Source organism: Thalassophryne amazonica, chromosome 12 (assembly GCF_902500255.1).
Source record: "Thalassophryne amazonica chromosome 12, fThaAma1.1, whole genome shotgun sequence".
Classification (NCBI taxonomy): domain Eukaryota; kingdom Metazoa; phylum Chordata; class Actinopteri; order Batrachoidiformes; family Batrachoididae; genus Thalassophryne; species Thalassophryne amazonica.
Window position 1 is genome coordinate 9,534,300 of NC_047114.1, and position 106,817 is coordinate 9,641,116.

A 106,817-nucleotide genomic window follows, 5' to 3' on the forward strand; every position below is an offset into this window, starting at 1 on the left:
GTAAAAAATAATTTCTAATTTTATTCTTCCACTAATGCTTCAGGTCTAAAATTGAATGTGAATAAATGTGCAGTCAAAAACTGTGTTGCCAACTTAAATTTTGTCCCGAATTTAAATTCGGGACAAAATTGAACAGGCATCAAAGAGACCTCTCATTAAAAGGTAGAATTACTGTAGGGCAGCTGGCATAACCAGGTTTATCTACGCTGCTGTTTCTTTAGATATTGATTAAAAACAGCAAGAACAAAACTCATTATTATCAAAAAGTCTAATGACTGATTATAATAATGGTGGTCTCTAGTTTATTAAAATCAAGAAAATTGAGACCACCATTATTATAATCAAAAACACATTCAAGATTAATTGGATTAAAGCATTATTTAAAAGAACCTACTTCTATCTGGAATATTATTTCGCATTAATTTGGGTGGTCTGAAATTTCTTCTACTTTGTAATTACGATATTAATTGGACACCTGTCTGTCTCAAAATTTCATAGGCAAATGCTGTTGGACTAGTCTCTTATTTATAAGGATAATTTTTCTCCCAATAGATATTTTATATGGAACAATAGATATGTTTGTTACAAAAAGAAGTTCTCTTGTTTTGACAATTGGTTTAGGAATGGTATTGTACAGGTGAGGCAATTTTTCAGTAAGGAAAGGAAACTGTTTAATTGCCAGGAATTTCTCTGTCATTGTAAGATCCGGTGACACCGAAAGAATTTGCTATATTTTTGATGCTATTCCATTTGGTGTTATGCTCGATAAAGGCTACACCGTTCCTTGATCCAGCTGACACACGAACTGGGAAAATATGTTTTCAACACTTAGGTAAAGTTAGAAAGATATTCACAGATTCGAAGTTCACGGCTCAATAGATCTTAAGGGAAACGTTGTAGAAAGACAAACACCACTAGTTTATAACCTCAGGAAGGTAGACAACGAGCTACAACCTTATTTTTATCCATATGAGCCATCCTCTGAGCTGAAAAAAATAACACTGATCTGAACGGGCAGGCGGCAGAGAAACGGAAGCTTAGGGACCGTCTACAAAGTGCATACATGGGAAAAAAAAAGACACCAGAAAATTATTGAATAAATCATTGTAAAAAGGAGTGATATTACCAAATTCACTGCACACATCAGTGGGGTCCTGCTGATTATACTACAGAGCTCAGTTTGGAAAAATGCCGTTATGAAAAACTTTGCAGAATTTTTTATTTTTAAATTTTTAATAGCATCAAAGTCACAAGATGTGGTGTCACCAAATTCACTGCACACAACAGCCGTGTCCTGTTGATTATACTACAGCACTCAGTTTGGAAAAAAGTAATTTAAAAAAAAATTTGGAGAATTTTTAATTGATTATATTTTCAATAGCATCAAAGTCATAAGGTGTAGTGACACAAAATTTACTGCACACAACAGTGGTGTCCTGCTGATTATACTACAACACTCACTTTGGGAAAAAGTCATTTAAAAAAATTTTGGAGAATTTTTGATTGATTAAATTTTCAATAGCATCAAAGTCATGAGGTGTAATGACACAAAATTTACTGCACACAACAGTGGTGTCGTGCTGATTATACTACAACACTCACTTTTGGAAAAAGTCATTTTCAAAAATTTTGGGGAATTTTTTATTGTTTATATTTTCAATAGCATCAAACTCATAAGGTGTAGTGACACAAAATTTACTGCACACAACAGGGGTGTCCTGCTGATTATACTACAACACTCACTTTTGGAAAAAGTCATTTTCAAAAATTTTGGAGAATTTTTTATTGTTTAAATTTTCAATAGCATCAAAGTCATAAGGTGTGGTGTCGCCAAATTCACTGCACACAACAGTGGTGTCCTGCTGATTATACTACAACACTCACTTTTGGAAAAAGTCATTTTTCAAAAATTTTGGAGAATTTTTTATTGTTTATATTTTCAATAGCATCAAAGGCATAAGGTGTAGTAACACAAAGTTTACTGCACACAGCAGTGGTGTCCTGCTGATTATACTACAGGACTTAGTTTGGAAAAAAGTAATTTTAAAAAATTTGGGGGGATTTTTCACTATTTAAAAGTCATAAAGTGTAGTGACACAAATTTTACTGCACACAACAGTGGTGTCCTGCTAGTTATACTACAATACTCAGTTTGGAAAAATGTCATTGTTTAAAATTTGAGAGATTTGTTGTTTAAATTTACAATTGTGTCAGTGTTAGAAGGTGTAATGACACAAAATTTCCTGCACACATCTGCTTAGATTAGATAGAACTTTTTGTGATCTCTTACGAAAACTCCCTCAGGGAAACCGAGGTTCCAGCAGCATTGTATAGCATCACACAGGGTAAGAAGCACACAAAGTATCAAAAGTGAAAGTAAAAAAAAAACAACAGTTTGTAAATATAAATATAAATACCAGACATACGGATCAATACTGGTTTACTGACTCCTACTGTTTCTCTCCTTCCCATCATCGGTCTTCCTGTTACTCCTCCTCCCCCAGTGAGGAGTTCTCCAGTCTGACTGCATGAGGGACAAAGGAGTTTTTCATTCTGTTGGTCCTGCACTTAAGAAGGAGCAGTCTGTGGCTGAAGAGGTTCCTCTGGTTACTAATGACGGTGTGCAGAAAGTGACTGACATCTTCCATAATATCCAGCAGTTTGTCCAGTGTTCTCTTCTCTGCCACTGTCACCAGAGAGCCTAACTTCATGCCAACCACAGAGCCAGCCTGGATGTGTCCTTCTTGGATATGCTGCGCTCCCCGAGCACACCAAAGTTTAAAAGAGGACGGTGGCTACTACGGACTGGTAGAACATCCACAGGAGTTTCCTGTTAAACGGCTGCAGCCTCTTCAGAAAGTACAGCCTGCTCTGTCCCTTCCTGTACAGGTGGTTGGTGTGGTTTGTCCAGTCCAGTTTGCTGTTCGGCCACAGCCTGAGGTACTTCTAGGAATCCACAGCCTCCACCTCAGCTCCCTGGATCAGAACTGGTTGTGGATTTGGTATGGACTTCCAAAAGTCAATGACCAGCTCCTTTGTCTTTTAGGTTTTGAGCTGTAGATGGTTTCTGTCGCACCAGGCAGCAAAGTCCTTCACTAGGCTCCTGTACTCCTCCTCTCTGTCATCCCTGATGCATCCAACAATGGTTTTGTCATATATGAACTTCTGAATGTGACACAGCTCAGAGTTGTAGCAGAAGTTTAAGGTCTACAGGGTGAAGAGAAGAAGGGCCAGCACCGTGCTGGTGCTGTCAATTACAACGTCAGTTATGGTGTCCCTCAGCCTGACATACTGTCTGTCTGTGAGGTAGCTGGAGATCCAAGTGACCAGGCAGGGGTCCACTCACATCCTATTCAGTTTGTCCTGGAGCACAACGGGCTGGATGGTGTTGAAGGAACTCGAGAAGTCCAGGAAGAGAATCCTCACTGTGCCATTTCCCATTATCCAGGTGTGAGTGGACTTGTAGCAGGTAGAGGATGGCATCCTCCACACAAACAGCTGCACTATATGCAAACTGCAGACAGTCATGGGTGTGTTGCACCTGGGGTTTGAGGGAGTTGAGGAAGAACCGCTCCAACTTCATCAGGTGTGGACTGAGTGCCACTGGTCGGAAGTCATTCAGCTGGCTGGGCTAGTTCTTCTAAAGAACTGGAAGGATGCATGAAATCTAACTGAGGGTGGGCACTCTCCCTCAATGCAGGCTAGGGAGAAGATATGTCATAGCGGTTCTCCCAGTTCAGTTGCGTAGGTCTTCAGTAGTCGGGGACACACCTTGCGTGGGCCTGCCGCTTTCATGGGATGAAGTTTCCTTGGCTGTTCTCTGACCTGGTCCACAGTGATTTGTGAAGGAGGTTGTGTTGAGATGGGGGAGGTGTCCACCACATCAGCGGTGTCCTGCTAGTTATACTACAGCACTTTTATAAGCTGTAGGGTGATGTAAACATCAGCACATATACTCCATATCATGCTGTTTACACTACAACACTTGGCTTGGAGATTTTGGCTTTCACTCAATGCTGAGGAAGTCTTTATACCTACCAAAAAGGAAACATCATTTCTGTGTCATCACCTTTTAGTAGCAGTGCTCAGTTTGAACAGCAGGGGTCTCTTTTAATTAGTTCATTAATTGTCATAATTTATTACTATATTTCAAAAGTGAGTGCTGTAGTATAATCAGCAGGACACCACTGTTGTGTGTAGTAAATTTTGTGTCACTACACCTTATGACTTTGATACTATTGAAAATTTAATCAATCAAAAATTCTCCAAAAGTTTTGAAAATTACTTTTTTCCAAAGTGAGTGCTGTAGTATAATAAGCAGGACATGGCTGTTGTGTGCAGTGAATTTGGCGACACCACACCTTATGACTTTGATGCTATTGAAAATTTAATCAATCAAAAATTCTCCAAAAGTTTTGAAAATTACTTTTTCCCAAAGTGAGTGCTGTAGTATAATCAGCAGGACACCACTGTTGTGTGTAGTAAATTTTGTGTCACTACACCTTATGACTTTGATACTATTGAAAATTTAATCAATCAAAAATTCTCCAAAAGTTTTGAAAATTACTTTTTTCCAAAGTGAGTGCTGTAGTATAATCAGCAGGACATGGCTGTTGTGTGCAGTGAATTTGGCGACACCACACCTTATGACTTTGATGCTATTGCAAATTTAAACAATCAAAAATTCTCCAATTTTTTTAAAATGACTTTTTCCCAAAGTGAGTGTTGTAGTATAATCAGCAGGACACCACTGTTGTGTGCAGTAAATTTTGTGTCACTACTCCTTATGACTTTGATGCTATTGAAAATATAAATAAAAAATTCTCCAAAATTAAAAAAAGAGACTTTTTCCCAAAGTGAGTGTTATAGTATAATCAGCAGGACACCGCTGTTGTGTGTAGTAAATTTTGTGTCACTACACCTTATGACTTTGAGGCTATTGAAAATATAAACAATAAAAAATTCTCCAAAATTTTTGAAAATTACTTTTTCCAAAAGTGAGTGTTGTAGTATAATCAGCAGGACACCACTACTGTGTGCAGTAAATTTTGTGTCACTACACCTTATGACTTTGATGCTATTGAAAATTTAAACAATCAAAAATTCTCCAAGTTTTTTGAAAATTACTTTTTCCCAAAGTGAGTGTTGTAATATAATCAGCAGGACACCACTGTTGTGTGCAGTAAATTTTGTGTCACTACACCTTATGACTTTGATACTATTGAAAATTTAATCAATCAAAAATTCTCCAAAAGTTTTGAAAATTACTTTTTTCCAAAGTGAGTGCTGTAGTATAATCAGCAGGACATGGCTGTTGTGTGCAGTGAATTTGGCGACACCACACCTTATGACTTTGATGCTATTGCAAATTTAAACAATCAAAAATTCTCCAATTTTTTTAAAATGACTTTTTCCCAAAGTGAGTGTTGTAGTATAATCAGCAGGACACCACTGTTGTGTGCAGTAAATTTTGTGTCACTACTCCTTATGACTTTGATGCTATTGAAAATATAAATAAAAAATTCTCCAAAATTAAAAAAAAGAGACTTTTTCCCAAAGTGAGTGTTATAGTATAATCAGCAGGACACCGCTGTTGTGTGTAGTAAATTTTGTGTCACTACACCTTATGACTTTGAGGCTATTGAAAATATAAACAATAAAAAATTCTCCAAAATTTTTGAAAATTACTTTTTCCAAAAGTGAGTGTTGTAGTATAATCAGCAGGACACCACTACTGTGTGCAGTAAATTTTGTGTCACTACACCTTATGACTTTGATGCTATTGAAAATTTAAACAATCAAAAATTCTCCAAGTTTTTTGAAAATTACTTTTTCCCAAAGTGAGTGTTGTAATATAATCAGCAGGACACCACTGTTGTGTGCAGTAAATTTTGTGTCACTACACCTTATGACTTTGATACTATTGAAAATTTAATCAATCAAAAATTCTCCAAAAGTTTTGAAAATTACTTTTTTCCAAAGTGAGTGCTGTAGTATAATCAGCAGGACATGGCTGTTGTGTGCAGTGAATTTGGCGACACCACACCTTATGACTTTGATGCTATTGCAAATTTAAACAATCAAAAATTCTCCAATTTTTTTAAAATGACTTTTTCCCAAAGTGAGTGTTGTAGTATAATCAGCAGGACACCACTGTTGTGTGCAGTAAATTTTGTGTCACTACTCCTTATGACTTTGATGCTATTGAAAATATAAATAAAAAATTCTCCAAAATTAAAAAAAAGAGACTTTTTCCCAAAGTGAGTGTTATAGTATAATCAGCAGGACACCGCTGTTGTGTGTAGTAAATTTTGTGTCACTACACCTTATGACTTTGAGGCTATTGAAAATATAAACAATAAAAAATTCTCCAAAATTTTTGAAAATTACTTTTTCCAAAAGTGAGTGTTGTAGTATAATCAGCAGGACACCACTACTGTGTGCAGTAAATTTTGTGTCACTACACCTTATGACTTTGATGCTATTGAAAATTTAAACAATCCAAAATTCTCCAAGTTTTTTGAAAATTACTTTTTCCCAAAGTGAGTGTTGTAATATAATCAGCAGGACACCACTGTTGTGTGCAGTAAATTTTGTGTCACTACACCTTATGACTTTGATGCTATTGAAAATATAAACAATCAAAAATTCACCAAATTTTTTATTACTTTTTCCCAGAATGAGTGTTGTAGTATAATCAGCAGGACACCCCTTTTGTGTGCAGTAAATTTTGTGTCACTACACCTTATGACTTTGATGCTATTGAAAATATAATCAATGAAAAATTCTCCAAAATTTTTTAAAATTACTTTTTTCCAAACTGAGTGCTCTGGTATAATCAACAGGACACGGCTGTTGTTTGCTGTGAATTTGGTGACACCACATCTTGTGACTTTGATGCTATTAAAAATTAAAAAATAAAAAATTCTGCAAAGTTTTTTATAATGGCATTTTTCCAAACTGAGCTCTGTAGTATAATCAGCAGGACCCCACTGATGTGTGCAGTGAATTTGGTGATATCTCTCCTTATTACAATGATTTATTCAATAATTTTCTGGTGTCTTTTTTTTCCATGTATGCACTTTGTAGACGGTCCCTAAGCTTCCGTTTCTCTGCCGGCTGCCCAGATCAGTGTTATTTTTTTCAGCTCTGAGGATGGCTCATATGGATAAAAATAAGGTTGTAGCTCGTTGTCTACCTTCCTGAGGTTAGAAACTAGTGGTGTTTGTCTTTCTACAACGTTTCCCTTAAGATCTATTGAGCCGTGAACTTCGAATCTGTGAATATGTATCTTTCAAATTTACCTGTTTTCTTTCAGCGTCCTGTAAAAAAAAAAAAAAAAAAAAAAAAAAAAAAATCCGTACCTTATTCCAGTCTGAATGATGTTTCAGAAAGTCTGCACTTTAATGTTTTCTAAACGTTTTCAAAATGCATTTTGTAAAAAAACAAAAAACAAAAAACCCTTTCTAAAACCAAAGCAAAATATTTTGTGTTTCCTGTTTGAAAGATGCATTGTTTGGTTTTACTGATTATAGAAGAGTCTTGGATGATGTTTATTTTCTGCATCCATTTTATTTCTGGCCAAGTTTTATATCCATAAAAGTAAGATATTAAAAACTAAACCTTCTTTTTATTACAATAAAAAAAGAAACAGAGTCCTACGTTAAGATCTACCTCCTGCAGCCGAAAAGCTACCGTATGAAAACAAAATGCCACTCTGTTCCAAATTTAATATACTTTTGTAATTTTATTTTATTTTTTGTGTGTTGTGTACGCCATTCTTATTTCATTTGTATTTTACTTGTAATCCTTGGTGTTGTATTTGTTTATTTTTATGTGTTTACATGTATTTCTGTCTGAAAACACACGCACGTGCGCGTGCGCGCACGCACGCACACACACACACACACGAGCAACACAAAACCGGCTGTTCTTCCTGGACTTAATGATGTAAGACGTCAGCTTGTGGGAGTTGTAGTTTTCTTCGACCAAGCAGCACGTTTACGCCGCAATGTTTTTTTGGTGTTTGTGAGAAGCCCTGAAGGGGCGGGGCTTCCGTCAAAGTATGACCCTGATCCAGATCCGTGATTGCTATCTGGAGAATATTTTAACAATAATAATAATAATAATAATAATAATAATAGTATAGCCTTTACTGTCCAATGTTCCTTATGTTAAACAAGAAATCATCTAATCTGAAATAACAGGTAAGTTATGGTTTTAATTTATATGAAGAAAGGTTTCTAAAGAATCTCTTTTTTTTTTTTTTTTTTGCTATTTTAATTACAAGTGTTCTAAACTTTTTTACAGTAATCAGAAATTAATTTTGAGGTTTAAAAAATTTTGCAAGGATTTTCTTCAGAAAACTGCGGTGTAGCATTCCTGTGACACGCTTCTGCCACTGATCTGTATATAACACAGTGTTTTGTACAGATCAGTGGTTTCTGCACTGATCTATATGTAACACTGTGTTTTATACAGATCAGTGGTTTCTGCATTGCAGTCTTCCGTGTTTTGGCCTGACGCCTCATTTCTATTGACAGCGCGAAGCTACATCACAGCTCAAGAGTGGCAAAAATTGAACTTTGACAGCAGCAGTCTCTCGACAAGTGGCAAAATGCGCTTCGGGCAGAAGCATCACTTTAGCTCAGTTTTTGACGTGACGTTTCTGCCGCGTCAAAAAAGTGACGCGTCACATTGAAAATAATGCTTTTTAGTCCGATTCATGACACTTCTGTTGCGGCTGACGCCTCAGGTGTGAAAGCCCCTTATGCCACCATGCTGCCAATAATAATGACAATACTGGGAGAGCTGACATTTGCCATTTGGTATGCTTATGTCTTTTGGGTCAAGGATGAGTGGTGCAAAACCAGCAAGTTGATTGGACAAATATTTTTGGAGAAATTAGCTATTTTAGTTAACCAGTAAACAATGGACATTGTGCTGCAATGCACCATGGGAGTTCTGGGTTTTGAGGTTTTTAAACGTTATTGTGGTTTATGTTAGCTTAATAGTGTTGTTAGTGTTATTGATTTATTGTGTTTTTGTAGTTCAATTGGTTTAGTCAGTTTAGTTAAGGGTTATGCTGATGTTACCATGAGTGACTTAAGTGTCATGCTGGTACCATATGTGTAGTGATTTTAATGTCTTCTGGCACCTCTTTGTTTATCAAAGTAAAAGCACCTGCTTACAGCAGCTCTGTGTGTGTGTGTGTGTGTGTGTGTGTGTGTGTGTGTGTGTGTGTGTGTGTGTGTGTGTGTGTGTGTGTGTGTGTGTGTGTGTGTGTGTGTGTGTGTGTGTGTGTGTGTGTGTGTGTGTGTGTGTGTGTGTGACTTTGATCACAGAGAAACTGTAGACAGCTGACATTTTCCATTTGGTACGCTTACATATTTTGGGTCAAGGATGAATAATGCGAAAACAGAAGGACTAATATTTTTGGAGAAGCTATGGATATTATCTAATAACACTGAACAATGGATGTTGCTAACTATTTTCTGGACTCACAGGGCCATTCCAGCAGGGGGCAGTAAGTAATCTTTATATTCAAAGCATGAGTGTGGTGTGATTTTATTTAGTAAGTTCAATATAAGTACATAATACAATTGTAAATATAATAAAAATACATGGATGACACAAAAAAGTGAAAACAATAATTTCCATTGTGGTCCATTTAAAAATCAAATGACAAAATAGAAGTAAAAATAAAATAAAATATTAATAATAGTGTGTATACGATAACAAGAACCTAAACAATTTATAAATACATTAAGACAGAAAATTAACATAAAAAAAATACACAATTAACAGGAAATAAAAGGGTTCAGTTCCTCTTCTAAAAATTGTTGCAGTCTAAGTTTCTAAAAACGTTCTGGACACACACTCCATTCAAACTCATAGAAGCTTTGCTTAATTTATTACCACCCTTGAAGAATGCCAGCTGTCTATTTTATAAGCAGCACTACCCAATCTAGAGCCCATGGATCCCCACAGGTAACTCACTAATTATTATTGTGGTCGATTATGTTGGGCCTGGTAAAGGATGGTTACACTGTCGACATCTTCACTACAGGTGGGCGGAACGATCCTAATATCGATAATACTGATATCAACGCTGGTATTGATATTGAACGATTCTCGTGTAAAAAGATCGATACTCAAGTTTTTTTCTCTCCCACACGCACTGACTGCTACGCATGCAGATGCATCAAAGTCTACTCTCTGTAAGAGCAGCGCTGCACTGTATCACACAACACGGAGCAGCGCACCCTTGTATTGTGGTTTGTCAGCCCTTTACCTCAAGAGATTTTGTTTTAAGTTGTGTTGAGTGATATATTTTTTTTTTTTTAAATGTTGATTGTGATAATAAAGTATTTTGTTGTCACATACAATGTTTGGTGAAATTCTATCATAGGTCTTTTGGATCCTTTGGATCTATGAAGCTTAAATATGAAAAAGTATGGGTATCGGTATCGATGCCGCCGATACTGGGCCTGTATTTACTTGGTATCGGCTCAATACCAAAATTCCCGGTATCGCCCACCTGCAATCTTCACGTTTTCACCACATTTTCATGTTTGGAGCGGGGACTGGCTGCACAGATGTCGCTTATATTCACAGTGCCTCCTTTGTGACTGGTTGCCATGGTGAATCATAGCATGGATTTCTGATCTTTTCTTATTATTATTATTAGTGCAGGGTCTGTACTGCATTTAAGTGGTCTGACCAGCAGTACAGTTTGTTGTGTCTGTAATAACAGTAGTAGGGTGTGATAGCACAGGTTGTGGTATTTGTACTTGCAAGGAGCCGCAGTTGAGCCAGTCGAGCGTTGTTTCTTTCTTTGTCCAGTAGATGTCGGTGCTGTACTTTTTTTTCTGATTACAGTTCTGTCTGGATTTCACTGTCACGCAGTCACCACTGGGTGGCGATATCAAACCCTCACAGTTTGTCTGGATTGTTTACACACATTTTCTGAAAGCATGCCTCATACTCTCAGAACTCCACACACAAATCATAAACACACAATGGGCAAAACCACTCAGTTCTCCTGCAAAATTAAAACTTTACATTCAAAGCAATGTAGTTTCTTCTCAAAAATGTATTTTGTTTTCAAACGACACAAACCATCACATGAACAGAGATTTATAAGAACCAGTTGAACACTGATGTGCTCGATGTAAAATACTATGAATGGAAAACACTCCATTCTCCATTTTGTTCAGTGTTACACTTACTGACTACAGTAGATACATAAGTGACAGTAAGACATAAGTGCGGTATAAAATTTTAGAAGATTTTTTTATACCCAGAACACACAATTACAACGTAACACATACATTTTATTTTTCCCACAAAAACAATGTACACAGTGTACATCCCAGCCAACACAAAGTTGTACATACAGTGGTATACAACATACAAAACAACTGAAGAATTTACAGTTATGGTAAAAAAAAAAAATAAAGAAAAAACTATGCTGTATCCTCTCTTCTGTTTTGGTTGCTCTAATTTTGGAAAACAATTCATGCAAATTATTGGCTGAGTTACAGTTTTTGCCAAATGCTTACACCAAAAAGTGAATGCTTAGACGAAAACTTCAAATCCAAAACTTCTTGTGACAATAGCTAAAACACAGTGTGACAATACCTTATGTGACAATACAACACATTTTCTGCTTTGCACTTTGCTTGCAATTCTTCAACACAGTTGTTGCAGAACATTACACACAGTTTCCTACATTAGACACTGAACTCAAAGATAAAATACCTTATCACTAGAGAAACACTTTTAGTAAAAATGCAAAACACATCTGGTAAAGGCAAATACTTATGCACACATCTGAAAACACTCACACAGAAAACTAACTTTGGCACTACAAATAGAGCTCAGATAAGACAGTTTGTCAAATCTGCAATCATCGAGACGATAAGTCCCACAGAAAGAGGCAGAGGAAGAGGACAAGGAAGACAAAGACATACATGGACAAGGACAAAGAAGATCAAAAAGGAGAAATGTTTCAGATGAAATTCAAGCAATTTTGGTGGAACCTGTGATCAACTACGGCCTCACACTGAGGGAAGCCAGACAAGGGGTTCACCCATACGCCAAGTGCAATATCATTCTGATGTTACCGTACCATGTATGTAAACTACAGTACTGTAAACACTTGTTTTCATACTTTTGATTTGTGTTTTGAATTTGAACTGTACAGTACTCTATATTTCTTTAGGTATTTGTAAGAAATTTCAATTTCCTTGAAAAAAAAAGAAATAAAAATGGGGAAATAACATTTTTGTTGCTAAATACTGTAACTTTCAGCTCTTGTTTGGGGAAAAAAGTAAATGAAAATATATTGACTTCAGTGTTTTGTGTAAAACACGTCAGTGTGTTGCTGTTTATTTGAAAGTGTTTCCAAATGGTGCATGTGTGCATCATTTTGTTGCTAGAATGACATTTTTAGAAGGGATTGTTGGTTTTGATTGTAGGGTTTCATATTGACGGAGCTGTGAGGAGTTTGACAACAAGTGTTGTGTTTTATCTTACTTGTGTGTAGAGTTTTGACACAGTGGGCCAGATTTTGCAAAATGTGTCTAAGCAATTGGCAAAAACTGCAATAGGGTTTTAAAAAGGAATAGTTTACATCATGTGTCATGTTTAGTTATCATGTTACAGGGTAACATATGACACATGTCAAAGAATCCTGTTGAGAAAGTGTAAGACACGGACCCACAAGAGGGGGCGTAAATGAGCGGACAATAGAGATGCCAATGAATACAATTTAATATTGCAAATGTGCACTACAGGTCAAATACTGCTTTAGTCTGTCAATCAAAAGTTCCACAAGAAGCTGACGTGTGGGCAGGCCCGAGGATAGGAGACGCCTTATCCAGAGAAGAGCCGGGACCCACAAGGTTCCACTGCCAACGGAGACCTGCAACACACCGGAGCCGCCAAATCCCGAGTCCCCAGGTGGCCTCTGCTCCCAGCTGTCAGATCTGGTACTGCTGGCAGGAAAAACAAACAGGTTACAGTGGGTGTGTGTACACCCAGCAACAGTCAGCAAAAATCACAGTTCAGTTCCTCTCCTGAGGGAAAACTCCACCACTCCCAGAAAACAGGAACACTGGAAACGTGCAGTACCAACAGTATACTTAGAGATAAGTGAAGTGAGGAGTGGAAACACCAACTCCTTCCAACTTCCACAAACCCAGCTCCAAGCTGCGAGTATACCAAAGGTTACGACTGCAAAAATCAGTAGCAATTAATGTGCGTACGGCATAAAGCGGCTGAGTAGGTTACCTGTGTGGTAAGCTGATAACTCGGCAGAGAAGTGGTGTCTCTTCCAGGCTTTTATGGAGAATGATGATGATGGCTGATTTCTGACAGCTGTCAGCTCCGGGCTCCTGTGAGGCGACTACGCCCTCTGGTGCCTGAAACCCGACGACAGGCAGGGCGCCCTCTGGTGGTGAGCCAGCAGTACCGCCTCTTCGGGCGGCCCACACAACAGAATCCAATGGACATCAACATTGTTTAACCTTTAAGCCCTAGTCCCACCGAATAATGAGCCACGTAGCATGTTTTTTTTTTTTGGTCCAGTTATTCAACAACTGTGGGAGAATAGTGGCTCTGAGAGGCTCTTAGAGGCAGATTTAACATCTTGTTATAATGGATCAGATAAGGCACGTTCTGTGTTTGCTGACGCAATGACTTGCACTCAAGACAAGCTTTTATGCAGAACTCCAGCGCACAAAAGAACAATTTTGCAGATAGTAACAGACAAACACAAAGTTAAAGTTGGATCACGTGTCAAAATGAATAAAGCCACGGAAGAAATAAAGGAAGCAAGAAGAAGCGTAGAGGTGACTGTCCAGGAACCCGTGGTTCAGTTCTAGGGGGGTTTTTTAGGTGGGGGGAGGAGTGATCCACAGTTGCGGGTGTATACAATTAATACAATGTATACAATCTTTTTTTGGTCACAAAGAGCTGGGTGAACACACAGAATTGCTGCATTTAATGACTCTGAAACACAGGTGAACTGCAGCCTGACACAGGGATGCGCACATCTACCAGACTGTGCAGGAGCGTCTTTTTTTGGACTGCGTTTAAAAAATGTGACATCTTGAATGAATGCTGCAAATTGAAAACCCACACTTTAAAGGGACCAACAGTGGGAGGGCTGCAGGTTTGGACCAAACCCATGCCTAAACGTGTAACAACTTTGCGTTACATGGCGCTATATGGATCATATGCGGCAACACAAGCCATTTGAGGCTGGACGGGGCTGAAATGACAGGTCGGTTGAGGGTCACTAGATGCTCATGGCATTAGAGATACATGGCACATGTGAGGTACAGAGAGGCACATAGAGGTGCCGTAGTGGCAGATACATGCAGAGGTGTCAAGTAACGAAGTACAAATACTTCGTTACTGTACTTAAGTACACTTTTTAGGTATCTATACTTTACTCCATTACTTATTTTTCTGCCTACTTCTGACTTCTACTCATTACATTTTCACTCGGGTGTTGTGTGGGCCGCCAGAAGAGGAGGTACTGCTGGCCCACCACCAGAGGGCGCCCTGCCTGAAGTGCGGACTTCAGGCACGAGAGGGTGCTGCAGCCACGGACACAGCCGGGGGTGACAGCTGTCACTCATTATCTCATGACAGCTGTCACCCATCTACACTTCATCATACCACTCCATAAAAAACGGACGTCATCTCCACCTCGTTGCCGAGATATCATCGACCTGTGAAGGTAATATTCTCAGCCTTAAAACTAACTGTATCTTAGTCTGAACTCGTTTTACAGCTGTTTTCCTGTGGAGTGCCTTATCTGGGAGATTGGCGTAATCAGCGAGGGCTTCGCTTCACACCCCAGCCAGATAAGTGTTTGAGACAGGAGCTGCACGAGTGTGTGTGAGAGGTGGAGGTGGAATCTCCACCATTGTTGTTACTGGGTGTGCACACACCCACATCTTATTGTTTCTGCTCCTCGTCAGCAGTACCAGATCCGACATTCGGAGACGGTGGCCACCTGGGGACTCGGGACTTGGCGGCTCCAGTATTCTCCGGGTTTGGTGGCGGAGGAAATCGTGTGGTTCCGGTTCTTCTCGGGACAGACGTCTTCTATCCTCAAGCCTGCCCACATGTCACCTTTGTGGATTGACTGTTTGCAAAATTCTGTATTCCTCTGTATTGTGGTTGTGCTCATTCACAACAGTAAAGTGTTCATATTCGACTCTTTCATTGTCCGTTCATTTACGCCCTCCTGTTGTGGGTCCGTGTCACTACACTTTCCCAACAGGATATCTCGGCCAATGTCATGGATCCCGAGGGGCGTCACCCATCTGTTGAACAGCCAATGGAAGAGCAGGGTGCACAGGCGTCTGCAGGAGGCGTGATTGGTGAGTTGCAGCAAATCCTCACCGCCTTTACCGCTCGGTTGGATCTGATGACCGAGCAAAACGTCATCCTTAATCGCAGGATGGAGGCTCTCACCGCACAGGTGGAAGCGTGCGCTCAGGGCGCTGCTGCAGCTCCTCCTCCTGCCGACCCGGTGCAGAATATAGACGTTACACTGGACCCAAAGTCCCGTAATGTACGTGTCTGACGCCAGTAAGGTGGCTTATGTTATTAACTTGCTTCGTGGTGAGGCATGCGCTTGGGCTACGGCGCTTTGGGAGCAAAATTCACGGCTCCTTACCATTTATACTGGGTTTGTGAGGGAGTTCAGAACAGTTTTTGATCACCCTAACAGAGGAGAGACTGCTTCAACAGTGCTGCTGTCAGCGAGACAGGGGCACCGGAGCGCAGCCGAATATGCAGTCGACTTCCGCATCGCAGCTGCGAGGTCCGGCTGGAATAACGTTGCGCTCCACGCCGCCTTCATAAACGGACTGTCGTCGGTCCTGAAGGAGCACCTGGTAGCGAAGGAAGAACCGCGGGATTTAAATGGGCTTATTGATCTCGTTATACGGTTAGACAATCGGTTGGAGGAACGCCGTCGGGAGCGAGACGAAGAACGTGGCCGGGCACGCGCCGTCCCTCTCCCTTCCGGGTCCGAAAAGGTTCCGCCCTCCCCACGCTCCACAGCCTCAGCGCTCCGTGTGGCAACAGCTCCCTGTCAAGGATTTTATATAGTTCATGCTCTTATTATCATTTATTTTCTTATAGTTTATGCTTATTATTTTTCCTCTTTGTGAGAAGAGGAGGTTTCAGAAAGAAAGACTTGTTGTCTGCATTCTTCATGATTGAGCAAACTATTTTTCATTTTGCCTTATCCTGCTTTGACGAGCCACAAGGCTCATGTTGCAGGAATGGAAGGTTTCAGCCGTTACCTATCTTTGCTATCACCCTCTTGCAGACATGACTCATGTGTAACCTCTCCCGACTGTCCTTGTTTGTTTTTTCTCATGTTGATGAACTAAATAAAAGGCTGGGCCAGAGGAGGAGATTTTAGGAGAGCTTTGTAGCTGAGCACTTACAAGCTGCTTCATTGTTCTCCTCCTCTGCGCAGAGCAAAAAATATATATTTGTCTCTCTCTGACTGGTTTCTTTTCAGTGTTTGTGCCTCTCATTTCTTTAAAAACAGGGTGCAAACCCAACAGTTTTTTCTTGGCGCCCAACGTGGGGAGTCGACAGATCTTCTCGAGCGAACGGAGGAAGACACGCCGCAGACTGTGCACAGCCGATTCCACTAGAGGGATCGAAGGAAAGTCCCGAGGAGTGAATTCTCCGTCGGGCCGGTGACTATAGACGTCCACCTCCGCTCGCCGCAGTAGATTGACGACGCCTCCGAACCAAATGAGGGGCGCAACAAATTAACGTAAGTAATTACTGCCTGCCTGTGAGGAAAATATGTTGAGGAGGGGTTCGAGTCCCCATCCAGAATAAAGTGCGGGGGAGGGAGTTAGAGTCTCCGGTCCTGCCGGTACATTTGGCGGAGGGGTTCGAGTCCCCATCCGGAATAAAGTGCGGGGGAGGGAGTTAGAGTCTCCGGTCCTGCCGGCACAGGTGGCGGAGGGGTTCGAGTCCTCATCCGGCTGAGAAATACAGGAGGAGTAAGAATAAATTTCAGGAGAAGCAGTTAGAGAGACGCGAATTAATTGATATTTCAAAAGTGAAACTAAATGTGTTTGTGGTATGAATGAGAGAAAATTCTGTTTTTGTTGTTTTGTTGTAAGGATTTTGTTGTGTTATTTATGTCTTGATATTATTATTTTTTTTTTAAGATGAGGGCTTGTCTGTAATTGCAATCATTGATGAAATCTGTAATTTATTTTGTATATGTGTGAGAGTTGGAGCGGTTGTGGGAGTGTGTGTGTGTGTGTGTGTGTGTGTGTGTGTGTGACAGTGTCGGACTGTATGTGTGGTATTGTTTGACTGAGTATTCCTTAGTAATGATAAAAGAATGAGACTGTGAGTGACTGAAGCACGGACAGCTTGATATCCCATTTTATCAGGGGATAAAAGTGGAGCCGTTGTCTGCAAAGTAGGTCATTTTAAGTCCATACGCACCACACTCACATATTCCCGACGATTCTGCAAAGAGGGGGATTCCAAGGAAGGTCCGCCCCACGGGGTAGAAGCTTGACCTGAACTTTGCAGAGTGAAGGGGAATAGGTGAACAACATGGGAAACACATGTACAGAAAATAAGCCCCTACTTCAGGGCGACGAAAAATACATGCACAAACGCAATCCAGAAAATCTGAAGTACATAACTAAATGGAAAAAGAAATATGGCTTTTCAGGTAAATTGGTTATGCCAGATTGTGAAGGTTTGGTGTTAAAACCTACGGCAGCAGCAGCAAATAAAAAGGGTAACAGGAAAGCAAGAAAAGAAGGAGAAATAGAGTGTGCAAAAGTATGGCTCAGTGAAGCACAGATGAGAGTAGAGGCCATAAAGAGGAAGAAAGACCTGTGGTGACTCTAAAGGTAAATGGACAGGACATGGATTTTCTCTGTGACACAGGAGCATGTAGGACAGTGATAACAGACAGACCTCCCGGAACTAAATTTGCAAAAGAAGTCGTTTGGGTAAAATCTGCAAATGGACAGGTCAATTCAGAGAAAATATTGAAGTTTGTCAATTTTGAAGATCCTGAAACGAACCAAACTGCTTGTGTCTCGGTGGTTTATTCGCCCCATTGTCCAGTAAATTTACTGGGACGAGATTCGATGACTGCCTTATCTATAGGAGTCACGCCAACAGTAGTTGGTATGAGAGCTGTGAGACAGCCCGCTACTGTATATACAAATTTGGCCCAGGCCTGGCAGTACTCTTTGGATCTGTCGGAGTTGAGACAAACTGAGCAATTATTAGAGGAAGGTCTGACGACCTGTGAAAACAGAGAACACGTAGTAATGATGTCACCAAAAGATCTACACATAACTATGCTATTCACTCCAAGAAAGGATGAAAGGTGTGGAGCAGGATTTCTGCAAATTCCATCAGAATTACAGACAGTAGCGCACCTATACACAGACAGAAAAACCACCTCTGTGTGTAGTGTAGTGCTGACCCAAAGTGCAGACAAATGGTACAGAGGAAAACCTGAGGCTGTGCCACATATTTCACTGACAAGGGCAGACACTCAGTCCTGGAAGGACCTTGGAGGAATTGTTAAAATAGCTGAGGAAGCAACTGATTGGCCGAAGCAGATGCAGTGTCGGTGTGGGATTTCAGTCCATCCACAGGCTTGTATCGGAAATACATGTTTGTAAGTGTTTGGACGACACCAGTGATACATGAAGTAGATCTGGACGATTGAAATTTAACAACATCTGTGTTGTTGACACAGGAAGATGAGACTTTATTGGCCAAACTGCTTCCTCATCTCTGGGTGAATGCACCCACAGACGTAGGACTGTTGAAAAATATTCCGCCAGTCAAAATTAAGCCACGATCTGATTGGAGACCACGGATCAAACAATATCCGTTAAAACCTGAAGCAGAAAAAGGAACTGAACCGGTTATTGCAGAATTACAGGAAGCAGGAGTCATCAGGGAATGTTTAGATGCATCCTGTAACACTCCAATATATCCTGTGAAAAAAGCAGACAATCAGAACTGGCGAATGGTACAAGACCTACGTGCAGTAAATGCTGCAGTAGAAACTAGTGCCCCTCTGGTCCCAGACCCACATATGCTGCTAAATAGATTAAGTCCTGGAAACATGTACTTCTCTGTCATAGACATCAGTAATGCATTTTTCTCAGTACCTGTTCATCCAGACTCTCAATTTTGGTTTGCTTTTACATTCAAAGGGAAAAGATACACATATACAAGACTAACTCAAGGTTTTGCTGACAGTCTGACCATTTTTACACAAGCAATAAATTGCTGCTTATCTTCATTTACTCCACCAGAAGATTCACAAATCTTGGTGTATGTAGATGACATTTTGGTGGCAGGAAAGACAAAAGACAGCTGTACAAAATGTACTATGATGCTTTTGCAACATTTGGCAGAAACAGGAAGTAAAATTAAAAAGCAAAAGTTGCAGTTTGTGCAACCACAAGTGACTTATTTAGGCCACGTCCTATCAGCTGAGGGGAAACGAATACAAGACGATCGAAAGCACGCTATTCTCAAAGCGCCTAAACCGTCAACAAAAAAAGGAAATGATGACTTTTTTAGGTATCTGTAATTATTGCAGAGCCTGGATTCCATGTTATGCAGAGAAGGTGCAGAAATTGCAGGATTTAATACACTCTATACCAATGGCTATGAGTGACAAAATACAGTGGAATAAAGAAGCTGAAGAACAGTTTACAGCTCTTAAACAAGAACTTGTGAGTTCCACAGTATTATCTCTGCCCAATTATGCCAAGCCATTCTCTCTCATGGTGGACACAAAACAGGGATTCATGTGTGCAGTCTTGCTACAACAACATGGTAATAAAAATAAACCAGTTGGCTACATTCTTATCGCCTGCTAGACAGATAGCATATACAGCAATGCTATTGTCTCAGCCACATATTACCATTGAAAGATGCAACACCTTGAATCCCGCCACGCTCCTACCTACTGAGACAGATGGTGAACCGCATGATTGCTTGGCAGACACAGAGAAACAATAATTACCTCGACCAGACTTAATAGACGAACCATTTACAGATGGACTACATTACTTTGTGGATGGCTCATGTTTCAAAGATCAGAAAGGACAGACATTAACAGGCTATGCTGTTGTTCAATTACCAAATACTGTTATTGAAGCAAAACAGATCGATCATTTTAAATCAGCCCAAGCTGCAGAACTCATTGCATTAACCAGAGCTTGTATCTTGGCTAAAGGACAGAAACTGACAGTCTATACAGATAGTCAATATGCATTTTCAACAATTTGGTTCTTTGCAAAACAATGGCAACAAAGAGGTATGATAACCTCTACAGGGAAACCAGTGACACATGCAGGCTTACTCACAAATTTGCTAGAAGCAGTGACATTACCATCACACGTGGCATTATGTAAATGCGCAGCCCACACCAGAGGTACAGATTTTGTCTCCAGAGGAAACTGCCTGGCAGACAAAATAGCGAAAGAAGCAGCAGGTGGTCGATATGGCACTTCTTCTATTTACACAGCTCAGACAGACAATGAACCATTAATAGATTCTGACCTTTTATTGGATATGCAAAAACAGGCACCAGCGCAGGAACGACATTTGTGGTTGAAAAATGATGCAAAGCCGCGTTCAAGGAGTTGAAATGTCGGTTCTCGACTGCACCAGTTTTGGTGCAGCCCGACCCTAGCCGCCAGTTTGTAGTTGAAGTGGACGCCTCTGACTCAGGGATAGGAGCCGTGCTATCCCACAGCGGAGAGACTGATAAGGTTCTTCACCCGTGTGCCTACTTTCCTCGCAGGTTGACCCCGGCTGAATGGAACTATGACGTCGGCAACCGAGACTCCTTGCGGTGAAAGAGGCTCTTGAGGAGTGGAGACTCCTGTTGGAGGGAGCGTCTGTGCCGTTCACGGTTTTCACTGACCATCGGAACCTGGAGTATATCAGGACCGCCAAGCGGCTAAACCCCAGGCAAGCCCGCTGGTCACTGTTCTTCGGACGTTTTGACTTCCGGATCATCTATTGCCCCGGGACCAAGAACCAGAGATTGGATGCCTTGTCCTGGGTACACGAAGACGAAGTCAAAACTGAGCTGTTGGATCCACCGGAGCCCATCATTCCAGAGTCCACTATCGTGGCCACCCTCACCTGGGACGTGGAGAAGACCGTCCGGGAGGCCCTGGCACGGAGCCCGGATCCCGGAACTGGGCCAAAGAACCGACTTTACGTCCCACCAGAGGCCAGAGCTGCAGTCTTGGATTTCTGTCACAGTTCCAAGCTCTCCTGTCATCCAGGGGTGCGAAGGACCGTGGCAGTTGTCCGGCAGTGCTTCTGGTGGGCGTCTATGGAGGCCGACGTCCGGGAGTACATTCAGGCCTGCACCACCTGTGCCAGGGGCAGGGCAGACCACAAAAGGTCCCAAGGACTTCTCCAGCCGCTTCCTGTGCCCCTGGTCCCATATCGGCCTGGATTTCATCACGGGCCTCCCGCTGTCCCAGAGCAACACCACCATCCTCACGATAGTGGACCGATTCTCCAAGGTGGCCCACTTCGTGGCCCTCCCGAAGCTCCCAACGGCCCAGGAGACAGCAGACCTCCTGGTCCACCACGTCGTCCGTCTGCATGGGATACCAACTGAGGTAGTCTCGGATCGTGGTCCCCAGTTTTCCTCTCAAGTCTGGAGGAGTTTCTGTAGAGAACTAGGGGCCACCGTGAGCCTCTCATCCGGGTACCACCCACAGACGAACGGACAGGCAGAACGGGCCAACCAAGAGTTGGAACAGACCCTCCGCTGTGTGACATCCGTGCACCCAACGGCCTGGAGTAACCATCTGGCCTGGCTCGAGTATGCACATAACAGCCAGGTGTCTTCTGCCACCGGCCTCTCCCCATTTGAGGTGTGTCTAGGGTACCAGCCCCCATTGTTTCCCGTGGTGGAGGGAGAGGTCGGTGTGCCCTCGGTCCAGGCCCACCTGCGGAGGTGCCGTCGGGTGTGGCGCACCGCCCGTTCTGCCTTGTTGAAGGCCCGGACGAGGGCTAAGACCCATGCAGACCGCCGGCGGTCCCCGGCCCCTGCATACCAGCCCGGGCAGGAGGTGTGGTTATCAACGAAGGACATCCCCCTCCAAGTGGACTCCCCTAAGTTGAAGGACAGGTACATCGGACCATTTAAGATCCTCAGCCCTGCCGCAGTGAAGCTCCAACTCCCAGCTTCACTGTGGATACATCCTGTTTTCCATGTGTCCAGACTGAAACCACACCACACCTCACCCCTCTGTGCTCCCGGTCCGGCGCCGCCTCCTGCCCGGATCATTGACGGGGAGCCGGCTTGGACAGTGCGCCGACTCCTGGACGTCCGTCGAATGGGCCAGGGGTTCCAGTATTTGGTGGACTGGGAGGGGTATGGACCCGAAGAACGCTCCTGGGTAAAGAGGAGCTTCATCCTGGACCCTGCCCTCCTGGCCGATTTCTACCGCCGTCACCCGGATAAACCTGGTCGGGCACCAGGAGGCACCCGTTGAGGGGGGGGTCCTGTTGTGTGGGCCGCCAGAAGAGGAGGTACTGCTGGCCCACCACCAGAGGGCGCCCTGCCTGAAAAAACCGGACGTCATCTCCACTTCGTTGCCGAGATATCATCGACCTGTGAAGGTAATATTCTCAGCCTTAAAACTAACTGTATCTTAGTCTGAACTCGTTTTACAGCTGTTTTCCTGTGGAGTGCCTTATCTGGGAGATTGGCATAATCAGCGACGGCTTCGCTTCACACCCCAGCCAGATAAATGTTTGAGACAGGAGCTGCACGAGTGTGTGTGAGAGGTGGAGGTGGAATCTCCACCATTGTTGTTACTGGGTGTGCACACACCCACATCTTATTGTTTCTGCTCCTCGTCAGCAGTACCAGATCCGACATTCGGAGATGGTGGCCACCTGGGGACTCGGGACTTGGTGGCTCCAGTATTCTCCGGGTTCGGTGGCGGAGGAAATCGTGTGGTTCCGGTTCTTCTCGGGACAGACGTCTTCTATCCTCGAGCCTGCCCACACGTCACCTTTGTGGATTGACTGTTTGCAAAATTCTGTATTCCTCTGTATTGTGGTTGTGCTCATTCACAACAGTAAAGTGTTCATATTCTACTCTTTCATTGTCCGTTCATTTACGCCCCCCTGTTGTGGGTCCGTGTCACTACACTTTCCCAACATCAGGTATCTGTACTTTCTATTCCTTACATTTTTAAAACAAACAGCCTCATTACTCTTGGCTTCAGTTTAATGTTTATATATATATATATATATATATATATATATATATATATATATATATATATATATATATTTCCCGTCATGTGCGCCTGTAATCAACTTTTCTGCAGCGCGGCTTTGCTTTGAACCGTGAACTAATCGAAGCAGTGGTTCGCAGATTGAAGCAATGCTTCGACCTATTGCTTCGTTTATTCTTTCTTTCTTTCGCTTAATTTCCCCCCGCTAAAACCCTAAAGAGCATACTTCTGTGAGTATTATTTACCTTTTCTATGTTAAACCGACCTGTTATGGTCTTCTGGAACAGTTAATAGATGTATTTTATAACTTAAAAACGGGAGCGACGCTAACGCGTTAGCATGTCTATGGCATTTTCAATGTTAAAAGTTAGCGTTAAGCAATTGCAGCTCTCATCACGTTCGGGTGCATTTGTTTTCAAATTGTAATATTTCTTAAATTTATTTTTGTTTATATATTAATAATCTAATGATTATTATATACAATTTTAGAGAAAGAGGGAAAAAGAACCTGAATAGAAACACAACAGAAAAAATATAAAAGCAACTAACAATGAACATACATAAATAAATACATACATACATAAATAAATGTTTCCTGTGAACACCTAGTGACTCTTACACCTCCACGTCATCCCTGTCTTATTTAATGACAGTTTGTTTCAGTCAAACCATATTTTCAATGTGTTAATTTCTTCAGTGATTTCCTCCAGAACTATCTGCCAAACTAGAAAACTGCTGCATCCTAGTAACAGCAGAATACTACTGGAATTAATTTTAATAAGGAAAATTGTTTTTTTTTTTTTTCTCACCTAAATGGATGCTGCACTCACTCCAGTTTATCTTCTGGAATAGTCCCAGATTGCATTTCAGAGCTTCTAGAATTCAAACCTTTTCGTGCAGGTGGTGTTGGGGGGTAATTTGGGGTTTGGGGTCTTGGGCCACATGTAGAACGAATCAGTTTTTAAATTAAGCTTTCAATTCATATAGTGGCGTCTACCTTTTTTTTTTTTTTTTTTTTAAGGTTACTTTATACTTTTATACTTTAAGTAGGTTTTGGGGCACATACTTTTTCACTTTTGCGTAAAGAGGTCAAGTTGATACTTCAACTTTTACCAGAGTGTTTTTAAACTGCAGTATCTATACTTCTACTTAAGTAACAAATGTGTGTACTTTTGACACCACTGGATACATGATGTTATGTGCAGACGCGAGTTGAGGAGCGGACCAGCGTCTGACTGAACCCAGCGCTAAATAACCAGAAAGCGGTTCCAAAAACAAAACAATTTTATTTTTCTCCCGTGCAATAATTGGTGTACAACATAAATGTGCGTTTGTCTGGCGAGGTGAAGGACGGCGCGCTCTCCAGTGCCCAAATGGATCAAAGCTCGGCGCTTCTGGACCCAGACTCACCGCCGAACACCCCCCAGGTGGATACAACAAACTGACTCTGTGAAGGATGGAAAAGGTGAGGTAAGTCAACAGCTACAACAAATATCCTTCAAAGGCACGCACTATCAGCAACACATTCAGGTCTGAATTTAAGCTTTATGTAAATGAGCAGCTTCTCACAACAGGTGGAGGATCATCATTCTGTACGCCACGGCAGTGAGAAGCGAGCTGCACAATTCTCATCAATGTTCAAATATACTGCGTAACAAAATACCAAATTACTGTTAACACTTATTTAGACAATCAATCACCTCCGATGTGTGCTGACAGCATGTGTCCCTCACCCGTCCTCCTTCACAGGCACGATGTGTCAAACCCAGGCGCGGTCCTCAGCGTCTCACAAACGAACGTCACAAGGTCGAGTTCCCGGCAATTCTGCTCGAATCACTCATGGCTTAAATGCAGAACGCCATCTCATTATCTGCTTCAGCTGAAAGTCTTTAAGTTTGCACGTGAACATCCTCCACAAGTGCAGCCAATGATGCTGATGAGGGTGAAGGACTCTTCTGCCAGCACCTTCTCCACAGACAAAAAACCAGTGGTGTCAAAAGTACACACATTTGTTACTTAAGTAGAAGTATAGATACTGCAGTTTAAAAACACTCTGGTAAAAGTTGAAGTATCAACTTGACCTCTTTACTCAAGTAAAAGTGAAAAAGTATGTGCTCCAAAACCTACTTAAAGTATAAAAGTATAAAGTAACCTTTAAAAAAAAAAAGGTAGATGCCACTATATGAATTGAAAGCTTAATTTAAAAACTGATTCGTTCTACATGTGGCCCAAGACCCAAAACCCAAAATTACCCCCCAACACCACCTGCACAAAAATGTTTCAATTCTAGAAGCTCTGAAATGCAATCTGGGACTATTCCAGACAATAAACTGCAGTGAGTGCAGCATCCATTTAGTGAAGGGGGAAAAAACAAAAAACACAACTTTCCTTATTCAAATTCATTCCAGTAGTATTCTGCTCTTACTAGGATGCAGCAGTTCTCTAGTTTGGCAGATAGTTCTGGAGGAAATCACTGAAGAAATTAACACAATGAAAATATGGTTTGACCGAAACAAACTCATTAAATAAGACAGGGATGAAGTGGAGGTATAAAAATCACTAGGTGTTCACAGGAAACACTCATTTATTTATGTATGTATTTATTTACGTATGTTCATTGTTAGTTGCTTTTATATTTTCTGTTGTGTTTCTATTCAGGTTCTTTTTGCCTCTTTCTCTAGAATTGTATATAATAATCATTAGATTATTAATATATAAACAAAAATAAATTTAAGAAATATTACAATTTGAAAACAAATGCACTCGAACGTGATGACATCTGCAACTGCATAATGCTAAGTTTTAACATTGAAAATGCCATAGACATGCTAACGCGTTAGCATCGCTCCCGTTTTTAAGTTATAAAATACATCCATCAACTGTTTCAGAAGACCATAACAGGTCAGTTTAACATAGAAAAGGTAAATAATACTCACATAAGTATGCTCTTTAGGGTTTTAGCGGGGGAAAATTAAGCGAAAGAAAGAAAGAATAAACGAAGCAATGGTCGTAGCATTGCTTCAATCTGCGAACTACTGCTTCGATTGGTTCACGGTTCACAGCAAAGCCGTGCTGCAGAAAAGTTGATTACAGGCGCACATGACGTGAAATATATATATAAACATTAAACTGAAGCCAAAAGTAACGAGGCTGTTTGTTTTAAAAATGTAAGGAATAGAAAGTACAGATACTTGTGTGAAAATGTAATGAGTAGAAGTCAGAAGTAGGCAGAAAAATAAGTAATGGAGTAAAGTATAGATACCTAAAAAGTGTACTTAAGTACAGTAACGAAGTATTTGTACTTCGTTACTTGACACCTCTGCAAAAAACCAGTTTGCATACCACCTGGAGAGCAAAGAAAAGAAAACAACACCAAAATGTCCAGCCAAACCCCCCAACACACAACACATGATAGGTTAAATTGTGGATTATTCTTCAAAAAAATCGCTGACACGCCCATGTGTGGCTCATTATTCATGGCTTATTATTCAATGGGACCAAGGCTTATCACATATCCGCTATGAAGAAGCCTCATGTGCCTCTAACTAAGTTCCTCGCATGTACTAGGTATCAGCCTCTAATGAGCCACAACTAACACCATGTTGATCCAACTTTTAACTTTGCGTTCATCCATTAATGTCTGCAAAATCGCTCTTTTGCGCACTGGCGTTCTGCGTAAATGCTCATCTTGAGTGCGAGTCATTGCATCAGTGCACTCAGAGTGCACATCATCTGATCCATTATAACAAGATGTTAAATCTGCCATAAACATTCTTTTAAAGCTGCATATAAAGAAGGAATGAACATGCAACTGTTTTACCATGCCATGAGAATATAAACATTACAAATAATTACCTTTTAGGCTGTTCCAAATACCTTCTTCACCTCAGCACACGAGACAGAGAAAGGAAAAAAGCTCCAGATTCCAGAAGCGATTAGAGGTGTTTTCAACATCCAAACTCTGACAGAAAATGATTAAACCACTACAGAATAATTATTTTATATACAATGTCCGGCGCACAAAGTAGGTGGGATTGTCACGATGAAGTGCGTGAGAGGGCAGAGCCAAAATAGCCTGTCCAAAATAGCCTGTCCAAAATAGCCTGTCCTGTCCTCATAGCCGCTTTTAACAGCCTTGTCCTCACCATAAACATGCCTGTAAAATCCTTGTTTGTACTCATAGTACCCCATACACAAACTGCCCCATGCTGTTGAACTTTTTGAAATTAGCGACACGCTCAGAGATGAGCCTCATTAGCTGAATATTCTGCCTCTCAGAGCCACTATTCTCCCACAATTCTTGAATAACTGGACTCATAACAAAAAACAGGCTACATTATTCATCCTTCATAATACGGTGGGACCAGGGGATATGTGGATCCTTATACTTATATTATAAGTTTCATTACACTAGAAGTCTTTCAGAAAGCGCTGTAACTAGGTTTAAGGATATGATTCCTTCTTTATGTTCTCTAATGCCATATACCAACACAGTGCAGAGTAGCTACCTAAACTCTGTGAGTCAGATAGAGTATCTCGTCAATAGTTTTACATCCTCATTGAAGACAACTTTGGATGCTGTAGCTCCTCTGAAAAAGAGAGCCTTAAATCAGAAGTGCCTGACTCCATGGTATAACTCACAAACTCGCAGCTTAAAGCAGATAACCCGTAAGTTGGAGAGGAAATGGCGTCTCACTAATTTAGAAGATCTTCACTTAGCCTGGAAAAAGAGTCTGTTGCTCTATAAAAAAGCCCTCCGTAAAGCTAGGACATCTTACTACTCATCACTAATTGAAGAAAATAAGAACAACCCCAGGTTTCTTTTCAGCACTGTAGCCAGGCTGACAAAGAGTCAGAGCTCTATTGAGCCGAGTATTCCTTTAACTTTAACTAGTAATGACTTCATGACTTTCTTTGCTAATAAACTATTAGAGAAAAAATTACTCATAATCAATCAATCAATCAACTTTTTTCTTGTATAGCGCCAAATCACAACAAACAGTTGCCCCAAGGCGCTCCACATTGCAAGGCAAGGCCATACAATAATTATGAAACACAGTCTACGTCTAAAGCAACATAACCAAGGGATGGTCCAGGGTCACCCGATCCAGCCCTAACTATAAGCCTTAGCGAAAAGGAAAGTTTTAAGCCTAATCTTAAAAGTAGAGAGGGTATCTGTCTCCCTGATCTGAATTGGGAGCTGGTTCCACAGGAGAGGAGCCTGAAAGCTGAAGGCTCTGCCTCCCATTCTACTCTTACAAACCCTAGGAACTACAAGTAAGCCCGCAGTCTGAGAGCGAAGCGCTCTAATGGGGTAATATGGTACTACGAGGTCCCTAAGATAAGATGGGACCTGATTATTCAAAACCTTATAAGTAAGAAGAAGAATTTTAAATTCTATTCTAGCATTAACAGGAAGCCAATGAAGGGAGGCCAACACGGGTGAGATATGCTCTCTCCTGCTAGTCCCCGTCAGTACTCTAGCTGCAGCATTCTGAACCAACTGAAGGCTTTTTAGGGAACTTTTAGGACAACCTGATAATAATGAATTACAATAGTCCAGCCTAGAGGAAATAAATGCATGAATTAGTTTTTCAGCATCACTCTGAGACAAGACCTTTCTGATTTTAGAGATATTGCGTAAATGCAAAAAGGCAGTCCTACATATTTGTTTAATATGCGCTTTGAATGACATATCCTGATCAAAAATAACTCCAAGATTTCTCACAGTATTACTAGAGATCAGGGAAATGCCATCCAGAGTAACGATCTGGTTAGACACCATGCTTCTAAGATTTGTGGGGCCAAGTACAATAACTTCAGTTTTATCTGAGTTTAAAAGCAGGAAATTAGAGGTCATCCATGTCTTTATGTCTGTAAGACAATCCTGCAGTTTAGCTAATTGGTGCGTATCCTCTGGCTTCATGGATAGATAAAGCTGGGTATCATCTGCGTAACAATGAAAATTTAAGCAATACCGTCTAATAATACTGCCCAAGGGAAGCATGTATAAAGTGAATAAAATTGGTCCTAGCACAGAACCTTGTGGAACTCCATAATTAACTTTAGTCTGTGAAGAAGATTCCCCATTTACATGAACAAACTGTAATCTATTAGACAAATATGATTCAAACCACCGCAGCGCAATGCCTTTAATACCTATTACATGCTCTAATCTCTGTAATAAAATTTTATGGTCAACAATATCAAAAGCAGCACTGAGGTCCAACAGAACAAGCACAGAGATAAGTCCACTGTCCGAAGCCATAAGAAGATCATTTGTAACCTTCACTAATGCTGTTTCTGTACTATGATGAATTCTAAAACCTGACTGAAACTCTTCAAATAGACCATTCCTCTGCAGGTGATCAGTTAGCTGTTTTACAACTACCCTCTCAAGAATCTTTGAGAGAAAAGGAAGGTTGGAGATTGGCCTATAATTAGCTAAGATAGCTGGGTCAAGTGATGGCTTTTTAAGTAATGGTTTAATTACTGCCACCTTAAAGGCCTGTGGTACATAACCAACTAACAAAGATAGATTGATCATATTTAAGATAGAAGCATTAAATAATGGTAGGACTTCCTTGAGCAGCCTGGCAGGAATGGGGTCTAATAAGCATGTTGATGGTTTGGATGAAGTAACTAATGAAAATAACTCAGACAGAACAATCGGAGAGAAAGAGTCTAACCAAATACCGGCATCACTGAAAGCAGCCAAAGATAACGATACATCTTTGGGATGGTTATGAGTAATTTTTTCTCTAATAGTCAAAATTTTGTTAGCAAAGAAAGTCATGAAGTCATTACTAGTTAAAGTTAATGGAATACTCAGCTCAATAGAGCTCTGACTCTTTGTCAGCCTGGCTACAGTGCTGAAAAGAAACCTGGGGTTGTTCTTATTTTCTTCAATTAGTGATGAGTAGAAAGATGTCCTAGCTTCACGAAGGGCTTTCTTATAGAGCAACAAACTCTTAGAACCATCCCAAAGACGTATCGTTATCTTTGGCTGCTTTCAGTGATGCCGGTATTTGGTTAGACTCTTTCTCTCCGATTGTCTGAGTTATTTTCATTAGTTACTTCCTCCAAACCATCAACATGTCTATTAGACCACATTCCTACCAGGCTGCTCAAGGAAGCCCTACCATTAATTAATGCTTCGATCTTAAATATGATCAATCTATCTTTATTAGTTGGCTATGTACCACAGGCTTTTAAGGTGGCAGTAATTAAACCATTACTTAAAAAGCCATCACTTGACCCAGCTATCTTAGCTAATTATAGGCCAATCTCCAACCTTCCTTTTCTCTCAAAAATTCTTGAAAGGGTAGTTGTAAAACAGCTAACTGATCATCTGCAGAGGAATGGTCTATTTGAAGAGTTTCAGTCAGGTTTTAGAATTCATCATAGTACAGAAACAGCATTAGTGAAGGTTACAAATGATCTTCTTATGGCCTTAGACAGTGGAGGCATCTCTGTGCTTGTCCTGTTAGACCTCAGTGCTGCTTTTGATACTGTTGACCATAAAATTTTATTACAGAGATTAGAGCATGCCATAGGTATTAAAGGCACTGCGCTGCGGTGGTTTGAATCATATTTATCTAATAGATTACAATTTGTTCATGTAAATGGGGAATCTTCTTCACAGACTAAGGATAATTATGGAGTTCCACAAGGTTCTGTGCTAGGACCAATTTTATTCACTTTATACATGTTTCCCTTAGGCAGTATTATTAGACAGCATTGCTTAAATTTTCATTGTTACGCAGATGATACCCAGCTTTATCTATCCATGAAGCCAGAGGACACACACCAATTAGCTAAACTGCAGGATTGTCTTACAGACATAAAGACATGGATGACCTCTAATTTCCTGCTTTTAAACTCAGATAAAACTGAAGTTATTGTACTTGGCCCCACAAATCTTAGAAACATTGTGTCTAACTAGATCCTTACTCTGGATGGCATTACCCTGACCTCTAGTAATACTGTGAGAAATCTTGGAGTCATTTTTGATCAGGATATGTCATTCAATGCGCATATTAAACAAATATGTAGGACTGCTTTTTTGCATTTGCGCAATATCTCTAAAATTAGAAGGGTCTTGTCTCAGAGTGATGCTGAAAAACTAATTCATGCATTTATTTCCTCTAGGCTGGACTATTGTAATTAATTATTATCAGGTTGTCCTAAAAGTTCCCTGAAAAGCCTTCAGTTAATTCAAAATGCTGCAGCTAGAGTATTGACTGGGACTAGAAGGAGAGAGCATATCTCACCCATATTGGCCTCTCTTCATTGGCTTCCTGTTAATTCTAGAATAGAATTTAAAATTCTTCTTCTTACTTATAAGGTTTTGAATAATCAGGTCCCATCTTATCTTAGGGACCTCATAGTACCATATCACCCCAATATGCAGCCCCAACCAGTCCCAGCAGAAGACTGCCCCTCCCTGAGCCTTGTTCTGCTGGATGTTTCTTCCTGTTAAAAGGGAGTTTTTCCTTCCCACTGTCGCCAAGTGCTTGCTCACAGGGGGTCATTTTGACCGTTGGGGTTTTTCTGTAATTATTGTATGGCTTTTGCCTTACAATATAAAGCGCCTTGGGGCAACCTGACTGAAACTCTTCAAATAGACCATTCCTCTGCAGATGATCAGTTAGCTGTTTTACAACTACCCTTTCAAGAATTTTTGAGAGAAAAGGAAGGTTGAAGATTGGCCTATAATTAGCTAAGATAGCTGGGTCAAGTGATGGCTTTTTAAGTAATGGTTTAATTACTGCCACCTTAAAAGCCTGTGGTACATAGCCAACTAATAAAGATAGATTGATCATATTTAAGATCGAAGCATTAATTAATGGTAGGGCTTCCTTGAGCAGCCTGGTAGGAATGGGTTGATGGACAGAACAATTGGAGAGAAAGAGTCTAACCAAATACCAACATTACTGAAAGCAGCCAAAGATAACGATATGTCTTTGGGATGGTTATGAGTAATTTTTTCTCTAATAGTTAAAATTTTATTAGCAAAGAAAGTCATGAAGTCATTACTAGTTAAAGTTAAAGGAATACTCGGCTCAATAGAGCTCTGACTCTTTGTCAGCCTGGCTACAGTGCTGAAAAGAAACCTGGGGTTGTTCTTATTTTCTTCAATTAGTGATGAGTAGTAAGATGTCCTAACTTTATGGAGGGCTTTTTTATAGAGCAACAGACTCTTTTTCCAGGTTAAGTGAAGATCTTCTAAATTAGTGAGACGCCATTTCCTCTCCAACGTACGGGTTATCTGCTACGTCGAGCCACATATGATCCATGTAGCACCATGTAGCATGACGTTGGTGCACGTTTAGGCATGGGTTTGGTCCAAACCTCTAGCCCTCCCAAACTTGGTCACTTTAAAGTGTAGGTTTTCAATTCACAGCATCCATTCAAGATGTCACATTTTTTAAATGAAGTCCAAACATAGACGCTCCAGTCTGGCTGGTGTGTGTCGTGTGCCAGGTTGCAGTTCACCTGCAACCTGGCACACGACCAGACCAGCACCAGACCAGCTACAACCGAACACGGGGTTCCTGGACAGTTGCCTCTGCGCTTCTTCTTGCTGGCTTTATTTCTTCTGCGGCTTACAGTTACCGTGATCCAACTTTTAACTTTGTGTTCACCCGTTATTGAATGCAAAATCACTCTTTTGCTTGTTCACGTTCATGTTCTCGCTGACATCATTGCCTCAGCGCGCTGAGTGCGCCTCATCATAAACATAGTTTTACAGCTTATAAGAACGAATGAACATGAAGCTCTTTACCAAGCTCTTGTTGTGTGGGCCGCTGAAGAGGAGGTACTGCTGGCCCACTACCACCAGAGGGCGCCCTGCTTGGAGTGCGGGCTCCAAGCACGAGAGGGCGCCAGACCCAGAGGAAGTGACAGCTGTCACTCATTACTCCAGCTGCCACTCATCTACACCACCATATAAGCCGGACTGCAACTCCACCTCCCCGCCGAGAAATCGACTACCAGAACCAAGGTAATTTCTCTGCTGACTGACACATTGTGTAACCAACTGAACTTCTATTGCAGCCGTTTTCCTGAAGTGTTGCCTTGTCTGGAGGATTGGCGTTTGGTGTGAGAGTGACGGCTTCACCTCGCACCCCATCCAAGATAAGTGGTAGATCAGGAGCTGCACGAGTGTGTGTGATTTGGAGGTGGAGGTGCTCCCTCCTAACGGTGTCTGGACTATGTATTACTGAGTGTGCGGACTCACACTCACACATCATATTTCTGCTTTCTGCCAGCAGTACCAGGGTCGACAGTCGAAGACAGAGGCCACCTGGGGACTCGGGACTTGGCGGCTCCGGTGTTCTTCAGGCCGTTGGTGGTGGAAGCCGTGTGGGACGCGGCTTCTCTCTCGTCGGGCGTCTTCTATCTTCGAGCCTGCCCACACTTCACCTGGTGTTTATTGACTGTGAGATTAAGACACGTTTCGTTGTGTAATATCACAACATTAAATTGTTACCTTTTGGCTTACTCTTTGTCCGTTCATTTGCGCCCCCTGTTGTGGGTCCGTGCTACGACACCTTCACAACAGGATTTCTCGGCCATCGTCATGGACTCCGAGGGGCGTCAACTCCAGCTTGAACGGCCAATGGAAGAGCCAGGAGCGCAGGCGTCAGCGGGAGGCGGGTTGAGTGAGCTGCAGCAGATCTTAACCGCCTTCAAGGCCCGGTTAGAATTAGTGACCGAGCAGAGTGTCCTCCTTAATCGGAGGGTGGAGGCTCTCACCGCCAGGGTGGAAGCGCGCGATCAGGGCGCTGCTGCAGCCGCTCCTCTGGCTGGTCCTGGGCCCGTATTAGACGTTCCACTGGTCGTTCAACGAACCCCCCCACCGTCCCCTGAAGCATACATAAGCCCTCCGGAACCGTACGGGGGCTGTGTCGAGACGTGCGCGGACTTCCTCATGCAGTGTTCGCTCGTCTTTTCACAGCGCCCCGTCATGTACGCATCAGACGCTAGCCGGGTGGCTTATGTTATTAAGTTGCTTCGAGGAGAGGCACGCGCATGGGCTACGGCGCTTTGGGAGCAGAATTCACGGCTCCTAACGTCTTATACTGGGTTTGTACGGGAATTCAAACAAGTGTTTGATCATCCCAACAGAGGCGAGACCGCTTCGAACGTGCTGCTGTCGATGAGACAGGGGCGTCGTAGCGCAGCCGAGTATGCAGTCGGCTTCCGCATCGCGGCAGCGAGGTCCGGCTGGAATAACGTTGCGCTCCGCGCCGCCTTTGTAAATGGACTGTCCCCGGTCCTCAAGGAGCACCTACTGGCCAAGGAGGAACCGCGGGAATTTGACGGGCTGATCGATTTGGTTATACGTTTAGACAACCGTTTAAGCGAGCATCGTCGGGAGCAGGCCGGGAGGCATGACCGGGCACTAGTCGTCCCTCCCCCTTCCGGTTCCGACAAGGTGATGTTGTCCCCACGCTTCACTGCCAGAGAGCTCCGTGTGGCTACAGCTCCCCCTGCTGAGGAGGCTAGGGACACGAGTAGGGCTAAATTAAAATCAAACATCAGACAAAGGAGGCTGGCCCACGGGGAGTGTTTCGTCTGCGGCTCTTGCGAGCACATGCAGAGGGACTGCCCTAAAACGGTCAAACAACAACGCCCGTCCTTAGAAACTGGGCTAAGGGTGGGTCATAACACGCATGCGGGAAAACCCCGCAAATCTGCACGACTCCCAGTAACAATCCTTTGTGGGGATTTAACCCTTCATGCCCCAGCACTGATAGACACAGGGTCTGAAGGGAATCTGCTGGACAGCAGATGGGTAAAGGAAGTAGGGCTCCCTCTGGTGGCTCTGCCGGCACCATTGCAGGTGCGAGCACTAGATGGCACCCTGCTTCCATTAATCACACATCAGACACAACCAGTGACTTTGGTTGTGTCTGGGAATCACAGGGAGGAGATAGTGTTCCATGTAACACCTTCTACCTCCCGAGTGATTTTGGGCTTTCCATGGATGGTGAAGCACAATCCCCGGATTGATTGGCCGTCTGGGGTTGTGACGCAGTGGAGCGAAACCTGCCACCGGGAGTGCTTAGGATCCTCGGTTCCTCCCGGCACTACGGCTAATGAGGAGGTCAAAGTTCCCCCCAATCTATCGGCGGTGCCAAAGGAGTACCACGATCTTGCTGACGTTTTCAGCAAAGATCTGGCACTCACTCTTCCCCCGCACCGACCGTATGATTGTGCCATCGATTTGGTCCTGGGCGCTGAGTACCCGTCCAGCAGGCTGTACAACCTCTCACGTCCGGAACGCGAATCAATGGAGACCTACATCCGGGACTCCTTAGCTGCCGGGCTGATCCGGAACTCCACCTCCCCGATGGGTGCTGGTTTCTTTTTTGTGGGCAAGAAAGACGGCGGACTCCGTCCATGCATCGATTACAGAGGGCTGAACGAGATCACGGTTCGCAACCGATACCCGTTACCTCTGTTAGATTCAGTGTTCACGCCCCTGCATGGAGCCCAAATTTTCACAAAATTGGATCTTAGAAACGCGTACCACCTGGTTCGGATCCGGAAGGGAGACGAATGGAAGACGGCATTCAACACCCCGTTAGGTCATTTTGAGTACCAGGTCATGCCGCTCGGCCTCACTAACGCCCCCGCGACGTTCCAAGCTTTGGTTAACGACGTCTTGCGGGACTTCCTGCATCGGTTCGTCTTCATATATCTGGACGATATACTCATCTTTTCCCCGGACCCTGAGACCCATGTCCAGCATGTACGTCAGGTCCTACAGCGGTTGTTGGAGAACCGGCTGTTTGTGAAGGGCGAGAAGTGCGAGTTCCACCGCACTTCTTTGTCCTTCCTGGGGTTCATCATCTCCTCCAACTCCGTCGCCCCTGATCCGGCTAAGGTTGCGGCGGTGAGAAATTGGCCCCAACCAACAAGCCGCAGGAAACTACAGCAGTTCCTAGGCTTTGCAAATTTCTACAGGAGGTTCATTAAGGGGTACAGTCAGGTAGTTAGCCCCCTGACTGCCCTGACCTCCACCAAGGTCCCCTTCGCCTGGTCGGATCGGTGCGAAGCCGCGTTCCAGGAGTTGAAACGCCGGTTCTCGACTGCACCAGTTCTGGTGCAGCCTGATCCTGATCGCCAGTACATAGTAGAGGTGGACGCCTCTGACTCAGGGATAGGAGCCGTGCTGTCCCAGAGCGTGGAGGCGGATAAAGTCCTCCATCCTTGTGCCTTTTATTCCCGCAGGTTGACCCCAGCTGAACGGAACTATGACGTCGGCAATCGGGAACTTCTTGCGGTGAAGGAGGCTCTTGAAGAGTGGAGACACCTGCTGGAGGGGGCATCGTTGCCCTTCACGGTTTTCACTGACCATCGGAACCTGGAGTACATCCGGACCGCCAAACGGCTGAACCCCAGGCAAGCCCGCTGGTCTCTGTTCTTCGGGCGCTTTGACTTCCGGATCACGTATCGCCCCGGGACCAAGAACCAAAAACCAGATGCATTGTCCCGGGTGCACGAAGAAGAAGCCAAAGCGGGGCTGTCGAACCCCACCGAGACCATCATCCCCGAGTCCACTGTCGTGGCCACCCTCACCTGGGACGTGGAGGAGACCGTCCAGGAGGCCCTGACAAGGAGCCCGGACCCGGGGCCTGGCCCCAAGAACAAACTGTACGTCCCACCAGAGGCAAGAGCTGCCGTATTGGACTTCTGTCACGGGTCCAAGCTCTCCTGTCATCCCGGAGTGCGTAGGACCGTGGCAGTAGTCCAGCAGCGCTTCTGGTGGGCGTCCCTGGAAACCGACGTCCGGGACTACGTCCAGGCCTGTACCATCTGCGCCAGGGGCAAGGCAGACCATCGGAGGACGACGGGACTCCTCCAACCCCTGCCAGTGCCTCATCGCCCCTGGTCTCACATCGGCCTGGACTTCATCACGGGCCTCCCGCCGTCCCAGGGCAACACCGTTATTCTCACGATAGTGGACCGGTTCTCCAAGGCGGCCCACTTCGTGGCCCTCCCGAAGCTCCCGACAGCCCAGGAGACGGCAGACCTCCTGGTCCACCACGTCATGCGGCTGCATAGGATACCATCGGACATTGTATCAGATCGTGGTCCCCAGTTCTCTTCGCAGGTGTGGAGGAGTTTCTGTAAGGAGCTGGGGGCCACCGTGAGTCTCTCGTCCGGGTACCACCCCCAGACCAACGGCCAGGCAGAGCGGGCTAACCAGGAGTTGGAACAGGCCCTTTGCTGCGTCACCTCCGCGCACCCGGCGGCCTGGAGTCACCATCTGGCCTGGATCGAGTATGCCCATAACAGCCAAGTCTCGTCTGCTACCGGCCTCTCCCCTTTTGAGGCATGTTTGGGGTTCCAGCCCCCATTGTTCCCGCTGGTGGAGGGAGAGGTCGGTGTGCCCTCGGTCCAGGCCCACCTCAGGAGGTGCCGCCGGGTGTGGCGGACCGCCCGCTCTGCCCTGTTAAAGGCCCGGACGAGGGCCAAGACCCATGCGGACCGCCGACGTTCCCCGGCCCCCACGTACCAGCCCGGGCAGGAGGTGTGGCTGTCAACAAAGGACATCCCCCTCTGTGTGGACTCACCCAAATTAAAGGACAGGTACATCGGACCATTCCCCATCCTCAAGATCATCAACCCGGCCGCAGTGAAGCTCCGACTCCCGGCTTCACTGCGGATCCACCCTGTCTTCCACGTGTCCCGTATTAAGCCACACCACACCTCGCCCCTCTGTGCACCTGGACCTACGCCGCCTCCTGCCCGGCTCATCGACGGGGAGCCTGCTTGGACGGTCCGCAGGCTCCTGGACGTCCGTCGTAAGGGCCGGGGGTTCCAATATCTGGTGGACTGGGAGGGGTATGGACCTGAAGAACGCTCCTGGGTGAAGAGGAGCTTCATCCTGGACCCGGCCCTCCTGGCCGATTTCTACAGACGACACCCCAGGAGGCGCCCGTTGAGGGGGGGGTCCTGTTGTGTGGGCCGCTGAAGAGGAGGTACTGCTGGCCCACTACCACCAGAGGGCGCCCTGCTTGGAGTGCGGGCTCCAAGCACGAGAGGGCGCCAGACCCAGAGGAAGTGACAGCTGTCACTCATTACTCCAGCTGTCACTCATCTACACCACCATATAAGCCGGACTGCAACTCCACCTCCCCGCCGAGAAATCGACTACCAGAACCAAGGTAATTTCTCTGCTGACTGACACATTGTGTAACCAACTGAACTTCTATTGCAGCCGTTTTCCTGAAGTGTTGCCTTGTCTGGAGGATTGGCGTTTGGTGTGAGAGTGACGGCTTCACCTCGCACCCCATCCCAGATAAGTGGTAGATCAGGAGCTGCACGAGTGTGTGTGATTTGGAGGTGGAGGTGCTCCCTCCTAACGGTGTCTGGACTATTACTGAGTGTGCGGACTCACACTCACACATCATATTTCTGCTTTCTGCCAGCAGTACCAGGGTCGACAGTCGAAGACAGAGGCCACCTGGGGACTCGGGACTTGGCGGCTCCGGTGTTCTTCAGGCCGTTGGTGGTGGAAGCCGTGTGGGACGCGGCTTCTCTCTCGTCGGGCGTCTTCTATCTTCGAGCCTGCCCACACTTCACCTGGTGTTTATTGACTGTGAGATTAAGACACGTTTCGTTGTGTAATATCACAACATTAAATTGTTACCTTTTGGCTTACTCTTTGTCCGTTCATTTGCGCCCCCTGTTGTGGGTCCGTGCTACGACACCTTCACAACAGCTCTTCCAATAAAAGCATTACAAATATTTATTCCTTTTAGCTGTTCCAAATATGTTCTCCACATCAGCGCACGAGAGAGAGGGAGGACAAATGCTCCAAATATCCTCTGTGATTCCAGAAGAAATTGGAAGAAAGAGGTGTTTTCAACATCCGAGCGCTGACAGAAAATGATTAATCTGCTGCAAAATATTTATTTTATATACAGTGTCCTTTGCCCAAAGCAGGTGGGATTGTGGCTGCCAGGTGCTGAGATAATGGGCTATTAACAGCCTCATCCTCACCACACAAATGCCTGTAAAATCCTCATTTGTCCTCGTAGTACCTCGTACACAAACTGCCCCATGCTGTTGCTGCTAAATTTTGAGTAAGTCCCTTCGGCTGCTCCCTTGTTTGCACTTGGTGTCGCCACAGCAAATCCAAGGTGGATCTGCATGTTGAATTGGCACAAGTTTTACGCCGGATGCCCTTCCTGACGCAACTCCACATTACATGGAGAAATGTGGCAGGGGTGGGATTTGAACCTGGAACATTCTGAACTGAAACCAAGTGCATTAACCACTTGGCCACCACCTCTGTGTGTTGCTAAATTTTGAACTTGTTGAAATTAGCACCACGCTCAGAGATGAGCCTCGTTACCCAAATATTCTGCCTCTAAGAGCCTCTCAGAGCCACTATTCTCCCACGATAGTTGAATACTTCCTCTGATAGAAAAAAAAACATGCTGTGTGGCTCATTACTCATCCTTCATTATTCGGTGTGACCAGGGCTTTATTCGTGTGAAGTGCCTTCAGGCAGCATTGTTGTGATTTGGTGCTGTATAACTAAAATAAATTGAAATTGAATTGAAGCTCCTCCCATCTGACTTCAAAAGCCATTCACGCTCTGCCCATCTGACCTCAAAACCCGTTCAAGCGTCTCTCATCTGACTTCTGCAAAAAGTGTGTTTTGTAAATTCGTTCACACCGTTTGAAAATTTCAGAACTGTTTTGTCATTATTATTTTTGTTTAAACAGTAACAGCAAAGACCATGAAGTTGAAGTTGTCCACTGTGTGTTACTGCAGTATCTAACAGAAGTGAGTACTGTGTTACGGCCCGGCTCAAAAACTGAGGCCCACACAGAAGTCTTTTAAAAGTCTTTTAAAAACCCTTACAGGAACTTTATTAACTTTATTATAAAATAAGAACACAAAATAAAAGAAAAGAGCAAAGGGAAGTGGCGAGATGAACCCAGACCATCACCAGAACCAGAACCAGGACCAAGACCAGGATCAGCATCAGACGCAGCCGCTCCCCAACCTGCAATCCTGGAGAGAGAGAAAGAGAGGAGGAGCCAGAAGGAGAGAGAAGGCAGAAACTCCCTCCTTTTATAGCTCCCCTAACAGGAAATCTAATCAGCGCCTCCCAGATGCCCGAGACCTCAAGACACACAACAGACACATTAAACAACACACAAATACACTAAGACGGCAGGGGCCGTCACAACTGTGAGACTTAAGACCCCCATCACACATAGTCAGAATGTGCAGGAACCAGGTCAATACGGTAAAAATGGCCATAATCCGGACACAGCTGGGAGGGAAAGAGGCGTGTAGACTGTGGGCAGATCCCGTCCAGACTGCCTTGTCCACACCTGCACAATCACATCCAGAGTATTTAGACAACAGTTAGATGACACATACTGTCGTCAGTCAGCCATAAAAAGCGTTGACTGCCCGATGTCTAAACCATGGAAATATAGAGAGGAATGGACGCCTCAATCTATTAGCGTCGCTCAGGACAGGAAGGCGCTATTACTAAGGGTGGAGATGTGCCCATCATCAATAATAAACTGACAACTTTTTTTGCACTAGCATCGCTATTTCCTAACAGATATTAATAAATGTAGGCTTGTTTTAAAGACATTTGAAAGCTCTTTCCAATGAACCTATGCATGTGTGGGTGAAAAAAGCTTTTATGTAAAATGCAGAAATTTGGGGAAATTATGACAAACTGTGCTGCTTTTCTCTTTCTATTGTCGCTATTTGTTAACAGATTTTAATAAACGTAGGCTTGTTTTAAAGCCCTTTAATTGCTCTTTCTAATGAACCAATACATGCCAGGGTAGAAAAAAAAAATGTTTTATGTAAAGTGTGGAAATTTGGGGAAAAATATGCCATTCTGTTCATTTACTGTGATGTTTTTTTCCTGTCATCATAATTCTCAATGGATTTTTATAAAAGAAACCTTGTAAGTTGTATTCAAGCTGATTAAAAGCTCTGACAAACATATACATGCCTGTATAAAAAAAATCCTTATGTATTAAAATATAAATCTGAAGTCTTGCCATTGTGCTCATTTACCTTGCTGCTTTTTCCACTGTAATATTATTGCTAGTCTTTTAATGACAACAACATATATATGATTTTTACTAACACTTTATTACAAGTAGATATAAAGCCATTCAGAATTTATGACTTTTGACCCTCAGGCAGGGTAAAACCACAGTTAAAATTTAAATGCCGCCTGTGACCACCATGTACATATCATATTAAACAACAACTGCAAGTATATATATATAGACATAAATATATTTAAACATTTTTGTTTCCATATCTGTATGCATGTGAACGCAGCTTAATGAAAAGAACTTATGGTGTTGAGTATATTGATATTAAATTGCGACATAACGACTTTAAATAGATATTTGTTTTACATAATTACATTAAGGCTATTGGACAGTTCATTTGCGTATTCGGGAATTTGTTTTTGTAGTTGGTGCAGTTGATGGTGAAGCAGTGGCTGCCTTTTTTCCCTTATTTCTCTTCAGTTTAACTGGCTCAAGGCGCTCTCTCCACCCTTAGTAATGGCCGCCGTACGGCACGTCGGTAGTCATGTCAAGGATCAAGGAAATTTTTATTGTCATATGCACAGAACAGAAGAACTTTCCTGCACAATGAAATGTGGCTACTGCATTTAACCCATCCTATTTGCCAGTAGGAGCAGAGGTCGCCATTAGGCGCCCGGGGACCAGCTCCAGATGTACATCCCTGCCTTGGTCAACAGCAGGGCTGAGCAAACCAACACCGACCCATAACAAACAACACACATAACACACAACACATAGGCCGGCCCGGTACATAAAACATATATATGAAGCAAAACACGAGGGAAAAGGAGAAGAAAAAAAACCCTCATAGCCGCTGCATTACACAGCGGCAATGAGGAAAAAAAAAATCCCATCAGCACAAAAAACAATAATCACAGAGACAAAACAAGGACACAGGACGACAACCGAGATTTGAAAGGACCAGTTTATCAGAACACTCCGGAAGGCAGCCAGTTTCGGCGCCGTCGACGGCCTTGTTCGACAGTCTGGGGGGGAAGGGAACAGCCCTGCGCAGGCTGAGAAAGTCCTGGACAGTCCACAGTTCACGTCAGAGCTGGAGAAGCTGAGGGGAGGGGGGAAGACCAGGGAGCGAGGCATAAGAGTGTTGTTCTTCTGAGGAGGTATCTTATCACAGCAACCTTGAAGTGCAGCTGTATTTGGGGAAGCCAAATGAATAGCCAGATTAACAGACGCCTGAAAGATTCCACAGTTCTGAGAACAGAGTGGCTCCCAATGCATCTGAAATGTAGAATGTGGTCTTCACAGACGGTCATAGCGGGTTTCCAGGGCTGCAATCTTCCTAGAGATGTCATCCAATGCGCGGTTAACCCCCGCCGACTGCGCAGCCACTGCCTTCCCAATCGAATCAATCATATAGGGCAGCTTGGAACGACCAATCAAAGCTGCTTCCACTTTCTTGATTTTCCGGTAAACCAGCAAGTGCCCCGCTCCACACATCAGAAAGCCGGTCACCACCAAGCCGAATATGTACACATCTTCAACGTCCTCCACAGAAAGCATGTAAAGGCACATGACCTGCCATCTCCTCTACGAGTCCATCACGTAACCCATCACATGCGTCCCAGCAGGACAGGTCGGGTCCTCCGCTCCCGAAGATCTTGTAGAAAAAATAGTGTCAATTGCGTTCAGAGACCACTTTAACAGATCCATTTTTGTCGTTTCCAGAAGAGCAAAGCTGCAGCCTCACAGACAACACGCCACAAAAGCAGGAAAGATAAGGAGGGAGGGAGAAGAGAAAAGTGCGTCCGTCTCGGTCGAGTGCAAGCTGGCAAAAAAAAAAAAAAAATGTGACGTCCATTCCAGTCTCTATTTCCATGGTCTAAATGTCTCGATGGCAAACATGGGACCAGAGTAGGAGCCATCGCTGTGTCCTCCCTTTGCACAGGCCCTGCCGGTACTGGACATCGGAGTAAAACCAACATATGGACCAAATTCATGCCATATGTGTCAAAGCCTGCATTGGTGCTGTCACTCGCTCACTCTCATGCAATCACATATTCAATCATCCTCGCTTTCCCAGCGCTTACTGACCTCACAGCAAGAGATCACACATGCATGTGCGTGTGTAGAACAGGTGATGAAATGATCGCTCAGCTGACTATGTGTGTGTGTGTGTGTGTGTGTGTGTGTGTATGTGTTCATAACAGCTGAACGAGCCACTGTACATGTGCATGTGCCGCTGTCAGAGCTGGCTCTCTGTTGGGAGAGCCCAGACAGTAGAGAGCCCATGAGCTCTCCATGCATGTCAAACAGAGCTGGAGGAAAAGAGGAGGTGTTGAACATTCTGCCCATTCACTGTCACTGATCGCCTCCTGGTGTACAGTCTGGTGAAATATCCATCTTCTGCACTCGGTTAGTGTAACTACATAACCTAGACAACGAGCTAAACATCCGAATGGTTCCACCAATAAAAGGACATGTTGTTGGAGTCTTTACTTTTACTGAAGACCATTTCATTCTTTTTCGTGAAAAGATTATTATTTGCCAAGGCTCCCAAATGAAAAACTTTGCAGAGAAAGACGAGTCGCCATGTTTGCACCTCCTGTGCTGGCTTCCAAGTAGTTACAAGTCATTTAGCTGCTGCTTACGATCACTGGCCACTAGGGGCGCTGTTATAGACATATACATATACAACCAAAGGTGCAAATAATACAACCCCAATTCAGGTGAAGTTGGGACATTGTGTAAATGTAAATAAAAACAGAATTCAATGATTTGTAAATCCTCTTCAACCTATATTCAATTAAATACACCACAAAGACAAGATATTTAATTTTCAAACTGATGACCTTTATTGTTTTTGTGCAAATATTTGCTCATTTTGAAATGGATGCCTGCAACATGTTTCAAAAAAGCTGGGACAGTGGTATGTTTACCACTGTGTTGTTGTGAAAGTGTTGGAACACGGACCCACAACAGGGGGCGCAATGAACGGACAATGGAGAAAGTAAATAAGTTTTACTGTTGTGAAAATGCACAACCAATACAACAATTGACAATTTGGGTTTACACCGAATTCCACTGGTGTCGTGTGGGCAGGCTCGAAGGTAGGAGACGTCCGTCCAAGTCGAGCCGGAACCACCCAGATCTCCCCTGCCACCGAACCCTGGAAATACTGGAACCGCCAAGTCCCGAATTCCCAGGTGGCCACTGCCTCCGCTCGTCGGATCCGGTACTGCTGGCAAGAGAACAAACACACAGGTGTGGATGCGGCTGCACCCAGTACACAGAGAGGGAAGAAGCTGACTCCACCTCACGTCAATACTGCAGAAAGGTGAGTACTTCTCCAAGCAATTTAGCTCACAATAATCAGCTGTCCTGCAAAGGTTTAACAAATCTTTTAGCCAGTTAATCAGAATATTAATGCAGAGAACGTTACCTTTAACGTAAGGCGATATCTCGGCACTGAGGTGGAGACGCCGTCCTCCTGATATACCTCTGTGCTGAGTGGAACAGCTGAGTCTGGTGATGGGTGACAGCTGTCACCCAGGCTACTCCCATTAGGCGGCAGCGCCCTCTGGTGCCTGGAGCCCGCACTCCAGGCAGGGCGCCCTCTGGTGGTGGTGGGCCAGCAGTACCTCCTCTTCAGCGGCCCACACAACATGTGTTACATCACCTTTCCTTCTAACAACACTCAATAAGCATTTGGGAACTGAGGACACTAACTGTTGAAGCTTTGTAGGTGGAATTCTTTCCCATTCTTGCTTGATGTACGACTTCAGTTGTTCAACAGTCCAGGGTCTCCGCTGATTGGGTATAAAAGGAGCATCACCAAAAGGCTCAGCCATTCAAAAGCAAAGATGGGGCGAGGATCACCAGTTTGTGAACAACTGTGTGAAAAAATAGTCCAACAGTTTAAGAACAATGTTTCTCGATGAGTCCACATTTCAAATTGTTTTTGGAAATCATGGATGTTGTGTCCTCCAGACAAAAGAGGAAAAAGACCATCCAGATTGTTACCAGCACAAAGTTCAAAAGCCAGCATTTGTGATGGTATGTTGCAGGCATCCATTTCAAAATGAGCAAATATTTGCACAAAAACAATAAAGTTTATGAGTTTGAACATTATCTTGTCTTTGTGGTGTATTTAATTGAATATAGGTTGAAGAGGATTTGCAAATCATTGTATTCTGTTTTTATTTACATTTTACACAACGTCCCAACTTCAGTGGAATTTGGGTTGTATGTATATTACAGTGGTGAGATCCATTCAGGTGTGAGCCTCTAACACGTGCAATGATGCATTGATGTGCATGAGACAGATGGCACCTGCCTGTGGTGCCACAGATATGATGGGCACAACATTTCACATTATTTATATTGCCCATGGGAAGGAATGGAAATGTATCTGTATTGTAACGTCTATGATGGATATAAAAGTCTGTTCAGATCTGCGGCGGTGTGCGCTGTGCGACGCATTGATCTGCAGTGGCATATGATACTTATAGTTTGATTGCACAGTTTACATCAACTGCACATGATGAATTTGTGCCACATACATGCTATTACATATCAACATTTCCTTTGCCTTCCCTGGCCAGGGTCCAGTGGAAGCGGACATACATGGCACAAGCAGGACATCCTGGCAGGCTTTGCCATGACCAATCCATCTCAGACTTCAACTAACCGCAATCAGACAATTTCAAATGCTGTTATGATGGCGTCAGAATATGTAGATTGCGATCAGATGGCACACAATCTGCACACAGACCACTGTCAGATGCGTATTCCATCTCGATGGTGCCAAGAGTGTTTTGAACTGTGCAACACACTCGGGACAGCTGAGCGAATGGGATCAAATGGTTTCACATAATATCGAGTTGAGTGTTTCAGAAGCAAATATTTCATATTAAACGTTATTGACAACAAAGAAACCAAAAAGTATAAGTACACACGGCCTTTAATAGAACATCTACATCATCACTTTTACATCCAGGATTCTTCAGATGAGCCAGAAAGGTGATGGCACGGATACATTCCCAGGTCACTGAAAACTTCTCGAAGTAGTTCACCAAAATGTGAGTGTGACTGGTTCAACATTTCCACAAACACTGACATGTTATTTCAGATTAAAAATGACAACAGAATTTGTTGACAGAGAATCATTTTAATTAACAAAAACTTGTTAGATCACATGCATATCAAAGAACCATTTTCCATGGTAAACCAAACTGGGTCCTCTGTTGAGGGTTGGGGCTGGTTTAGAGACTGTGGGGTTCATTTGGATGTGTGGGGCTCAGCTGTGGCTGTTTAGCTGGATCCCATTCCTCACGCATACGATTGATCCACTCATTATAATTGGACACTTTTGTGTAGATGCCAAATTTGTCCTCCATACCACAACCTTCACCCCAGGACACGAGCCCAATTAGGAACCAGGTGTCTCGATAGAGGGTGACCATTGGCCCACCGCTGTCGCCTTCACAGGCGTCCATTTTTTTACCAAGGACCCCAGCACAAAGGACGTTGTCAGATATGTTGTGGGACATCTGTTGAGCGCAGATGCTGTGACTGACAAGAGGCACCTTGATGACGTTGAGTGCTGAGCTAAACCTGGTGCTGTCCATGTCGTCTTTGCCCCAACCTGAGACTACGGTGGTGGTACCATTGAGGTGAAGCACCCGCTCAGCCATCATGTGCCCTGGCAGGCAGATTGGAATGATGTAGTCAGATAGCGGCGCTGGCGAGTCCATACGCAGCAGAGCGATGTCATTGTCCACAGTCTTGCTATTGTAGTTTGGATGCTTGATGATCTTGTCTACTTTGCGGATTACCTCAGTGCCTTCGTCCCTAAAGCGCTCATAGTCACCTGAAGAGAAAAAAAAAAAAACTGAACTTTGTAACATGTTGTTCAAAAGATGAAGGTGCTGCGAGTGTATTAGAAGATTAATGTGGGTCATCAGTTCCTAAATATGTCCTTTCACAAGTACACTTCAGAAGTGGAAGTGGACCAGTTGTCTTCCAGCTTCCAAATCAAATCAAATCAAATTTATTATTATTATCATTTATATAGCACCAAATCACAACAAACAGTTGCCCCAAGGTGCTTTATATTGTAAGGCAAAAGCCATACAATAATTACAGAAAAACCCCAACGGTCAAAACGACCCCCTATGAGCAAGCACTTGGCGACAGTGGGAAGGAAAAACTCCCTTTTAACAGGAAGAAACCTCCAGCAGAACCAGGCTCAGGGAGGGGCAGTCTTCTGCTGGGACTGGTTGGGGCTGAGGGGAGAGAATCAGGAAAAAGACATGCTGTGGAAGAGAGCAGAGATCAATCACTAATGATTAAATGCAGAGTGGTGCATACAGAGCAAAAGAGAAAGAAACACTCAGTGCATCATGGGAACCCCCCAACAGTCTAAGTCTATAGCAGCATAACTAAGGGATGGTTCAGGGTCACCTGATCCAGCCCTAACTATAAGCTTTTTCAAAAAGGAAAGTTTTAAGCTTAATCTTAAAAGTAGAGAGGGTGTCTGTCTCCCTGATCCGAATTGGGAGCTGGTTCCACAGGAGAGGAGCCTGAAAGCTGAAGGCTCTGCCTCCCATTCTACTCTTACAAACCCTAGGAACTACAAGTAAGCCTGCAGTCTGAGAGCAAAGCGCTCTATTGGGGTGATATGGTACTATGAGGTCCCCAAGATAAGATGGGACCTGATTATTCAAAACCTTATAAGTAAGAAGAAGAATTTTAAATTCTATCCTGGGTGTACCCCGCCTCATGCTCTATGACTGCTGGGATAGGCTCCAGCCCCCCGCGACCCTTAATTGGACTAAGCGGTAGAAGATGGATGGATGGATGGATTAACAGGGAGCCAGTGAAGAGAGGCCAATATGGGTGAAATATGCTCTCTCCTTCTAGTCCCTGTCAGTACTCTAGCTGCAGCATTTTGAATTAACTGAAGGTGTTTCAGGGAACTTTTAGGACAACCTGATAATAATGAATTACAATAGTCCAGCCTAGAAGAAATAAATGCATGAATTAGCTTTTCAGCATCACTCTGAGACAAGACCTTTCTAATTTTAGAGATATTGTGCAAATGCAAAAAAGCAGTCCAACATATTTGCTTAATATGCGCATTGAAGGACATATCCTGATCAAAAATGACTCCAAGATTTCTCACAGTATTACTGGAGGTCAGGGTAATACCATCCAGAGTAAGGATCTGGTTAGACACCATGTTTCTAAGATTTGTGGGGCCAAGTACAATAACTTCAGTTTTATCTGAATTTAAAAGCAGGAAATTAGTCATCCATGTCTTTATGTCTGAAAGACTTTCCTGCAGTTTAACTAATTGGTGTGTGTCCTCTGGCTTCATGGATAGATAAAGCTGGGTATCATCTGCGTAACAATGAAAATTTAAGCAATGCTTTCTAATAATACTGCCTAAGGGAAGCATGTATAAAGTGAATAAAATTGGTCCTAGAACAGAACCTTGTGGAACTCCATAATTAACCTTAGTCTGTGAAGAAGACTCCCCATTTACATGAACAAATTGTAATCTAGTAGATAAATATGATTCAAACCACTGCAGCACAGTGCCTTTAATACCTATGGCATGCTCTAATCTCTGTAATAAAATTTTATGGTCAACAGTATCAAAAGCTGCACTGAGGTCTAACAGGACAAGCACAGAGATGAGTCCACTGTCTGAGGCCATAAGAAGATCATTTGTAACCTTCACTAATGCTGTTTCTGTACTATGATGAATTCTGAAACCTGACTGTTCAAATAGACCATTCCTCTGCAGATGATCAGTTAGCTGTTTTACAACTACCCTTTCAAGAATTTTTGAGAGAAAAGGAAGGTTGGAGATTGGCCTATAATTAGCTAAGATAGCTGGCCAGAAGACCAGAAGACATTCTATTTGAGCATCAGCTGCCTGACAGCTGTCTGCTTCAACGTTAGTTAGTATCAGCAGGTCTTTCTCAGGAGTGTGCGTTGGTGATGCCCGACACTGCTTCCCCTTGGATGGCAACCACCCAAGCAGACAACCAGTTCAGCCGCACCTCTCTAAACCACCTATCTGCTGCAGCCAGGAGAAATGTGGGTCCTTGACCTTCTCCAGCCTCTGGGGTCCTCAACACTGAGGCACCTGCATGCCAGATCACATCCAGAGAAACAGGGGCGGTCCTGGAGGCGGGCCGACCGGGTAGCCGCCTGGGGCGCATCGAGGGGGGGGTGGCACAAGCGTGCGGAAAAAAAAAACGGTAAAAAAAACAAAAACAAAACAAAAAACAAACAAAAAAAACCTGTCCAAAAATAAATAAATAAATAAAACCGTGGTGGGGGGGGGTTGTCCTGACGGGGGAGTTCGTGGTTACGTTACGGCAGAGCGCCCCCCCCCCCATCTCACCTCTCGCGTTAGGTGAGCAACACTGCACAGTGCAGAGTTTGTGCAGGGGGAGGGGGGAATCATTCAATGTTTGGACGAGGAGGTGGTCGAAACGGAGTAAGACATAATCATGGATAGGAAACGATCAAAGCCATCAGGTGCCCAATTTCGAAAGAAAAAGAAAGAAGAAAAGGAGAAATGAGCAAAGGGAAAAGGTATATATTGATTTACGTATTCCCGCAGCTTCACAGTGCTTAATAGCGAAAGTAAAAACTGCAGTGAAACAAGACGAGTCATTGGATAAATGCTGGGCTTTGTCCCGCCCATCGGACGCTCAGCGTGTCTGGGGATCTATGGGGCAGTGGGCTGGCCTCGGCCGGCCCGGACGCTCAGCTTCTGCATGATGATTGGATGATCTGTCTGAGGCTGAATCCCTTTTTGATTGACAGCGAAATGAGCGAATCAGTGATCTTTTGGTGTAAACATCTTGTGGGAGCATTTTTTAATTTTCATTCTATTCTGAGTTGAACCGGAGACTTTCCTAATCCTGTTAGCTGCATTTTCTTTGTTAAAAACGACTAGCGACAATCGAGTTTCTATTTCTGGTGGGTTTTTTGTAGCTGCTTGTGTTTGGAGACTGACTTCTATCACTATCAATGCTTATCTGAGTGCAGAATATTTTTTGCCACATTTTTCTCAAAATCCACAAAGAGGATGTCTTTCTGAGTCTGCAGCTGCTCAAGGTTGCCCAGAAATGCTCCTACTTGATGGAATTTCACATCACGGATAGTGAGCACTGTGGCAAACAATTATGATGCCCTCCTGCAAACTTTTGTACATAGACTGTTTTCCTCTTACTTCTTTTGCACTTCTTGTTATTTATGACAAATTATTGTGGTTTGCCATTTTTGCTTGTTGCTTCCTGTTACTTATGATACACAATAGTGTTTGTTATTTCTTCTTATGTGTACAGTAATGGGTATAGAATTTACCTGTCGTTAGTTCATTTATTTATGATACATGATTGCGCTTTACCATTTTTGCCACTTTAATGTATAGGGGTTTTTTTGTACATTTTTTTGTCACTTCATGGTATTCTGTAATATACAGATTAACTTCTTTTGTTATTTATATGGTGCAACTTTAATGGAGGTTTAAGTCTTGTTCATTATGGTGAATGGTACTCTATGATAATGCAAAGTGCACTCTGTTGGTAAAACTGAATGATGTGCAATATTTTGACCATCGGGTGGTGCTGTAGTGCAGTTGTACTTTCTTAAATACGTGTATTGTACATAGTTGTAATGTGAAGTCACTGAGTCTTTTGGTTTTTTTTATGTGCAAAAACTTTATTGAAGCAATTATTGGTTTATCTTTGTGTTTGTTATTGCAGTAGACATTAAAACCGGAAATTTGTTCTTGAAAATAGCTGTTGTGAGTTAATTTGTGGGATTGTGGGTGTTCTGGACGAAGTTAGTGTTTTCATGGGTGGTGGGGCAGAGGTGGTGGCCACGTTAGTGTGCGCGGGGGGGGGGGGGGGGGGGGGCACACGCAGGGGGTTTTGCCCGGGGAGTAAATCACTCTAGGACAGCCACTGCAGAGAAACACACCACATGGACAAACTGTCAAAGCTGACATTTCTTCACAATACAAATGATCCTCCTCATCTGGGAGCAGGCACCGTCTGCTCCCAGATGAGGAGGATCATTTGTATCATTTGTACTACCAATAACCAGCAAAAATCTATTTAAGCATAAAATTCAAAAGAAAAAATAATATAGCACCTTCAACTGCACCACAGACTAAACAGTTAAATGTGGTCTATTAAACATTAGGTCTCTCTCTTCTAAGTCCCTGTTGGTAAATGATATAATAATTGATCAAACATATTGATTTATTCTGCCTTACAGAAACCTGGTTACAGCAGGATGAATATGTTAGTTTAAATGAGTCAACACCCCCGAGTCACACTAACTGTCAGAATGCTCGTAGCACGGGGCCGGGGCGGAGGATTAGCAGCAATCTTCCATTCCAGCTATTAATTAATCAAAAACCCAGACAGAGCTTTAATTCATTGAAAGCTTGACTCTTAGTCTTGTCCATCCAAATTGGAAGTCCCAAAAAACCAGTTTTATTTGTTATTATCTATCGTCCACCTGGTCGTTACTGTGAGTTTCTCTGTGAATTTTCAGACCTTTTGTCTGACTTAGTGCTTAGCTCAGATAAGATAATTATAGTGGGGCGATTTTAACATCCACACAGATGCTGAGAATGAACAGCCTCAACACTGCATTTAATCTATTATTAGACTCTATTGGCTTTGCTCAAAAAGTAAATGAGTCCACCCACCACTTTAATCATACTTAGATCTTGTTCTGACTTATGGTATGGAAATAGAAGACTTAACAGTATTCCCTGAAAACTCCCTTCTGTCTGATCATTTCTTAATAACATTTACATTTACTCTAATGGACTACCCAGCAGTGGGGAATAAGTTTCATTACACTAGAAGTCTTTCAGAAAGCACCTGTAACTAGGTTTAAGGATATGATTCCTTCTTTATGTTCTCTAATGCCATATAAACAACACAGTGCAGAGTAGCTACCTAAACTCTGTAAGTGAGATAGAGTATCTCGTCAATAGTTTTACATCCTCATTGAAGACAATTTTGTATGCTGTAGCTCCTCTAAAAAAGAGAGCTTAAATCAGAAGTGCCTGACTCCGTGGTATAACTCACAAACTCAGATAACCCAGTAAGTTGGAGAGGAAATGGCGTCTCACTAATTTAGAAGATCTTCACTTAGCCTGGAAAAAGAGTCTGTTGCTCTATAAAAAGCCCTCCGTAAAGCTAGACATCTTTCTACTCATCACTAATTGAAGAAAATAAGAACAACCCCAGGTTCTTTTCAGCACTGTAGCCAGGCTGACAAGAGTCAGAGCTCTATTGAGCTGAGTATTCCATTAACTTTAACTAGTAATGACTTCATGACTTCTTTGCTAACAAAATTTTAACTATTAGAGAAAAAAATTACTCATAACCATCCCAAAGACGTATCGTTATCTTTGGCTGCTTTCAGTGATGCCGGTATTTGGTTAGACTCTTTCTCTCAGATTGTTCTGTCTGAGTTATTTCATTAGTTACTTCATCCAAACCATCAACATGTTTATTAGACCCCATTCCTACCAGGCTGCTCAAGGAAGCCCTACCATTATTTAATGCTTCGATCTTAAATATGATCAATCTATCTTTGTTAGTTGGCTATGTACCACAGGCTTTTAAGGTGGCAGTAATTAACCATTACTTAAAAAGCCATCACTTGACCCAGCTATCTTAGCTAAGATAGGCCAATCTCCAACCTTCCTTTTCTCTCAAAAATTCTTGAAAGGGTAGTTGTAAAACAGCTAACTGATCATCTGCAGAGGATGGTCTATTTGAAGAGTTCAGTCAGGTTTTAGAATTCATCATAGTACAGAAACAGCATTAGTGAAGGTTACAATGATCTTCTTATGGGCCTCAGACAGTGGACTCATCTCTGTGCTTGTCCTGTTAGACCTCAGTGCTGCTTTTGATACTGTTGACCATAAAATTTATTACAGAGATTAGAGCATGCCATAGGTATTAAAGGCACTGCGCTGCGGTGGTTTGAATCATATTTGTCTAATAGATTACAATTTGTTCATGTAAATGGGGAATCTTCTTCACAGACTAAAGTTAATTATGGAGTTCCACAAGGTTCTGTGCTAGGACCAATTTTAATTCACTTATACCTGCTTCCCTTAGGCAGTATTATTAGACGGTATTGCTTAAATTTTCATTGTTACGCAGGATGATACCAGCTTATCTATCCATGAAGCCAGAGGACACACACCAATTAGCTAAAACTGCAGGATTGTCCTTACAGACATAAAGACATGGATGACCTCTAATTTCCTGCTTTAACTCAGATAAACTGAAGTTATTGTACTTGGCCCCCAAATCTTAGAAACATGGTGCTATAACCAGATCCTTCTCTGGATGGCATTGCCCTGACCTCTAGTATACTGTGAGAATCTTGGAGTCATTTTTGATCAGGATATGTCATTCAAAGCGCATATTAAAAAAAATATGTAGGACTGCTTTTTTGCATTTACGCATATTCTAAAATCAGAAAGGGTCTGTCTCAGAGTGATGCTGAAAAACTAATTCATGCATTTATTTCCTCTAGGCTGGACATTGTAATTCATTATTATCAGTTGTCCTAAAAGTTCCCTAAAAAAGCCTTCAGTTAATTCAAATGCTGGCAGCTAGAGTAACTGACGGGGACTAGAAGGGAGAGAGCATATCTCACCCATATTGGCCTCTCTTCATTGTCTTCCTGTTAATTCTAGAATAGAATTAAAATTCTTCTTCTTACTTATAAGGTTTTGAATAACAGGTCCCATCTTATCTTAGGGACCTCCGTAGTACCATATCACCCCAAGAGAGCGCTTCGCTCTCAGACTGCAGGCTTACTTGTAGTTCCTGCTGGGGGGTTTCCCATGATGCACTGTTTCTTTCTCTTTTTGCTCTGTATGCACCACTCTGCATTTAATCATTAGTGATCGTCTCTGCTCCCCTGCCACAGCATGTCCTTTTTCCTGGTTCTCTCCCTCAGGCCCCAACCAGTCCCAGCAGAAGACGGCCCCTCCCTGAGCTTGGTTCTGCTGGAGGTTTCTTCCTGTTAAAAGGGAGGTTTTCCTTCCCACTGTAGCCAAGTGCTTGCTCACAGGGGGATCGTTTTTGACCGTTGGGGTTTTACATAAGTATTGTATGGCCTTGCCTTGCAATATAAAGCGCCTTTGGGGCAACTGTTTGTTGTGATTTGGCGCTATATAAAAAAAAAAAATTGATTGATTGATCTGAGTTTCTCTAAGTAACCATTCGTTTGACCAAAAAGTCATTGCCAGGCTGTCTCTCTCTGTGCTCAGATTCAGCTCTTTAAACATAGACAATCTTTCTACTAATTGGTGTGCTGTGGAAATGTGTCATCTGTCCCATCGAGGCAAAACACAGGAGGACAGAGAAGGACGTATGTTAACCCCCAAAACATGAATTGGCTGCAAATAATGAATTTTTACCGTTAATTGCAAAATGTAAATATGGAAAAAATGTCTCCAGAAACGTGAGAGCTGGTCTCACAAAATGTGAATATCATTTGTTTTTGTTTTTTGTTTTGTTTTTTTTCAGGTTAGTAGTTTATGGATTCAGTTTATGATGAATCAGTTATTGCATAAATCTTTATGTGCAAACCCTATCACCACACAATGATTTTTGTTTTGTTTTGTTTTTGTTGTGTTGTTGTTTTTATGGGGGAGGGGGTGGAGTTCACTAATAGAGTCCCTTTATTCGAGAGTAGCAACATGACGGTCTTCTCGCCAATATCGGGGCCCAAATATTGTTCCCTGTTAAGTTGTCTGCATGTGAATTCAGGTATTTTATTTAGTTATCTGCTCAAAATGCTGGGTTGCTGTGCATTTGGATGCACAAATAGACACAACAAGGGGTTCAAGATGTACAGATTCCCTTCAGATCCAAACAGATGAAAAATTTGGGAAAATAAAGTCAGCTGTGTGGGATGGAAGCCAACATCATCGTCAAAGTTTTGTAAGGTAAATTTATTGTTCAGTCCCATGTACAGTCAAACTCACCTAAACTGTCATTGTATAAACCAGATGTTTTCCATGTAATAAACACCATATATAACAGATTTTTTTATAATGGATTTTTCACTCACATCAGATAAAATGTCCCATCCAATCACAATGTATTTCCATTAAAACCAGGGTTGGAGAAATATTTTTAGAGAAATATTTTTGGTCCAAAGTAGTGGCTCCAGGTATTTGGAAGCTCAGAGCCTCTGACGGCAAGCCTCAGTGTAGCATTAATCATCACACATTGTGCATGTATTGAATCAATATTGTATTTGTAAATCTACAGCATGTCAATCAATCAACTTTTTTCTTATATAGCGCCAAATCACAACAAACATTGCCCCAAGGCGCTCCATATTGCAAGGCAAGGCCATACAATAATTATGAAAAAACCCCAACGGTCAAAACGACCCCTATGAGCAAGCACTTGGCAACAGTGGGAAGGAAAAACTCCCTTTTAACAGGAAGAAACCTCCAGCAGAACCAGGCTCAGGGAGGAGCAGTCTTCTGCTGAGACTGGTTGGGGCTGAGGGAAAAAAACAGGAAAAAGACATGCCGTGAAGGGGGGCAGAGATCGATCACTAATGATTAAATGCAGAGTGATGCATACGGAGCAAAAAAGGAAAGAAACAGTGCATCATGGAACCCCCACAATCTACGTCTAAAGCAGCATAACCAAGGGATGGTCCAGGGTCACCCGATCCAGCCCTAACTATAAGCCTTAGCGAAAAGGAAAGTTTTAAGCCTAATCTTAAAAGTAGAGAGGGTATCTGTCTCCCTGATCTGAATTGGGAGCTGGTTCCACAGGAGAGGAGCCTGAAAGCTGAAGGCTCTGCCTCCCATTCTACTCTTACAAACCTAGGAACTACAAGTAAGGCCCGCAGTCTGAGAGCGAAGCGCTCTAATGGGGTAATATGGTACTACGAGGTCCCTAAGATAAGATGGGACCTGATTATTCAAAACCTTATAAGTAAGAAGAAGAATTTTAAATTCTATTCTAGAATTAACAGGAAGCCAATGAAGAGAGGCCAACACGGGTGAGATAGGCTCTCTCCTGCTAGTCCCCGTCAGTACTCTAGCTGCAGCATTCTGGACCAACTGAAGGCTTTTTAGGGAACTTTTAGGACAACCTGATAATAATGAATTACAATAGTCCAGCCTAGAGGAAATAAATGCATGAATTAGTTTTCAGCATCACTCTGAGACAAGACCTTTCTGATTTTAGAGATATTGCGTAAATGCAAAAAGGCAGTCCTACATATTTGTTTAATATGCGCTTTGAATGACATATCCTGATCAAAAATGACTCCAAGATTTCTCACAGTATTACTAGAGATCAGGGAAATGCCATCCAGAGCAACGATCTGGTTAGACACCATGCTTCTAAGATTTGTGGGGCCAAGTACAATAACTTCAGTTTTATCTGAGTTTAAAAGCAGGAAATTAGAGGTCATCCATGTCTTTATGTCTGTAAGACAATCCTGCAGTTTAGCTAATTGGTGTGTATCCTCAGGCTTCATGGATAGATAAAGCTGGGTATCATCTGCGTAACAATGAAAATTTAAGCAATACCGTCTAATAATACTGCCTAAGGGAAGCATGTATAAAGTGAATAAAATTGGTCCTAGCACAGAAACCTTGTGGAACTCCATAATTAACTTTAGTCTGTGAAGAAGATTCCCCATTTACATGAACAAACTGTAATCTATTAGACAAATATGATTCAAACCACCGCAGCGCAGTGCCTTTAATACCTATGACATGCTCTAATCTCTGTAATAAAATTTTATGGTCAACAGTATCAAAAGCAGCACTGAGGTCCAACAGAACAAGCACAGAGATAAGTCCACTGTCCGAAGCCATAAGAAGATCATTTGTAACCTTCACTAATGCTGTTTCTGTACTATGATGAATTCTAAAACCTGACTGAAACTCTTCAAATAGACCATTCCTCTGCAGGTGATCAGTTAACTGTTTTACAACTACCCTCTCAAGAATCTTCGAGAGAAAAGGAAGGTTGGAAATTGGCCTATAATTAGCTAAGATAGCTGGATCAAGTGATGGCTTTTTAAGTAATGGTTTAATTACTGCCACCTTAAAGGCCTGTGGTACATAACCAGCTAACAAAGATAGATTGATCATATTTAAGATTGAAGCATTAAATAATGGTAGGACTTCCTTGAGCAGCCTGGCAGGAATGGGGTCCAATAAACATGCCGATGGTTTGGACGAAGCAACCAATGAAAATAACTCAGACAGAACAATCGGAGAGAAAGAGTCTAACCAAATACCGGCATCACTGAAAGCAGCCAAAGATAACGATACATCTTTGGGATGGTTATGAGTAATTTTTTCTCTAATAGTCAAAATTTTGTTAGCAAAGAAAGTCATGAAGTCATTACTAGTTAAAGTTAATGGAATACTCAGCTCAATAGAGCTCTGACTCTTTGTCAGCCTAGCTACAGTGCTGAAAAGAAACCTGAGGTTATTCTTATTTTCTTCAATTAGTGATGAGTAGAAAGATGTCCTAGCTTTATGGAGGGCTTTTTTTATAGAGCAACAAACTCTTTTTCCAGGCTAAGTGAAGATCTTGTAAGTTAGTGAGACGCCATTTCCTCTCCAACTTACGGGTTATCTGCTTTAAGCTACGAGTTTGTGAGTTATACCACGGAGTCAGACACTTCTGATTTAAAGCTCTCTTTTTCAGAGGAGCTACAGCATCCAAAGTTGTCTTCAAAGAGGATGTAAAACTATTGACGAGATACTCTAACTCCCTTACAGAGTTTAGGTAGCTACTCTGCTCTGTGTTGGTATATGACATTAGAGAACATAACGAAGGAATCATATCCTTAAACCTAGTTACAGCGCTTTCTGAAAGACTTCTAGTGTAATGAAACTTATTCCCCACTGCAGGGTAGTCCATCAGGGTAAATGGAAATGTTATTAAAAAATGATCAGACAGAAGGGAGTTTTCAGGGAATACTGCTAAATCTTCTATTCCCATACCATAAGTCAGAACAAGATCTAAGATATGATTAAAGTGGTGGGTGGACTCATTTACTTTTTGAGCAAAGCCAATAGAGTCTAATAATAGATTAAATGCAGTGTTGAGGCTGTCATTCTCAGCATCTGTGTGGATATTAAAATCGCCCACTATAATTATCTTATCTGAGCTAAGCACTAAGTCAGACAAAAGGTCTGAAATTCACAGAGAAACTCACAGTAACGACCAGGTGGACGATAGATAATAACAAATAAAACTGGTTTTTGGGACTTCCAATTTGGATGGACAAGACTAAGAGACAAGCTTTCAAATGAATTAAAGCTCTGTCTAGGTTTTGATTAATTAATAAGCTGGAATGGAAGATTGCTGCTAATCCTCCGCCACGGCCCGTGCTACGAGCATTCTGACAGTTAGTGTGGCTCGGGGGTGTTGACTCATTTAAACTAACATATTCATCCTGCTGTAACCAGGTTTCTGTTAGGCAGAATAAATCAATACGTTGATCAATTATTATATCATTTACCAACAGGGACTTAGAAGAGAGAGACCTAATGTTTAATAGACCACATTTAACTGTTTAGTCTGTGGTGCAATTGAAGGTGCTATATTATTTTTTCTTTTTGAATTTTTATGCTTAAATAGATTTTTACTGGTTATTGGTGGTCTGGGAGCAGGCACCGTCTCTACGGGGATGGGGTAATGAGGGGATGGCAGGGGGAGAGAAGCTGCAGAGAGGTGTATAAGACCACAGCTCTGCCTCCTGGTCCCAACGCTGGACAGTCACAGTTTGGAGGATCCAAGAAAATTGGCCAGATTTCTAGAAATGAGAACTGCTCCATCTAAAGTGGGATGGATGCCGTCTCTCCTAACAAGACCAGGTTTGTCCCCAGAAGCTTTGCCAATTATCAATGAAGCCCACCTCATTTTTTGGACACCACTCAGACAGCCAGCAATTCAAGGAGAACATGCGGCTAAACATGTCACTCCCGGTCTGATTGGGGAGGGGCCCAGAGAAAACAACAGAGTCCGACATTGTTTTTGCAAAGTTACACACCGATTCAATGTTAATTTTAGTGACCTCCGATTGGCGTAACCGAGTGTCATTACTGCCGACGTGAATTACAATCTTACCAAATTTACGCTTAGCCTTAGCCAGCAATTTCAAATGTCCTTCGATGTCGCCTGCTCTGGCCCCCGGAAGACAATTGACAATGGTTGCTGGTGTCGCTAACTTCACATTTCTCAAAACAGAGTCGCCAATAACCAGAGTTTGATCCTCGGCGAGTGTATCGTCGAGTGGGGAAAAACGGTTAGAGATGTGAACGGGTTGACGGTGTACACGGGGCTTCTGTTTAGGGCTACGCTTCCTCCTCACAGTCACCCAGTCAGCCTGCTTTCCCGACTGCCCGGGATCTGCCAGGGGGGAACTAGCGGCAGCTAAGCTACCTTGGTCCGCACCGACTACAGGGGCCTGGCTAGCTGTAGAATTTTCCACGGTGCGGAGCCGAGTCTCCAATTCGCCCAGCCTGGCCTCCAAAGCTACGAATAAGCTGCAACTTATTACAAGTACCGTTACTGCTAAAGGAGGCCGAGGAATAACTAAACATTTCACACCCAGAGCAGAAAAGTGCGGGAGAGACAGGAGAAGCCGCCATGCTAAATCGGCTAAGAGCTAGTAGCTACGCAACCTAGCGGATTCCTAAAAACACACAAAGTGAATAATGTGTAAATAATTTAAAGGTGATTCAGCAGAAGGAGTGCCCCAATCAAGGCACCAAACAGGCCATGAAGCAGCACAGGCAACGCACGACAAACAGTGCTAAAAGAGAAAAAAAAATAAAAAATAAAAAAATAAAACGAAAGCGTTAGCAAGCTAGTTAGCTTGCCAACGCTGATGAAAGTTAGCAGATAAAAGTGCTCCGTCGCGATGTTTCGACCGTTAGAGGTCTTCTTTAGGCGTTGGAGCACAGTAAAAAAGTAAAAAAAAAAAAAAAAAAAAAGGTAAAAAAGTAAAAAAAGTCTTGAAAAAGACTGTTAATTCAAGTCCAAAGCAGCAGGTAGCAGTCTCAGTGTAAACAGTCCCAACAGAGAGCCAAAATTCTGATGTGTAGCAGCAGGAAAGTATAAATTTGCTTTGTCCTCTACCAATGATAGAATGTTTTCATTTTCTGTTGAATATGTAAAGTTATAAACATTTTCTTACGTGTTCCTCTGCTTTCATGTGAAGGTACTGTGCACCTTGTACTTTGCTTTTCTGTAATTCTGGCCTTGTGCTTGTCTTTGCAGCCCAAACAGCCTGTACTCTTGTTACTCTTGGTCATTTCTGTGATTAAAAGCCTGACCGCTTATTTTTTCACACCGTGCTCGGCCTCGGACCTGCAGCCTGACCTGCACCTGTTAAACCAGAAACAAAAGGCTGTGATTTCACACTTTTCTGCTTTCACTCCTTTGTCTCCTCTCATATTTTAATAGTTTTTGCAGTGCGCACGCTAATTACATTTCGGGATCACATACATTTGACAAAACAGTCTGCAAATTTATAACACAGAGTCGGAAAAACAGGAAATTGTACAGCTTACCTTTGAATTGGAGGTGATGATTGTAGAAAGAAAAGCTTGTTGAGGTTCATAGTCCATAATAAAGCATAAGCCAGAGACAGAGAACTTTAATACTGTCACACACGTCATTGCATGACACGGAGTTACAGAGCTGCAGAAGCATAACTCAGGCTTTAAATTCATCAAATGAATCATCATAAACTGTAAATTTATGTAAATTTGATAGCTTAACTATTTTTATTTTGATAGTACATGTACTTGGATGTGTTGCTGTATGTGGATAACTGATAAAAGAAAAAAAACTTTGAAAACATAAAAGGTTCATTCAGTAGTTCAACACAGTTGGAACTACTGAATGAACCTTTCCACTGCCAAAAAAATCATTTGCAGTAAAACCCCATAATCTGTTTAATCCCCATAAAATCGTCCCTGAAAGCCATATTAATTTTTCGAACGGTGTCCACCTGGAGGTCTCTCACAGTTTCTGTAAAAAAATTGATGCAGCAAAGCTCCAAATCGTTCAGACATTTATTCGCAATAAAAAATAGATGAGATGGGTGGACCACACCTCACTCAAAGCCTGCTCACAGGCGAATGACGCAACCGACAGGCATGAAAAAACTCACGCATGCGCATGAGGGTTCAAGCTTGTCTGACGCAATCACACGTGATTCAAATCCATATGGTTTTTTAAAAAAATAATAAGGTCGGATACTTTTCTAACAGACCTCGTGTATATATATATAGCTCAGGTTTATGTCTTAGCCCTTGGTGGATTTCCTTTGTGATTTTCTGCTTCTACTTTTCTTCAGTTCATACTTTATCATGTTAGTCTCAGTTTGGTTCTGTTTATTGTTTTGCTTTGTTTACTATTTAGTCACTGGTTTCATTCAGCACCTCATCATTTAGTTTGCAGTCATTCAGTTTTTCGTTGCTTTTCTTTATGTTACACTTTTGTCATTCTTTGCTTATTATTTATTATGTAGTTTGTTTTTGTATTTGTTCACTCATGGTGCTTTAAGTTTCATTAGTCTTAGTTTTATTCTGTTAATCACATTTGTTTGTATTATGCTTAGTCACAGGTTTTTGTTATTATTTATCTTCAGTATTGCTCACTGGATTATGCTCCCTTTGTCATTTTTTCCATTCTCGGTTTATCAGCTATCTTGTTTTATTAATTGCACGATTCCGTAGTCACCGGTTTTGTTTTGTCTCTGTTTGAATATAGTTTGTGCAGCCAGGTTGTGTTTTCATTATTTCTCATTTAGTTATCATCTGCTTATTTTTTGCAGTTCTTGTGGTCATGGTCTGTCAGGTCTTGTTAATATATTATTCCGTCCTTAGATTCCATTTTAGCTCTGCTCATAGTTCTCTGTTTCCCTCACGCCCATCCTAGTATGTGCCCACTCCTGATCACTGCACCTGCCATTGTGTCTTTGTCTCACACTTTGATTCTGTCTGGTTTGTGTTTTCATTCACTCCCGCTCTTGCACCTGCTCATGTGTCTTTGTCTCTTTCATACCTCCACTCTGTGCTTTCCTTTACTATCTTGCACTATGCACAATCTTTGTCTTCCCTGATCACACCCTGTTCCAGGGACTTCCACACACCTGCTTCACATCACCCTGGTTAGTTTGCTCCTTATTTAAACCCTCACAGTTCATCAGCTCACTGCCCGATTGTTGACTTTGTTCACTCTCTCGCCTTCAGTTCGTGACCTGTTTGATTCTCAGTGTTTTGCCCTTGTTTGTTTGCTCCGACCTCTGCCTTGCCTTAATCCTAAACTCAGCTTGTATTTTGACTCTGCCTCTGTTTTTGCCTGTGACACTCCTCGACACCGTTGGTATGATCTCAGCCTGTAGTTTTGACCACGTCCCAGCCTGTACCCTGTCTGATACCTCTGCCTCGTTATCTGATTACCCGTGTACTGAATCTACTGTCTGGTTCCAAGATAAAGCTTTTTATTCATCACAACCAGCCATATCTGAGAGTCTGTATTGGTCTCCACCTGTTTCCTGTGTCAATCCATCACGAGCCCTGACAATATATATATATATATTATGAATGGCATTTTTTTTTTTCGAGACCTGCGTTCATGTTTTGGGAGATATTTTTTCAGTATTCATGTTTTGCAATAATTCAAGATTTGCAGCTAATTCACATTTCGGGGGTTAACAACGTATCTGTGTCAAATCCACATGCAGATCCACTTCAGATCTGCTATGGCGAACATGAGTTAAAAACCAAACAAGGGAAAAGTAAAAGGGATGTTATTGCTGAATAAATCAAATCAAATCAATGGACTCACACCCCTGAAGCGGTGGTGGACATTGCTGTGTCACAGAGAAGAGTTTGGTCCAACACGTGGACGACCACTGTACATGGATCTCAGAGCCAAGGACTAAAGGATCATAGGAGTGGTGGATTATCAATCAATCAATCAATCAATCAATCAATCAATTTTTTTATATATAGCGCCAAATCACAACAAACAGTTGCCCCAAGGTGCCTTATATTGTAAGGCAAGGCCATACAATAATTATGTAAAACCCCAACGGTCAAAACAACCCCCTGTGAGCAAGCACTTGGCTACAGTGGGAAGGAAAAACTCCCTTTTAACAGGAAGAAACCTCCAGCAGAACCAGGCTCAGGGAGGGGCAGTCTTCTGCTGGGACTGGTTGGGGCTGAGGGAGATGACTCCAATGACTCAAATGACTCCAAGATTTCTCACAGTATTACTAGAGGTCAGGGTAATGCCATCCAGAGTAAGGATCTGGTTAGACACCATGTTTCTAAGATTTGTGGGGCCAAGTACAATAACTTCAGTTTTATCTGAGTTTAAAAGCAGGAAATTAGAGGTCATCCATGTCTTTATGTCTGTAAGACAATCCTGCAGTTTAGCTAATTGGTGTGTGTCCTCTGGCTTCATGGATAGATAAAGCTGGGTATCATCTGCGTAACAATGAAAATTTAAGCAATACCGTCTAATAATACTGCCTAAGGGAAGCATGTATAAAGTGAATAAAATTGGTCCTAGCACAGAACCTTGTGGAACTCCATAATTAACTTTAGTCTGTGAAGAAGATTCCCCATTTACATGAACAAATTGTAATCTATTAGACAAATATGATTCAAACCACCGCAGCGCAGTGCCTTTAATACCTATGGCATGCTCTAATCTCTGTAATAAAATTTTATGGTCAACAGTATCAAAAGCAGCACTGAGGTCTAACAGAACAAGCACAGAGATGAGTCCACTGTCTGAGGCCATAAGAAGATCATTTGTAACCTTCACTAATGCTGTTTCTGTACTATGATGAATTCTAAAACCTGACTGAAACTCTTCAAATAGACCATTCCTCTGCAGATGATCAGTTAGCTGTTTTACAACTACCCTTTCAAGAATTTTTGAGAGAAAAGGAAGGTTGGAGATTGGCCTATAATTAGCTAAGATAGCTGGGTCAAGTGATGGCTTTTTAAGTAATGGTTTAATTACTGCCACCTTAAAAGCCTGTGGTACATAGCCAACTAACAAAGATAGATTGATCATATTTAAGATCGAAGCATTAAATAATGGTAGGGCTTCCTTGAGCAGCCTGATAGGAATGGGGTCTAATAAACATGTTGATGGTTTGGATGAAGTAACTAATGAAAATAACTCAGACAGAACAATCGGAGAGAAAGAGTCTAACCAAATACCGGCATCACTGAAAGCAGCCAAAGATAACGATACGTCTTTGGGATGGTTATGAGTAATTTTTTCTCTAATAGTTAAAATTTTGTTAGCAAAGAAAGTCATGAAGTCATTACTAGTTAAAGTTAATGGAATACTCAGCTCAATAGAGCTCTGACTCTTTGTCAGCCTGGCTACAGTGCTGAAAAGAAACCTGGGGTTGTTCTTATTTTCTTCAATTAGTGATGAGTAGAAAGATGTCCTAGCTTTACGGAGGGCTTTTTTATAGAGCAACAGACTCTTTTTCCAGGCTAAGTGAAGATCTTCTAAATTAGTGAGATGCCATTTCCACTCCAACTTACGGGTTATCTGCTTTAAGCTACGAGTTTGTGAGTTATACCACGGAGTCAGGCACTTCTGATTTAAAGCTCTCTTTTTCAGAGGAGCTACAGCATCCAAAGTTGTCTTCAATGAGGATGTAAAACTATTGACGAGATACTCTATCTCACTTACAGAGTTTAGGTAGCTACTCTGCACTGTGTTGGTATATGGCATTAGAGAACATAAAGAAGGAATCATATCCTTAAACCTAGTTACAGCGCTTTCTGAAAGACTTCTAGTGTAATGAAAGTTATTCCCCACTGCTGGGTAGTCCATCAGAGTAAATGTAAATGTTATTAAGAAATGATCAGACAGAAGGGAGTTTTCAGGGAATACTGTTAAGTCTTCTATTTCCATACCATAAGTCAGAACAAGATCTAAGATATGATTAAAGTGGTGGGTGGACTCATTTACATTTTGAGCAAAGCCAATAGAGTCTAATAATAGATTAAATGCAGTGTTGAGGCTGTCATTCTCAGCATCTGTGTGGATGTTAAAATCGCCCACTATAATTATCTTATCTGAGCTAAGCACTAAGTCAGACAAAAGGTCTGAAAATTCACAGAGAAACTCACAGTAACGACCAGGTGGACGATGGATAATAACAAATAAAACTGGTTTTTGGGACTTCCAATTTGGATGGACAAGACTAAGAGACAAGCTTTCAAATGAATTAAAGCTCTGTCTAGGTTTTTGATTAATTAATAAGCTGGAATGGAAGATTGCTGCTAATCCTCCGCCCCGGCCCGTGCTACGAGCATTCTGACAGTTAGTGTGACTCGGGGGTGTTGACTCATTTAAACTAACATATTCATCCTGCTGTAACCAGGTTTCTGTAAGGCAGAATAAATCAATATGTTGATCAATTATTATATCATTTACCAACAGGGACTTAGAAGAGAGAGACCTAATGTTTAATAGACCACATTTAACTGTTTTAGTCTGTGGTGCAGTTGAAGGTACTATATTATTTTTTTTTTTTTTTTTTTTTTTTATGCTTAAATAGATTTTTGCTGGTTATTGGTGGTCTGGGAGCAGACACCGTCTCTACGGAAATGGGGTAATGAGGGGATGGCAGGGGGAGAGAAGCTGCAGAGAGGTGTGTAAGACTACAACTCTGCTTCCTGGTCCCAACCCTGGATAGTCACGGTTTGGAGGATTTAAGAAAATTGGCCAGATTTCTAGAAATGAGAGCTGCTCCATCCAAAGTGGGATGGATGCCGTCTCTCCTAACAAGACCAGGTTTTCCCCAGAAGCTTTGCCAATTCTCTATGAAGCCCACCTCATTTTTTGGACACCACTCAGACAGCCAGCAATTCAAGGAGAACATGCGGCTAAACATGTCACTCCCGGTCCGATTGGGGAGGGGCCCAGAGAAAACTACAGAGTCCGACATTGTTTTTGCAAAGTTACACACCGATTTAATGTTAATTTTAGTGACCTCCGATTGGCGTAACCGGGTGTCATTACTGCCGACGTGAATTACAATCTTACCAAATTTACGCTTAGCCTTAGCCAGCAGTTTCAAATTTTCTTCAATGTCGCCTGCTCTGGCCCCCGGAAGACAATTGACTATGGTTGCTGGTGTCGCTAACTTCACATTTCTCAAAACAGAGTCACCAATAACCAGAGTTTGATCCTCGGCGGGTGTGTCGTCGAGTGGGGAAAAACGGTTAGAGATGTGAACGGGTTGGCGGTGTACACGGGGCTTCTGTTTAGGGCTACGCTTCCTCCTCACAGTCACCCAGTCGGCCTGCTTTCCCGGCTGCTCGGGATCTGCCAGAGGGGAACTAACGGCGGCTAAGCTACCTTGGTCCGCACCGACTACAGGGGCCTGGCTAGCTGTAGAATTTTCCATGGTGCGGAGCCGAGTCTCCAATTCGCCAGCCTGGCCTCCAAAGCTACGAATAAGCTACACTTATTACAAGTACCGTTACTGCTAAAGGAGGCCGAGGAATAACTAAACATTTCACACCCAGAGCAGAAAAGTGCGGGAGAGACGCCATGCTAAATCGGCTAAGAGCTAGTAGCTGCGCTAAGCTAGCGGATTCCTAAAAACACGCAAAGTGAATAATGTGTAAATAATTTAGAGGTGATTCAGCAGAAGGAATGCTTTAGTTAAGGCACGTGAAGATTACACTGGGAAACAAATCGTAATCTAGATAACTAGATCAATCTAACTGCGCAGATTAAACAGCTAACAGATACAGCAAAACACCGCTGTGCTACGGAACAGGAAGTGATACAATACCGCAGTGAGAGCCAACCACCAGTAGAGGCAAGCAAGAGCAAAAAGCAGGGACATAGAGCATATCATAGCAAAGAGCATATCCAGCAGGGACATCATTTTGCAAGTCAGTGAGTGTGCTGAAGGCTTTATTATTTGTATTATTTTATTTATTATTATTTTATTATTTATTTTATTTTGCCATTACTGGGTACAGTGGAGGAATTTCCACAGTTTATTCACATGGATAATAGCAGGATAATAAATGTGCAATGCATTGCAGTGCAAATGTGTGTCACTATTTCTGCTGTGCGTGGACACTTCAGTGAGATACCAACTGTGACACTGCTGCTCGTTCGCATGTTTGGTCGCTAATTCATGTCTCCAATTGTGCTCCAACCGTCATGCCCAGTGAGATAGGACCCAAAGACAGGAAGCACCAAGACCCTAAAGACAAGGACCTACATTCTCCTACAAAGATGTGGGCATCACCAAACACCTTTGACCTTTGACCTCCTGACACCATAGATCTTCCCAAGTGTCTTTGCATGTCAAAGACCAAGGATGCAGAGACATGAACATCACTATCAAATAGATGGAAATATATTATTTTGAGGATAACAATACCTCCCAGCATGCAAGGCTTCTTTGAATCAGGAACTCTGAAACATGTTGAATCTCGCGTTCCAAAACTTAACATTTTTCACTTCCACCTTCCAATTGATTATTTGTTGACATCCTAAAGCAGCATTCTAACGCAGATGTGTTTATGGTTGTAGTGATGTCAAACTGGTTCATGTCTGCAGACTCAAATCTCACCCAGTCGCACTTTAAACCACAGGCTGGTGTCCAGACAGTGAGCCGCTGTCAGAACCCAGTTCTCATCGATGAGGACGCCACCGCAGTGAAAACGCCCTTGGGCGTTCAGTAACAGCACCTATACACACAGACAGCGACATAAAAATTACATCAGGGAGCACCTACACACACAAACAGCAACATCATCGAGCACCGACAAACAAAAATGACAACATCATCGAGTACCTACACACAAAACCAGCGACATCATCGAGCACCTACAAACAAAAATGACAACATCATTGAGCACCTACACACACAAACGGCAACATCATCGAGCACTGACACACAAAACCAGCGACATCATCAAAACCAGCGACATCATTGAGCACCTGCAGCAGACGAGTCTCACGTTTTCTTTTTGTGCTCCCGTCACAAAATTATTCAAATTTTCATGACTGGGTTTTTTTTTAACTCACTATTACTAACCCTACCCCAAATCCAAACCTTGACCACAACCAAACCCTACTCCTTCCCCTAACCCGAGCCACAACCACCCCGACCCTCTACCCCGCTTCACTTTGACTTTTGTGCAGCCGTCACAGAATGTATTAGAATTAATTTTTGCTCGCGTGACGAACATTTTGCACATTTCTTGACAATATCACGAACCAAGAGATTAAAGTATATTTCATGCTGCTGACTCATGACATGTCGTGAGACTGGGTTGCCTACAGACAATCAACAACATCATCGAGCGCCTTCACACAAAAGGCGACATCATCGAGGACCAACAGGCTCGTTACAAGCCTGCTCACGAGTCTTTCATAGGATTCAGGTGTGTTGGAGAAGGGAGACAACGAAGAGGGTCAGGAAGGTAGATCTCAAGGACCGAACTTTGCACCTGTGACCTACACACATGAAAACTGACATCATTGAGCAACTACACACAGAAATGTCAACATCATCGGGTACCGACACACAAACAGCGACGTCATCGAGCACCTACACACAAACAGCAACATCATCGAGCACCGACACACAAACAGTGACATCATCAAGCACCAACACGCAAACAGCGACATCATCGAGCACCTACACACAAACGGCAACATCATTGAGCACCTACACACAAACGGCAACATCACTGAGCACCTACACACAAACGGCGACATCATCGAGCACCGACACACAAACGGCGACATCATCGAGCACCGACACACAAACGGCGACATCATCGAGCGCCTACACACAAACGGTGACATCATCGAGCGCCTACACACAAACAGTGACATCGAGCACCTACACACAAACGGCAACATCATCGAGCACCGACACACAAACAGCGACATCATCGAGCGCCTACACACAAACAGCGACATCATCGAGCGCCTACACACAAACGGCGACATCATCGAGCGCCTACACACAAACGGTGACATCATCGAGCGCCTACACACAAACAGTGACATCGAGCACCTACACACAAACGGCAACATCATCGAGCACCGACACACAAACAGCGACATCATCGAGCGCCTACACACAAACGGCGACATCATCGAGCACCGACACACAAACGGCAACATCATCGAGCACCGACACACAAACGGCAACATCATCGAGCACCGACACACAAACAGCGACATCATCGAGCGCCTACACACAAACGGTGACATCATCGAGCGCCTACACACAAACAGTGACATCGAGCACCTACACACAAACGGCAACATCATCGAGCACCGACACACAAACGGCGACATCATCGAGCACCGACACACAAACCGCGACATAATCCAGCACCAACACACGTTCAACGACATCATCGAGCACCGACACACAAACAGTGACATCATGAGCACCTCCACACACAAACGGTGACATCATTGAGCGCCTACACACAAATGGTGACATCATCGAGCACCGACACACAAACAGCGACATCATCCAGCACCGACACACGTTCAACGACATCATCGAGCACCGACACACAAACAGTGACATCATGAGCACCTCCACACACAAACGGCGACATCATCGAGCACCTCCACACACAAATGGAGACATCATGGAGCAACAAGACACATAAATAGCAACATCATCGAGCACCTGCACACAGAAATGTCAACATCATCGATCACCAACACATAAAAATGACACCATCGAGCACCTACAAACACAATCAGGGACATCATGAGCACCTACACACAAAAGGCAACATCATCGAGCACGGACACACATACACAGTGATATTTTCGATCACCAACACACAGGCAGCAACATCATCGATCATCTACACACAAACAGCGACATCATCGAGCACTGACACACAAACAGTGACATCATCAATCATCTTCACACAAACAGCGACATCATCGAGCACCTACACACAAACAATGACATCATCAATCATCTTCACACAAACAGTGACATCATCAATCACCTACACACAATGAACGAAAGTCAGTCGGAGCAAGACTAAGTACATGTGTGAATCAGAGGGAGTTCAGTGGAATAGTGTGGTTACGACGACTTAAAGTGGTGAAAGTGGACGAGGATAAACACTTGGGGTCAACTGTCCAAAGTAATGGAGAGTGTTGTAGAGAGGTGAAGAAGAGAGTGCAGGTAGGGTGGAGTGGGTGGAGAAAGGTGGCAGGAGTGATTTGTGACAGATATCTGCAAGAGTGAAGGGGATAGTCTCCAGGTGAGTACCGAGAGCAGCTGTGTTGTACGGCTTAGAGACGGTGGCATTAACAAAGACAGGAGGCAGAGCTGAAGATGATGTGATTTTCTTTTGGAATGACGAGGATGGACAGGATTAGGAATTAACATATCAGAGGGACAGCTCAGGTGGGAGGGTTTGAAGACAAAGTCAGAGATGTGAGACTGACAAGTGCAGAGGAGGGACCGAGGATATATAGGGAAAAGGATGCTGAGGATGGAGCCAGCAGGCAGGAGAAGAGAGAGGACAACGAGGAGATTTATGGATGTGTTAAGGGAGGACATGCAGGTGGCTGGTGTGACAGAGGAAGATGGAGAGGACAGGGTGAGATGGAAACGATTGATCTGCTGTGGCGACTCCTAACGAGAGCAACCAAAAGAAGGAAAAAAAGATGGAGCACCTACACACAAAAAGGACGTCATCAAGCATCAATTGCAGCAGGAAGTCAGATCCAAAGTTCTGTTTCAGAAACGTCTGCCTGATTGGTGTCTTTGTGACATTTACTTTTGGTCCTGTAAGTTTTAGTTGTTTTGAATAAATGAGGCGTTACCTGCCATGGAGTCTCCCCTTTCTTGCCCACCTCCCCGCCCACCATCCAGGGCAGCAGGCCATCCATTGCTTGAGTGTATGATGACCTGCCAATCAGCAGCTGGCCACAAGATGAACGACCTGAAGTTCACACACACATTTCAGTGCACACATAGCATGTAACAGAAAGTGATGATTATGTCACAGCTGACTGTCCGATAACGTGAGGAGCTGCGTAACAAGAACCAATACAGAGGCAAGACAAGAAACACATCATAAAAAAACTATTTTTGTGTTCTAAAACTGTGGCTGGAGGAGCAACACACACCCAATGAAGCATGAAACTGTTTCAGAGCTGTCAAGGTTATCTTGGTGGCTTCCCTCACCTGTCTACTTGTTTTTGACACAGCTTCTAGATATTTTCACCTGGATGAGCAACAGTCTTTATCAGCACAGTCTACAGCCATGGAACCCAATCCCGGTCCTCAGGACTAAAACCTGCACATTTTTCATTTCTTCCTGCGCTGCCAAAAACAGCTTCCCTCACACAGGTGGGCTCAGCCAGTCATGAGTGAACAGATGTCTGACTGAGCCAAAGTGGGTGGAGCAAGTAGAGACAGAACTAGAACACAGGGATGCAACCATGAGGACCTTGAATTGGGAGCAGTGGTGTCAAACCAGTTCCAGAAAGACACCGCAGGGGGCAGGTTTCTATTCCTACCAATCACATCAGCCAGTGATGTCACTGACAAGCTTCATCCTTCTGCTCAAAGTTCAGTTCGTCCATTATAGTAGCGGCTCTAAGCCTCAAAATCCTTCACTTTCTGATAGAAGCGCCAAATTTTGCACACAGATCTGTTTTGATATAAGAAACAGATTTAGGAACAGTTCCATTGTCATGTATGTATGACAATATTCAGCCTATAAAGTTATAATAGCTCATTTTAGGAGTTATAGAGGAGCTAGGAAGATGATCTTGGTGTCTTTTTCTAGGTTTTGGGGCTCTGTGGTCATATTTGTGCAATCTTGAAAATCCAAGATGGCTGCCATCAGGCAAAAAAATTACAACACTTTTGCTTCAATAATAAATGTAATCAAAATCTTGGTGTCCAAGCTTAGTAAGTTGGTCAATATAATATATAATGATCTAAAATAAGCATGAATTAGTGATCAATGCCATCTTGAAAATCAAATATGGCTGCCAAAACAATTGCAGAATCAAAATGAGTGTTACTTTGTAAGTAATACAAACACAGTTACTACCAACACTTTTGATGTTTAGCACAGTAATGTATCCTTACACTAACTGATGACAATTAAAGGTACATCAAATGTATTGTAAGACACAGCAGCCACATTCAATATGGCCGCCAATGAACCTTGAAAGCTAATTTCAAGAGTTCTGGTCATTCTAGGGAAATGATATTGGTATTGTTTAATTTAATTTAATTAGCTTATAATGCGCCAAATCACAGCAAAAGCCGTCTCAAGGCGCCTTATATAAAACAAGTCAACATAAAATTGAATAAATAATAAAAAATGAATAAAAAATTCAAATACATAAATAAAAACTGAAGTAAAACAATAAAACAAATAAAACAAAAACTATCCATAAGAAAGAGAATAAAAATAGGTTTTGAGTCTTGACTTAAAAATGTCCACAGACTCAGACTGCCTCACGGTCGCAGGAAGACTGTTCCACAGGGTGGGTGCACGATACGAAAAGGCTCTTTGACCTGCTGACTTCTTCTTCACCCTGGGAACACAGAGAAGTCCCACATCCTGCGACCGCAAAGCCCGGGCCAGCATGTAGAGTTCCACCAGATCAACCAGATAAGATGGCACCAGTCCATGAACAACCTTATAAGTCAATAACAAAACCTTAAAATCTGCTCTCACAGAGACAGGGAGCCAGTGCAAAGATGCCAAAATGGGTGTGATATGTTCAGACCTTCTGCTACGTGTCAGAAGTCTGGCGGCAGCGTTCTGAACCAGCTGAAGACCCCTAATACTGGACTGTGGTAACCCTGAAAATAGAACATTATAATAATCTAGTCTAGAAGAAACAAAAGCATGAATCAGGGTCTCAGCATCAGCCATAGACAGGATGGGGCAGATCCTCGCTATATTTCTCAGATGGAAAAAAGCAGTCCTAGTAACATCCCTGATGTGGAGGTCAAAAGACAACGTGGGATCAAAAATTACCCCAAGGTGCCTCATTTTGTCCATATGATATATGACACAGGAACCTAGGCTGAGCGCCAGCTGGTCAAACTGATGCCGATGTCTCGCTGGACCAAGAACCATCATTTCAGTCTTATCAAAGTTTAAAAGTAGGAAGTTACTAGACATCCAACTTCTCACTGATAGAAGACAGTCCTCCAGGGATTTTATGGGAGTGAGAGTTCCCGCAGTTATCGGCATGTACAACTGAGTATCATCAGCATAACAATGAAAGGCAATCCCAAAACTCTGCAGTATACGCCAAAGGGGTGCCACATACAGGGACAAAAGCAAGGGGCCTAAAACAGATCCCTGTGGAACCCCAAATCTCATGTCAGCAAGGTCAGAGGTAGTGCCATTATACAAGACACATTGAGAACGACTGGACAGATATGACGTCAACCAGGCAAGGGCACTTCCAGTAATCCCAAAAAAATTCTCCAACCTATTGAGCAAAATATAATGATCCACGGTATCAAACGCAGCACTGAGATCTAACAACGCCTAAACCGTAGTGGTGTCTGAGTCCATTGATTGTTGCCCATGTTTTCAAGAATGCTGATCATTATGGTAAGCTCAAAAGGTGTCTACATGTGACTTCAATCCTGAAATTTAAGATTTCTGTAAAACAACAGAAAAAAACCCATAATGCCTTCAAAACAAACATGTATCAAACATAAACATGTATCAAAAACACTTGCCAAGTAAATAAAGTTCTATTTCTTTTTATGCATCCACTAACTCAATACTAACTAGATGGCCCTGTGGAAAATTTAATTTATTAACATTTTGATTGCAACAAGGGTTTTACCATCAGAGTGTTTATCTATCTACTTTTATATCAAAAGTAAATGCACTGTGAACGTCATTGTCTAATGTATTCTAAATGTTAATTTTCATGCTTCATTGCAGCTTCAACTGAGGTAGTCTTGACCAGAAAAGCAAAAAAAAAAGCTTGGGAGCTATGGGAGGTGTTTGGGGATGTAACACCCATCTTCTCCAGTCTTTCTCACAACATAGAGACCATCACACCAGATATGTATGCAACATTGGAGCACTTTGTTGTTTTACTCTACTCTAGAACACTGGAGGAGACAAGTGTAAACATGGCACGCTAGAAGCTGTTTGCCAGGGGAACTAAGTCATTGGAAAATATTCCCCCAACCCAATCAATCAGCATTCATCTGGGGTCAAACACTGATTCCAAGACCAGAGTACCCGTCACCAGATAAGTGGGGTTGGCAACTTGTTGAAGAAAGATGGAGGCCTTTGTGGTCAAAGTTGCCTGAAGCATGCAAAGCTTGTAAGGAACTTATTCACTGTGGATGCATGAAGGCCTGTCGGGGTCTTTGCAAATGCTTAAAGGCAAACCTACATTGCACTGCACTGTGTGCCTGTTGTGGAAATTGTAGTAGACAAGACATGTAAACTGTTTTTCACTATTGGTTAGTTAATATAATACATCTTCTGAATTATTTTTGTGGTTATTGAGCTTCATAGTTGTAAGTAATTTCAAAGTGACTTGAATCTTCTGTACACCAAGAGTAAAACTGATAAAAACATCTTTATGTTTCTAGCATTTACTTGTTTAGACAGAAAAACTATTGACTATTGCAAACAAAAGAAAAAAAAAACGTAATATTTCAGAAATAAAGTATGTCTATTTTATGTTATACTGTAACAGTTATATAAATGTTACTTTAAAGTCAAAATTTACACCATAAACCATTAGTTAAAAAGAATGATAATACTATAAGTAAAACACAAGTCATACATTCTGTAAAAACATACAAGGGTGTCTTTTTATGAATAAAACAACAATGTTATTACCTATTAGTTTGTCATCACTTTTCTGTGGTTCTGTAACTAATAATGATATAAAATTGGGGGATTAAAAAATAAATGCTTTTTGATCAAACATCTATTTTAAAACAACTATAATAAAATTATGTCTGAACTTACTTGATGCTAGTGAATAATCTATTTTGGCATATGTGTGTGTGAAAAATAAGCATATTACCTTCATTATACTTGACCCCATTTCTCCTTTTTTGTTGGTGAGATGCAATTACTTATGATTTCCATACACATGTCACAAAAAAGTCCAAATCTATTTGTAAGGATTCCTAAAATTAAGTTTAGTTGGATGCATTCCAACAAATTCAGGAAAAATCTGTCAATTTTTATAACTTTGGGTATATCAGTTGAGGGTTAGATGTCCCCCAGTTCTCCTTGAGATATTTCATGGAACTGTTACTTTTTTGAAAGGGCATATAATAAACTACATTTAAGCCAACTTTGGTGCTTCTATCATAAAGTGAACGATTCGGCCATATTTTGTGGCTTAGAGCCTCTACTATTAAATCATCTGGTGGATGCTTTAACTGTCATGGAACCCTAACCTTTTGGGACACATTTCTTGGCATTTTTGTCGAGTTTATATCCATCCAGACAGCTGCAGGTCCGTGTCAGACCATCCTTGCTGTCCGTACACTCGTGGTCACAGTCGCCGTTGTTGATGGAGCAATTTGTGGCTGTTTGTGCTGAAAAATAACAGACAACATGTACAATTATGTCGACATTTACACATGGATTATTCTTACACAGACACACTCATCTTCAGCCGCTTATCCAAGATTAGGTCATGGAGGCCTGAGGCAGGGTACAACTGGGACAGGATGCCAGTCTGTCGCAGCGCCACCTATAGACAAATACATTCATACCCACACGCACACCTGTGGACAATTGAAAATTTCCAATCCACCTAACCTGCATGTCATTGGATGGGAGAGAAAGCCGGAGGACCTGCAGGGAACTCAAGCAGACATGGAGAACATGCAAACTCCACACAGAAATGCCACAGGCGGGAATCAATCCTATAATGTTCTCATTGTGAGGCAACAGTGCTAACCACTTGGCCAACGTGCTGCCAACACTATGTGACAGAACACGGCACCTTGATTTAATTTACTGGGGAAGGTGGAGGGAAGCATCAGGTGCCAGCTGGGAAATGAACTGGCAAACTTCCCGACAGAAAATCGGTGTTGTGACAACCAAACCTGTCTGAGCTTCACCCATCCAACCAATGTACCTGTCTGAGCTCCTCCCATCCGACCAATGTACCTGTCTGAGCTCCTCCCATCCGACGAGCGAACATGTCTGAGCCCATCCTACCTGACCACTGATCCTCTTTGAGCTCCTCCCATCCGACCACTGATCCTCTTTCAGCTCCTCCCATCCGACCACTGTTGCTATTTGAGCTCCTCCCACCTGACGACTGATCCTCTTTGAGTTCCTCACATCTGACTACTGTACCTGTCTGAGCTTCTCCCATCCGACCACTGAATCTGTCTGAGCTCCTCCCACCCGACCACTGTTCCTGGCTGTCTGAGTGGTGTCTAAAAAATGAGGTGGGCTTCATAGATAATTGGCAAAGCTTCTGGGGAAAACCTGGTCTTCTTAGGAGAGACGGCATCCATCCCACTTTGGATGGAGCAGCTCTCATTTCTAGAAATCTGGCCAATTTTCTTGGATCCTCCAAACTGTGACTATCCAGGGTTGGGACCAGGAAGCAGGGCTGTGGTCTTATACACCTCTCTGCAGCTTCTCTCCCCCTGCCATCCCCTCATTACCCCATCCCCGTAGAGACGGTGCCTGCTCCCAGACCACCAATAACCAGCAAAAATCTATTTAAGCATAAAAATTCAAAAAGAAAAAATAATATAGCACCTTCTACTGCACCACAGACTAAAACAGTTAAATGTGGTCTATTAAACATTAGGTCTCTCTCTTCTAAGTCCCTGTTGGTAAATGATATAATAATTGATCAACGTATTGATTTATTCTGCCTTACAGAAACCTGGTTACAGCAGGATGAATATGTTAGTTTAAATGAGTCACACCCCCGAGTCACACTAACTGTCAGAATGCTCGTAGCACGGGCCGGGGCGGAGGATAGCAGCAATCTTCCATTCCAGCTTATTAATTAATCAAAAACCTAGACAGAGCTTAATTCATTTTGAAAGCTTGTCTCTTAGTCTTGTCCATCCAAATTGGAAGTCCCAAAAACCAGTTTTATTTGTTATTATCTATCGTCCACCTGGTCGTTACTGTGAGTTTCTCTGTGAATTTTCAGACCTTTTGTCTGACTTAGTGCTTAGCTCAGATAAGATAATTATAGTGGGCGATTTTAACATCCACACAGATGCTGAGAATGACAGCCTCAACACTGCATTTAATCTATTATTAGACTCTATTGGCTTTGCTCAAAAAGTAAATGAGTCCACCCACCACTTTAATCATATCTTAGATCTTGTTCTGACTTATGGTATGGAAATAGAAGACTTAACAGTATTCCCTGAAAACTCCCTTCTGTCTGATCATTTTTTAATAACATTTACATTTACCCTGATGGACTATCCAGCAGTGGGGAATAAGTTTCATTACACTAGAAGTCTTTCAGAAAGCGCTGTAACTAGGTTTAAGGATATGATTCCTTCTTTATGTTCTCTAATGTCATATACCAACACAGAGCAGAGTAGCTACCCTAAACTCTGTAAGGGAGTTAGAGTATCTCGTCAATAGTTTTACATCCTCATTGAAGACAACTTTGGATGCTGTAGCTCCTCTGAAAAAGAGAGCTTTAAATCAGAAGTGTCTGAACTCCGTGGTATAACTCACAAACTCGTAGCTTAAAGCAGATAACCCGTAAGTTGGAGAGGAAAATGGCGTCTCACTATTTAGAAGATCTTCACTTAGCCTGGAAAAGAGTTTGTTGCTCTATAAAAAAGCCCTCCGTAAAGCTAGGACATCTTTTCTACTCATCACTAATTGAAGAAAATAAGTAACAACCCCAGGTTTCTTTTCAGCACTGTAGCCAGGCTGACAAAGAGTCAGAGCTCTATTGAGCTGAGTATTCCATTAACTTTACTAGTAATGACTTCATGACTTTCTTTGCTAACAAAATTTTGACTATTAGAGAAAAAATTACTCATAACCATCCCAAAGATGTATCGTTATCTTTTGGCTGCTTTCAGTGATGCCGGTATTTGGTTAGACTCTTCTCTCCGATTGTTCTGTCTGAGTTATTTTCATTAGTTACTTCATCCAAACCCTCAACATGTTTATTAGACCCCATTCCTGCCAGGCTGCTCAAGGAGTCCTACCATATTTAATGCTTCAATCTTAATATGATCAATCTATCTTTGTTAGTTGGCTATGTACCACGGCTTTTAAGGTGGCAGTAATTAAACCATTACTTAAAAAGCCATCACTTGACCCAGCTATCTTAGCTAATTATAGGCCAATCTCCAACCTTCCTTTTCTCTCAAAGATTCTTGAGAGGGTAGTTGTAAAACAGCTAACTGATCACCTGCAGAGGAATGGTCTATTTGAAGAGTTTCAGTCAGGTTTTAGAATTCATCATAGTACAGAAACAGCATTAGTGAAGGTTACAAATGATCTTCTTATGGCTTCAGACAGTGGACTTATCTCTGTGCTTGTTCTGTTGGACCTCAGTGCTGCTTTTGATACTGTTGACCATAAAATTTTATTACAGAGATTAGAGCATGTCATAGGTATTAAAGGCACTGCGCTGCGGTGGTTTGAATCATATTTGTCTAATAGATTACAGTTTGTTCATGTAAATGGGGAATCTTCTTCACAGGAATAAAGTTAATTATGGAGTTCCACAAGGTTCTGTGCTAGGACCAATTTTATTCACTTTATACATGCTTCCCTTAGGCAGTATTATTAGATGGTATTGCTTAAATTTTCATTGTTACGCAGATGATACCCAGCTTTATCTATCCATGAAGCCAGAGGACACACACCAATTAGCTAAACTGCAGGATTGTCTTACAGACATAAAGACATGGATGACCTCTAATTTCCTGCTTTTAAACTCAGATAAAACTGAAGTTATTGTACTTGGCCCCACAAATCTTAGAAGCATGGTGTCTAACCAGATCTTTACTCTGGATGGCATTTCCCTGACCTCTAGTAATACTGTGAGAAATCTTGGAGTCATTTTTGATCAGGATATGTCATTCAAAGCGCATATTAAACAAATATGTAGGACTGCCTTTTTGCATTTACGCAATATCTCTAAAATCAGAAAGGTCTTGTCTCAGAGTGATGCTGAAAAACTAATTCATGCATTTATTTCCTCTAGGCTGGACTATTGTAATTCATTATTATCAGGTTGTCCTAAAAGTTCCCTAAAAAGCCTTCAGTTAATTCAAAATGCTGCAGCTAGAGTACTGACGGGGACTAGCTGGAGAGAGCATATCTCACCCGTGTTGGCCTCTCTTCATTGGCTTCCTGTTAATTCTAGAATAGAATTTAAAATTCTTCTTCTTACTTATAAGGTTTTGAATAATCAGGTCCCATCTTATCTTAGGGACCTCGTAGTACCATATTACCCCATTAGAGCGCTTCGCTCTCAGACTGCAGGCTTACTTGTAGTTCCTAGGGTTTGTAAGAGTAGAATGGGAGGCAGAGCCTTCAGCTTTCAGGCTCCTCTCCTGTGGAACCAGCTCCCAATTCAGATCAGGGAGACAGATACCCTCTCTACTTTTAAGATTAGGCTTAAAACTTTCCTTTTCGCTAAGGCTTATAGTTAGGGCTGGATCAGGTGACCCTGGACTATCCCTTGGTTATGCTGCTTTAGACGTAGACTGTGGGGGGGTTCCCATGATGCACTGTTTCTTTCTCTTTTTGCTTTGTATGCATCACTCTGCATTTAATCATTAGTGATCGATCTCTGCCCCCCTCCACAGCATGTCTTTTTCCTGGTTCTTTCCCTCAGCCCCAACCAGTCTCAGCAGAAGACTGCCCCTCCCTGAGCCTGGTTCTGCTGGAGGTTTCTTCCTGTTAAAAGGGAGTTTTTCCTTCCCACTGTAGCCAAGTGCTTGCTCACAGGGGGTTGTTTTGACCGTTGGGGTTTTTCATAATTATTGTATGGCCTTGCCTTACAATATGGAGCGCCTTGGGGCAACTGTTTGTTGTGATTTGGCGCTATATAAAAAAAAAGTTGATTGATTGATTGATTGATTTCAGCCCCTCCCATCCGACCACTGTATCTGTCTTAGCTCCTCCCACCGAATATTGATCCTCTTTGAGCTCCTCCCATCTGACCACTGATCATCTTTCAGCTCCTCCCATCGGAACAATGAACCTGTCTGAGGTCCTCCCATCTGACCACTGATCCTCTTTGAGCTCCTCCCATCTGACTACTAAACCTGGCTGAGCTCCTCCCAAAGGACCACTGAACCTGTCTGATCTCCTCCCACCCGACCACTGATCCTCTTTGAGGTCCTCCCGACCCAACCACGGATCCTCTTTCAGCTCCTCCCATCCAACCACTGAATCTGTCTGAGCTCCTCCCACCCGACCACTGATCCTCTTTGAGTTCCTCCCTTCCGACCACTGAACCCGTCTGAGGTCCTACAATCCGACCACTGAAACTGTCTGAGCTCCACCATCCAACCACTGAGCCTGTCTGAGCCCCTCCCACCCGACCACTGATCGTCTTTGTGCTCCTCCCCACCCGACCAGGGATCCTCTTTGACCTCCTCCAATCCAACCACTGTATCTATCTGAGCTCCTCCCACCCAACCACTGATCCTCTTTCAGCTCCTCCCATCCGACCACTGAATCTGTCGGAGCCCCTCCCATCCGACCAATGAACCTGTCTGAGGTCCTCCCATCTGACCACTGATCCTCTTTGAGCTCCTCCCACCCAACCACGGAACCTGTCTGACCCCCTCCCACCCGACCACTGATCCTCTTTGAGTTCCTCCCTTCCGACTACTGTACCTGTCTGAGCTCCTCCCATCCGACCACTGATCCTCTTTCAGCTACTCCCATCTGACCACTGAACCTGTCTGAGCCCCTCCTACACAACCACTGATCCTTTTTGAGTTCCTCCCATCTGACCACTGATCCTCTTTGAGCTCCTCCTGTCCAACCAATGATCCTCTTTGAGCTCCTCTCATCCGGCCACTGATCCTATTTGAGCTCCTCCTACCCAACCACTGATCTTCTTTGAGCTCCTCTCATCCAACCATTGTATCTGTCTGAGCTCCTCCCACCCGACAACTGATCCTGCTTGAGCTCCTCCTACCCAACCACTGATCCTCTTTGAGCTCCTCCCCATCCGACCACTGATCCTCTTTCAGCTCCTCCAATCCAACCACTGTATCTGTCTGATCTGCTCCCATCTGATCACTGATCCTCTTTCATCTCCTCTCATCCGGTCAATGAATCTGTCTGGGCTCCTCCCATCCGACCAATTAACCTGCCTGAGCTTCTCTCACCCAAGCACTGATCCTCTTTGAGGTCCCCCCATCCAACCACTGATCCTCTTTGAGCTCCTCCCATCCAATCCCTATATCTGTCTGAGCTCCTCCCACCCGACCAGTGAACCTGTCTGAGTTCCTCCCATCCGAACACTGATCCTCTTTCAGCTCCTCCCATCTGACCACTGTTGCTATTTGAGCTCCTCCCATTCAACCACTGTATCTGTCTGAGCTCCTCCCAGCTGACCACTGATCCTCTTTCAGCTCCTCACATTTGACCACTGAATCTGTTTGAGCTCCTCCCATCCAACCACTCATCCTCTTTGAGCTCCTCCCATCCAACCACTCATCCTCTTTGAGCTCCTCCCATCCAACCACGCATCCTGTTCCAGCTCCTCCCATCCGACCACTGTTGCTATTTGAGCTCCTCCCATTCAACCACTGTATCTGTCTGAGCTCCTCCCAGCTGACCACTGATCCTCTTTCAGCTCCTCACATTTGACCACTGAATCTGTTTGAGCTCCTCCCACGCAACCATTGATCCTATTTGAGCTCTTCCCACCCAACCACTGATCCTCTTTCAGCTCTTTCACTGATCCTCTTTCAGCTCCTCCCATCTGACAACCATATCTGTCTGAGCTCCTCCCATCTGACCACTGTATCTGTCTGAGCTCCTCCCATCCGACCACCCGACCTCTCTCAGCTCCTCCCATTCGAGCACGCTATCTGTCTGAGCTCCTCCCATCTGACCACTGTATCTGTCTGAGCTCCTCCCATCCGACCACCCGACCTCTTTCAGCTCCTCCCATTCGAACACTCTATCTGTCTGAGCTCCTCCCATCCGACCACTGATCCTCTTTCAGCTCCTCCCATCTAACCACTGTATCTGTCTGAGCCCCTCCCCCCGGACCACTGATCCCTCTTTGAGCTCCTCCCATCTGACCACTGAGCCTCTGTGAGTTCCTCCCATCCGATCACTGAACCTGTCTGAGCCCCTCCCACCCGACCACTGATCCTCTTTGAACTCCTCCCATCCGACCACTGATCCTCTTTGAGTTCCTCCCATCCGATCACTGAACCTGTCTGAGCCCCTCCGATCTGACCACTGAATGTGTCAGAGCTCCTACCCTGACCACTGATCTTCTTTCAGCTCCTCCCATCTGACCACTGATCCTCTTTCAGCTCCTCCCATCCGACAACCGTATCTGTCTGAGCTCCTCCCATCTGACCACTGATCCTCTTTCAGCTCCTTCCATCTGACAACCGTATCTGTCTGAGCTCCTCCCATCTGACCACTGTATCTGTCTGAGCTCCTCCCATCTGACCACTGTATTTGTCTGAGCTCCTCCCATCCGACCACCCGACCTCTTTCAGCTCCTCCCATTCGAACACTCTATCTGTCTGAGCTCCTCCCATCTGACCACTGTATCTGTCTGAGTTCCTCCCATCCGACCACCCGACCTCTTTCAGCTCCTCCCATTCGAACACTCTATCTGTCTGAGCCCCTCCCCCAGACCACTGATCCTCTTTCAGCAATTCCCATCCAACCACTGTATCTGTCTGAGCCCCTCCCCCCGGACCACTGATCCTCTTTCAGCTCCGCCCATCCGACCACTGTATCTCTCTGAGCTCCTCCCATCCGACCAATGAACCTGTATGAGGTCCTCCCATCTGACCACTGATCCTCTTTGAGCTCCTCCCACCCAACCACGGAACCTGTCTGAGCCCCTCCCACCCGACCACCCGACCTCCTTTCAGCTCCTCCCATTCGAACACTATCTGGTCTGAGCTCCTCCCATCCGACCACTATCCTCTTTCAGCTCCTCCCATCCAACCAACTGTATCTGTCTGAGCCCCTCCCCCAGACCACTGATCCTCTTTCAACAATTCCCATCCAACCACTGTATCTGTCTGAGCCCCTCCCCCCGGACCACTGATCCTCTTTCAGCTCCTCCCATCCGACCACTGTATCTGTCTGAGCTCCTCCCATCCGACCAATGAACCTGTCTGAGATCCTCCCATCTGACCACTGATCCTCTTTGAGCTCCTCCCACCCAACCACGGAACCTGTCTGAGCCCCTCCCACCCGACCACTGATCCCTCTGAGTTCCTCCCTTCCGACTACTGTACCTGTCTGAGCTCCTCCCATCCGACCACTGATCCTCTTTGAGCTCCTCCCATCCAATCACTGAACCTGTCTGAGCTCCTCCCACCCGACCACTGATCCTCTTTGAGCTCCTCCCATCCAATCACTGTACCTGTCTGAGCTCCTCCCATCTGACCATTGATCATCTTTTGAACTCCTCCCATCGACCACTGATCCTCTTTGAGTTCCTCCCATCCGATCACTGAACCTGTCTGAGCCACCTCCCATCTGACAACTGAATGTGTCAGAGCTCCTACCCTGACCACTGCTCTTCTTTCAGCCCTCCCATCTGACCAACTGATACTCTTTCAGCATCTTCCCATCCAACCACTGTATCTGTCTGAGCCTCTCCCCCCGGACCACTGATTCTCTTTGAGCTCCTCCCATCTGACCACTGAGCCTCTTTGAGTTCCTCCCATCCGATCACTGAACCTGTCTGAGCCCCTCCCACCCGACCACTGATCCTCTTGGAACTCCTCCCATCCAACCACTGATCCTCTTTGAGTTCCTCCCATCCGATCACTGAACCTGTCTGAGCCCCTCCCATCTGACCACTGAATGTGTCAGAGCTCCTACCCTGACCACTGATCTTCTTTCAGCTCCTCCCATCTGACCACTGATCCTCTTTCAGCTCCTCCCATCTGACAACCGTATCTGTCTGAGCTCCTCCCATCTGACCACTGTATCTGTCTGAGCTCCTCCCATCCGACCACCCGACCTCTTTCAGCTCCTCCCAATTCGAACACTCTATCTGTCTGAGCTCCTCCTATCCGACAACCGTATCTGTCTGAGCTCCTCCCATCTGACCACTGATCCTCTTTCAGCTCCTCCCATCTGACAACCGTATCTGTCTGAGCTCCTCCCATCTGACCACTGATCCTCTTTCAGCTCCTCCCATCTGACAACCGTATCTGTCTGAGCTCCTCCCATCTGACAACCGTATCTGTCTGAGCTCCTCCCATCTGACCACTGTATCTGTCTGAGCTCCTCCCATCCGACCACCCGACCTCTTTCAGCTCCTCCCAATTCGAACACTCTATCTGTCTGAGCTCCTCCCATCTGACCACTGTATTTGTCTGAGCTCCTCCCATCCGACCACCCGACCTCTTTCAGCTCCTCCCATCTGACCACTGATCTTCTTTCAGCTCCTCCCATCTGACCACTGATCCTCTTTCAGCTCCTCCCATCCGACAACCGTATCTGTCTGAGCTCCTCCCATCTGACCACTGATCCTCTTTCAGCTCCTTCCATCTGACAACCGTATCTGTCTGAGCTCCTCCCATCTGACCACTGTATTTGTCTGAGCTCCTCCCATCCGACCACCCGACCTCTTTCAGCTCCTCCCATTCGAACACTCTATCTGTCTGAGTTCCTCCCATCCGACCACTGATCCTCTTTCAGCTCCTCCCATTCGAACACTCTATCTGTCTGAGCCCCTCCCCCCGGACCACTGATTCTCTTTGAGCTCCTCCCATCTGACCACTGAGCCTGTTCAAGCTCAACAGAGAAAGTATAAACACATAGAAACAGACTTACGCTCGTCACAGTACTTCCCTCATATCCACGGTTACATCGACAAGCGTAGTCCTGGTACAGGTCCACACAGTTTCCATGGACACAGATGTTGTCATGACACTGGTTTCCATCTGGAACACAGATCAGTTTCAGTATGAGCAGCCACTTCCCACAATGCATAGCAGGTGCTGCCTGACATGTCACATCAGAAAGCGGCTCAGTGAAATCATCAAATGATGCTGCACGTGTAGTGATGTGGCCACACTTCGTGGGTTGTGTCATCACCCTCGGCCCGACACATTGTGGATTTTAAACACTGAGTAATTTCTACAAAACTCATTCAGTGTTTCAGTTAGTGTCACGCTGCTCGCTACAACAAACAAACTTAAGTGTGTGACTTTAGTTCTTCACAAGACACTCATGCAGTTCACAGATCCAAAACTTTGAATCCAATTAAAAAAAGTCACATCTTCCCACAGAGACCCAAAGTGAAGCAGCCCTGAAAACGATTACTCTTGATCTGAAAACACCCCAAAGCAAATCAGACCCTAAACAAAACCTGGTCAAGTTAGTGTTGTCATTCTTAAAACCACACACCCACACTGAAGAGACCATTAGAAATTCTCTGGACCAGTCAATATGACATCACCAAGTCCATTCTTAACAATGAGGACACTATCAGGAGACTCCTGTCTGAGGTAGCAGAGGATGACACTGCTCCCTTTGATATTTCTACAGAGGCATGTGGTCTTTTGACTCAGCTCAACAGAACTTCTTCAACAGTGGCAAATTTCTCCATCTGCTAGGTGCACTGACACCAGCCAGTTCAATCCTGCCACAAAGAGTGGATTTGTGCATGTGAGGTAGTGACAGCTTCACTTGAAAGAAGTGTTGTAATGTAACAAAGTAGAAATAGAATTTTGACATATCTGTACTTTACTTCATTATTAACATTTCTGGCGACTTTCACTTTTACTCCACTACATTTTGTGAATAAAATTTATACTTTTACTCCAATACATTTCCCTTAAACATTTTTGTGCCTGTTTGCAGAGGTGAAAGTAAGCCGGAGCGCAGCTGTAGAGCCGGGAAGAGATACAGTCCTCTGCAGCCGGAGCGCAGCTCCTTCCACCCCTGCAGCAAAAAGTGCCATGTTTGACAAAAAACAAGTTTTATATATATATATATATATATATATATATATATATATAGATAGATAGATAGATAGATAGATAGATAGATAGATAGATAGATAGATAGATAGATAGATAGACTGGCAGCTGGAAACCATCAAAAAATTTATCTGGCTTTCGGTGAAAATTTTACGGGCTTCACAGAGAATAAGGACTGTTACTACAGCTTTAAGGACGGCTTTAAGGACGCTCTGCGCGCCGCGCTCCGTGCCGCCATTAAGAGCCACAAACCACTGAATCATTTCTAAACGGATGGCTCTGTGGAGCCAGACGGTCGTGTGCACTTTCTCTGGTTATCACAAGAGCTGGACATCAACCATTTTCCGGCAGATTTCACTTTTAACAAGAGATTTTGTCATGGAAAGCCGAGCGGAGGCTTCACGCTTCACGACCGATTTGCTGATGGAGCAAGACAAAGGAACACCTCCGTTTTGCTCTCACAGGACGGCTTTGAGATGGCGTTCAGACAGCTGTCTGTGGTTTTTCCATCGAGTGATTATCCGAGAAATTGTGGATGTGCCTGGACATGCCAGAACATGTCCCGTTCAGCTTTCAGGCTCCTCTCCTGTGGAACCAGCTCCCAATTCGAATCAGGGAGACAGACACCCTCTCTACTTTTAAGATTAAGCTTAAAACTTTCCTTTTGAAAAAGCTTATAGTTAGGGCTGGATCAGGTGACCCTGAACCATCCCTTAGTTATCCTGCTATAGACTTAGACTGCTGGGGGGTTCCCATGATGTACTGAGTGTTTCTTTCTCTTTTTGCTCTGTATGCACCACTCTGCATTTAATCATTAGTGATTGATCTCTGCTCTCTTTCACAGCATGTCTTTTTCCTGATTCTCTCCCCTCAGCCCCAACCAGTCCCAGCAGAAGACTGCCCCTCTCTGAGCCTGGTTCTGCTGGAGGTTTCTTCCTGTTAAAAGGGAGTTTTTCCTTCCCACTGTCGCCAAGTGCTTGCTCACAGGGGGTCATTTTGACCGTTGGGGTTTTTCTGTAATTATTGTATGGCTTTTGCCTTACAATATAAAGCACCTTGGGGCAACTGTTGTGATTTGGCGCTATATAAATAAAATTGATTTGATATATATATATATATATATATATATATATAAAGATGACAGGTTGAATCTGCACCTCCGCTGAGGACAAAGACTGTGGAGGGTGAAAACCATCTGCGCACACACACATATCTTGAAAAAGATCAAATCTTGACATGAAACCATTTGTGTCAGAATTTGACAAAGCTGCCGCAGACCAGCCCTGTAAATCACGTCTGTTTCTTCCCTAATCTAGGGATTAGACCGATTATTGGCTGGGCCAATTATCGGCTAATTATCGCCTGATAATTGGCAAGCCGGTAATTGACTGATAATCGGACCAGCTGATAATTGGTTTGTCCCTACAATGACTGTACATCTCCTATTGTTATCGCATGGTCTATGTTCTACAAGTTTGTTAGCCATCACCTGCCCTTGCTGTCTGTATGTGCTTGTGTTCTACATTTAGTTAAAGGGGGTAAAAAAAAGTTTCAAGATGTTGTACATGTTGTATTTTACACCAATTTAGAGGTTCTTTTATTGCCCTCCACCCCCAAGGAGCACAAATGCCCACCTGAGCTGAGCATCATAGCAGCACCTCTGATAGTCGATAGTGATAAGGAAGATCTCCCTCTGGTATTTTTTGAGGAAGAAAACTCAAGCAGACCAGATTCAGAGGGGTTACTCACTGCCTAGACCAGGCGTGGGCAATCATGTGCCATAAAGCCATGAAGGGCCAAGACAGTGCAGGTTTCTCTTTCTACCAATCACCTCAGCAGGTGATTTCATTGATGATTAGGTGTTTATGTTTGGGGGAGAAGCTCATCAGCAAACCCACCTGCTGAAGTGATTGGCTGCAAGGAAAACCTGCACTGTCTTGGCCCTTGTTGCCCACCCCTGACCTGGACATATACTCAACAAAAATATAAACGCAACACTTTTGGTTTTGCTCCCATTTTGTATGAGATGAACTCAAAGATCTAAAACTTTTTCCACATACACAATATCACCATTTCCACAAATATTGTTCACAAAACCAGTCTAAATCTGTGATAGTGAGCACTTCTCCTTTGCTGAGATAATCCATCCCACCTCACAGGTGTGCCATATCAAGATGCTGATTAGACACCATGATTAGTGCACAGGTGTGCCTTAGACTGCCCACAATAAAAGGCCACTCTGAAAGGTGCAGTTTTATCACACAGCACAATGCAACAGATGTCGCAAGATTTGAGGAGCGTGCAATTGGCATGCTGACAGCAGGAATGTCAACCAGAGCTGTTGCTCGTCTATTGAATGTTCATTTCTCTACCATAAGCCGTCTCCAAAGGCGTGTCAGAGAATTTGGCAGTACATCCAACCAGCCTCACAACCGCAGACCACGTGTAACCACACCAGCCCAGGACCTCCACATCCAGCATGTTCACCTCCAAGATCTTCTGAGAATAGCCACTCGGACAGCTGCTGAAACAATCGGTTTGCATAACCAAAGAATTTCTGGCACAAACTGTCAGAAAACCGTCCTCAGGGAAGCTCATCTGTATGCTCGTCGTCCTCATCGGGGTCTCGACCTGACTCCAGTTCGTCGTCGTAACCGACTTGAGTGTGCAAATGCTCACATTCGCTGGCATTTGGCACGTTGGAGAGGTGTTCTCTTCACGGATGAATCCCGGTTCACACTGTTCAGGGCAGATGGCAGACGTGTGGGTGAGCTTTTTTCTGATGTCAATGTTGTGGATCGAGTGGCCCATGGTGGCGGTGGGGTTATGGTATGGGCAGGCGTCTGTTATGGACGAAGAACACAGGTGCATTTTATTGATGGCATTTTGAATGCACAGAGATACGTGACGAGATCCTGAGGCCCATTGTTGTGCCATACATCCAAGAAATCACCTCATGTTGCAGCAGGATAATGCACGGCCCCATGTTGCAAGGATCTGTACACAATTCTTGGAAGCTGAACTGTCCCAGTTCTTGCATGGCCAGCATACTCACCGGACATGTCACCATTGAGCATGTTTGGGATGCTCTGGACCGGCGTATACGACAGCGTGTACCAGTTCCTGCCAATATCTAGCAACTTCGCACAGCCATTGAAGAGGAGTGGACCAACATTCCACAGGCCACAATTGACAACCTGATCAACTCTATGCGAAGGAAATGTGTTGCACTGCATGAGGCAAATGGTGGTCACACCAGATACTGACTGGTATCCCCCCCCCAATAAAACAAAACTGCACCTTTCAGAGTGGCCTTTTATTGTGGGCAGTCTAAGGCACACCTGTGCACTAATCATGGTGTCTAATCAGCATCTTGATATGGCACACCTGTGAGGTGGGATGGATTATCTCAGCAAAGGAGAAGTGCTCACTATCACAGATTTAGTGTTGGGAAAGTGTAGGAACACGGACCCACAACAGGGGGCGCAAATGAACGGACAATGGAGTAAGTCAAATAACAACGTTTTACTGTTGTGAATGTGCACAACTAATACAACCAATCACAGAAATGGACAACAGTCAATTCACAAAAGTGTCGTGTGGGCAGGCTCGAAGATAGGAGACGCCTCTCCAAGGTAAGACTGGAACCACACGGCTTCCTCCGCCACAGGACCCCGGGAATACTGGAGCCGCCAAGTCCCGAACTCCCAGGTGGCCACTGCCTCCGCGTGTCGACCTGGTACTGCTGGCGAGGAAACAAAGTACAGTCAGATGGGGGCGCGTTTGCACCCAGGACTCCGAACAGCAGGAAAGTTACCTCCACCTCTCGTTGGAACAGTAATCCAAATAACTAGCTCAATCCAAAAAAAGATACACTCTGTTAGCGTCAATACGTTACCTCTCCGGTAAAAACGATATCTCGGCAATGAGGTGGAGATGCCGTCCTGCTGATATACCCCACTGATGATTGCCGTCAGCTGTCTCAGGTCATGGGTGACAGCTGTCACCGAGGCTGCTCCCGTGAGGCGGCGGCGCCCTCTGGTGCCTGGAGCCCGCACTCCAGGCAGGGCGCCCTCTGGTGGTGGTGGGCCAGCAGTACCTCCTCTTCAGCGGCCCACACAACAGGACCCCCCCCTCAACGGGCGCCTCCTGGCACCCGACCGGGCTTGTCCGGGTGGCGACGGTAGAAGTCGGCCAGGAGGGCCGGGTCCAAGATGAAGCTCCTCTTCACCCAGGAGCGTTCTTCAGGGCCATACCCCTCCCAGTCCACCAGATATTGAAAGCCCCGGCCCATCCGTCGGACGTCCAACAACCGGCGCACTGTCCAAGCCGGCTCGCCATCGATGATCCGGGCAGGAGGTGGCGCCGGACCGGGTGTACAGAGGGGCGAGGTGTGATGGGGCTTGATTTTTGACACATGGAATACTGGATGGATCCGCAGTGAGGCTGGAAGCCGAAGCCTCACTGCGGCGGGATTGATGACCTTGAGAATCTTAAACGGACCTATGTACCTGTGTTGCAGTTTTGGGGAGGCCACTTGCAGTGGAATGTCCTTGGTGGCCAACCACACTTCCTGCCCGGGGCGATACGTAGGGGCCGGGGGCCGCCGCCGGTCTGCATGGGTCTTCGCCCTCATCCGGGCCCTCAACAAAGCAGAACGGGCGGCACGCCACACCCGACGGCACTTCCGCAGGTGGGCCTGGACCGAGGGCACACCGACCTCTCCCTCAACCACCGGGAATAATGGGGGCTGATACCCCAAACACACCTCAAAGGGGGTGAGGCCGGTGGCTGATGACACTTGACTGTTGTGGGCGTACTCGATCCAGGCCAGATGAGTACTCCAGGCCGCCGGGTGCGCGGCTGTCACACAACGTAGTGTTTGCTCCATTTCTTGATTGGCCCGCTCTGCTTACCCGTTGGTCTGGGGGTGATACCCGGATGAGAGACTGACCGTGGCCCCCAGTTCCGGCAAAAGCTCCTCCAGACATGCGAGGAGAACTGGGACCGCGATCGGAGACGATGTCTGATGGTATCCCATGCAGACGGACGACGTGGTGGACCAGGAGGTCCGCTGTCTCCTGGGCCGTTGGGAGCTTCGGGAGGGCCACGAAGTGGGCCTCCTTGGAGAATCGGTCCACTATCGTGAGGATGACGGTGTTTCCCTGGGACGGCGGGAGGCCCGTGACAAAATCCAGGCCGATGTGGGACCAGGGGCGATGAGGCACGGGCAGCGGCTGTAGCAGTCCCGGAGCCTTGCGATGGTCGGCCTTGCCCCTGGCGCAGGTGGTACAGGCCTGGATATAGTCCCGGACGTCGGCCTCCAGGGACGCCCACCAGAAGCGCTGCCGGACAACTGCCACGGTTCTTCGCACCCCTGGATGACAGGAGAGCTTAGAGCCGTGACAGAAGTCCAGGACTGCAGCCCTTGCCTCTGGTGGGACGTAAAGTCTGTTCTTTGGTCCAGTCCCGGGGTCCGGGCTTCGTGCCAGGGCCTCCCGGACGGTTCTCTCTACGTCCCAGGTGAGGGTGGCCACGATAGTGGACTCCGGGATGATGGGTTCCGGTGGATCCGACAACTCCGTTTTGACCTCGTCTTCGTGCACCCGGGACAAGGCATCCGATTTCTGGTTCTTGGTCCCGGGCCGGTAGGTGATGCGGAAGTCAAAACGGCCGAAGAACAGTGACCAGCGGGCTTGCCTGGGATTCAGCCGCTTGGCGGTCCTGATATATTCCAGGTTCCGGTGGTCAGTGAAAACCGTGAATGGCACGGACGTTCCCTCCAACAGATGTCTCCATTCTTCAAGAGCCTCTTTCACCGCAAGGAGTTCTCGGTTGCCGACGTCATAGTTCCGTTCAGCCGGGGTCAACCTGCGGGAAAAATAGGCACACGGGTGAAGGACCTTATCGGTCTTCCCACTCTGGGACAGCACAGCTCCTATCCCTGAGTCCGAGGCGTCCACTTCAACCACTAACTGGCGACTAGGATCGGGCTGCACCAGAACGGGTGCAGACGAGAAGCGCCGTTTCAACTCCTTGAACGCGGCATCGCAACGATCCGACCAGGTGAAGGGGACTTTTGGTGAGGTCAGGGCTGTCAGGGGGCTAACAACATGACTGTAGCCCTTAATGAACCTCCTGTAGAAATTCGCAAAGCCGAGGAACTGTTGCAGCTTCCTACGGCTTGTGGGTTGGGGCCAGTCTCTCACCGCCGCAACCTTGGTCGGATCAGGAGTGACGGAGTTGGGGGAGATGATGAACCCCAGGAAGGACAAAGAGGTGCGGTGAAACTCACACTTCTCGCCCTTAACAAACAGCCGGTTCTCCAATAACCGCTGCAGGACCTGACGTACATGTCGGACATGAGTCTCAGGATCCGGAGAAAAGATGAGTATGTCGTCTAAATACACGAAGAAGAATCGGTGCAGGAAGTCCCGCAAGACATCATTAACCAATGCTTGGAACGTCGCGGGAGCATTTGTAAGACCGAACGGCATGACCAGGTACTCAAAATGACCTAACGGGGTGTTAAATGCCGTCTTCCACTCGTCTCCCTTCCGGATCCGAACCAGGTGATACGCATTCCTAAGATCAAGCTTGGTGAATATCTTGGCTCCATGCAGAGGCGTGAACACCGAATCCAACAAGGGTAAGGGGTATCGGTTACGAACCGTGATTTTGTTCAGCCCCCTGTAATCGATGCATGGACGTAATCCGCCATCCTTTTTCCCCACAAAAAAGAAACCCGCACCCATCGGGGAGGTGGAATTCCGGATCAACCCGGCAGCCAAAGAGTCCCGGATGTAGGTCTCCATTGATTCGCGTTCAGGTCGTGAGAGGTTGTACAGCCTACTGGACGGGAACTCAACGCCTGGAACCAAATCAATGGCACAATCATACGGGCGGTGCGGGGGAAGGGTGAGTGCCAGATCGTTGCTGAACACCTCCGCAAGGTCATGGTACTGCACCGGCACCGTCCCTAGATTGGGCGGGGCTCTGACCTCCTCCCTGGCCTGGGAACCGGGAGGAACCGAGGAACCTAAACATACCCGATGGCAGGTCTCGCTCCACTGAACCACTACCCCGGACGGCCAATCGATCCGGGGATTGTGTTTCAACATCCAGGGAAAATCTAAAATCACACGAGAGGTGGCCGGAGTCACGAAAAACTCGATTTCCTCCCGGTGATTCCCCGACACCACCAGAGTTACTGGTGGTGTCTTGTGAGTGATTGGAGGGAGTAGGGAGCCATCTAGCGCCCGTACCTGCACAGGCGAGGTAAGCGCCACCAGAGGGAGCCCTATCTCCCTAGCCCATTTGCTATCTAGCAAATTCCCTTCTGAGCCCGTGTCCACCAGTGCTGGGGCCTTCAGGGTTAAATCCTCATAAAGGATTGTAACTGGGAGTCGTGTGGCGATGTGGGTGTGTCCCACGTGAACATCTCGGCCCACCCCTAGCCCAGTTTCTAGGGGCGGGCGTTGGTGTTTAACCGCTCGGGGCAGTCCCTTACTTGATGCTCAATCGAGCCACAAACAAAACACGCCCCGCGGGCCAGCCTCCTTTGTGTGACCGGTGCCCTAAATGTTGCCCTACTCGTGTCCATAGCTTCGTCAGCAGGGGGGGCTGTAACCGCACGGAGCGCAGGGGCCGTGGAGCGTGGGGAGGGCGGAACGCGGTCGGAACCGGAAGGGAGAGGGACGACGCGTGCCTGGCCACGCCCTTCGTCTCGTTCCCGACGGCGCTCATTTAACCGATTGTCTAAACGTATAACAAGATCGATAAGCCCATCTAAATCCCGCGGTTCGTCCTTAGCCACCAGGTGCTCCTTGAGGACCAATGACGGCGCGGAGGGCAGCGCTATTCCAGCCGGACCTCGCAGCCGCGATGCGGAAGTCGACTGCATAGGCAGCTGCGCTCCGGTGCCCCTGTCTCATTGACAGCAGCACGGCTGAAGCGGTCTCTCCTCTATTAGGGTGATCGAACACCGTTCTGAGCTCCCTCACAAACCCATCATATGTCAGAAGGAGCCGTGAACTTTGCTCCCAGAGCGCTGTAGCCCAAGCGCGTGCCTCACCACGAAGCAGATTTATCACATAAGCTACTTTGCTAGCATCAGTCGCGTACATGACGGGACGCTGTGCGAAGACGAGCGAACACTGCATAAGAAAATCCGCGCACGTCTCCACACAGCCTCCGTACGGCTCTGGGGGGCTTATGTATGCTTCAGGGGAAGGTGGGAGGGGTCGTTGGACAACCAGTGGAACGTCGTTGTTACGCACAGGTTCTACGGGAGGGAGAGCCGCAGCGGCGCCCGGAGGGCGCGCTTCCACCTGCGCGGCGAGAGCCTCCACCCTGCGGTTCAGGAGGACGTTCTGCTCGGTCATCAAATCTAACCGAGTCGTGAAAGCGGTGAGGATCCGCTGCAACTCACCGATTACCTCTCCTGCGGACGCCTGTGCACCTTGTTCTTCCATTGGCCGTTCAACAGCCGGTTGACGCCCCTCGGGATCCATGACGCTGGCCGAGATATCCTGTTGGGAAAGTGTAGGAACACGGACCCACAACAGGGGGCGCAAATGAACGGACAATGGAGTAAGTCAAATAACAACGTTTTACTGTTGTGAATGTGCACAACGAATACAACCAATCACAGAAATGGACAACAGTCAATTCACAAAAGTGTCGTGTGGGCAGGCTCGAAGATAGGAGACGCCTCTCCAAGGTAAGACCGGAACCACATGGCTTCCTCCGCCACAGGACCCCGGGAATACTGGAGCCGCCAAGTCCCGAACTCCCAGGTGGCCACTGCCTCCGCGTGTCGGACCTGGTACTGCTGGCGAGGAAACAAAGTACAGTCAGATGGGGGCGCGTTTGCACCCAGGACTCCGAACAGCAGGAAAGTTACCTCCACCTCTCATTGGAACAGTAATCCAAATAACTAGCTCAATCCAAAAAAAGATACACTCTGTTAGCGTCAATACGTTACCTCTCCGGTAAAAACGATATCTCGGCAATGAGGTGGAGATGCCGTCCTGCTGATATACCCCACTGATGATTGCCGTCAGCTGTCTCAGGTGATGGGTGACAGCTGTCTCCGAGGCTGCTCCCGTGAGGCGGCGGCGCCCTCTGGTGCCTGGAGCCCGCACTCCAGGCAGGGCGCCCTCTGGTGGTGGTGGGCCAGCAGTACCTCCTCTTCAGCGGCCCACACAACATTTAGACTGGTTTGTGAACAATATTTGAGGGAAATGGTGATATTGTGTATGTGGAAAAAGTTTTAGATCTTTGAGTTCATCTCATACAAAATGGGAGCAAAACCAAAAGTGTTGCGTTTATATTTTTGTTGAGTGTAGATGGTCTTGTTCCCATCTCTAGCTCATTCTGAAGAGAGGGAATGATGTCACTGGAATCCAGCTTTGGGAGCTTCTTAATCATGACATGCATGACAATGACCACAGAAGGCAGCAGTGAATTTTCTTGGTAGCAACAGGATGTGCCTGATCAGACTGAAGATATTTATCGCGTTTGAACTTCCAAAAGCAAAAAAGAAAAAAAAAAAGACCAGAGGAAAGAAAGCTACAAATGTTTAATGATCCAAGGATAAAACAATCCAAAAGGGAACCGAGGACAAGTGGAGTCAAGTGGAAATTAACCTAAAACTGAAGAAACCCACCACTGGCAGCTTGCGAGGGAGCCACAGATAAGACTAGTGATAATGTTCATCGGTTAGTTATTGACATCAACAACAGTTTTTCGGGTAACAGTAAGTGTGTTATCTGAAGAGGACAGATGCATAGAATGGGTCCAGAATTTTGGTCAAATGCAAAGAAGAAAAAGCTGACCTGCACAACCCCAAACTAAAAATACTGCAGACAATCGCACCAACCCAGAAGGTACTTGAAGACAACGATATCCAAAACACACCCAACCAAAGCTAAAGACAGAACCAACACCACCACCTCAACTGAAAAATGGTTCAGGGTGAGGAAGAGTCCAAATCTTTGAATTCTGAACTTCCAGGTTCATAAATGTCTCAGTGATTAAACTGCAGATATTCTCTTTGTTGTTTGGCTTACTGCCACAAACAGATCTGACACACAGGAACAGCACCAGATCCAGCATCTATTAGAATAAGGGAAATCTGTCTGACATACATTTAAAACTTGTTGGATCCAGTCAGGTCCAAGTTGGGGCCTGGTGGCCTGGTAAAGAATCAGTTGTACATTCTCTACTTAATATGTGGACTTTTTCCTCAATGTTGTCTCAGCGGATCTGGCTTGCTGCACTAAGTGAATACACCGCGAGAAACCCAACTTCACAATGACGTCGACACTGGGGTTGGTTTTTCTTACCTGTGTAGACGGTCCAGAATTCCAACTGTAAACACAAAACAAAATATTACTGACAAACTCACCAATGAATAAACATCAATAATAGTTTTCACTGCTGTCTTAATCTTAAAGAAAAAAAAACTTTATTCTGTTCAAACTTTGTCTGTCAAACACACACACACACACACACACACACACACACACAAAAGAAACCAAAACAAAAAACAACACTTTTTGTTTATGTACAGAATAAATAAAGTCTCACGGTGGCTTCTCTGGTTTGGAAAATCTCTCTTGCTTCTTCAAAGTTACACTTTTCCTCTATACATTCCCGTTCTTTGGAGGGGGGTTTGAGTTCCTCCAGGAAGGAGTTGGCTCGACGGGTCCGGAGCAGCATGTGGGCCTCTGGTGCATCTGAGAAAACTAAATCAAAGCAGACAGAGTTCAGATACGTTCCGGAGTGTTTAACTGCTGTCAGTTTCAGTCCTGATCTGGGATTTGTACATTGTTACTGTTAGTGAAGTTATGATTTGGCTGGATGTGAGTCAAATAGAACCAACAAGTACGCAGGCAGCCAGGACACAAAACTGAGTATATAACAACCAAGGTTCTTTAGTAGTCCAAGAGTGAGAACAAAAGGCAAACATGCAGGTGCAAATATGTGCATACAACAAAAGGTCTGACACAAAAACACGGGGGGGGGGGGGGGGGGGGGGGGTAATTGGGAGTTGGGAAGGCAAAAGATAAAACTAAGACAGCTGACAACCTGGTGTGCGATTAAGCAAAGGGGTACTTACACAAGTAGTGAATACAAGACAGAACATGAGAAAAAACACCACGACACATGAGCAGACATCCATCAATTACCCGGCAACAGAAAGACAAACGGGTGAGGCTTAAATGGTAAATGGTCTGCATTTATATAGCACTTTTCCATCTGCATCAGAAGTACAAAGTGCTTTACAATTATGCCTCACATTCACCCATTCACACACACACTTAACAGGAGATTAATGACTGACAGGTGCAACTAACAATGGACAGGAAGTGGCAAGGGCATGTGAGAACTACAGGAACGAAAGGAGCATAAAACACAACACAACGGAATAGCAAAACAACAAGGTAACTGATAATCTCTCAACACTGATTAACCGACAAACCAAAAGAGAAATGCAAGTGACCAAAATAAAAAAAAACAATTAGGTAAGGTGACAAATCAGAGAGAATTACATAACCGACACTGATGAACCACAAGGACCTGGAGCATAGAGGACGGAGGTCTCACTGAGACATGATGGACCGAGGAGGGATAGGATGCACAGACAGCAGAAGGAACTCGAAGGAGACTGGCAGCGGGAGACACGCCCACACCCACACACACATCGAAACAGGACACACACGAATGACAGACGCTGGAAAACACACACACACACACATACAACCCCAATTCCAATGAAGTTGGGACGTTGTATAAAATGTAAATAAAAACAGAATATGATTTGCAAATCCTCTTCAACCTATATTCAATTAAATACACCACAAAGACAAGATATTTAATGTTCAAACTCATAAACTTTATTGTTTTTGTGCAAATATTCGCTCATTTTGAAATGGATGCCTGCAACATGTCTCAAAAAAGCTGGGACAGTGGTATGTTTACCACTGTGTTACATCACCTTTCCTTCTAACAACACTCAATAAGCGTTTGGGAACTGAGGACACAAATTGTTGAAGCTTTGTAGGTGGAATTCTTTCCCATTCTTGCTTGATGCACGACTTCAGTTGTTCAACAGTCCGGGGTCTCTGTTGTCGTATTTTGCGCTTCATAATGCACCACACATTTTCAATGGGCGACAGGTCTGGACTGCAGGCAGGCCAGTCTAGTACCTGCACTGTTTTACTACAAAGCCACGCTGTTGTAACATGTCCAAAATGTGGCTTGGCACTGTCTTGCTGAAATAAACAGGGACGTCCCTGAAAAAGACGTTGCTTGGATGGCAGCATGTGTTGCTTCAAAACGTGGATGTACTTTTCAGCATTGATGTGTAAGTTGCCCATGTCATGGGCACTAACTCACCCCATACCATCACAGATGCTGGCTTTTGAACTTTGCTGGTAACAATCTGGATGGTCTTTTTCCTCTTTTGTCCTTTTGACATGACATCCATGATTTCCTAAAACAATTTGTAATGTGGACTCATCAGACCACAGCACACTTTTCCACTTTGTGTCTGTCCATTTCAAATGAGCTCGGGCCCAGAGAAGGCGGCGACATTTCTGGATGTTGTTGATGTACGGCTTTCACTTTGCAAGGTAGAGTTTTAACTTGCACTTGTAGATGTAGTGACGAACTGTGTTAACTGACAATGGTTTTCTGAAGTGTTCTTGAGCCCATGCGGTAAGATCCTTTACACAGTGATGTCAGTTTTTAATGCAGTGCTGCCTGAGGGATCGAAGGTCACGGGCATTCAATGTTGGTTTTGGCCTTCCTGCTTACGTGTAGAAAGTTCTCCAGATTCTCTGAATCTTCTGATTATATTATGGACTGTAGATGATGGAATCCCTAAATTCCTTGCAACTGAACGTTGAGAAACATTGTTCTTTCACACAGTTGTTCACAAAGTGGTGATCCTCGCCCCATCTTTGTTTGTGAATGACTGAGATGTTTGGGGATGCTCCTTTTATATCCAATTATGACACTCACCTGTTTCCAAACAGGTGTTCTTTGAGCATTCATCAACTTTCCCAGTCTTTTGTTGCCCTGTCCCAACTTTGTTGAAATGTGTTGCAGGCATCCATTTCAAACAGCTTTGAAAGCAGATGAAGACTGCAGTGGGTCCTCAGACCCCAATCATTTGGGATTTCCCATTCATTGAACTAAGCATCTGTCAGGGACTGTGTGTTTGCATGCAACAGCATTCCCATGTTAAATGAACCCATGCACAGGTGTCTGTCAATTGACCCTGGACGTTGTTTTTCTCCGTGTCCACCATGCTGTCCGAGAATTGATCAAGAGCCGATCTTCCTCGCCACCCAAGGATTGTCAAAAGGAGTCATCCCATCTGCTCAAAGTGATGTTAATCAGTGAAATCACCCACTGGAGTGAAGTGTACCTACAATAAAAATTACAGACCTCTCCATTCTTAGTAGGTGGGGAAACTTGCAAAATCGACAGTGGATCAAATAAACACTTATTTGCCTCACTGTATGTGTATGTGACAAGCAGAAATGGTGCGTGTTTACAGACGATGCAGCCTTAAAATGGAAAGACAGAAAATAGAGTGATCCTAAAAGGTCTCCTTGTGGTACTCAGTAAGTAATTTTGTGGTCACTGAATTGCAAATGAAAACATAAACAAACAAACCCACCTGACAGACTGAGAACTGACACCGACCACAGAGCTGCGATGACAAACACGCTGTGGAGGAGGCGGGGCATCATGTCAATCAAACCTGCAGCCAATAGGAGTCAAATATGATGGTGTGACCTCATTGCTGTTTGTTTAGCCACTGATGCAAATGTTATTGATGATATTATTACTCATCTATAGGAGGTTGAATATGAAACTTGAGATTCAATCTAAATTTTTTGTACTTGATATTTGTTTTGCATGCACAAAAACACAGCAAACACAAAACAGCATTCGATTTTTCTTTAAACTAAGTGAAAATACAACACAAATAGAATGACAGCAACACTCATTCCAGGTCATATGTGTGCAAAAGCCTTTTCTTGGCTTTTGCACACATACTGGCTCTGCCCACTTTTTTGTTAATTGGGGCTAAAAATTTTACAATAGCTTTTCTACAACTGGATCAACATTCCGGGTTTGTATTTATTCGTGTTAAAGGTCAGATACACAATATTAATCACATTTTTACAAAGTCCTTCCTGGCTCCACCCCTTTGTTTACATCCTGTTCCATTTCTTAGAAAATCTGCTTTAATCCAGACAAAAACCTTCACGTCATTTGCATTCACACTCATTATCTGTCCAGTTTTGTTTGTTGTTAAAGAAATTTTTCCATTTCTTGGCCCCACCCTTTTCTGGAGATCCACCCTCAAACTGTAATGAGCCATCAGATCTGAATTTCTCAGAAATAAACTTGTGGTAAAAGAAGTTTGACTCAAAGCATCTGCAGACTTTTGTAAGTCGACTCTGTAAGTTCTGTAAATCGTAACTTTTTTTCTAAAGCAGACTGTGTTACAAAAAAACACAGACTGACATGGACACTCTGTAACCTTTGACCCCACACAGGCTGACCCTGAGAGGCCTCCATGGCTTGATCCAAGCAGTGTGAGTAACACAGGCGTGACGTCACACCGGTGAGACACAGAAGAAGAAGAAGAAGAAGAGGAAGACTGAGTATTTTGTACTTACGTGTGAAGGTTGACAGAAGACGATGGTTTTTGTGTTTTCAGGTGAACGTTAATGACTGACTCATCGTGTTTACTGAGAGTCCACAGTCTGCAAACAGTCAACACACAAACACCGCCCCCTCTGCCTCCACCCACCAGCCCCCACAAAAAAAAAATGTTTCCCAAAACCACCTCAGACCACATCCAGACTGAGACCAACAACATGACAAGCAGACCTGTTTGTGGCCAAAACCTAAAGATCCATTTCCATCAAACTTTGGCAGAAGGTTTCTTCTGGTCTGGTACCACGTGAAGTACTGACATGTTCTGAGACATTAAACTGATCTTTGATTCGTAGAACCTGTGAGCATGACAGCAGATAAGTGGCAGAAGTCTGGATGTACCACCTTTTTTTCCAAGACTACACTGTCGTGAAATTGGCTTGTTTGTCGGGAAATTTCCCTTTTTGGTTTACAATCCTGATGCTGCTCCGGTTCTGGGCTCTGCTCAGGATGGCATGTAGTTTTCCTTGGAGAAACTGTTGTTCAGTAGGTCATTGTCTACCCCCGATCGTATCTGTTGTTGTGCTTTGTTGGCAGACATTCCAAAACGCATTTTGAGTAGGTGGCAATCTGACCTTTGCTCCCAATTCTGGAATCTACCCAACACCAAAGGTCAGAATGACTACAGACCTGCTGCACTGACATCTGTGGTGATTAAAACCCTTAACAGACAGGTTCTGGGTCATCTCAAACCCACATCAGGACCTCAGCTGGGTACCAGCAGAGGTGGGACAAAGTCACTGTCAAGTCATTCTCAAGTCATCAATCTGCAAGTCCCAAGTCAAGTCTCAAGTCAGGTTACAAACAATTGGTGGTCATTATGACTTGAGACTTGACTTGGGACTAGCTGATGCATGGCTTGAGAGTGACTTGATGATGACTTCGTCCCACCTTTGGGTACCAGGCAGCAGGTCCACAGGACGGCATCCTGTTCTGGATCCCCTGTGCTCCTCTGGGATCCTCTGGGATCTGATGCAGGGCAGGTCCAGCTCACTGTGCCTGTCAGTGGATCACAAGCTCCCTGAAGGACAAGCATCAAGAGAAACTCCACCCTCCATCCTGACCATCAGGAGAGGAGGTCCCCAGTGCTGTGAACAGAACTCAGACCTACTGAGGAACTGGGGGTGTACTTGAAAAGTCTGCTAAAGGTGCACAAAAATAATCCAGAAGAGTCTGTTATTTTGTGTTTTATACTTTAATGTTCACAAAGACAGATTTTTTTTCTTTTAATTTGAGATCATAAAATAATAAAGGCTGAATAACGATTTGAATGTCACTGAGTTTTTAGGGGGAAATAAAATGCATTTTAACAGTCTGAAGCACTGACCCAGATACAAAAGCAAGAAACCACAGGAGAAGGATGGGGTGTGTGAATGCCCAGTAATGAAAAGTTTCCGCATTTGAGATGCTTCTTGTTTTACAGTTTGAATTATGTAACAGAGAATATAAAGAGCAAGGCATCAAATAACATGTAAAACATCTCAAACTGCAACATTACAGGAATAACAAGACAAAAGCACACAAAGTACACATTCACTCCAAGTAATGCAGAGCACCACCGACCAGGCCCAACCACGATGAACCAAGACCAACCAGGCCCAACCACGATGCACCATGTCCGTCCAAATGAACCAGCATCAAGCAGAATGAACCAGGGCCGAACAGAATAAAACAGGCCCAACCAAGTCCAACCAGAATGAACGCAGTTCAACCAACTGAACCAAAATAAACCATATCCCACCAGAATGAACCATGTCATACCAAATGAACCAGACCCAACCAGGCTTGATCAGGTCTAACTAGGCTTGACAATACCGAACCAGGTCCAACCAATTTGAACCAACAAGTACAACCAACAAGTGCAACAATACATAGCCAGTCCTAACCAGAGTGACCCAGAATAGCCCAGGTCCAAAATTCATCTTTACAAGGGTGGCCACTTTGTGTTGTTGTTGTGCTGTGCTCGCACAGAGCACAAAAGAGCTACCGTGGAAGACCGTCTGTGTTATTGAGCATTTTATTTTAAATATCGGTGATAATATGACTTGGTGTAGGGTTAATTCTCATAACGTATCATCTAAGTTTTGTGCCAGTATTTCCGTTGAGTGAAACTGTAACGCTGTTTAATTTGGTATGCTAACAACATTAGTGTTTGGAGCAACTATCGGGAGCTTGATCCATTGGGCCCATTAAAAAATAAACAAAAAAAAGATTAGTTTATCATCTTTGACATCAGAAAAAAGTAGTGAGGGAGGGCAGATTTTTTTCTTCTTCTGAGAAACAGATATATACAGCATCATTTCAAACCTGAAAAATGACACATACAGCACCTGCATGCCAAGTGAGGAACTGAAAATATCAGATATTTTTAAAATAAATCTTGTTTTCGTGTTGAATATAGTCAGTGTACTGCACACCAGCAGTGTGATAAACATGCATTCTGTCTGTGACTGAGACAGAGCAACGAACTGTGTGGTTGTCAATGACAACACACCGCAAGTTCCGGGCGGGGCTCAGTAAACTTCAGCCACCTTCGAACAAAGCATACTCGTCACCAAGCAGACATGCACCAGCTGTACCGCCCTAAATGAAACAGGCAAAAAAATAAAAAAAATAAATTGTTGCGGGCCAATTGCGGGCACTGGGCGGCGATGATAAACTTATGTTTTTTTTATGGGGCCTAAAGACCCATTAATCCATGATTACTGAAGAAATAAACAGCTCATATTTATGTAAAGCCCACAACAAAGCAAACCGAAATGCGAACCACCATTCCATCCCAAAAATATCAGTTAACAAGTACAATCTGACATTTCTGATGTTCATCAATCCAAAATTGGACCACCTCCAAAGTTCAGTGGAGATCTTCCATGCCCCATTATGGACATGTGGTGCAAATTTGGTGAGAATCTGTGAAGTAGTTTTGAGGTAATCCGCATAGGAGTTAATCAGATCCTCCGACCCACACACATGAAGTCCATCAGAACAAACAACACCCATAGACACAATTAATCAGATCCCCTGACCTGCATACATAAACCTCAACAGAACCATCAACGCGCACAGAGAGAATTAAGCAGATCCCTGACCTGCACACATAAAGTCCATCAGAACCAACAACCCGCATAAACAAAGTTAATCAGATCACCTGACCTGCACACAGGGTCAGACTGGGAACAAATTTCGGCCCTGGCATTTTTCCTCTGGACCAGCCCACTATTGGCCTGACGAATCCACCCCCAAACATGCACACCCACCAGTCCATACCGAACCCCCAATGAACAAATACTATACACCTAAACACCATGAACACACACCTAAACACACACTTTCACTGTCATTTCACCTTGATCATAGTACTAAACGGAAGCAAAGCACACAAGCGGAAAGGCCCAAAGCATACGCCAACTACGCGGTCGCTTAGAGCCTCCACGCCACCAGGGGGCCCCGAGAGCACCGAGACGTTGTGATAAAAAAAGTAAATATATACATGACATAAAAATAATATTGAATAATTTAAACGAAATTGTATTACACCCGAAAAAAAATTCATTTTGACAAAATACCAATACTAGGTTAATTGATGCCTCCTGTTGGCTGCTGCCACCGTTGGGCAAATTTAGATGCACCGCTTGGGTCAGGTGGTCGATGACTAATAGTGAGGAATGAAGTGAGTGAAAGTCATGAAAAGAAATTATCCCTCTGGAGCGGAGAAAAGAAAAAAGAAGAAGTTGGAAGACAAGAAAAACAAGACTAAGGTAGGTTTGCAATATTACAATTTTTGTTGTCATTATTTGCGAAATGATCCGTTCGTTTAGTGTAAAGTGCTTTAGGTGTCTTAGCAATCGCCTCTGATAATAAGACTGCAAGGGAAGCTCAGCTTCCCCTAAAATGTCAAAAAATAAGTGATCAAATATATACTGTTGTGTGTACATGTCATTAACTAAATATGCGCTACAACGCGCTCAACTTTTGTTCAGAATCAGCTTATTATCACTGGTAACGACGCGGCTTTTCTCTCACTCAAACCCGCAGCGTCCATAGACTTCAATAGCGAAGCAAAGAGTGCAGCGAAACAAGACGAGTCATTGGATAAATGCTGGGCTTTGTCCCGCCCATCGGACGCACAGCGTGTCTGGGGATCTATGGGGCAGTGGGCTGGCCTCGGCTGGCCCGGACGCTCAGTTTCTGCATGATGATTGGATAATCTCTCTGAGGCTGAATCCCTTTTTGATTGACAGCGAAATGAGCGAATCAGCGATCTTTTGGTGTAAACATCCGTGGGAGCGTTTTCATTCGGAGACTTTCCTAATCCTCTTAGCTGCATTTTTTTTGTTAAAAACGACTAGCGACAAATCGAGCTTCTATTTCTGGTGTGTTTTTTGTAGCTGCTTGTGTTTGGAGACTGACTTCTATCACTCTTTCTGACTTCTATCGCAGTTTCTGTCCCTACCGAGCAGCGCGTGCTGCTGAGCTCCTCCACCGTCACAAAGCGCTCACAGGCGGACAAACTTCACACTAGCCTCACGCCAGTCCCAGCTAGCGAGCTAGCTAGGTAGCAAGCTGCACATAATGGCAGACAATTTGAATGTTGTGGACCGGATTTTGGCGAAGTCATTTGATAGTCTTCCTTACGAAGAAAAACTTGGAGTTAAACAGCAGGGCAGATCAACTCCTCAGATTAATTTGTTGCAAAAGGTGGGGAAAAGTAGCTCAGCTCTCAATGGTTTGCAGGCCAAAGTTAAAGCAATAGCCCCCAGTGCAATGTGTGTGCATTGCTATGCACACACATTGCCGTTATGTTGTGGATTTCTGTGTTCATTTTGGAGATTATTTAAGTATTGTATTTATTATTTAAGTATTTAATTTTGATTACAACTTTATTTTTCTGTAAGATAATGTGAATGTCATTTGATTCTATTTTGTATTTGGATATTGAACATTTTGCACATCTGAAAGAAATTAAACTAACGTGTTTACTATAAATGCAGTCTCCTGCCTGCTGATGTTACTTTCAAATAGTTAAATTAATGAGCCATACATCACTCTATGTAGAAGTTAATTAAAGCATATTTATGAGTTTGCTACCCCTTTAAAGTTAAAAACAAGAATGATACCTGTATGATGTAAGATAATTATAAATAATGCTAATGATTGTGGGTATGTTACACACATAACAGTGTAGCCTATGGAATAATGAGGCATCTGGTGCTGAGGTGATGGTAGGGGGGCCCCAAATGAAATTCTGTTTAAGGCCCCATAAAGGCTTGGGCCGGCCCTGCTCCAAAGTGTGTGTGTGTGTGTGTGTGTGTGTGTGTGTGTGTGTGTGTGTGTGTGTGTGTG

The 106,817-nt window shown here is 44.1% G+C and overlaps 1 protein-coding gene across 1 annotated transcript; it reads right to left on the minus strand.

Moving 5' to 3' along the window:
- Positions 1–46,558: 46,558 nt before the first annotated feature.
- Positions 46,559–101,489, minus strand: proca (protein C (inactivator of coagulation factors Va and VIIIa), a). The gene is given in 10 exon segments (XM_034184076.1): positions 46,559–47,280; positions 68,139–68,256; positions 71,393–71,511; positions 75,996–76,130; positions 76,133–76,136; positions 85,576–85,685; positions 97,076–97,100; positions 97,320–97,477; positions 100,423–100,506; positions 101,435–101,489. Coding segments are annotated over 9 exon segments (1,347 nt in total). The 5' UTR covers positions 100,493–100,506; positions 101,435–101,489; the 3' UTR covers positions 46,559–46,672.
- Positions 101,490–106,817: the final 5,328 nt, after the last annotated feature.